The sequence below is a fragment of the Malaclemys terrapin genome, chromosome 1 (assembly GCF_027887155.1).
Source record: "Malaclemys terrapin pileata isolate rMalTer1 chromosome 1, rMalTer1.hap1, whole genome shotgun sequence".
Taxonomy (NCBI): Eukaryota; Metazoa; Chordata; order Testudines; family Emydidae; genus Malaclemys; species Malaclemys terrapin.
Window position 1 is genome coordinate 211,564,753 of NC_071505.1, and position 144,179 is coordinate 211,708,931.

General features: G+C 42.7%; 1 protein-coding gene across 1 annotated transcript; it reads right to left on the reverse strand.

Annotated features, from left to right (window-relative positions):
* Positions 1 to 52,685: 52,685 nt before the first annotated feature.
* PTCHD1 (patched domain containing 1) lies at positions 52,686 to 96,782 on the reverse strand. The gene is made up of 3 exons (XM_054006109.1): positions 96,283 to 96,782; positions 80,805 to 81,465; positions 52,686 to 54,399 (listed from the first exon to the last, which is right to left on the reverse strand). Exons 1-3 carry the CDS (start codon positions 96,700 to 96,702, stop codon positions 52,745 to 52,747), a joined length of 2,736 nt encoding a protein of 911 aa, XP_053862084.1. The 5' UTR covers positions 96,703 to 96,782; the 3' UTR covers positions 52,686 to 52,744.
* Between the last annotated feature and the right edge of the window lie 47,397 nt (positions 96,783 to 144,179).

A 144,179-nucleotide genomic window follows, 5' to 3' on the forward strand; every position in this document is an offset into this window, starting at 1 on the left:
AGCAGATGTGCCGCCGTTTCTGAACTGATTGTAGTTTCCGAATTGCTGAAGTCTTTATGGCCAGGCATATTGCTGTAATCCAGTCGAGAGGTGATGTAGGCATGGATAACTGAGGCCAGGTCTTCATCTGTCAGCAGGGGATGGAGTTTCTTGGCAAGCAGAGGTGGTAGGAAGAGTTACTCACAGATGCTGCTATGTGAGAACTCAGTGTCAGTGAGGTATCCAAGAGTTACTCCTAGATTACAGACTGAATTGACCAGTTGGTAGATTTAATTGATTAATGACTAATTGACCGACATTGACAGCCAACCACACAGGTTTAAAAAATGGCCTGGTTTTTATATTTAGCTGCCTTCACTTCCCCTCTAAATGAGGTCAGTTTTTCAACCAGTATAGCTTTCTTCCTTGATTGTGGCTTTTGGGACATCTTGTAAAACTGCTGCCTCAATTTACCCTCTTCATGTGTGTCTATATCTATCTCAAAAATAAAAAAAGGAAGAAAGGGGAAGTCACCCCTTCACCTTCTCTTTGTTAGACTAGGAACTCAATTTCTGTAACTTACCACTATAAGGCATGTTTCCTAATCCTTTAATCATTCTCATGGCTCTGAACGCTCACCAATTTATCAACATCCTTCTTGAATTGTGAGCACCAGAACAGGACACAGTATTCCATCAGCAGTCGCTCCAGTGCGAATAGAGATAGAAATAGAGAGAACCTTGCTAGTTCTACTCAACATTCCCCTGTTTATGCACCCAAGGATCACATTAGCCCGTTTGGCTACAGCATTGCACTGGGAACACATGTTTAGCTGATTATTCACCGCGACTTCCAAATCATCAGTCACTGCTTTGCAAGACAGATTCCCCCATCCTGGAAATATGGCCTTTGTTCTTTGTTCCTAGATGTATACATTTACATTTAGCCATATTTAGGGCCCTACCAAATTCATGGCCATGAAAAACGCACCACAGACTGTGAAATCTAATCTCCCCCATGAAATCTGGCTCGCAGCCAGGGGCTCCTACCTTGCACAGGGCTCCAGCTGCTCAACCCAGTTGGGGATGGGAAGGGAGAAGACTTCCTCTTCCCCTGAAGGGGCCACTCCTGGGGTGGATCAGACCCACCCCTATGATCTCTCCGGCTATAGGAAGCTTGGCGGGTCCAGCTGCCACTCCCCCGCACGGAGAGGCTGTGGCCCCAGCTGTCAGGCCCCCACTTGGGTGGGAGACTGCCAGGAAAACTGAATATATGGTAAACCACCCCCCATACACTATGACCCTTACTTCTGCGCTGGTGGTGGTGGCGGCGCTGGCTTTAGAGCTGGACACTGGGCCAGCAGCATTTCTTTCTGGCCGCCCAGGTCTAAAGATAGTGCCCCTGCCAACAGCAGGGCAGAAGTAAAGGTGGCAAACACATGACCCCCAAACAATCACTTTGTGACTCTCTCACCCTGACTGCTTTTATCGTCGGGACCCCCATGGTTACAACACCATGAAATTTCAGATTGAAATATGAAAATGTGAAATTGACTCATTTTAAAAACCTCTGGCTGTGAAATTGACCAAAATGGACTGTGAATTTGATAGGGCCCCAGCCATATTAAAATGAATATTATTTGCTTGTTCCCAGCTTACCAATTGATCCAGATTGCTCTATGTTAGTACCAGTCCTCTCCATTATTTATCACTCCCCTAATTTTTGTCATCTGCAAACTTTATCAGTAGTGATTTTATGTTCTCTTCCAAGTCATTAAGAAAACTATTAAATAGTGTAGGCCTAAGAACCCATCCCTGCAGGACTCTACTAGAAATACACCTGTTCCATGGTGATTCTCATTTACAATTACATTTTGAGACCTATCAAAATCTTTACCTGCTCCCCATGTTTACTTAATTGTAAGACGTATTCTCTATGCACTTTTTCACAGAATTGATTCACGGTTCCTTAGCTTTGACCTAATGCTCCTTACCTCTTGTTTCTTTCTCCTTTGAAATTGTAAAACTGGATATCTAAATCCTAGGGTGAGAATATCTGACAATGATTATTCCAAATCTGACAGTCACCACAAGCCAATTCTGGTTGACTTAATTGTCATAATTTAGTCCCTGAAGGTGGTTTCCAAAAATAGAAGGTACCATCCTTGCCTCAAGGGGTTCAGTCTAACGACAGATAAATAAGCACACTGACAATGGGTAGGGAAAAGGGAGCAACAGATATTTAGTAGGGCTAAAAGAAGATAAGCAGGACATGTAAATTAAACCAAAATTTCTCCTAAAGCGTGACAGTGTCATATAGTAAGCAGGTTTGTTAGGGAAAAATAGAGACAATCATTCAAATAGAAGATCACAAACACCCTTCAGAATTAGGGTGACCAGACAGCAAATGAGAAAAATCGGGACAGGGGGTGGGGGGTAATAGGAGCCTATATAAGAAAAAGACCCAAAAATCAGGACTGTCCCTATTAAATTGGGACATCTGGTCACCCTACTTCAGAATAATGTTGCTAAAAATAGCTAGGCAGGAACCTAATGGTATTTAACTAGGTTTGGGAAGATTAGATTTTTATCGTTAAATGTCGATAAATGTCTATTTCACCGCACACACACAAGTCAACGGAAAAATGTTTCCATGGATAATAATCAAAATTTACAGATTGGCAAAGTAAGAAAAATGCTGCTTGAAAACTTCTTAGTTTGATTTAAGGATATTTACTTTGTAAATTCTGTTGTATGATATTGACAATTTGTGTTGTAACGGTTATATGACTTTTTGAATCTTTTTGTCTCTGAGTGTCTATTATCATTAAATCATTATTGTCTGAACTCTCCCATTGTCTGACTCCCCATAATTTGCTGCAACTCTGAAAATTTAAACTGATAAAAATTGAAAAAAAAAAAAACACTTAAAAATAAACAGATATCGTCCATTGAAATTTAAAAAAAAAAAAATCAAATTCTGCCAAGCCTATACATAACCTGCTGTGTAGTTACAAAGTCCTTTTTCTCCCTTACAGTTCAAATCCCTCTGTAGCTAGCCTCTTTCCATTTGTGTGCTGTAGCAAGTGTGTATGCTCTTTGTTTTAGTCACCACTGCCTTTTCTTACAGGCTGGTTTTCAAATCCAATTTAAAATTAAGTTTGGGCCTTTCCTCCTCCCACCCGAAGCCACTGTTCTGTGACTTGCCTTTCTCTCCCATCTCCAACAAGTGTGGTGAGTGAGGACTTCCATTTGGAGGCCCAGACCCCACACTGGGGCTCTGCAGACGCCCGCTGGCACCAGTTTCAGTTCAGGTTATCTGTGAGAATTGCCCCAGTATTAATACAGCATTTTTGGAATGGCGACTACGAACAGAAACATTTTCAAATTGATACTTTAGATAGAAAGTGCTAATGTGGCTCCCATTCTTGTCGCATTGGAGCCCCGCACAGGTTTTTAAGGCATTTGTCCTCACAACTAGAGTTGTGCAAATAACTGATTTTTTTTAGTCCAGTGGCAAAAATTAAAAATCTAAAAAAAAAATTTCATTTGCAGTCAAACCAAATGTTTTGTTTCCTGTTTAAAAATCTAAAAAAAAAATTTCATTTGCAGTCAAACCAAATGTTTTGTTTCCTGTTTTTTTTAAACATTTTTAAAAATAAAAACATTAAATTGCAGTCAGCTTTGAAATGAAAATGGCAAAATCAGAATGCTTCTTTTTGAAAATATCAAAGTATTTTGAATTTTTTGGAATTTTTTCTAGTTTTTCCCCCCCCAACCTGAACAATTTGGCCAATTCAGCCTGAGTTCTCATATTGTTTCCATTGACCAGAATCTGCATTTTGTGGCATAAAAAATGTTTTGCGTGAAATATTTCACCCATCTGTGCTTCCCACACCTTGGTGGGGTAGGTACACTTGGGGAGCACAGGGAGGCTAAGAGACATGCACAAAGTCACACAGAAAGTCTGTGGGGGAGCAGAGAGTTGACCCTGGGTTTTAGGCCTACGCCAGTCCATCCTGTCCATCCTTCCCCTCCTTTTCACCCTGGTGGCCATCAATAAACCAGCTATTAGTTACCACAGAGCAGCAGTGCTTAATAAAACCTAGAAATCCTTGCAATTATGCCCCAAACTTAGGCAGGCTCTGGAAAGCTGATGAATAATTGGCCAAATCCTTGGTGTCATCAGGCACTAGGATCACAAAGCAGCCTTTCTGCTAGCTTGCATGGCCAGCCAAGGATTCCTCTGCTGAAATGGAATCACTAAATGTGATACCGCCTGTGTAGCTAACCCTGTGCCCCTCCCCTCTCGGCCCTCAGGGTAAGGAAGTGCTGAAGCCATAAGGGAAAGGAGAGGGTTTAGTGAGTGCTGCTGTACTCTAGCTATTCTGGCTATGCTGGGATGGCCTCTGGGGGCTGTGGCAAATGGCTATTGCAAGTGGCTGGGGGCTGGACCTGCCTTAACAGCCCTGGAGGTAGGGGAAACGCAAAGGGGGACATAGTCCCCTTTGCCCATCCTCTTAGGTCCTGCTGTGATTGCAGCGTGGCCAGGTTTGAGAATTTGGGCTGTTCAGAGACCTGTGAGAGAGACCTGGGGAGTCACCACAGGGAGGTGTTAGGTCAGGAGTGAATGCACCAAGGCTTCACCTTCCTGAGAGCAAATGTTGCTCAGCTTTGTAACGCCGTTCATTATATTTTGCTGGTTGCGTTTGTGTTTTATCTCTGCAATCTGGGGCTCCTTCAGCAGCATTCAGGAGTCTCAAAGACACCTAGGCTGGCTGTTTCCAGTAAAGTTCAGTGAATGCATTGCTGGTGAGGGTGCAACTGCATCTGTGCCATTCATAGCATGATCCAAAGCCCATTGATATCAGTAGAAAGACTCTCATTGACTGCAGTGGCCTTTGGATCAAGCCCCATTTCTGGGGGAGGCATGTCACCAGGAGAGCTGAGTGGATAATGAGCAGATATTCATCAAATAATTTATTTTTAATCAGTCCTGAAATTCATTGACTCGGTTAGCTGAATATTATTCAATCAGCTGTCATCACAAGTTTCCTCCCCCAGAGACACAGAGCATGACCCTTTCTCATGCCTGTAGGAATTTGTGGATTATTTACTGTGAAACCTTTGAGGGTCGGATCTGATACCGCACAGCCTGAGCACTACTTTTTTTTGGAACAATTTGCAAACATTCATATTAACATGAGTTCCTAATATTATTATTTTCATTGCTCCGTGGTCTCCAGGGCAGAGAAACATCTGGGCTAAAGGTAATAGCTGCTCTTCAGCAGCTAACCTATGAATGAAGTCCAGATGTAAATATGCCACTTCCCCCTAAATACTCCATATACATTTAGAAATGCAAGGTGAACTACGGCTACAGTATGGTTCATAATCTGCAATGCTGGAAATTGAACTACTGTACTTTTCTTAAGAATAGTCAGCTGAGTTCACTTGATCCTATATTCAACCACCATAGCTGCTCGAAGCAATTTAGAATAATGCATTCAGGAAATAAATTCTTTCTCTAGCAGTTTACTTGGTGTGTGTGGGCGTATATACTGGAAGTGTCTTGGGTTTGCTGATGAAGCTAAGGCCATGAATAATATTTGACTGCTATTGCGTGATGTTTCTGACAATGCAGTACATTTGTATCTGTAGTTGTGTGATACTGAGCATACTATGTGTGCATGAAATCCTACCCAGACCTTCATTCCTATTCTTTACGTCTTAATCCTGTCCATTTATAAAACAAATGGTTACAATGTTTTAAAACAGAGGATATTTACACTACATTTTCTTTAAAAAAAACCCCAAAGTATAAATTAAGTCAAGTTGAAGAAATAGAGAATAAGATAGATTTGGGGGCATAGGATGTGATCCATATCGTAGTGAGCCGGCATTAATGTCATTCAGTTGCTAGTACTTCAAGTCAGATTACGTCTTTCCTATGATGGCATATTTATGATTACAAATGCTGTACAGAGGAAGATTTGCCTTTATTTACTTTTCAGATGAGTGAGGATAAATATTTACATTTACATTTCCTAGTTCCTACTATATGCTTGCAATGATAGAAGACTAGAAAATAGCTTGCTCGGAGGAAAAAAAGGAGGGAAAATAGCTTCCTAAAGAAAAACAAATATTAAGGAAAAGGATAAATTGAGCTAAGACTACACAGAAAAAAAGCCATAAGCACTGGATAGACTAATTTGACGAGGGAACGAATCATATATACAAAGCAGTCAAATTAATCTACCAGTCTTGTTTCATTTTGCCAAAGATTTATTAACCATGACAGAAAATTTAATAGGGAACAAAATCAAGGTATTTGTTTGCCAGTTATAATGAGTAACTTTTATGTTAGATTTCATGAGGATTCTCTGTCTCTGTCCAAAGCTGAACCTAGAAAGAATAAAATAAAAATGAAATGGTGCATTGTGCGATCACATTCCTAGGCTGTTTATATGTAGGCTTCAAATTAAGGGTTTGGTGTCATGGAAACAGCTTCTTCATTTGGAAAGCTTCTGCCGCACTGTGAGAAGCAAAAGTGTGTGTGTGTGTGTGTGTGTGTGTACTGATTTTAACAATCCCTATCACCCTCCCAAATATCACACTCTGTTCTTACAAGAGAAAATGGAACTAAACAGGAGGGCAATGCTTCTGCTATACTTCTACTATGATTTAGAATAATGTAATTCATTTAATCCATTGCCACTTGTCACCTGCCAATTTAAATTGGTCTTATTTTGTAATTAAATAGAAGTGCAGTTCCTATGTTTTAATTATAAGTGTTTTCCCCCCTACTAATGAAAGACTAAGTATGTGTCTAGATGCCATACATATGTATATACACACTTTACATATATACGTAGTATTCTATTTAAAATAGATGAGTTCAGAGTATAAATAAATATTGTGTATATTACTATGCAGTATGTTTGTGTGTGTGCATATTATAGTTTGTATATGATTTTTATTAATGAATTAAGATTTTTTTTGTTGCTGGGGATCAAGAGAAAGCAGTGGGAGGCGAAACAATTTTTAATTCTAGCAGACTGGAGAGAAACTCACAAATCAATACTGGATTAAAATATAAATGTGGGAATTAACAGCACTGGAGGCTTTGTCCTGGGTTTGATGCCAGCTGGTTTTGCAGGCACAATTCAGATTGCTCAGTAATTTATTAAATTAATTAGTAACAGGGGAGTTTTACAGAGACTACATTAACTGCATGTAGTGTTTTCTTTTGCAGTAGCATCATATATGGCAGTATATTTCAGAAACGGATCAGTTTAATGTCACATAAAGTTCCCGACTTCTTGAAACTCACAGATTTCTATCCAAAACCATGCTGAGGACCATGTGACAATTCATGCAGTAGATGGCAAGCTTTTAACTGATAGGGGCTTTGTGTCAGTGCCCATTAACAGTTACAGTTCACATACTGCTGTAGATTTTGACGTGCCCGCAGGAATCACATATTCTGACACAAGACTTCTCCTAATTAAAGCATTTTGTGAGATGGCTTCACAAATATTCAAAAACAAACCAACAAATCCTCACCCTAATATATGTGTCTATCAATTTGATTAGCCCTTGCAACATAAAAGGGGTGTGTGGGGGAGTTCCATATGAGTCCTACGTAGCAGGAGGAGACCGTATGAGAGTGAGGTAGCTGCATTGTCTCCAGATTCTCAGGATGTATTAACCTGTGCTGGAAACCCAATTTAGGGAGGTTTCTAGAGGAAGCTGTTGTAGGGGAAGATCCAAGAAGTAGGGTGCCTGTAGGAGCCTTGTTTGCAGGAGTCCAGTGGGACTAGGGAGCAGGCCAGAAGCAAGGGAGGATGCCGTTTGCCTCCAGTGGTTTCCCTGCAGGATAAAGGCTTGACTGTGCACTCTCAATAGGGCACAAGCTGCTACACCTCTTTAAGGGTGCAACTCTCTCCTTCCACCTGGCTGGCCAGCCTGGCCTGCTGGTACATGGGAAAGCAGGACCATGACTGTGTTTATTTTTCTAACTCTTTCTTCCCCACCCTAGGGAGTAATTAATCATGGCCTCTGCATTCCTCTGAATAAAATAACTGCATTTTTGGCTGGCCCTTTTGGACTATATAAAGGGGGGATGTCTCCCTACTCTCTCCACGAACTCAATCCTAATCCAGCAGAGAACCCCTGCTTCCTCTATGGAGGCGCAAGCCATGTCCCATCCTTTTGATGGAAGAACCGAGAGGAAACTTTGTCAGGTGAAACTCATGGAGTTTCCTCTGTCCTTACCTAGTTTATTCCTGTCTAGAGGAAATTGTCTCTCCCTTCCCATATCTACCGAGTTGAGTCAGGTAGAAAATGCCAGTTACCGTGGTATCGAGGCAGGGAATCTTGTCACCGTGCATAGCAGCAGGACTGAAGAGAACTGTTAAAAAAAGGGGGTTAATTTTAGAAAAAAATGAAGATGATTTCCATTGTTTATAGACTAGTAAGACATCAATCAATTACTGTTCAAGATTTTAAGATGGATATTTCCATTTCAAACATTGGATTTCAGTTTTGAAACTGTAAAACTAATTTGGACAGAACAGAGTTTGTAGTTCAAATCTTTTCATTCTAGATACTGTAATCCTTTGGAAATATTCATAATATCACAGTTAGGATGGCCACTGATGCATCCCCAGAATACCTGACATTTTGGTACTTCTGGGAACAGTGTGGGCCTGCCCTCGCCAACCGCACCCCCACTGACGTGATCTCGCATGCACCATGAGGCAAAGAGGATGCCATTTGAAGAGAGCATCACCTCACGTGAGAGGTCAATGGAACCTTCACGGGGCAAAGGGGTGCACTTCTCAAAATGGCATCCTCTGTCTGTGATACTGAACAAAACAACTGTCCAGTTTTATATCCATACCAGACAGGGGCAAACCACACACAAACAGGACTGTCCAGACGAATGGCCTGCCTAAACACAGTGCAGAAATGCCAGGTTGCCACAGGCTAAAACAACCTGTCTGAATGTGTGTGTGTTCAATCACAAAAGATAAGGATAAGATATAAGAGAGAGAGACAAGGTGGGTAATCTTTTATTGGACCAACTTCTGTTGGTTGAAGTTACAATCTTTCGAGCTTCAAAGAGCTCTTCTTCAGGTCAGAATACAGGATATAAGAGAGATTAATTAAATAAAATGTGTATTGTAGGAGTGCTTAGTAATTGGCTGTCAAAGGTTTTATGTGACTGGCTGTGTAGCATGAGCATAGGTGGGATGTATTTCTATACTTTCTTTGTCAACTTTCTTCCCATGCTAAAGTCTAAGAAAGCAGCTTCAGAGAAAAAGATGCATTTGTTTGAAATTGAATCACTGTGATTGAAAGCTTTCATTGCCCCTCTCTGCAGAGGTGGCAGGTTTGGTGGTGCCCAGAATGGGTTCAAGTCCCATCCCCACCCCTCACACCTGGCTAAGGGTCTAGGAGGGAGTTTGGGTGCGGGAGGGGGTTTGGGGTGCAGGCTCTGGGAGGAAGGCTCTGGGAGGAAGTTTGGGTGTGGGAGGGCTCTGGGACAGAGTTTGGTTACTGGGTGTGGGCTCTGGGCTGGGGCGGGGGTTGGGGTGCAGGAGGGGGTGTGGGCTGGGCCATGGATGAGGAGTTTGGGGTGCAGCAAGCAGGCTGCCTCGGGGCTGGGGCAGGGGGCCAGAGAGGACTCCCCCCAGCCCTCTCCCCTATGACAGCAGCGAGCTCTGGGGAGGGGGGGCCTCCCCAACCCCCCCCCAGCACAACACTCACCCAAGCCTCCCCAGGCTGCTGCTCAGGAGGTCCAGTCAGGGAACCCCCCCCCCCGACAAGAGTCGCATGCCAGGGGGAGGGGGCTGCCATGCACCTCCTCCCTCCTCAGGCGCAGCAGCTGCCTCAGCCTGCCTGTGGCGCCACTCCCTTGTAGCCGGCAGTTGCTGGTGAGGGAGCACAGCGCGGAACTGCAGGGGGCAGCTGCCCACTGCCCAGGGCAGGCAGGGACACTCGAGCGAGGTGTGCTGGGGTAGCAGGTGGGGCTGGGGGACACTCCAGTGGAGGCGAGTGGGGGCAGCAGGCCCTGAATTTGCTGGAGCCTGGGCACCATGGGCCCATACAACTCGCCACCCCTGCCTCTCTGTAGCCACAATATATGTGATGGCGGTGAGTTTCTAGACCAGAAAAAGAGAGCTCTCTTTTTATCATAACTCCCAGTTTAAGGACTAGAATGGTGCAAACTGAGGGTTGAAGCAGCTGCCCCTCCAATACCTAGTTGGGAGGGTCTGAAGTTCCGTACAGCCCTTATATGGGTCATGCAGGGGGAGAGGCTCCTTACTCACTCCTTCCCCTGAGCTCCGCACAGCCATATAAGGGTTAGCCAGGACCTGGAGCTCTATGGCAGCAAAGTAAATGTGAAGATCTGGTTCTGTGAGTCTGTGGAGAAGAATTCAAAGTTGCTATGAAAAGTATTGCCGCACTGCAGTTCTCACCTCTGCAGTAAACAATTGCATAATAAAGTGCTATTCTTTTTTTGCCTGCTCTACCGAAGTAGGAAGTATGTTAAAGAAACCACATGCTAAATAATTATTTTAAGAAAATAAAAAATTCCCACAGCAAAAATTTTCATTAATGCAAAAGAAAGTTTGAGAAGTGTGGTGATCTGGGAAATTTTCCATCTTAGAAAAACTGCATTAGGTTAGATGCAGATGCCAAATACGCCCGTGTTCAAAGACAATAGAATGGAATGTGCTTTACCCCAAAATTATGATGTTGTAGCCTTACGTCCTGTAGCATCCCTGGCTACCAGCCCACAGAAACATATGAGGAACAAGCAACTGATATAGAGAGAAGTGGTCCGAACACAGAACTGAGAGATAGGAACTGCCAAGATATAATCTTAGTTCTCACAGTGACTCCTGTCATCTGGGAAAGTCCCTCAGGGCTAGATAGAGCAAGCCTTGTTCTGATGGAGTAGTGCCTTTCTACACAGCTAGTCTCAATGGTTTCCAAGGGGCTGGTTGCAGAATAAGATGCCACTCAATGTAAGGGTATCAATCTGGGCCTTAACTGCTATGTCCCAGTTTCCCCATCTGTACAATTGGGATAACGATACTTATTATCTCACTCTGATGACTGATAGCTGATGCTTTTAAAGTACTTTGCAGATGAAAATTGCCCTATAAGTGCTAAGCATTATTGGTAAGTATCTTGGGCACAACCTAGCACAGGCTTTCCCTGGAATAAGCAACAGACACACATCTCCTCAGACACAGAGTAACTAAGAACAGAAGCAGTCTAGATACACATGCTTTTGCATGTCTTCCATCTTTGAGATGAGACAGCAAATTCTGGCACTCTGGGACATCCTGTGGATTTGTATCACTCTCTGGAAGGTTTGTGTTCATAAAGCAATGAATACATTTCACTTTTTTATATCCCTAGTTTACTCATGTAACATTTATAATATGGATGATATTCTTCCTTTAATAAGTAATTAAGGATAACTCAGTATGAGTTACTAATTGAAACTTAAAATGATTCTGCATTGCATTTAACTGTTTCAGGACACCATTATGTTAGCGTGTGGCTTTTAAAACTTTGGAAGGTGCAGTGCAGAGCTGTTCCCCTCCAGGAGGAGCATGGGATGGATTGTATCTCTGGCATATAGAGTTCTCCCAGAGCTGCTCCATACACATAGGGGCAATGGAGAAGGTTGCTGCCCTTGGTATGCTGACCTCACGCTATGGCCAGTGTGGAGGGGAACCTTGTTATGGCCCTGTTTCCTGCCTGTACCTCCTCTCTCTCTTTGTGGAGTCTTGCACTCTGTGAAGGGAACAAGAATAAGTAGTTCCTGCATGCCCCAGACAACAGGACTGCTGTTGTGAACGGCCCTTGTATAGGCATACAAAGAATGGGGACAGGTTTCTCGTTCACTCGTCCCACGCAATCTGGCCCCATGTTATTATTTATAGGGTAACATGTCTCCATCAGTCTCTTTGGGCATTCCAGCAACCTTCCTGATCTGCTGTATTGCATGCACCATTGCAAAATGGAAATAATTCACAGATTGACCCTGTTATTGATCATGAGACTGGCAGGACTCTGAAGTGGGAGGGTCCCAGAGCCCAGGCTACATCCTGAGCCTGGAAGTCTACCCTTAAATTAAACAGCCCTTCAGCTGGAGCCCCACAGGCCTGAGTCAGCTGGCATGGGTCAGACCCAGGTGTCTAATTGCAGTGTAGAGATACCCTGAAACTTCTTTCTTTTTGGAGTAAAAACTCTGCTTGGGGTTTTTGTTTGTTTTAAAATTATCTTAAGTTACTTTTTTTTTTTTTTAAAGGTTCATTTGTTTCAGAGTTTTTTGTTGGTTGGTTGGTTAGGGTTTTTTGGGTTGAAGACGGTGTCCCGTGGATGCTTTCCTGAATCAAGGCCTATGTGAAGATTTGTTGACAAGTCTTTAAAAGAAAGTAAAATGAATATATGTACTTTTTCAGTGATTTTTCTTAGACTCCTCCCTGCTTTAGTAGCCACATTGCAAAGGATTTAACAAGATGCATCTGAGAATAATCAAACATAAAAAAAAAAAGTCATAAGACAGCTTTCTCAAATTACAGTGTGATGTCAGAATGAAAATGGTTGGCCTTTGTACAAGAGGTAGCGGAGAAGCAGAAGCAAAAGAAAAATTATAGCAATGAAATCGAGTGATTATTTTTCATTTGTCTTTAAAAGAATAGGATGCAACCCTTCTGAAATCAGATTTACAGGGCTGAAGATGAATTAAGCAATCTCCAACAAGAGCCCACAATTGTTATTACAAAAAATTCTTTAATGAATAAGGCACTAAGAAAAGACCACTTACTGGGAATGTAAACAAAAGGTAATAGAAAATCTCTGGCTGAAATTCTGAATTCAGGAAGAAGCGAGAGGGGCTTGGCAAGTGGCCAGTGCTGTGCTGTAATTTGGGAAAGGAGATTTGGGGTTCACTGTATGTCACAAATAAAACGGTTACTAACCTTTCCATGATGGTTGTTCTTTGATAGAGATGTGTTCCACATGTCCATTCCACTGTAGGTGTGTGTGTGCCCCCAAAGCACAGATACTGGAAATTTTCCCCTCAGTGGTACCTGTTCGGTCGGCTCTGCCCCCCCGGTGCTGTGCACTCATAACACCAGTATAAAGGGCTCGACCGACCCTGTAACCCTTTAAGTTCCTTCTTTCTGGCCAACTCCGACCAGGGATAGGAGGATGGGTCATGGAACAGATGTGTGCAACACATCTTGAATAACGACAGTTACAGAATGGGTAGTAACTGTTTTTTTTGGTTTGTTTTTTGAGTGCTTGTACATGTCCGTTCCACCGTTGGTGACTCCCAGGCAGTAACAGAGGATGGTGGGATCAGAGTTCATGGACATGTTGACTGTAAATCAGCTTGACCAAATCTGGCATTGTCCCTGGCCTGTTGAGTGATGGCATAATGAGTAGAAAATGTGTGCACAGATGACCAAGTTGCTGCTCTGCAGATGTCCTGGATAGGGACTTGAGCCAGGAATGCCGCTGATGATGCTTGAGCCTTGAGTCTGGGTGAAAGGATCACTCACGGTGACTGAAGAAAGATCTGCTGAGGTGATCTACCAGTTCGTTTTGCACTTCCTGATGGGGAGAAGCCTTGAGGTGGATTGAGTGGGGTATGCAGAGTAGAGTAATTGAGTGGGTAGTCAGAATAGCAGGTGATGGAACACTCACCGGTTCATAACATGTACAAATGCATGATGTGATCCAGGACAAGATACTCTGGGCCAAGATGGGAAGGCCTTTCATCTTGTCAGCCATTGCTATGAAGAGCTGGGTGGATCTTTAGAACAGTTTGGTCCTCTCTACGTAGAACGCTAGGGCCTGTCTAATGTCCAAGGTATGGAGACATTACTCCTTCCTGTTTCTGTGTGGTTTTGGGTAGAAAACTGGTAGGAAACTTGCCTGATTTCTGTGGAACAGTGAAACTATATTTGGGAGGAAGGCAGGGTCAGGGTATAGCTGAACGTTGTCCTTAAAAGAGATTGTATACGGGGGCTCTGACATAAGGGCACGTATCTCCGATACCTATCTTGCTGAAGGAATAGCCACCAGAAAGGCCACCTTCCAGGAAAGGTATGCCAACGGCTCAAACGGGGGGCCCGTAAGCCTTGATAAGACCAGATTTAGGTCCCACGGAGGGATGGGTCCTCGTATTTGTGGGTATAGCCTTTCTAGGCTCTTGAGGAGATTGATGGACATTTTGTGCGAAAACAAAGAACAGGTTATCCAGAGGGAGGTAGAAAGCTGAAATTGCAGTGAGGTGAACCTTAATTGATGAAGTCGCCAAACCTTGCTGTATGTAGACTGGCTCCAACTCCCACTGAAATCAATTCATCCTTCCATTGGCTCAGCTGGAGTTAAAATGGGCCTTAAATACCGTTAACAGCTTTTTGCTAATTTTATTAAAAACGCAATGGAAATGTAAATTTAACTGGGGAAGAAGACAGTGGAGAGAGAAAAATTTGGCTCATGCATTAATGACTACAGGGGGAGAAACCATCAGTGATCAGGAGTTATTATTCCTGGCTTTCTTTTTGTTCTGTGTTCATACAGTCCTAGCACAGTGTTGCCTGGCCTATGACTTATGTCGGTAGACACTACTGCAATACACATAGTAATATTCTGACTAGACAAAGGTATTAATGATGCAGTACAGGCATTGTTGTTAGCTCTGCAGCTTTTATTATTCTAGAAGTAACTTGTATAATGACATTACTATCCAGTGGAGAATCTCCAAATCTGCAGATTATAATGACGAGAGGAAAGAAGAAGAGTAATGACAGATATGGAGCTATTTAGCTAATGGACATTTTTCTAATATATGTCAAATACCTGTTCAAGCTGGTGTTGCAGTGAAAGAATGGGAATACATTTGACCAGAGAAACATGCATATGGATTTTAAAAAATAAAATTACAATCTTTACATGGTTTGAACTAGGTGCTTTTAAAATACGTCACTTTATCTACTAGATTAAATAGTGTATGGTGAGCATACAGTACATGGGGAATTAACAGATGAAGTTTTAGATAATGGAGGAAGTCCACATCATTCCTTGAAGGTAATAGGAACATTGAGACATATCAAAGAAAAGTTGATTTAACAAAATTAAATATTTTGGCGCACTTCTGATCTCTGTTAGTGTGATGTAAATCTGGAGTAACTTAATTTAAGTCAATGTAAGCATATGGAAAAAGAAGGAAATAGTCAGTGGAATTACTGTGGGTTTACACTGGTTTAAACTGAAATTAGAATTTGGTCCAAGAGCTACACTCAATGCATGTAAAGCTTCTTGAAAAAGTGAGACTTAATTTGGGGGTTGTTTTCCAGATTAAATATAAAAGCGAGAAGGTGAAAAAAGAACGTTCTGAAATTTTGGCTATAATGTTTTCATAATGATCTTTTAATGGCTTACATAGTTTTTAGTTTGCAATGTTAGAGTAAGTCTGTATAAAATCACAAAAAGTGATGTTTCAGTGCTTGGTTTTGACAGAATAAATTCTTCAGACTTCTTGTGAAGTTCTGTGCTATATAGATGGTAACTTAAGCACCTATCCTGCTTAGGTGCTTGTGTGAATTCTTTTCGGTGCCTAAATACCTTTGTAATTCTAGCCCCCAGTGCTTCAGAATCTAAAAATCTTCAATTAGGTCACTACAAAAGTTTGTCTGGTCAATCACAATTGTAACCAATGGGAGGCACATGTGCACATTCAGGGAAAAATTTGGCCTTACATCTTTAATGGCTCATCATTTGGCATCTGATATACTACAATAGCATATGGGTTTTGCTGTAATCCCCTAGCAATGCATACTCCTTGCAGTCTGTTTGCTTTCTTCTCTTAATTCCTCTGCTCACTGAGTCTAAGTACAGAATAGACCATTTTTCTACAATGATGTCTGGTCCCCTGTCTTGGTTGATAGAATGAAACACCATTCCATTTAGGAAGTAGGCCCCTGATTTATTCTTTGGATCAAAACTTGTGCGTCTACATTTATCTTGATTGAACATTATTCGGTAAACTAGCAGAGGTACATTAGTTAGATCCTGTCTATCTGCTTACATTGTTCATTATTACAGAGAGATGGCTATTTCTCCATTGTTCAAGCTGTGACTAGTTTTCCATTAAGTACCATTTCTTGCTACCAACCTCAGTTTCGCCAAAACTAAACATTTTTTGTACATGACTTTCCTCTTACCTCCCTGAGATCATAAAGTGTAATTTTGGGAAATTGCTTTTCTGTCTGGAGGGCTTACTCTTGTATGGGGCTCTGCAGAATTTCCTTTTGTTTCCTGTCTTGACCAGCATGTACATGGGGCCACCAGCAGTGTTAGAATGAGCTATTGTATTCTTGGCCATGGATGAAAGATAGCTGGCTCAAATTCAATCTGAATAAGACTAAGGTGATGCTGGTGGGTTGAGGGCAGCAATCAGAAGATGTAGTGAAAATTATGTCTGCTCTTTTAAATGAGGATGTGTGCCTGTCCTTTTTTGCCAAAGTTCAGAGACTGGGGTTATGCTGGATGATCTCATAGCAGCAATGCCTAGGAAAGCTTTTCTCCCATCTTTTATGGGTCAGATTGTTGTGACCGTGATTTCAGGACGCAGACCCTGCTATCATCATCTATAATTGTATTGCCTCAAGCGTAGACTACTGCAATATACCCTACATGAGGATTAAATCAATCTGCAAACTGAAGATGGTAAACATGACAACTTGCCTTGTAAGCAGCATTACTCACGAGAAGCAAATAAAAGACCCAAGGAGTCAGTCTGATACCAACAGAAGATTAGTAAAATATTGGGATTTTTCATAAAAATCCAATTTGAACTACATATTTCTAATAATAACAACTGCTGTTAAAACAGGAAAGTAGAACGAAAAATCCTACTTCATTATAATGTTTAGAATCCAGTTTCTATCCGTAACAACAAACATCACATTTTGATTGATTTACAAAGCTCTGACACCCAAAGTGTAGATGCAGGCTTGAAGTATCAGACAGTTTAATCTTCATTTCCACATCACTATCTGTGGATATGATATAAAAACACCTTTATATCATATTAAGTGTTCAGTTCACATTTACATGCAGAAATGTAATTCATAGAGGCACAGTGTAGCTGTTACTAGGTTCTGCAAAAAAAAAAAAAAAGGAGCAAACAAAAAAACAAACAGAGAACACCCCACCCCGCCCAAAAAAAATCCAGAAAGGAATTGAGGCGCTACTAAATCAAAAAAGTTGCTTAATTTATCACTTTGAGATTTTCTTTCTAGTTTTTTGAGTAGTTTCTCTGTCTCTTGGTATAAAAACAACCACTTGTGAATTCCAAAAATGTCATTTGACCTTGATGACATTTTCTTTAGTGATGGAATTGGGCAATACTGACTCGTTTTAGCAACGGCATGAAAAATGTCAAAACTATGAAGCATAAAATATTTGCTGCAAAGGCTGTTGCGTTAATAACCCATTGTAGTTTTTTAAAGATGGAAAGTCTAATTATAAACAAGTTGACCACTGCAATAGCTTGCAGCAAAGATGTCATTTTTTTTCATTATACTGCATTATGTCCTGGAGTGTATTTTCATGGCCTTTTGAAACCAATCTACTGGGCTGCATAAATGCTCTTTCCACTGAGAACTGGCTGGTGCAAATAGATTATGTAATAAGACCATTTACATAAACAGTTTTTTGGTGGAGTGATGTTAAGCTTTCCCCACTCCTCCAATAACCCCGAGGATATAAATATAATAGAAAGCACTACCTATTCGACAAAATCTATCAATCTGTAACTTATGCATAATACATTGGTGCTGAATAGATGAATCCTGCTTTAAAACACCAGGAAATCATTTTCCACGGAATATTAGGAAGTATTTTCCTTTCAGTTCAGAGTCTATTTGCTACAACTAAATTTGCCTTTAGAGCTTTATAATTGTGCATAAAATTAAATTATGGTCTATAAAAATACAGCTGGCTAGGAAGCAACATATAAATGGTCCAAAAGTATATTTGCAAAGGTGATAACTAGAGTTAAGTTTCTATCTATATTAACTCAGTTTTCAGGAGTTTTTCTTCTTTATACAAAACAGACAAATGCTATCTGGCTGCAAATGAATATAAAATTCATATGCTTTGTCAATTCCTTGGACAATTTCTGTACCTGTTTCCATTCCACCCCACCACCCTTATTGCCTTTTTTTTTTTTTAAGGCAAAAGTCAATATGTTGAGATCTGTTGCATAACTTAGGAGGTCTTTTTGTGTGTGGAAACAGGAAGGAGATGGGGGTGAATAGTCCGGTGAGTGAGTAGAAGTGGGAGGAGAAGGGGTTCTCCGACAGCTATAGTTTTCACCTGGGATTGCCAGCTTTTTTGGGAAAGAAAGTTAAAGGCACTTTGTCCCTGTAGCATGGCATCATTTAATAAGCTAATTTGAATATAACCATATACTTCACTTAAAGAAATATAGACCTGATTCTTTGCTGGTTTCAATTGGCATTGATCCATTGACCTAAATAAGGTCAACTTCAAGAGAGCAACCTTGACTGTCAAGCAACACAGTGTTTTTGTGTATGTTTCCCATTTAAAAAAAAATAGCATCCTTCACAAAGCAATTTCACACAGAACAGGATCTTCCTCAAAGAGCTCAGCTGGATTAGCAGCAGAGCTCTTGTTCTGCATGAAAGTAGCCATTGCTTCGTCAAAGATTCTGCTCTTCATTAAACTCATCGGGTGGCTCAAAAGCTCCACTTCTAAATCAGCTGAGCAGTAGAGCTTGACCCTCTTGCTGCTCAGCTCTGAATACAGGCCGGAGCCATAGACTCTTTACTGCCCCCGCTCTGACTAAGGGCTTGGATTTGTAACTGTTTGCTCCTCTGCCTTGATTGCAGGCTAGAGACCCTAACTGACTGCATCTCTGACTGAACTGCCAGTCAAAGCCACACTCTGTGTGTTGCCCAGCTAATTCCCAGCGATGCCCAGCTATGTAGTGAGGTGGAGTGACCTCCCACTGACCCAGAAGGGGAGGGACCCCCACTAACCCACTACACTTTACTATTGATCGGATTCAGGAGTAGAGTTCAGCGATCCTGATCTTGATTAAAGGAACAGCTGCCATATCAAAGATCCAATTCTTCATGAAACTTTTCAAGAACAGACTGAATAGTTTCATTGAGATCATAGTCTTGGGCAAATCAATAGAAGATCCTGGTTGTCACAAAATTGGCCAGCCAGTTCACAACCTCCAGTTTCACAGAAGCCCTTGTTCGTTAAACAAGCAGGTACTGTGTAGAAGAACTTCTCTGATGCAACAGAAATGGCCAGGGACTAGCAAAATCCATTGCCTAAGTGCCCAGTTTTGGATGAAAGGAACATCACTGAGAGCATATGTCAAAAGGCCATTTTGTATTTCTCTCCTGTTTAAAAAAGCTTCCTTGTACTGTGTTATAGAACCAAAGAAGCTGTAGTAAATCTTTTCTCAGTTACTTGAGCATGGCACATAAGAATTCAGTTATGATAAAGAATGCAATTTCTTTCTGTTAATTAGCAAATTACATAACCGCAGAGAGCCCACCAAACTCTCAATAGGAACATATTTTTGACTTTCTATATTTTGTATTTTTTGAGATAAAGGGACTCAAAAAATCATAAGACTCAAAGTGTGAACTTTTAGGTGTCAGCTGTATAGGTGCCACAGGTAAAGATGTCCTTAGTTGTCTTCCCATCAATAGTTTTTCTGGAGATAGTTGAGACCCAAGTGGTGTTGACTGAAATGCAAAGTGTGATTTATGTGGTTTTTAGCAAAAACAAAGTCTGCACTGCTCTCTCCACCTCCCCATTGCTCTGGGGGTAATGTGGACTACTAGTACGAAGTTCAAAATCAAAGACCTGTGCAAATGCTAGGAATGTTATAGAGGTAAACTGAGGTCCATTATCAGATATAAGGATTTCAGGAACTCCACGTCTTGCAAATATTCACATTCGTTTCTGGATGACCTGTTCAGATGAAATCTGTGTAAGTATAGACAAGTCAATATATCTGGAGAAGTAATTAACTACAATAATACCTGTGTGTCCCTTCCAGAAAAACAAATATGTTGCTACCTCCTGCCAAGGTCTGTCAGGTAGCTTTGTAGAGGGTAACGGTTCTGGCAATTACCCTCCCCCGCCCTTGTTACAAAGCTCACAGCCATCTACTAAGGTATGACTTCGCCTGCTCAGACCGGGCCACCATACAGATTGTTGTGTTTGTGCCCTGCACTTGTTTACACCTTGGTGTCCCTCATGGATTTTGGAGAATATCTCTTTCTGAAGTACTGTAGGGATCAGAATGCACTGTCCTTTCAGAACCAGGCCATCGGCCATGTGAGGGTCGTTTCAGTCCTGCGAATATGGTAGGAGGTCTGTTGGAAGTTGACTCCTTCAAACGCACCTTCTTTGGCTGAGTTTCTGGCAAGTCTCATCCTTTAGTTTTTCATCTCTCATTTGCTGAAATTAGATGGCAGATACTGGAATTGTTGCCAGAACAAGATCAGTGTAGATTTTGACATCTCTCTCTAGAGCAGTGGTGGGCAACCTGCAGCCCGCACACAGCCCATCAGGGTAATCCACTGGCAGGCCACGAGACAGTTTGTTTACATTGACCGTCTGCAGGCACAGCTGCCTGCAGCTCCCAGTGGCCGCGGTTCACCGTTCCCAGCCTATGGGATTTGTGGGAAGTGGCGTGGGCCGCAGGGACAGGCTGGCTGCCACTTCCTGCAGCTCCCATTGAGTGAGAATGGTGAACTGCGGCCACTGGGAGCTACGGGGGGCTGTGCCTGCGGATGGTCAATGTAAACAAACTGTCTTGCGGCCCACCAGCGGATTACCCTGATGGGCTGCAGGTTGCCCACCACTGCTTTAGAGCCTTATCTTCTTCCATTGGTAGCTGCTCAATTGAGGTGCTATTTCCCCTGGTATGTGTTCAGTGTTGAAAGAAAATTGCATCAGCCCCAGGCAAAGTTTTTGAATTGTCAGTGGAAAGTCATCCAGTGGTTTTGAACCCAATAATGCCCCTAAATGCTTGTGATCTGTTTCTGTGTTAATATTCAAGTCAAACAGATATGGACTGAGCTGCTCACAAGCCCAAGTGACTGCTAGAGCTTCCTTTTGGACTGAGCATACTGCTGCTTAGTTTCTGTGAGGCTTCTGGGTATGCAACAGGTCTCTGGTCTCCTCCTTGCGGCTTTTGTGTGAGCACTGCTCCTCAGCCATATGAAGATGCACCTGCTGCTATTGTTGTTAGATACTTACCGAACATTGTCAAAACTGGTGGAGATGTCATTAGTTCTTTTACTTTATTAAATGCTTTTTGTGGTGGGCTAGCCCACATCTATGTATTGTAACCATTAAGACGACCTCTTAAAGATTTTGTTAGATGAGCCACAGTTGATAAGAATTTCCCAAAATGATTTGTTTTACCCAGGAATATCCTTACAGTAAGAATATCTTTGGGTTCAGATAAAGCAAGTAATGCCTTCAGTTTGTCTGAATCTGGCTAAATTCCCTGTTTGCAAATTATGTGACCTACACATTTTAGCCTCTCCTTTCCAAATTCACATTTCTCATTCAGCGTGAGTCCAGTTTGATGGCAGTGTCTCAGTACTGCATGTAGTCGCTCATCATGATCATTCTTATCTTTGCCCTCTATCTACCAACATGTCTGCATGCCAAAAGAGTCAAGAGGTGTTCTTTTGGAAATGTTATGGTGCTGAAGATATGCCAAATGGAAAAAGATTGAAATGGTACCTGCCAAATGGGGTATGAATATAGTTAATGGTATAGATTCTTTAGCAAGGGGCATTTGCTAGAAGCCTGCTGTAGCATCTAACTTTGTGAAGACTTTGACTTCTGATAACTGAGCTAATGTCTGGTCAACTGCAGGAAGCATGTCTTTCTCTGAAGATGCTTTTATTCAACTGTATAAAGGCCACACAAATCCAGGTTTTGCCATTGGGCTTTGGTGCTACAACTATCCCCCACACCAGTCAGTGGGTTCTTCCATATGGGAAATAACCCCCATGTCATCCGTTCTCTTTAATTCTTCTTTGACTTTCCCTAGCAAGGATATAGGGAAGTGGTGTGGGTCCATGCCAGCAAATGGAGTCAGTTGCTGATGGCACCAGTTTTCTTTTGTACTCCCCTGACAGCTTTCTTAGCCCCGTGAAGAATTCCAGTTTCTCTGCTAGGTGTAGTTTTTGTCTTGCTGGCAACCCTAGTAGGGGAGTTGTCAGTCCTTGTCTTATGTATATCATTTGTTGAAGACCTTTCCATCTTTTCTCCAGTTTCCCAAGGAACTAGCGGCGGACATCCAATGTAGCGTTATTAGCCCCACGTAGAATCTTTGCAGCTCTCCATCCTGAGATCATTTGTCATTCTTTTTTGGAATTGCTGCCGTAGTATCAATTTTAAATGTAAAATTTCACCCATTTAGGGTATATCTTCACTACCGGCCAGATCAGCGGGCTGCAATATATCTTGGTCCTCTCTGGTAACTGTGGGACTCAGTAAGCACTCCACACTGACATACCCAAGCTAGCTTTAACCTAGTTAGCACAGGTCCTGGAGCAGTGAAGTCATGGCAGAGCGAGTGTCAGCATGGGCTATACAAACCCACCTGGAACCCTGGGTAATGACTTATGGGGCTAGCCTGCACTGAAGTTAGTGCTTCCACAGCTTCATTGCTCCAGTAACCAAGCTAGATAGAGTAAAGCTAGCTCAGGTATGTCTATGTGAGCTGCAATGCCACCCAGAGATTGAAGTCTAAGACATGCCCTTAGTTTTACTGCAGTCTAGACTGGATCATAAACATTTTCTGCAAACAGACTAAAGTGAAAGTGTAGCGGGATGCAGTGCTTCGTATAAATACAGAGGATGACAAGGATGATGCTAATGATTTGTCTTTGTAATTCCTAGATTGTCCATTAACAAGTGTATTGTCTTTCAAAAGAGTATTTAGGCTGAACAGAGGAATTTTTACAGAAACAAATACCAGTTCGCTTGCAGTACCAAAAACTGTAGACCATGAAGTCGTTATTCAAACGTTATCCTGCCTGGGTTTGTGGATGTATATCATCAGTCCTGTAAATGAAAAATGAATTGGAGAATAATTAAGCAAATACAAAATCCTGTGGGTCGTTTTGGTGCAGAACAATCTCAAATTGCTCATAACTCTTATTCAGATAAAATGCATTTTCATTGCTTAGGGACAAACATCCTGTGGTAGCAGAGCCATAACAATGAGGCAGCTTCTGTTGCTGGATAACACTTTATTGCATGGTGAGTAGCCCAGAGCACTTAACGAAGTCCATGTTTCCTATAAATTAACTGTGCAACATTAAATTTTATTGATAGGAAATAGCTACCCTGTCTCAAAGGCATCTTGGTCCTGATTTTATTAACCTGCAAGATAGCTACACAAGAAGCACGTATATAATGACATGTCAAAAAAGATAATTACTTCACCAAAGGCATCATATTTCCTTTAATTTTTCACATCATAATCTGTAGAATAATTGACAGTACTGTATCCAATTAGAAAATAACTTTTAAAAGAGGACTAAAACAAATACATTTTTATTAACCTCTTGGGGGAAAACTGCTGGGCATATTAAGACATCTTTAAAATGTTCTGGAGTATCTAATAATAAATCCTGTTTTTTTTACATGTGTTTGGCACCTTTCATTCAAGGATCTAAAAGCAATTTACAAACATTCATTAAGACTCCTAAAAACACTCCTGTTAGTTTGATAAAATATTATCATTGTGTTACAGATAGGGAAATTGAAGAACAGAAAGGTTAAGAGTCGAATTTCCTCAAGTTCTGTTGAAGTTGATAGGAACTATGGGTGCTGAGTATGTTTGAGAATCAGGCCACAAGTGATGGCATTGCAAACTCTCATGATTTTATTGTGTCGCTCATGATATTTGATGTTTTTCTTAAAGCTCTAGCTCCTGGAGTCATGTTATTATGTGAAAATCTCAAGTTTCATTTTTTTACAGTAAGTTTCTAGCCTGAATAGTTGCAGAGAATAGCTTGAAAATGTGAATTGTAAAGGCTCAAAACCCACACAGCAAACAAAAAGACCCAGCATGTATTATATTTAAAAATCTCATGATTTTTAAGTCAATATCAGGATTTTTGAACACTGGAGTTCATACTTGTTGCCCTAAATAATTCAGAGAACCCAGAACCAGAGACAGATGTCACAACTCCATACTCCTAGTCCCCTGCTTTAACCAGTTGACAGTGCTCTCAAAAGGTCAGCATTTCAATAATATGTCAAAAAACAGATGTGTGGAATCAATGCACAGACCTCTACAAGAAAAAATATTGGACCACATCCTCTGCTGATGTGAACTGGGATTACTCTATTGACCTCAGCTCCACTGGTCAGCACATAGAGATCCTGGTATTTGAGGTACCTAGTGGCTTGGGGGAATAAATGATTTCCGAACACAGCTCTTACATGGGCCGTGCAATTGGGCAAGAAGCTCCTGACTTCCTGTGGCCATGTAAGGGGTCTGCCAGCATCAAGCCCATATAGACGAAAGGATGTTTTGAAAAACCAGAGGAGGGTGTAAGTTAACTTTGTCTAGTTTTTGTTTTATTACTCAGAACTCCCAGTTTGTGGGCCTTGCAATTTAGCGGCTTGTGTTTTATAATTTGGCTTCTAGAAAGCAGGTCTGCACAGTAAAAAGGTGCATTTTGTACAGTTTGTGTTCTGTTCACGACTGTGACTTGCTTAGACACTTTTCATCTGGAATTGGTCTCCCCACTCATTACATAGACTGGAAGAAGGAGTGAAAATAACTTCCTGAAGGAAACCAGCACCAGATGTAGAACTGATCAGATTGAATGGAATATTTACTTAAACAGTTTTTTATCACTCAATATATGTTTCACTCTATATGCATCCGAAGAAGTGGGCTGTAGTCCACGAAAGCTTATGCTCTACTAAATTTGTTAGTCTCTAAGGTGCCACAAGTACTCCTGTTCTTTTTGCGGATACAGACTAACACGGCTGCTACTCTGAAACCAGTTCTTTATCATTATTCATTGAATCATATTGGTGGTGCATTGTTCATTAGGAAGTTATGACTTTATATTATTTAAGAGAGCCAGGAAAACTGCAGCCTGGCAACCCACTAGACAGAAGAACATGGGCCTGGGAAAGTTCTGTCTGTAAACTGAGTTGGGTAGTCAAGTATCAGAGGCGTAGCCGTGTTAGTCTGAATCTGTAAAAAGCAACAGAGGGTCCTGTGGCACCTTTGAGACTAACAGAAGTACTGGGAGCATAAGCTTTCGTGGGTAAGAACCTCACTTCTTCAGATGCAAGTGAGTTGGGTAGGTTGGTTACTCAGCTGTAAACACACGTGATAGTAGCACAGTGACAATGATTAATAATCTGAGCTTATCCAATGTGCTTAACCAAATATCTCACTAGTGGTGCCCCTTATTTCATTAATGGAAGAGGTGTCTATAACTACTTTTTGATCTTGTAAGGAAAAAAATAGAAGTCTATCTCAGGCTTTTACGGCATTCTATGCGGCCACCATTATTACAGGTGGTGCAGGAAACAATGCCTATAGTTAAGGTTGCCTGACCTTATAAGCAGGGTTAGCTTTAGGGCGACTCACCCGATTCCCCCGAATCAGGCCCCCCGCCCCTAAGAGGGCCCCGCAACGTCCCTAAGGACCCTCCGCCGCCGTGCAGCCGAAGGCACCGGCAGCCACTAGAGCTGCCGCCGAAGTCCCGCCGCTCTCTTCGGCGGCAGCTCTTTCGAATCAGGCCCCGCAGTGCCTAAAGCCGGCCCTGCTTATAAGACCTTGGTTTTAGTTGCTTATAACTTTGCCAGACTCTAATCGCTTGGGCTGAAGTTTTCTATGCTGAGTGTGTACCTCGGGCTGAATTGTTCTTGAAAGGCTAAACTGAAATGGTTGAGCTTTTTTGACAATGAGATTAGGAAAAAAACCCATTGCTTTGCTCATGTTAAAAATACTTCTAAACTTTTTTTATTGAGAAGCCCTAACACCTTCCTGCTTTGGGGGAGGTACTCAAAATTTGGCAGGGAGGTTACTTTGATGTCCGAAATAAGCCTTGCCATACCTGTGAAAATTCATCCAAATTTTGCTAAGTTATAAGCCTCTGAAAAAATTTCATTTGCGAATGCTCAGTAGAAATTTGTTAGAGTTTAGCACCTAAATCTTCCAAAGAGTCTCTCTGCACTGGGCATGCTCCATTCCAGAGCTGCAGGGGTGGAGCAGAACTTTCCTTGTAATTGCTGTATTCTGCTGCTGTGCTGCTGGACTCTGGAACTGAGAGCAGTGAGGTGCTCTCCTCCTGTGCTCTCAGTGTTTCCCCTGTTGGCACCCAGGCAATGAGGAGGAGGAGAAAGCAGCCTGGCTGAAATGCAGAGGGGTGAACAGCCAGAGTGGGGGCAAGGTTGGCAAGGAGGTAGACTGGGACATGGGGCTGCAGGGGTGAGGAATCTAGGACAAGGGTTGTTGGGTGGGGGGCCTGGGATGAGGAATGTGGTGGAGAATGAGGACAAGGAACTGGAGGTGATGGGGGAAGTGGCCCAGGGATGAAGAACTGTGGGAGGGAGCATCAGGAATGGGATGTAGATTGTGTGTGTGTGTGTGTGTGAATTGGGACAAGGAACTGCAGGGAGGAGGGATCAGGGGCTGGAATGAGGACCGGGACTGGAGGGTTGAGGAGTCAGCAGAGAGGAGAACTGGCATTGGGACACAGCTCTGAGCAGAAGTACTAGGGCTGGCACGAAGAGTTGAAAGGATCTGGGGCATGGAGACTGGGACAAGGAGCAGAAAGCCTCAGGCTTGGAGTGGGTGCGTGTACACAGGGACAGAAGGTCTGTAACCACTAGAGAACACTCTAGTCTGAACTGGGAACAGAAATGACGAGTCACACAGTCTTTAATTAGATCATATACTATTTTTTCCACAGGATTCCTGCTTCATTCTGTGCTTGGGATGGATGGTGCTCAGGGAATGAATTAGGGTTGTGTAGTGAATGACATGGTTATCTGTAAGACCCTGCCTCATTTGTTGAAGGGGTCTGCATGGAGAGAAAGAGAGAGAATCCAGTTCTTCAGGGTTCACCATGGGACCTTGATTCTAGTCCTGCCTCTGCCACAGACTTCCTGTGTGATGTTAGTCAAGTCTCTTAAACCAAACTATTCACTAATTGTGTGTTCCTTATTTTCTGGGTGCCTGGGGTTTGATTTCCAGGGATGCTGATCACTCACAACTGCACCTGAAGCTAATGAAAGCTGTGCTTTGAACATATTAAGAGCTATAAAATGCAAAGTTCCCTGAAAAAAAATCAGACCACAGACATCTCAAATTGGGCACCAAACATTTATGGATCCTTCCGACATTAATGTCTCTGTGCCTCGGTTTTCCATCTGTAAAATGAGGATAATAATATCCCTCATCTCACAAGAATTATCTGAAGATGAATTAATGTTTTGTGAAGTACTTAGACACTATAGCGATGAGCGCCATAAAAAAGCCCATGAGGAAATTAATAATTCTCTCTTCCGGGCAGGGTTTAAACAGAGTGCAGTAAATGAGGCATGAGGCTCATGAGGTTGAACAATGAGGTTAAAAGAAAATGTTGAGTAGCTGCTCATTTAGTGAGCACCATCCCTCCTGTGCACTGAATGAAACAGGGGTTCTGTGGAAAAAATCACGAGTGATCATGTAATTAAAGGTGATGTCATAATGCATGTGCACAAGGGGGTTGAATTAAGGTTGTATGGCGACTTTAATTCTGGTGTTCTCTAATTTTGGTTCACTTGATTTTGGAACCTTGGCATTCCTTCAATGTATTATTGAGATGTAATAGTTGCTGCTTGGCTTGGATACTATCAACTGTCTCTCGGCGTCCTCATATGTTCTTTCAAGACTGAGAGAATGTCCAATGACTAATAGTTTTAGGGTAAATAATTTGGGGTGCTCTACAATGTGCAGTATACACTAGTATATGCAAAAGCACCCATGTACCACAGAGACAGTGTGAGAATATAGATAAAATGTCAGCATGTATGTGTATTTATTTAGTATGTACCTGTAGGAATTTAATGGCAGGATTAAATTTGAAAAGTAACTAATGTAGTTACTGAGTTAGATACATTTCATTATTTGGAAATGTTTGAGCAAGATCTTGAGTGCCACAATAATGCATTTCTGTCACAAATGATCATTTGCCTCATTTACTCTGAAATGAATTTCATATTTTGAAATGTCACTTCCCCTGTAAAAGTTCTGAAAATAGTTTGCATTGGAATGTCTAAGGCACCCCAGACAAAGGGGGAATGCATCAGAAGCTGTTCCTAATCCAATTTCGTAGCAAGCAGAGATTCTTGTTAGTTTCCGTCTTCAGAGCTAATATACAGACCCATCTGGCAGGTGTACATGAAAGGACGATTATGCATCAAAAAGACACATTGTAATCAGGTTTGTAGTTGTAATCATGTAGAGAGGAGCAGGAATGGGACTTGTTGGTGTTAAGGAATGAAATCCCAATACATTATTTTTCCATAAGAGAAATCTGTCAGAGAAATGTTAAAGACCGGGTCCAAATCCTGCTTGCCTTAATCACAGGAGTAGTCCTACAGAAGTCATCTTGCATGAGTAAGGCAGGCGGGATTTGGCTGCTCTCCATTTAAATCTGGTGGGAAATGTTATATTATTATTGTCAAAGGGGCAGGCTGGCGAAGGAAATCTCCATTAAATGGAGAAGACAGGAATAGAAAAGATATTTAGATCAGAGAGATAGCAAACTCTCCAGGAGCTCCTCACAGTGCAAATAATTATAGGTTTTGCAGGTGGGACGTTATGGATAGTATATAATATTCAGTACAGTAAAATCTGGCACTAATGTTTCATAGTGTTCTTTCTTGCAAAGTGGCACACTCTAGCATCACATTAATGTTTACCACAATTATTACATTCTACTTCCTGAGTGTGACACCTAGGAGAATCTGCTGCATTGTAAAATCTTGATGGAAACATGCATGGAAACTCTGAGGGTTTTTTGAGTGCAACAGTGGTGCCCATAGAAGGGGTATGGCATTTAGTTTATTCATTTCATTGGAATTCCACTTACCTGACCCTTATTAATTGTTTTAATGAACTGTATTTCTCTTAATAAGATGACCACTTGCTCTGATTTTTAAATGGATGTCTCTTATTTGCTACTTAAGTTCCCATAACCCATATTTATTAAGGAGATACTATGCAGCTGATTAGATAAAAATAGGTTTTTATGTAGTAATCATGAAAGGATACAATGTGATTCAAATATATGAATTTGTATTAGGAAAAAATAAACCTTGTTCTGTTTATTTCATTCAGTTGCTATTTATTTTCTTTAAATATAGATGGTTGCTCTACTTAGTGAGCATCTTTGTGAAATATCATTGAATATTTTACAGTGTAAGCATAGAGTCAATCTTCCTTTCATTAATTTGTGTTTGAAAGCCTTGATTTTAAAGGGACCTCAACACTGTCTCCTCAACACCAGGCACAAATTGTGTTATTTGTATATCTAACTACCGGATTGCATAGGCAGATAGCTACATACCTCAATACTATAATTTGCGCCCTCAATTATTTGTAGTCACAACTAATTGTAAGTGTAAAACTGCGTCCACTATATAAGAAGCTGAAAACCAGTCTTCTCCACTAATTGATATGTATGCATTTTATCTATCTCATCATCATCCCAAACAAGGAAAAATAGTGAAGTCAACAGATTTGGAGACTTCCTGTAGATTTTGGTGGGTTGCCTCAGAACTAAGCTACTATAAAAACAAAAACAAAAAAATAGTTTCTAGCCCTTCTCAGGCTAGAAAATCTAAACGGTTATGTTTTTGAGTGTATTGGTAATACACTTAGAAAGGGTTACACCAGTGGTTCCCAAACTTTAACAGCCCACGAATCCTTTTCACTAAATTGTGAAATCTCGTGAACCCCCTCCTAAAAATGAATATTTTCAGGGATTTAAGTTTACATTTCCTCAGTGTGATGGATGCCCCAACTGCCGGGCCCTGGAATCTATGAACCTCTGAAAAATATTTTTAATTGAAACTTTTTTTAACGAACATAGAAAAACCAGAAACCAAAAATGTTTTTGTAAAATGTTTTTTTGGCTTTTGTTTTTTAAAAAAAAAGGTTCTGAATAAAAATAAATTCATTTTTGGTTTTCAAAAATCAGAAAATGTTTCATGAAAACAGTTTTTGAAAATGGACCATTTTTCCGTTTCAGTTTTTTGTAAATTTTTCTTGGGGAATTTTGAAAAATGTGAAAAAAATTCAAAACTTTCTATGAAAAATGCCTGGTATCTTTCACCCACCTCTAGTTTCGGGTGAGGTTGTGGCTGGTGGTAACAAGGAGGGCCGTGGTTCTGGCTTTAGATGAGATTTGGCAAATTCCTGGGGCTCGGGCTGGGGTTCGGGCTGCTGGCCCCAATTGCCCGGCCCAGCTCTCCCTGGGGCTCAGGCTGCCAGCCCCGCACGGAGCGCTGGGGTTCTGGCTGCCGGCTCCCCTGCTGACGGGGGCAGGGCTTGGGCTGCCAGCCCCAACTGCCCAGCTCCGCTCTCCCTGGGGCTCAGGGTGTATGCCCTGCAACCGGGTCCCACCTGCTGTCTCCAATGCCCGGGGTCCTTTGTCCGCCATTAGTAACATTTTTCTGGCGAACCCCCTGTAACGTTCTGCGAACCCTCAGGGGTTTGCGAACCCCAGTTTGGGAACCACTGGGTTACACTAAGAGGTGTTATTGTCTCTAATTTATGTCAATGCAATAGTAACTTTGAATCATTGTTCTGAACACACTTACTTTGCAATTTTGTTCCTTACCACACTCCGGCTCAGGTTTTCAACCTTTTTTTCATTTGTAGACTCCTAAAATATTTCAAATAGAGGTATAGTCCCCCTTGGAAATCTTAGACATAGTCTGCAGACTCCCAGGTTGAAAATCACTGTTCTATAGTAATGACAACCTTTCACAGACTCCTTAGACATAGTCTGCAGACCTCCAGGGGTCCATGGACCACAGGTTGAAACCATTGATCTAGTGGACGGGCTGGATATCCAGGGGTCATGGTGTAATATTCCAGTCATTTGAATTGACATTGTATATGACATTCTGCAAATCTGAAGAAGGATTAAATAGTTGAATAATTTTCAGTTATTCAGACATTTGTCACTGTCCTTTGAAAATTAGGGGGAAAAGAGTTTTGTTTTGTTTTGTTTTTCTTCACGGATACATTGCAGAAGACTCATTGTGGATTCATGAAATTTGAATGAGTTTGCAACACTTTTCAGCTGAGAACAGTATTTATGGACAAAATAAATAAGTAAAATGTGGTCAATTATGCAAGCAACAGGAAAAAAGTACAGAAGAGCTGACTCAAGGCTAGTGGACCAGTTATCTGAGATTGCTGTGGTGCTGCTGCTGGGTCTATTAATAATTATGTGCTAAGCACAGACAATATGTGCTTTCTGCCTTCTCTTCCTCTTGAAGCCATCATTGGAGAAGGACTATAAATGGGTATTATAGGCCACAAATAATCAGACAGCAAAGCAGTACAGGTGAGGAAAGAAAGTTAGGTTTACATTTTCTATGCCAAAAAAAAAGGCATACGTTAAAATTTTGTCCTTCTGCACACAACTCTTATTGACTTCAGTGAGATATACACACATGCAAGGACCCATAGCTTTGATTTCAGGTAGAGATTTAAATGTCAACGCAAACCTCCCATTGATGTCAATGGGGCCAGGATTTCACCCCTAAGATTTTGACATTAAACTTTCTTTTAAGCGATAATTGTTAATGAATTCACCATTTTTCCTTTGTATTTTTCTTCCTTCTCCTTCCTTTTTCCTTTACTTCACTCTTATTTTCTTTCCATTGAGAGTATATTGTGGTAATTTTTTTTGCTGTTTTCCCCCAAACATATTTGTCTCTAATGTATATTTCTGTCTTTTCATCTGTTTACCATCTTGCCTTTTTATTTCTGTTATGTTCTTTTAGTATCTTTTCTCCCCTCAGTCTCTCCTTCCTTTTTTCTGATCTCCCCCATCCTTCCCTCCTTTTTTGTCCCAGACACCCCTCCCCCCACAAACATACTCCTGACTGTAATTAGTCCAACTAATCACTATTCAGATTTATGTGACTTAACTTTAACAGATAGATTGCTAACAGAATGATCAGTGGTCTCCGCTGACATCTGGTTTCTTGTAAAGAAAGCATGCCTTTTCCAAGTGATATTCTCCCATGGATCAATGCGTTCTTGACATTCGGAAATGACTTTTTCTGGCAGGTTGAAATAGAGAAACAGGTGGTCCCAAGTGTGCTTGGGTTGAAGAGCATTCTGTAAATGCAGGTGATGCACCTTGTATAACGTAACTCCTGAATGCAGGGTATCTAACTTATCTGCGGAAAAGGTTGCAAAAGATATTCTTAAAGAATATGATGAGGTGTTTAATGGACTGATATATTATACATATAATACAGCAGGTGTTGCTATGAAGCACTAATTGCAGCACATGTATTTCATAATGTTTACCTTATAATGTTCACTGGCTGCCCAAAATCTCATGGAAGAGACAACTTCGATTTTTCTCATCTCAGACATTTCTAAAGGAGAGAGTAGAATGAAAGCCCCTCCCATTGGCTAGTGTATAGATTACCATCAATCTCAAGGGAAAGTGCTCACTAGCCTTCTACTAAAGGAGTAGTACAATTATCTGTACATTACATGGAGAATATAAAGATGGATTTTGTGATGCTAGAATGAAATGGCAGGAAATCTTATAAGTCCCTCTGGACTAGCCCTTTATTTTACAGGCAGGAGCCTTACATGGTTTCTGCTGAAGTCAATAGCAAAACTCCCATTGGGTCAGATTCACCACTGCACTGAGACTTTTGTTATCATTTACTCCTGTACAGAGCAAGTGCAAATGACTACACATGATGCAGTGCAATGGTGAATTAGGCCCATTGACTCTAATGGGAGTAGGACAAGACACCAGCTGTGGGGAGAGAGAATTGAAATGTGGATCCTTGCAGGAGGTGACTGGAAGAAAAAATCCAACATTAAACATTTTCTGTGCATATTAATTTTAAAATGCATCCCCCTTGATCATGTTCATGTCCCTTTAAATATTTTTGAACATTAGTGAAATTGAAGTGAACAGCTATGAATGTTCCAGAAAAGTCACTTTCAAAGTCTCATGTGCAAGTATTTGTGAAAATTCAAATATGTGAGTATTAGCACCAGAAATGTGCACATGCGCATCCAAGGCTCAGTCCTTCCAGGTACTGAGCACCCGTTTATGATCCAGCAAAGCAATTAAGCATTAGCTTAACTTTAAACATGTGAGTAATCCCAGTGAGTGCAGTGAGCTTACTTGTGCTTCAAGTTAAACACATGCTTAAGGGCTTTGCTGGACAGGCCCCAGAAAGCTCAGACCCTTGCAGGACTGGGGTCCCAGACAGAGAACAGAAACGAAACCTTGTGTCTTACCTGACCAATCATAACTACGCAACACAGCTCAAGTAGATGTAAAATTGGACGTAAAATTCACCTTTATGCAGTAACCTCCCACCAGACCTATGCTCCATGTATGTCCTACTTAAGCCTTCTAAGTGGTATACATCTCTTCACCGCAGTGAATTTCACAAGCATACACTTGGAAAGAATAACTGCAGTCAATCCATAGAGTTAAAAAAAATTCATCAATATTTTGTTAAATAATAGTAAATAATTTGAGTACATTTGAGAAAACTGATCTGCTTGTAGATATTCTATGAATGGGAAAGAGTCCAAACTCATCAGATAAATTATTCGTTATGACTATGTTCTTAGGTCCAGTAGAACCCAGATGCTCAGTCATTGTGGCGTTGTGCTCTCCAGAACACAAAACCAGCTCCAATAACTATCTTGTTTTTGTAAGTTTTAGAGCTTATGCTGGATATCAGCTCACAGGTGGGGCAGCACAGTCCTGTCAGTTTGGGTTCTTCCTCCTACCCACATGCAAAGGCCTTAATTTAAAAATCACACAATGTTTGGTGGGTCCTTGAGCAAATGACCCCAGACTTGACACACACAAACTATCCCAGACCCTGAACTGCCATGCCAGATTTAAAGCCAATCTAATGATGCATGTGGATTTCAAAGAGGTTTGAAACTTGGGCTTTAAACAGAAACCCTGCTACAATCTTAACTATCGAGTCATTCCTGCTCCTCCATAATCTAATATCTTGTTTCAAAGCTAATATTGCAACCAGTAATGAAGAACTACTTTAACTTTGGCTCCTACTTGTAGGCAGAGGAAGGAGACTTATCAGTGGTGATGCCTCAAGAGCAAAGCTGATTAGCTTCTTCTCATTAACTGCCTGAGCTTCATCAGAGGGGAAATTCCCTCTGGCTGACCAGATCAGATTAGTCAAAGTCAGACTCCTGCTCCATAAGGTCAAACCTCCCTCTAGAATTGAGGAGATGATGGATAGAGGAATATGGATGTTTCCCCCCCCCATTCCCTGCCCCAGCTTCTCACTTACCCACTGACTTTTCTGTGACCCCTCACATCTCCATGCTCTCCTCACACATGTCAAGTATCTCTTCAAGTGTCAAGATATAGTGGTGACTTCCCACAGTGCTTCTTTCTGGTGTTGAGGCAGCTTGGGAAGAGAGTGAGCAGGGCTGTGAAGGGATAGAGATAATTGGGAAGGGGCAGGTGGGGAAACAGTATGTGCATGGGCCTGAGTGGGGAAGAGGACTATATTGGCAAGACTGGAGCTAGATGGATGGAGTCAGGGGGTCATTTATAAGCACTGATGTCTCTGGACTTTAATGACATCTCCTGCATGCCTCTCTGTCCTCCCTCAGCAGCTCCGTGGGGAGTTGTTCAAACTCTGATGTTTTACAGAGGGATTGTGCTCCCCATTCCAGTCCAAGACGCAAAGCCAATCTCCCTAACACAGGGCATCCTTGCACAAACCATCATTTTCTCCTCTGAGCCCCACTTGATCCTTGCATAGAACCATCTTTTTCTCAACATCCTGATCTAAAAGAACCTACTCGTGGAAGGGATTTCTGATAATAGATAGCTCTTTGGTCTATCCACAGTTGAAAAAGAGAAATAACTTTGGTTAAAAGCCCATCCTGATTAAGAGGGAAAGTGAAAAAAAAATAACATGGAAAAAAGAGGAAGCAGACAGCAATCAGAATAAATTAGAAGTAATGAGGTATAGAAAATTGATAAGGGAAGCTAAAGACATCAGGGAAAAATCCATATTTGGCAGGGCCAAGGATAAGTTTTTTTTAAGTATATCAGAAACAAAGGAAATAACACTGGTATAGACCATTACTAGATGGATATGGTAGCATTATGAATAATGATGTTGAAAAGGCAGAGCTATTCAATAAATATTTCTGTTCTGCATTTGGAAAGAAGCAGGATGATATACTCCTATCCCCTAAGGATGATGAAGTACTTTCCAATCCATTAGTAACCGAGGAGGATGTTAGACAAAATCTACTATGGATAATCATTTTTAAATCAGCAGTCCCTAATAACTTGCACCCAAGAGTTCTGAAAGCTGGCTGAGGAGCTCTCTGGTCCAGTGTTGTTAATGTTTAATGTCTTGGAATACTGGGGAACATTCCAGAAGACTAGAAGAGTTGTAATGTTGTACCAATACTGACAAAGGGCAAGCAGGATGACCTGGGTAACTACAGGTCATCCTAGCAAAATAATGGAAAAGCTGATATGAGACTCAATTAATAAAGAATTAAAGGATAGGAATACAATTAATGCCAGTCAACATTAAAAATAGATCTTGTCAAACTAATCTGATTTCATTCTTTGATGAGACTATAAGTTTGGTTGATAGATTATGAAAAGCACTTGCCATAGTACAGCATGCCGTTCTGATTAAAAAAATAACATCATACAATATCAACAAAGCACATGTTGTATGGCTTAAAAACTGGTTAACGGATAGAGCTAAAAATAGTTGTCAGTGGCAAATCATCATTAAATGGTGGTGGTGTTATTGGGGTTCTGCAGGGGTCCATACCAGGCCCAATACTATTTCCATCAATGATCTGGAAGTAAATATAAAATAACTATTGATAAAATTTGCAGATGACACAAAGATTGGCAGAGCAGTAAATACTGATGAAGACAGGGCAGTTATACAGAGCAATCCGGATCCCTTGGTCAGCTGGGCCCATTCAAACAAGATGCATTTTAATGAAGCCAAATGCAAAGTTATACATCTAGGAACAAGGAATGCAGGCCATGCCTACAGAACAGTGGCCTTTCTCCAGGAAAGCAGTTCCTCTGAAAAGGATTTAGAGGTCATAGTGGACAATCAACTCAACATGAGCTCCTAGTACAATGTTGTGGCAAAAAGAGCTAATATGATTTGTCGATATATAAATAGGTAGGAGTAGTGAGGTGATTTTACCTTTGTATACAGCATTGTCCAGACAAATACTGGAATACTGCATACAGTTCTGGTGTCCATATTTTAAAAAGGAAGTTGAAAAATTGGAGAGAGTGCATAAAAGAGCTCACAGATGTTGTGAAGGCTGGAGAAAATGGCTTATAGTGAACTTAATTGATTTAGTTTATCAGAAAGAAGACTGAGAGGTGACTTTATTAGCATGTGTAAGTATTTTCACAGGGAGAAAATACCAGCTGCTAAAGGGCTCTTTATTTTAGTCTTATTAAGCCAACATAGACAGCCAACATAGCGCTGTCCACACCGGCGCTTATGTTGATGTAACTTATGTTGCTCGGGGTTTTTTTTTCACGCCCCTGAATGACATACGTTTTGCTGACATAAGTAGTAGTGTAGACATGGCCTTATTTTAAGAATAGGTAAAAAAAACTGGCCTCTCAAAAACTGCCTGGTAACCATTGGCAAATAATGATTATTTTTTTTAAGGGTGGCCACTATCAAATCCCATGCCAATATTTGCATGTGAAGGGGTGAGTAATGGAAGGAGATTTATAAAGGAGTCAACTCTAAATTTCCTTTCTTTATGGTTAGTTTTATTGTAGTTAAGGCCAGATTCCTGCAAACACTTACATAACTTTAAGCATGTGGATAGTCCCATTGAATCCATTGCATTTGCAGGATTGAGGCCTTAATTTGTTTTTAAGGTAGTAAGTCTCCTTTTAAAACTAATAATAAAAATGTCATGCATGATTGCTTTCTTACTGGTGCTTAAGATACTATTGTTTGGGCCTTATGCTCCCCTACACTTTCTTGTGTTTTTCATATGGAAAGAGAAGAATGTAGTCCAATTGCATGAAAAACATCATTGATCTTCCACTGAAATCAATGGAAGTCACGCCCATTTCAGTCAGAGCTGTTTTTGGCCTATAAGGCCTCTTTTGTAAATGTAGGAATTGACCTACGTGCTCCTTTTGCTGTGATATATCCCACAAGGAGGTGGGGTGGGGGGGAAAGAAGGGGAAGGGAGTGGGGAGATACAGATAGAAAAAAAATCTTCATACGAATGAGAAGTACCCCCTTTAAATTCCATGGAATCTGAGTTTATGGAGGAATATCATGCTCTAAATCCATGGATCTTGAGGCAAATTTTTGAGTGCCTGGCTCTCCATACTGGTTCCTGTCCTCCTCCTGCTCTGAGGACCTGTGGTGCTTGGCTGCCCCAGTGATTTATCATCCTCTCTGCCAGTGCAAAAGACTCAGGTTGGAAGGTTTGCTGCTTAGAACAGTATTAATCCCCTGGAAATTTCCTCTTGGGGAAATCTGCTGAGTTGGAAAGGAGCCTGCTGCAGACAGCAGCTATTCCCCAAGTTCATCCTCATGAAGCCATACTATTCCCTCAAACCTCCAGGCAGCCCACCATTTGGTGTCCTCGCAGAGTAACTTCCATTGGCTTATGGGAAGGGGAAGGAGTGTGTCATGGTGTCTCCTTGTCCATTGGCTTCACAGCTTTTCAACCCATTTTCCTTTCCTTTTACTCCCACATGTGCTGTGTAGCAGAAGGGGGAATCTAACTTTATCAACTTTTCAGTATTTATCAACCCAATGGACCATAACAGCTTCTTTGGAGCATTGCACTCTTCTATGTGATGACCTAGTTAAGGTCTCGCTAATCAGTAGAATTTTGGTTCCTTAACAAGCCAATTCTTAATTGACATGATAGCCTATGGCAGGGTGCTGAATTAAAATATTCTCTTTGCAGTTTAATGCAATCTAATAGTCATTCCATATTTCTCAAGCTCATCTTCACCCCATCTTTCAGCCGCTCAGAAGAGTGCATATTATTACAGAGATACAGTCGAGAAATTACATTTTTTAAATGTGTGCTTTATTTTTTAAACCTGTATAAATAAATACAAAATAACAAAGAGGTTTATGTTTACTAAACATTGCATTTGATTGTATGACATTACACAGTGTGTGTCACAATAGTTCAACTTGTAATTGTGTCCTTTTAGCTGTTGGTGCATAATTCTATAACTTGTAGGATACAATTAGTCCTGAAGCTGCATCCAGCCACCCTTTTAGTGGAACCCCTGAGAGCTTACAATTGCAAAAGTGTGTTAGGGGAGCTACTGAGCCACAATAGCTGAAGACTGGGAATTTCATCAGAGCAAAAGAAGAAGGGGTTGGGGACAGTGTGTCTGTAAGGAAAAATATATTCAAGTAAATTCTGGGCTTTGAAACGTTTTTATTTCTGATTTCCCCCCCCTTTGGCAAAGTTTAAAAAAAACCTCTAAAGAAATTCAAAGTGAAGAGATATCACGAATTCATTTGATTACACTGTTCAATTACCTGATTCTTTTTCATGCTCCTTGAAAAGGATGCTAATGGCAAAGCCTCCCATGGCCAATATTTATTTTTGGCACTCTTTAGCAGAGTTGGATTACATTTTTTGTGGGGGGGAAATATAATCAGCCACTTGATGCAGTACTAGTCATCCAAACAGCTCATTATTCTCAGCCCGGGAAGGTCAACTGCCAAGGTCCTAAAGAGGTACGCTGGGGTCATATGCATTATTTCTTTCTTCTTTATGTATTCTGTACATCTTGCCAGTATTCTCTTTAGATGGATCTGAACAGAGATACTTTATCTTCACAATTAGACATAGTGAAATTATTTGTTGGGAACAGTTTGTTCATTTTATTTGGCCTATTTTTTATAAGCAAATTGCCCACAAATAGATTCTCATTTCTACAGATTTGTTCATTATTCATAATTGTTAAATGAATAGATTTATGAACAAATTTGGACCTCTGGAATGTTTGCAAGCAAGTACTCTTTCAAGCAATCAGTTTTTGATATTTGCTATTTGAGTTCTGTGCATGGTCAGCTAAATCATGTGCTATGGTTTATGTTTGCTGATTGGATGACCTAACATATCAATAGGCGCTATGGCAGTACCTAAAGAAATAACTGAGGATTTGAATCTGAGAGTGAGACAGAGAAAGAGAGTTAGTTGGAGTTAGTTCCGTGAGAGAGACAGTAGCCGGAGGTAAACAAGTCTAAGAAATGTTAGGACTTTGAAAAGATTTTCTTGTCCTTTTTTGCACAAGCATGAATATTTGGTAAAATATGGTGGAGCCCAGATTTTTAAATAGCTGGACTCTTTCCTTACTGAGGGATAGAGAAAGCTATAACCTAGATTTATTGGCTGTCTGCATTGAGTTCTCTCTTGTCACATTCACACCAGGTAATTGGTGTTGCTGTGGGCCTCCCCTTTCCTGACAGGTACTGCTGCTTGCTGTGCTCTCTGCCCCGTCCTGTTTTTCCCTGTTGATGGAGTTAGGGCTGATGGCTTTCATTCCTTCCAGCAGCAACTTGAAATCAGCCTGATGGGTATCCTTGTTACCACAGAACTATATACACTTTAGAGGTTGTTCCATAGGGCAGTTGTGTCTAGACTGATTCCCCAACTGACTTGATATCTGGCCACACTGCAAGCACCTAGCTCCATGGCTTGGGCTGAAACAGTTAAGAAATGACTTCAGAACAGAGATTCTTCTGCAGTGGCATCCCCTTTCTACCTATCTTAAGCTTCTCTTAATTGCTCATGCTGAGTGATCACTCAGTTGTGTTTATTTCGGCCACTTTTTAAGAAAATGTCCACTGATTTTATGTGCCTCAAGTTTTGGGCACTCAAAAGGGCTGGTAGACAACTTTCCATCAATACTTTTTTTTTTCTTCATGGAAAACTGGGGTTTTGACCAAATGAAATTTTCTGCAGAATGTGTCTGTTTCCTCAAAATTTTTAATTTTTGATCATAAAACTGGAAGGATGAAATCTGAAAATTGTTGGTTTTCAGTTTTTTTTTTATTGAAAAGTCAAAAATTTCTGCTGAAAATTTAAAAGAAAGCAATTTTTTTCATGTTTCTTGATATTTTCAGTGGGAAAAATATTTTCCAGCCAGCAGGAGTATTTGCCATAGTCTGATTTTCAGAAATACAGAAAACCCCAGGTTCCCATTGACTTCAGCTGGATTTGTGAGTGTTCAGCACCTTTGAAAATCAGGTCGTAGGTACATGAAGTTAGATCCCTAAAATTCATGCAACTGAATCAGAGGCCACTTTCCAAATCTGAGCCTTTGTTTGTTTTAAAAATGGTTTTTCTCAAATTCCTATTGTCTTCCTGTCTCTGAGACCCTCATTTGCAAACACACAAACCCAGTAAACATAGGATGGGTGGGTGAGCACTTGTAGTGCAAATACACTAATTCATGCATGAAAATACTTGTTCACACACAAATAAAGTTTTTTTCAGCAAGCAACTGTGAGAACAAAATCTTGTCACATGACTCTCAGGGGGGGTTGCAAGGTATGAAGCTAAAGGCTGAGTGCCATCACGTGCTAGAGATGTGCAGGCATCCAGTACAGGTGTCTCTGTTACTGCTATATAAAACATTGTACAAGTTAAAGAAAGACACAGCTGGGTTTTTTTTGTAAGTTTTTTTTAAAGAACACTTAAAAATAGTTTCCTTTAAAATATTAGCACTGTGTTTTCATTTTTTTTTAAATGAAAGGTTAACTAAAGGCCTTTTGCACTTCCTAGTAGGTTCCGGTTGCTTCTCTTTCAACAGCTGATGACCTCCTATCCAATGAGGTATTCTAGGGATACATTTCTTGTAGTTCCAACTGTTCGAGTCAATGTTAAGACATACCATCAACTTAAGAGGAGAAACCGATAACCCTACACTCAGCCTTGGCAGCTAAGTGAAGGAGGATCTGATTTTTTAACATTAAAAGCCAAATTTTCAGCAAGTGTAAAGCTTTATAGTTCCAATGGAGATATACTGATTTATACCAGCTGAATTTCTGGCCTTTTAATTTTAAATATATTTAAATTTCATCTCTTCACCTGCAGCTAATTAGTCACCAAGAGTTATTTATTGAAAAGAATTTTCCCAGTCACGTTTTACATTTTTCCCTCTTCCCAGTCCCCCAGTTTAAAGTGGGGGTAGGCTGTAAAAATCAATCATTTAAAATTCTTACCTTGTTTTCAGCAAGCTGATGAAACAGACCACCTGAAGATTTGTTCAGGGCTGTGAGTATATTTGAATGTTCTTCTCTGCTTCGCTTTTACAGCATGCTCTTCTACTGTCTTTTCTAAAATAAATCTAGGTGTTTCTTGATTTCACTTTTTGTCTCCATTTCACTTGTCTTTCCTGTCAACTACCCATTTCAAACGTGTGTTTGTTATCCTTTCTGTGAAACACTTATCCCTAAATATTCTTATATATTTTTCATTCCATACATTGTTTTAATCTTAGTACCTTAGTTTTTGAACCACATACCGGGAGGGGGAGGAGAGGAAATGAACTCTGTAAGCCTTGAAATCTCTTATTACATCAACTTCAAGTTTCTCTTTTCCCAATGAGAACAAGCCCAGTTCCTTTAACCTTTCCTTATAAACCAGTTTCTTTAGGCTTGGCTGACACTGTCTGCAAGGCCGTGATCTTTCCCTCATTGCTGCACAAGGTATTTCAAATAGCTAAAGTGGCATCACCTCTTTTGTTTTGTATTCCATTTCTCTGCTAGTGCCACATTATAATAGTCTGTTTGTCTAGAAACTACATATGCATGTACACAGGTAATAAACAATAACAAGGTGTGTATTGGACATACGGCTTTGAAGATTTCCCCAGAATAACCGAAGTGAGCTCCACCGTGTTAGTTACCCATATCGGAGGCATGAGAGCAGCACAGTGTCTGACTTCCCATGGGAGTTGCAGTAGGAATGCTCACAGTAAGAACAGGTGAAGCAATCAGCAGAGATGGAGAGATTCAAAAGTCACAGTAAGAGTCACGGTATGTTGAATTGTATAGTGATGTGAATAGGCAATGCTGGGGCAGCTCACAATATGATCAAATAAATAACACGCTGAGAAGAAGAAGAAAAAGGGGGAAAAAAGGGAGAAATTCAATTGCAGATGATCCTGACTCAAGAATCTTCTGAAAGAACTGACATTTCCCACTTCCTGTGACAGGTAATGTACCACATGGATTCACTTTTCAGCACAAAAAAAAATTAATGACATTTAAAAAAAACAAAAAACAAACAAACCCATCCAGCACATGAATATTTTATAGGGAAGATGTAGGTTTTAAAAATGTTAAGTCATTTGCTTCTTTAGAATTTAGAATCCTCAATATATCCTTTATATATATATATACAAAATAAAAATCCTTTTGCTAGGATTCTAAATCTCTCTCTCTTTCTCTCTCATTCAATGATTAGAATACAACTATTTTGAAAGGGAATAATTGGTGAATGAGTTTTGACCCAAAGAATTATCAGATTGTTCCTTCATTCCAAATTATGTTATAAATATCAGTGAGGAGTTCTGTTTTGAGTTCTCCAGAATTTAGTTCTGGATCTGGGTTCAGATTCTGAGTTTCCATATTTTACCCAAAAGTTCAGTGGTGTTAAATCTACCTCTGATTTAATTTGATACATGTTATTTATATAGGCAGCTGTGAAATTTGATACCACATACAATGAGAGTCAAGCTGGACCATCTTCTATAGTTACCAGTACAAATAAGAGATAGAATTATAGACTTTTTTTACTGTATAAATTATGTTCGGTAATCTTAGTATATGTTCCAGCTCTATATTCTACACACATACTCAAGCAATACTGCTATCTCCTTATGCTCACCAATGCATCCTTTCTCTTTCAAACTCAACAGCTTCTACACCATTTCTATCTTGGTCACTTGATAGTCTGTTTATTTTTTCCTCAACACCTCTGGCTGTGCATCTGTGCATCCAGCTTCTCTTTTCCTAAACTCCTTGACAGCTTCCCTGTTGCTCCCCTCTTGCTGATTCATTACTGCTTGCAAGGCCACTAAGGTAGCTTTGCCAACCAACATTCAACACCGTATTGCTGGATTGGCTGTTCCTGCTATTCTTATCAGCCTGAGTTGAGTTGGGCATATGGGCTGAAATGTATTTAACATTTCATACTGCAATCTGTGTGTGTGTGTATAAATATTACATAAAGTGCATATGTATTTGTTGGGCATATGGTTATTAAATAATTTATCTGACAGATTTAACCACTTTTGTTTATAGTATCAGCAAACAAATTGGTATATTCTCAAATGCAGCCACTTTGTGAAAGCATTTGACTGATTTTTTTTGCACACTATTTATAACTGTCCGCAGATTGATTATTGTGAACAGTGCTCTGTAAATATTTGGCATTTGTTATTCAAGCTAGATTGATCAGTTGTGATAGGACAGATAAGTCACATGGTATTGCTTCTGTTCCCTGGTTGGACAGTGTTCAAATACTTCTGGCACAAATCTTTATATGTATACATTTAAAATTTTGATTCCATGCAAACTCACTGATGCAACTTTGAAATTTGCTTTCTGGGAACATTTGTGCCCGCTCAATTCAGACACAGATTGGAGTGCACATGGCCAAAGAGAACATTTATGGAATACTTTGCATACCTTTATACTACTTGGCTATATATGCATGGGATATGACAAATGGCAAGATAGCTCTTTAGCTATACAACTCTTTATCTCCTTTAGGGGTAAACTTTAAACTGGACCTATACCAGCACGTGTGTGTGTGTGTGTGTATGTGTGTGTGTGTGTGTGTGTAAAATTTCTTATGCATCTGCACTTCCCACACACAAACACCTGCTACAAAGGGAACACTTGTGCACAAGCTTGTTATCTAACACCAGCAAGTATTTATATTTTCACCAACAAAATAAACCCAGTTCTTTCTAATGCGTTCTCTAGGTGCAAATGCTAACACTTGCACATCCTTAAATGGTGAGTGCAAGTGTTAGCACACAGCTATTTCTATGTGCACAGGAAATTTATGCCTTGTTTATGTGTGCAAGTTACTTCAGTTGCTCATGCAAATCAAGTAATTGCACAAGTGACTAATTATGGTAATTTGGTAAAACTATCTGATTTGCATGCCCTAACATAAGAATTGCACATGAAATGTGGGCATGTCATTTGTGCACAACTGCACACCTCACTTATTTAAAAATCAGATCCAGTGTGCCTACTTCCTAAAGATACGACTGTAGGCAGGAATGCGTGTTTCAGGAATAATATATTAGTACATTAAAAAAAGGTATTATTAGTCAGTTACATGCATGGGGAATTAGTCACACAGCTCTCGGTAACGTTGAGGGGAGATACTCATTAGCACTGTACTCAAATTTTGTTCCTTGAGTTCCTGAAAGACGATGTAGCCTCTCTTTCATTAGATTAGCAATCAGAAAATCTATGGGGTTTTTTGTTACCACCAGAATTTCTGCCATCCAGGCATGAAAATCTAGATTTTAAGATAATTTGATAAAGAATGATTGAAATGGACTAGAGCAGCAACGGTAACTAAATTGATCAATCTACTTCTGAATTTGACATTTGACTTCCATACTCACAATCTCCATTTAAATTCAAGTGTCCAAGAGCAAAACTCTGGCAGTCAAACCCTCTGCAGCGCCCAGACTTGCTGCTTCTCATTGTGTCTTAGGCTTGTGTCCGGCTCACTTGCTCTTTTGAGTAGACATTTTTTTCAGCTGATTGCTGCACCCAGGTGTGTCAGAGCAACTGCTGCTAACACACTTTTCACTCAGTGTAACTGTTTACTTCAGTTCTGAAGCAGTCAGTCCAAATGGACCTAAAGGAATAATAATCAGCTTAGGGAAAGCACTGAGGAAAGTTGGCTTCTGGGAGTCTCTGAGCAGGAAAAGGAGGGAAGGTGAATAAAGGTGGTAATTACTGGGCAGATTTGAAAAAGAACTCAGCACTCAACGGCTCCCCTGGTCATTTCATCTAGGTGTGTAAATGGGAGCTGAGCCATCTGAAAATCTGGCCACATACGTTAAATGACAATGCTTTACGAATCAATGACTGGCCTGTGTGTGTGAGAGAGGGAAGAAAGACATGCACAGGAAGAATTCACAGCTGTGAATGGACAGAGATCTGCCTCAATGTCCTCAGTGTTATCAAACGTCAGGAGGAATGTGTATCTCAGGCCTGGGGATGTTGGTAAGGAAGATTTTAAGAGCAGTCCTTTTGGCAATAAGGGTGGTACCATTGTTCAGGCCATCAAGATAACGCTGCATTTTGAGCCACTCAAACAAATTGCAAATATCTCCAGATTTTTATTTTAAATAATTGATTAATTGGGATTGGGCTGGAATTCTGCTGCGGGAAGTGGCTAAGGCAAAGGAATAATACGATTGTTTATACTTAAAGGACTAATCCTATGAACATGGAGGGACCTGCCTGCTGTGGAGTTGTCTTTGTTCCATTGTACCGAGTTATGGGGACTCCGTGTAGATAGTGAATGTCCCAGTGCTGCTGTTGTGCTACGTTCTATGAGGTCCTCTTATAGGTAGGGCCCGAAATTCATGGTCCATTTTGGTCAATTTCCCAGTCATAGGATTTAAAAAATAATAAATTTCATGTTTTCAGCTATTTAAATCTGAAATTTCATGGTGTTGTGATTGTAGAGGTCCTGACCCAAAAAGGAGTTGCAGGGGGGTCACAAGGTTTTGTATGGGGGTTGCGGTACTGCTACCCTTACTTCTGTGCCGCTGCTGGCGACAGCGCTGCCTTCAGAGCTGGGCAGCTGGAGAGCAGCAGCTGCTGGTCGGGAGCCCAGCTCTGAAGGCAGCTCAGAAGTAAGTGTGGCAATACCACAACCCCCCTAAATTAACCTTGTGACCAGGGGGCAACTCCCGTTTGATCAGAACCCCCCAACTTGAAATCTGTATAATATAGGGTAAAAGTACAGAAAAGACCAGATTTCATGGGGGGAGACTAGATTTCATGGTCTGTGACGTGTTTTTCATGGCCGTTAATTTGGTAGGGCCCTACTTATAGCATGAAGAGGCCAATGGAGGAAAAGTGTGTGTGTGTGTGTGTGTGTGTGTGTGTGTGTGTGTGTGTGTGTGTGTGTGTGAGAGAGAGAGAGAGAGAGAGAGATCCACTAAGGCCACCAGAACTCAGTAATTCTACTGTGCAGCCTTGTGGGAAGATCCCTTCTCTACCTGGTCCTCATGGAGAACCTAGTGCACAGATTTAAGATTTGGCTAGATAAATCAGTTTCTTAATTAGGGGACAGAATATGATTCTGCAGCAGTTTGGGAGCACAGGAAGCAGAGAGTGCAAGAGAGAGGGAGAGACATTTTATTTTAGGCATTGGCTGTACATTGAGATTTGTTATACAAGTGTTTTCCTAAATTAATACAAAAATAGTAACCAAAAATCACCTGAAATTTTGCAAGACATTAATTTACCACATGGATTAAGACTTTTGAATATCCTGGAGCTGGAAAATTCAAAATGACCTAGAATTTTTTGTATCTGTTTCCCCCCCAAACAAATGGTTGGGAAGATTTTTAGAAGGCAGACTATCAGAGACAAATTCAAGTCTAAGAAATATGTGCCTCCCAAAAGGCCACACAATACATGCTTGCAAAGGCATCATTATTGTGCGCCCATCCTTTGCGTAGCAACAGCTAGAAGTGTGGCTAAACTATGTAGGGCTATGTGTGTGTGTGCACGCCTAGGTGCCACTGCTGGATAAGGGGGCATATCTGCAAAAATATGTGAGCCATGCCCCATGATTCAGTGTCGCAGTCAGGAGCACCTCTCTGCATCTGCAGGTAGGCAAGGCTTGTCGAGCAGCCTCTACCAGGGCTCTAGCAAGGATAGGATCTGCCCTGCACTTCCCCTGTGGTGCATGAATTTCATGGGGGGGGGTTTCCTATGTGCAATGCTCTGCCAGAATTTAAACCTAAGGCCCCAATCCTGCAATCCGAGTCAGGAGGGTCGACCCCTGTGCCGATGCAGAGCCCCAGTTGGACAGGGGTCCAACTGTGTGGGGGTGAATGCAGGATCAGGGCCTAGACATACAACTATGGTAGGTGGATTAGTTGTTAGTTTCCTGCTGATGCTACCAGTCTGCTTCACCAAAGACCTAGTGGGTAGTCAGTTTTCATGACTGGAATTGAAATGAATAGATACTGTTCCTAATTTAAGAACATTCAAAGGTAGATAACTTTATCACTAGAAATATTTATTACCAAATTTAAGTATTTATAAAAAGAAAAAGGGGGAAAAATACATCTTGTTTGGAGATAATACACCTCTACCCCGATATAACGTGACCCGATATAACATGAATTTGGATATAATGCAGTAAAGCAGCGCTCCGGGGGGTGGCGGGGGGGGGGGGTGTGGCTTTGCACTCCGGTGGATCAAAGCAAGTTCGATATAATGCGATTTCACCTATAACGTGGTAAGATTTTTTTTGGCTCCCGAGGACAGCGTTATATCGGGGTAGAGGTGTAGTATCATTTGATACTTACTGCATTAAGTATTGATATCTAGTAATACTGTACAGGAATTATTTGGGGAGAAATCCTCTCCACTTATACAAAGACTTTAAAAAAGTGGGGAGGGGGCTTACCGTTGGGGTCCTGTAGCAGTCACTAATGCAAGGAGCACGTCTTACACTTTCCCCAGTGTCAAGTATCAGAGGGGTAGCCGTGTTAGTCTGAATCTGTAAAAAGCAACAGAGGGTCCTGTGGCACCTTTAAGACTAACAGAAGTATCGGGAGCATAAGCTTTCGTGGGTAAGAACCTCACTTCTTTCAGAGAAGTGAGGTTCTTACCCACGAAAGCTTATGCTCCCAATACTTCTGTTAGTCTTAAAGGTGCCACAGGATCCTCTGTTGCTTTTCCCCAGTGTGTACCTCAGCCTGGTCTCCAAAATCTATCCACACTAGGATAGCTGGAGCCCTTCCGTTGTGCACAGGGAGCCTGGACTCTTTATCCATGCCCTCTGCTTCCAGTCCCTACAGCCCCATGAAGTAGAATTGTATACAAGGCCTACTGTGGGAGGATTTGGCCCGTAGGAATTTTATCTACTTTCAAACTTTAAGAAACAGGAAACCATGTATCTGTTAACATTTGAAAGCTAGAAATAACTAAAGTTTTTCCCTTTGTAGAACTCAGCCTTAACAGAGGGCTTTGCTTCTCTCTTGTTTAAGGATGTGGGCATCATTCTTAACAGGGACTGTCAGGTTGTGACATTGCTTTAACTATTTTACTTTTTTTAAACGAAGGAAATCAAATTTTTGGTTGGGGTAGGTTGTGGCAACTGGCAGGAAGGAGGAGAGTGAATCCAGAACAGCATTTAAAAATACAAACTGTCACTTTACAGCCTGCCACTTCTTCGTCCATTTTGTCTGAATTCAGACCTGGATCAGGAAGGCTCTCAGATCTGAAGCAAATGCTGGTATGTTTCATAGACATATCAAGCTGCTTCAGTGATGCACTCTCCCTTTAGGCTCATAAAACTGACCTCACTGAGCTTGTTTGTTTTTGGAAAAGGAGCTGTTCCTTGCTGGACAGGTTTTCCTCAGCTTTCACAGTTCTAATTTTAATCTAACTAGAAAATACTCTGATAAAGCTTTGGGCAGAAAATTCTGCCCTGTCCAATTTCTGTTTGCAGTGAAATTATTCCAGATGTTCCAGTGTTTCTCTCTCAGTGTTTTCCCAGAATGGAATACTTGTAAACTGAAAAATGAACTCCTGTTAAACCACCATAGGGAATAATCTTACAAGAAAGACTAGACTGAACTTGACGGTCATTTGCATTTCGGTTTTTCTTTCTTTCTTTCATTTTTTTTTTACATGCTTGTCCATTATCAGAAATTTGTTCTGAACAATAATGTATTAAATGGAAATTTTAATGTTTGTAATTCATGTTCTGAATGGAATGGTAATCATATATAGACCTGTTTAAAATAAAAAGTCAGAATAATATTTTATTATCCTCAGATAAAGCTATCTCATTTAACTTTCAGTCAGTGCCTGACAGTAACACAGTGTTAGACACTGACTGAACTTCCCCCCCCGCCCCGGAAAAGGGATCTTCTGTACTGCAGTTAAAAACACAGTGAAACCTGTGGCAAGGGATCACTCAAGGGTGTGACAAAACTGGTTGCTTAAACTAAGATGGCTTTCTAAAACAGGGTGAGCAGAATTTTACAGGCACTTGGGGTTTTGTAGTTGTTTGTTAAGGGTAATCTCTTGTGCAGTGTTAACCCCAGCTCTGGGTTGGTATATGAGCCTAAATTATACACATTTTAATCGATACTGTGGTGAATATAGCCTGCCTTTGGCCCAGAGCATCCTAAGGAATCATCCTGACTCCCTGACTGTGCCTAGCCTCTTTCTGAAGGTGGGGAATAGAAGTGGAAGGGTCAGGATGAATGTATGTGTGAAAATTCTTCTGAGTCTCTCTGAGGAAGTGATGCTGCAGAAGTAGCTCCTCCCTGACCTTCCCAATCTCTGATAAACCCAGGCAAAGCCCCACATGTGTGTACCCCCAAACCTCATTACATGGAGTTTTCATGGTGGGGTTTTTGAGGGGCTGAGGGGAATGATATCACTTTGTGTCAACACCCTCTCTCCAGCAGATTTTGGGACTAAAGAGTAGGTGTTCTAACTTTTTTTAACCTTCTTTCTTGGAGATATCAAAAGGCCCCATTTTACTTAGATTTAATGAGAGACCTATGAAGCTGCAAGCTTGAACACCCATCTCTTCCCTCAGGAGCACTTAAAGATAGCCCCAGCTATTCATTTAACTTAAATGTAAAGAGGTTTATAATAGTGTATTGTTAGTAAATCTACTGATAGTTACACTAGCTTTTAAACTTCAATAAATAGGTATTTTTCTGTTGAACAGTTCTAATGAAGAGTAATTAAGTGTTATTTGGATGACAATAATGACTGTCACATGAAATTTGAAATAAATGTGGATCTGGGGACCTAATTGAAAGACTTACATCAAGCTCAGAAACAGATATGAAAAATTGGACCTTCCAAAGGACTCTCAAAGTTCAGCTCACAAAAAGCAACAGTGTGCTTAGAGTTCTGTGGAAAAAAATGAAAGTGGAAGTGAAACAGGTAGACAAGAATCACACTTTAGAGTAGACAATCACATGAAAAGTCTTGAATTTTTACTAAAACAAAGCTGATTTTCTATGCTCCCGAAACTCTCTCCATCTCCCATCTGGCTGGAAACTATAGGCCAAGACTTGAGCCTCAAGAACATATAAAAAACAAACAAAACCCCCAAACAAACAACAGGTCTGTAAAGTACCTTTCCACCCATCCCCAGGTTCTGTTGTCTTTCTACTGGCCTGAGGATGTCTGACAGTTTTTCTACCAAGAATGAAGTTGCATTAAAGCTTCCAGTTGCTCCTACATAGTCATCAAACTTTGCTTCAGGGTAAAAGGCCTGAATTTTTGGCTAAGCAAAAAGTTGTAAGAAATATTTCTTTGAAAATTAAAATTCACAAAATGGAATCTGAAGATTTCACACAGGTCTAATGGGAGCCATTTTGAATTAGTGCTAAAGAACAGTACTATGCAGTGATGGGCAAATCACCAATTCATTACAACGCACGCATTAATCATTATGTAACACATGCAGCCTCCTGAAACCAAAGCACCCTCGTTAGCCCAAGCACACACCAGAAAACATCGGTTTGAGTTCCACGACCCATGAGTTAAGTGAACATTTTCCCAGTTATTGAAATACTTTCAAGTACTTTTACTTTCTGGACAGATGTTAACAGAGAATAGTCACTAGAACATCTCGCACAAAAGCCAGCTGCATGTTACTGGGTTTTAGTTGACTAATTTAGACTGCTCTAGCAAAACCAAATCAATTAGCCTATGTGTTGGTATAAAACCTCACAACAATGTCCTGTGGTTCTTAAGTGGGGGTGGGGGTGAGGATGCTTCTTTATCCACATTACTCCACATCACAGATGCTGACATATCTATTGATTTAGAACACAATGCTCCAAAAAGATTCAGTAATGTAAAAAAAAAAAAAAAATGTGGTTTTTTCAATAGGCCCCTTTGATACAGGCTGTTTGGGGAGACAGTTAAACATGACACTGTTAGTGTGGTCCTACCTTTGAACTGTAATATATAACTCGCGTTTGTGGTCTGCTGTCTCCTGGAAGAGCCCATAACTGTGAAGGCTATTGCTTTACAGCTACTCTAGGAAGATTGAGGGATTAAGTTATACATTATGTAAAACTACCCATTAATCCTCTTAGTGTGCATTACTAGTGAATGGCCTGAAAGAGACTCTTATTAAAGGAGCCCTAACATTCACTTTTCCTTGGTGACATTAGGTATTTGAGGTTTGTTTCATGGATTTTGGTGCTGAAATATTCAGTACACCATCTTTTATCTGCTGTTAGAGCCGTTGGTATATGTTAGTACAGTACTAACAAAACTACGGTTGGTAAAGCAGATCCCTTGTTTAACTAGTAGCAAGACATTCATAAAATAGAATCGTACATCTTCTAGCGTACCAGAGACACTGACATTTTTTGTTTTTGTTTTTTTAAAAAGGAACAGCTACAAAAACCGTGACTTTAAAAATGTTCTTGGGGATGAATTACATTTTAAAATAACTGTATTTTTAGAAAAGAAAATGATTTGTAACACAAATTTGTTCTGAAAGTGTCTGGTTGCTGCATACAGCCTTCTTCCCTAGTTCAATTTGCTTTCTGTTATACAAACTTGCATGCATGTTTTCATTCGAGGAAAAGAGAAAAGAAAAGTTCAATGTGATGGCTAAGACCTATCAGAGCTGACTCATTGAGCTGAATTATTGCTGTGCAGAAAGTTTGTAAAGCCTTTACCTCCGGATGAACACTGAGCGTTAGTTCAGCCTTGACAGTTGACCTTTCAATTTGATTGGGCTCAGCAATAATAATAGCTGTATCTGCAGTATAGAGAAGGCAGAACAGGGCTTAGTAACCCATCTTCCCTTATTAGATCTTACCTCAAGTGACTAAAATTCACACTCTTTGCGTGTGTGTATAAATTCTTTCACTAATAATACCTTTGTTATGGAGGCCAATTAATGTACAATTTCCCTCCCCCCCCCACCATTTTGGCTATTCTTGGTTTTAGTTTAGGAAAAGAAAAATCAAAAATCCAATATTTAGTCAATAATGATCTCTTTTCTCTCAATAAGACCTACTGTGAAAAGACAACAAACAAACAAGTCAAACTGTTGTAATTTGGTCAACCACTCGGGTACTATCCATATCCACCATTTCGACACACTCTATTTCCTCACGGTTTTCAGGATTCTTCTTCTCTTTCCTTTTTTTCTTGGATGGTGGCACAAAAGTCAGTATCACAGGTAAAATGGCAAAGCAGTGAAAGAAGGTGACTAATGCTATTAAAAACAAGCACCTGAACAGTGTACGGGTCAGATTTGAAGGCACAGCTGCAAGAGGAATCAGACCAACAATATAGCAGAGGTAGCTCTGTAAAATAGCTACCCCGTGCACTTCTAGGGCATTTTTTACCCATTTAGTTCTTGTGAAATCTTTGCCCAGGATAAAGGTTGATAACAGTGGCGCACAGTTGTCAATTGTATAATTAATCCCATAAATTAAGCACAACACAGAAATACAGTCCAGTTCCACTTTCCACAAGGTCATGAAACCTATGACTCCAAATTCGACTGAGGCAACAGTTAGAGTGAGCCAGACATTGATTAGAGAGTCTGCCACCAGGAATGCCGAGAAGAAGAGCAGAAATAAAGCACTGATGCAGGAATTTTGTAAGGGGGCTCCCACTGAGGAGGCGTAACGATCCATGTATACGAATGATGGATTGAAAACGATGAATTTCACCTTGGATGTGAGAGAGAGTTTCCTCAAGGTTTCCAGGAGATCATAGAGTTCTTCTCTCTTGGTTTCCATTGTCTTAGCCACCAAGAACATCCTTGAAGCTACTACATCAACTTCGTTGTTGTATTTTTTGGAAAAGATGATATCCTCTGAAAAATGGGCATACTGGGGGGCTTTCAGGAAAGAGTTCCTCAACATGTCAGTAAAATTCTTTTTGGGCAATCCAGTAGATATGTTGAGTTTCCTAAGATAATTTAAATAGCTCTCAAACCAAGATATCCTCACAAACCCTTTAGTATACTCTAGCACATCTTCTTGAACGCTTGTGTTCCAATATTCTATTGACTCATAGATATAAAACCCAATGACTGGGCTGTAGTTACTGAAATACTTTTGCTGGGCAGTAGTGTATTCAATGGTTCGTGTCGCGGTTGCTACGATGTTACTAAGGTCTGACCCTTCATTGACCTGCAGGTAGCCCATTAAGGCAAAGGAAATATAAATAAGGTAAAAGAGAACTACAAAAGGCTTGACGTAAGTGTTTGTTATCCAGTCACAGTAATAGCGTTTGAGGAAACACACCAAAAGATGACTTTCATAAGTATTTGTTTCCTCTGAATCGGTTGTGTCCTCGCTGAATTTGGCTGTCAGAAGAAACCTATACCATGCAGGCTTCTCTTGCAATACCTCTGGCTTTGGTACCTTTCTGCAGAAGATACTATGCTGGTAGTTGTTTTCTATGTAGCCAGTAAACACCAGGCTGGAACCATAAAAGGAGAGTACGTAGAGGTAGTTGAAGAAAATTGCAATACAGGAATTGCAGCAGAAAATCCTTGCTGCTTCAATGTTAGTGAAAGGACTGGCACCTATTCCAAAAGTGACCAGGTACATGGCAGTGGTGAGAGAAAAGGAGAGCATGGAGTCTGCAAACACAGCTGCAGTTCTCTCTTTAACATGTTGGTCTTCTCTAGTTTTCCTCCAGGAGGACAACATTTCAAAAGTCCCATATAACCCATGACCTAGAATAAAGAACAAAGCAAGTGTTTAAGGACTGTATCTTTTTAGTCAGGAAGGGCAAAACAGCATGAAATTTTTTTAACATGGACATGCTAAAAGGCACAAAGGAGTTATAATCGGCCCCCATTAACTTAAGTAGCAAAGGTCTTGTGGAATAAAAAAATATTAAGATTTTGTAAATTGCAGAAGCACATTAATCATGAAAAAAGCAATTAGCAAACCCAAGTATCTTCATCATGTATTTTTGGTAAGGATCAACATGTGGAAGCCTAATGTCTTTGTAAAGAGTTCACTAGAGTTTCCACACATCAGTGTGACTGGGTTGGTGGTAACCAGGTAAAATATTTGTTTTTCTCAGCCATTGGTTTTATAGTTTTCAAGAGCGCCTGAGATGGAGGATGGTTTGAAATTCAATAAGTTTGTAATGTTTTCAGGTGGTGGGATCTGACTAGTGATTAGAACAAGCAATTAGGAACCAGAAGAGCTTGGGCATTATTTGGGTCTTCTTGCTGAAAAACTAGGAAAAAATAAAGTGAAGGAATGCTGTATCTGAGTTGAGTTTTGCTGGGTGAATCAATCACAGACTTTCCCAGTCCCTTGCCACGTCCTCTGGCTAGAAAAAAGATAAATCATAGAAATGTAGCAAACAAAAAAGCATGAATAAATTTTACAAAAGCAGAAAGGCAGAATTAATGGGGATTATAATAAGCTTATATGCACAAAACTACATAATGCTTTATTTTTCTTACTTTAATGTGTATACTTACACAGTTTGTAAAACTAAATGCAGATCCATTTAATTTTTCACCAACCCCTAAATGTTGTAATTTATTTAATTACCTCTTAAAATAAATATAGTGTTCATGAAAGAGCTGTACTGTAAAACCTGGGGCCTGAAATCCTCTATTTAACCACAGAACAAATATAGGATTGGCAAAATGCATGGCTTTCCCTGTGTCTCTGGTTCTTTTGTTCTATATGCCCATTAAATCCTTGGTCTCTCTATTGTGACCTGCCAACAAAGGTATCAGTTCTGATGATGGTTTTGGTGATGTGGACATCTGCTCACTTGCAGCAGAACTAAACTGCAAACACAGACTCATTTCACATACATCACTAAAGAGCTATCAGATGGGAACGGTTATGAGACACAACTAGATGTATTTTAGAGGAGAAAAGTTCTGTAAAAATAACGCTTATAAATAAGTTGAAGTTTGTAAAATGCCAGCTGATTGATACCTAATCAATCCTAAAAATACACTCCTGGGAGGTGAGTAAGTACTAAACTGATTTGAAATAGGAAAACTGAGATAGAGTGACTCTACAAGGGGCACCAGTGTTTAGACTCAGGATTTCTGGGACAGTAGTCCTAGGCTTAGATCATTTGACAATGTCTTTGCAGGCCTTTACCAACTCCTTGAGCCCCCCAGGCTAAATTCTAAGCTAATTATGGGCCTGGGACTGAACTGTATAGTTCTCACAGTGAAATGCACATTGGCTTCAGTTTGAAGTTTGCACAGAGATCAAATGAAAAATATGGTTTTTATGTAGGAACTAAGGGTGGGATTCATTGCAGCAGGGGGACTGGGTCTCACACTGTCAGGTGAGTGCTCTAAACACTAACCTGAAGAATCATGCTCACACTTTCTTACCCAATGACTCTTTAAGTGTTTATCCACAGTGGAACAGCTTCAATGGGAGAGATTCCCACATCAGAATATCCTATAGCTCAGTGGTTAGAGCCTGCAACCCCCAAGGGATCAGAGACCCTGTTCAAATCATTTCCCCACCTCAGCAGAGGGGTGAATTGAACATGGGTCTCCCACATCACTGGTGAGTGCTCTAACCACTCAACTAGAGGTTATAAGATGGGTGGTGGTGACACCACCTTCTCTGGCTCTTTTGTGTGGAGTGAGGCAGGATCTAACTCATTCTCTCAGAAACTGACTTAGGTGCTAAGTCCAGACTGCAGGGAAGTGCCTGTCTCACTGGTGAGCCATGAACTGGGATCCTCTTTCCTAGAGTCAAGCAGCTTAGGTGCCTGACTCTGAGAGGGATGGGGTTTAGGATACTCCCCTCTTGACAGCAACTCCCATTGGCTAGCTTAGGTGACTCATGCCTAACTCCCTTTGTGAATTTGGGCCTAAAAATTTAGTTAGTTATGATTTCTTCTTCTTGTTGCATTTGTCATTCAGTGGTAAGTCTTACCCTCTTTGGGCCAGCCACTGCATTTCCCTTTGTTTTTCTTCCTTTCCCTTCCTGCTTTCTCTGTGTTGCTTCCCCATCCCTGCCTTTGTGAGTCTACTCTGCTTTTTTCTCTGCATTTCTTTCTGTTCAGCAACGCCCAATTCCCAACCCGGTAGGCTTGCTTTGTTCTGATCTTCGTCCTCATTCCTTCCACTAACAATGTTCAGTGATTAAAACATATTTAGTAAGGGCACAAAAGTGTAAATTGGACAGTAATCATTGTCTCAGGGTCAGGGGCATTCAATCTCTGCACTATTGTTTCATACTGTCTGCAAACTTGGGCAGACACCTTTGCATTGATTACATTTGGTTCACATTTGGAAGGTTCTCTCTGCTGCCATTAGCGCTGAAAATTTTCTTAAAAAATAAATCGATTCTTGAGCATCTGTGTGTTATGAATAGGGTTACCATATTTCAGCAAGAAAAAAAGAGGACGGGAGGAGCCCCGCCCTAGCCCCGCCCCTGCCCCTCCCACTTCCCGCCCCCCCAGAACCCCCAACCCTCCCCCCGTTCCTTGTCCCCTGACTGCCCCCTCCTGGGACCCCTGCCCCTAACTGCCCCCCAGGACTCCACTCCCTATCTAAGCCTCCCTGCCTCTTGTCCCCTGACTGCCCCAACCCTTATCCACACCCCCACCCCCAGACAGACCCCTGGGACTCCCACGCCCCATCCAACCACTCCCCACCCCCTGACAGCCCCCCCCCCAGAACTCCCGACCCATCTAAACCCCTCTGCTCCCTGTCCCCTGACTGCTCCGATCCATCTCCCCACCCCTGCCACCTGACAGCCCCCCCCAGAACTCCCAAACACTCCCCCCGCTCCTTGTCCCCTGACTGCCCCCTCCTGGGACCCCTGCTCCTACCTGCCCTCCAGAACCCCACCCCCTACCTAAGACTCCCTGTTCCTTGTCCCCTAACTGCCCCCTCCTAAGACCCCCCCCAACTGCTCCCCAGGACCCTACCCCCTACCTGTACCCTGACTGCCCAAAACTTTCTCCACTCCCCCCAAAAAGCCCCCCCCGTTTCTTGACTGCCACCTCCAGAACCTTCCTGCCCCCTGACCTCCTTACCCTGCTGCTCAGAACAGGGTGTTGGGCTCTGTGCAGCCGAGCCGGACACGTGGCTGAGCTCCCCAGCACAACAAAACCCGGTCCCTGGCCCTGCACAACAAAACCCGGTCCCTGGCCCTGCACAGTGCTGCCGGACTGGGCTGCAAGGGAGCTGCCGGCTCAGAATGCAGGGCGGATCCGGCTCCTCTACAGCTGCTCCTGAGTCCAGCCCGGGACTTCCCTGCAGCCCTCCCAGCCGCTCGCTCTGCTCTGCCGGGGGGGAAATCCCGGACATTGTGAGTGCTTTACAAATTCCCCCCGGTCGCTATTTTTAGCACAAAAAGGAGGACATGTCCGGGTAAATCCGGACGAATGGTAACCCTAGTTATGAAGGCCACATACATACATACCATGGGCTAGATCAGCCTGTGGGCTGTATGTTTGACACCCCTGCCTAAGTAGTTCTTATAGTCACTCCCCTTTACATAATCAGAATATCCCCCAAACCGATGTGATAACCCTGGCCTTGATGCAGGCATTAGCATATCTATGTTTTGAGTTGATGGCATGGCTGTTCATTCTGGTAATAACGGAAAACAATGAACTCACTAGTCACAGATACTTTTAAACAAAAGAGAAATTTGAAATATGGAACTAAAATGAGTTAATGTAACTAGTGTCTTTTCTCTCCAGCATCTCTTATTTACAGTAACAGAGTGCTTGCCCTCATGCATATCAGATTAAAAAAAACCCTACATCATGGAATAAAACATGAATATCCATTTTCTAGTAATATTAGTCATCTTTCCGATGAGGCATTTATCTTAATTTGTCCAAATATTGTTTTACAGCTGCTTCTGGAGGGCAGGTCAAGACTGTCAATTTGATAGCTAGTATAGTGCCCCCTATTAAAACTAATTGGGGATGCCAAAACTTCCCAGACATAGAAAAAGGAAAAACTACAATCAGTGACTGCCACCCCGTTGTTAATTATGTTTTAAATAGTTATGTTCTAGGTTCGGTAGGGAAAACTATTAAGCTTGCTTTCACTGTGTTCTTTGTAAAGACAGATTGACCTTTATTTAAAAGTAACAGATCACTTGCCAAAGCGAGGAATGAGAGGTTTAATCTCTTTATGGTTCCCATAAGTCCTGCAGACGGGCATGTCTGACTATTCCACACAGCATCATATTACAAATTACTTTCACCATGAGCTTTAGTTTGAACACATTTTAAAAAAAAATAATGCTTCAGCAATAATAAGGCCTTGCATAACAATTTCAAATAGAAGCATTAATTTGGCAGGCTTTAGTCCTTACAATACAGCAAAATTTAGATATAGTTAAAAATGATGCAAAGTCTGATTTTTGCTTGTTCGTATGTTTTGGATAATAGTCATGTCTGATGACATTGACTTCTGATCAGGGGCGCTAGAACATTTTTAGTAGTGGGGGTGCTGAAAGCCAGACCCTTTACTCCTGTCCGTGCTGCCCCCCCGAGCTGAGGCTGGGAGCAGGGTTGTGTCTCCGGGAGGGGGGGACCCGGACATGGGTAAGGTGGCCGAGGCCATAGCTGGAGGCGGGCGTGGGGGTAGGAACGGATCCCGGGCAGGGGCCTGCAGCTGGGACCCCACGTGCGAGGCCAAGAGCAGAGCCCTGGCCGGGTGCAGAGCCTTGGGAGTGGAGGCTGAGAGTGGGGGGTGCGGCCAGGCACAGAGCCAGTGGCTGGGGAGCGGAGCGGGCGGGCCAGGTCCTGTGTGCGGGCCCTGGGCACAGGGCGAGCAGTCGGGGAGTGGGGCCAGCAGAGTGCAGGCGGAGGGCTGGGATCAGGGAACAGGCGCAGGAAGCACCCCCAGGTTTTATGTGTGGAGCCAGCGGCTGGGGAGCAGGCCACAGGACTGGCCCCCAGCACCCAAGCCGGGGAGTGGAGCCCTGGGCGTGGGGCCAGTGGCCCTGCATAAAACCTGGGGATGCTGCAGCACCCCACACACCCCTACTTCCTGCACCTATGCTTCTGATTGCCACTTACTACAAGGACAAATTTTAATAATACAATACTTTGGGATACTTTTTTTACTTTGCTATTACATAATTGTGGAGGATAACTTGAAAAGGAACTGGATTAATAAAACTATTAAAGTAAATGAGAGGCTCAAATGCATATAATCTAGAAAGCTAACTGAAAAAAATGATTGCCTCGCATATCATCCTATTTTACGGGTTACTTTTTTTGTCTTTTACACACTCCGTACATTATGGATTGGTATTTTCTGTTTGAATTTTGTGTATTTCTTGACCATGCTGTGTATCATGTACAATATTTGTGAAGGGTACTGAAGGACTAATTTTCAAAATTGCAAGTCTGCAAAGGTGTCCTTAATTGTCTAGCCCAAAGTCACAGTTTTTACATGCAGTCACACTCAGGGCCTGATGCAGTGCCCACTGAAATCCATGGAAAGGAGTAGGCCCTAATTTCATATGCTAATTAGGCACAGTATTTTAAAGATTAGCCCTTGTTGTCTAGTGTATGGAGGCATTTTGTAAGAATTTTGCTTTCCTTCTACGGTTATGCTGATTTCATGTTCTCCATTTTTAACCACCATCTGCCCATCTATATTTGACTCTATTGTTCCTCTCTCTCTCAATGTTATGATGTCTGTCCTATAAGCCACCAGCTAGAGGTGATCAGATCATTCCTTGCAAATAAATAATCCTGTTATTTTAACGCTTTTCCTGCTATTTAGTTATCCAATACGTTATTTGTACTGATTTGTTTTTCACAATTGTTCAGTAAATAATGTGTGAACACATTTAGCCAATGGGTTATTAGCAAACTGTTCACTACAAACATTTACTTACTATTCATAGGTCACTGTGTGTGCCCTGTGATTGGTCACCTAGATAAAAAGGTATTGTTTTTGTTGCTTGGCTGGGTGACTTTAACTGTATCATCAGGCAGAGTCCCCTTTTCTGTTTATACCAGTTTGTTCACTATTCACAACTCTTTTTAACCAATCTTTTGTGTAAATAGCAATAATAAATGAGCCGCGAATACGCTCTCAAATATTTATTCACTCTGGGTGGAGAGGAAAAGTGAGACATGATGGTGCAGGACCTGGCGGCACTAGCTGGCACCAGTAACAGGAAGATGAGTAGAGAGAGAGCAAAGACAGGGCTGTGGAGGCTGGAAAGTGTGATCTGAAAGGGCAAATGAGGTTGTTGGAGGAATGCCAATGAGGTATTGGAAAAATGAGAGTGAGGGACTGTCTGTTCTGTGTTTGTACAGCACCTAGCACATGGGGGTCCTGGTCTGTGATTAGAGCTCTTAGGCACTCCAATAATACAAATAACTAATAATAGCACTGGAGGAAACTGGGCAAAAATCCTCTTGTTGCCCTAAAGAGCTAGTCCTTTGGGACACAGGGGATTCCCCCGTGTCATGTTTGCTGTTGCTCAAGATCCATTACAGCAATTCTGATTGAAGCAGCCCAGAGAGTAGGCCCAGAATCACAGAGAGACTTAAGCATCTAAACCCCTGATTTAGATACTACTGCAATCCACAAAACCCCTGCTCAGCTGCCGCCTAAACCTGTAGGCGCCTAAACTCACTCCGTGCGTAAATGTCTGCTGTAAAGGTTCCCTAGGTGCCTAAATTTCTGCCTCAGGCAGGAACCAGAATACATATCTCATGCCTAAGCTCCAGTGTGATCCTCAAATCAGGTTAAGACACGTGTTGCCTCACCTATCTCACGTAATGGGACCGCATCCAGTAGATGTGGTCCGAGTACACTTAACTCCACACAAAATGGCGGAGGGAGGGAGTGTGTATGGATGTCTGGGTTGCAGTGCTTAAGCCCTTCTGTGAATTCAGGCTTTAGTTATTTCGACTGTACTTTCTGCAGCAGCCTGGGGTTTTTACAGACTGCGTCTCACCCATCTTTGTCTTTAGAAAATAAGATAATAAATAATACCTCGCTCTTACATAGCACTTTTCATCAATAGGTCTCAAAGTACTTTATCAAGGAGGTCAGTATCATTATCTCCATTTTACAGACACAGAGGCCGAGGCACAGGGAAGTGAAATGAGTTGCCCTGTGGCAGATCTCCTGAGTCCCAGTCCAGTGCTCTATCCACTAGGCAACCCTGCCAGCCTAAATGACAGCTGCTGTTAGATTTTCTGTGTTTAAAGAATGCAGTGTGCTCTCTTTAATTTCATACAAAAATTATGTGGGTTTTCTCACAGCCCCCATAAAAAGATTAAATGTATGTATTTAAAGGAAAAACTGAATAGAATTTTTCAGTAATGGAAAACAGGGAGAGAGACTGGGAATCAAATATTAGTTCCCTTTTCACAAGGCTATGTCTGCACTACGGACCTTACAGTGGCACAGCTGTACCACTGCTGCTGTACTACTGTAAGGTCTCCCATGTAGCCACTCTATGCCGACAACAGAGAGCTCTCCTGCTGGTGTAATTAAACAACCCCTAACGAGCAGTGGTAGCTATGTTGGAGGGAGAGTCTCCCGCAGACATAGCGCTGTCCACACCAGTGCTTTTATCAATAAAACTTTTGTTAGTCAGGGGAGTGTTTTTTCACACTCCTGCCTGACAAAAGTTTTGCCAACAAAAATGCTAGTGTAGACATAGCCTTAGTTTTACATGCACGTAGATACAGTATAGCAGTACGTTGTGGTGTGGAACTGCACTGTTTTACCTTTTGGTTTCAAGTGTGTTTGTTTACTTTTCTTGGAAAGTGGGACACCCCCCTAAAGATGGAGGAGGAAGTTCCACTCTTCCATGGCTGTCTGTTACACATGGTAGTGTTTTATGCATAGGCGCAGTTTGACTTCTATATTTGGGAGGGCGGCTCCAGTCAAGCCAACAGGGCCGCGCACGGGCGGGGCGGGGGGGCAGGATTCTGTGCCAGCCCACAGGGGCACCATTTCAGATTTCTGGGGGGAGGGAGGGCAACTTTAACCATGGTTCCAGGGGCAACTTAGGCAACTGAAAACTTGGCTGTAGACAATGGAGCGTGTGATGTGTCCTGGATGGAAGCTGGAGGCATGTAGGTAAGTATATTGGTCAATAGGTTTCCAGTATAGGGTCAGTGGGATTCCGGTATAGATAGTGGGAGAACACTTCAATCTCCCTGGACAGTCAATAACAGATTTAAAAGTAGCCATCCTTCAACAAAAGAACCTTCAAAAACAGACTTCAAAGAGAAACTGCAGAGCTACAATTCATTTGCAAACTTAACACCATTAATTTGGGCTTGAATAGGGACTGGGAGTGGCTGGCTCACTACAAAAGCAATTTTCCCTCTCTTGGTATTGACACCTCCTCATCAGTTATTGGGAGTGGACCACATCCACCCTGACTGAATTGGCCTTGTCAACGCTGGTTCTCCACTTGTAAAGTAACTCCGTTCTCTTCACATGCCAATATATCTATGCCTGTATCTGTAATTTTCACTCCATGCACCTGAAGAAGTGGGTTTTTTACCCATGAAAGCTTATGCCCAAATAAATCTGTTAGTCTTTAAGGTGCCACCGGACTCCTTGTTGTTTTTGTGGATATAGACTAACACGACTACCACTCTGATACTGTTTATAAACAAAATTCTGATTCCCTGCCTCACAGGGGCCCAAGCTGGGAGAAGTCTCCTGTTTCCTCTGCAGAACTCATTACATTGCACACTCAGGCTGCCTGTCTGCCCGAGGCTTGCAATTTTGGGGGTGCAATGCCCCACCCTGCCCCCAAACTCCACCCATGATTTTATGGATAATTAGTTTTATTTGCCCCATCTTAGCACACTTGTATACAAAACACTAATAATGATTGACCTCTGCATTAATGAGGTTAAATGCCGTAACAATACATGATTTTCACCAATTGATGGGACTAAGAATAATAATGAGCTAATCTAGGCTACTGTCTTCCTGGGATAGTCAGTTACAGGGGCTAGATATGGACGTTGATGCAAGGTTTATGCATGTATGGGAAACTGCTGCACATGGATTCAGGTGGCCTAATTCTGATCTCACTTACATCCGTGTAAATCCGAAGTAATTCCACTGAAGTCAAAAGAGCTAACCTATGTAAAACTAGCACAAGGGATATCAGAATCAGGCCCAGGGAATTTTCTTTTACAAAACTATAACAGTAATAGTCTATGGTGTAATGAAGACACGCTAGATTCCACTAGCCGATGGATGCTCTGCTCAGCTACGTGAGTGCCTTCCAGAGTTAGACAAAGAGCTTGGGATGATTCCCTCCATAATTTTTCCAGCTGGATCAGACAGCTCACCTAAAACCCAGCTCCACCCTCTGTGAAGCTAAGTGAAATGGCCACTGCTGACCTTCCTGATCACCAGGGTTAAGAACAGCCAATCAATGACAAAGTAAAATGTTATGTGACTTGCCGGATGTGACCTCTCCCTACAAATATAGTTTGAAATTAAAACACACCAGTGAATAGCAGTCTAAACATTTTCATGAACATGCATAGAGAGCAAAAAGTGAGCATACAGTTTAGCTAAAATCTTCCTGACCAGAAAAATAAAATTCAAAGGAACTGATTGAACTAGAACCACAGTTAATTTACACTATCATTTTTTACTGAGTTTGTAACAATTTACTGGCCTGGGTAGCACTCCTCAACATTTGTGTCCACACTGCAGATGGCAGCAAACCATATATTACCTTATCTGCTGTCCACGTCTGAAACATGGCTGCCTTCCTGACAGAAGCTCGTAACTCTTCCATTTTATCATTATCATAATCACAAGCCCAGGTATGCCCATATCCATCCCATCTTAGGGGTCATTCCTTGGTTTATTCCAGGGATCGGCAACCTTTGGCATGAGGCCCATCAGGGAAAGCTGCTGGCAGGTCAGACGGTTTGTTTACCTGCAGCATCCGCAGATTTGGCCAATCGCAGCTCCCACTGGCCGCGGGTCGCCGTCCCAAGCCAATGGGGGCTGCGGGAACCAGTGCGGGCCGAGGGATGTGCTGGCCGCCACTTCCCACAGCCCCCATTCACCTGGAACTGCAAACTGCGACCAGTGGGAGCTGCAATCGGCCGCACCTGCAGATGCTGCAGGTAAACAAACTGTCCGGCCCGCCAGCGGCTTTCCCTGACAGGCCGCGTGCCAAAGGTTGCCGATCCCTGGTTTATTCAATGGATTAAAAATCAGAATGCATTGGCCAGATTTTCATTTACATGAGCTAAGAATCTGGCTCCTTGTTTCCAGATACGTTGTCTGTCTGAGTCCTATACTGGATCCATTTGGGAGAAAAGGAATAGAAATTGAAATGTTTAACAATATCCACTTGAGTAGTGGTTGTGTTGACTATGTAGCGGCATTTACACACAGTTAATTAGTTGCATTGAGAGAGGAACACTGGTGAGAGGTAAAAGTTGTCATGTACAAACATGATCAATGTATGTTGATAAGGAAAACTACAGCAAATGTGCAATAGCTTGCTCTTCTTAGAGCACAACATTCTTCTGGGTCTGTGGACCTCAAGGAAGAATATCATAAAATCATAGAAATATAGGGCTGGAAGGGACCATAAGAAGGCATCAAGTCCAGCCCCCTGCACTGAGGCAGGATCAAGTACATCTAGACCAGGGGTTGGCAATCTTTCAGAAGGGGTGTGCCGAGTCTTCATTTAGTCACTCTAATTTAAGGTTTCACGTACCGGTAATACATTTCAACGTTTTTAGAAGGTCTCTTTCTATAAGTCTAGAATATATAACTAAACTATTGTTGTATGTAAAGTAAATAAGGTTTTTAAAATGTTTATGGAAGCTTCATTTAAAATTAAATTAAAATACAGAGCCTCCCTGGGGCCAGGACCCGGACAGTGTGAGTGTCACTGAAAATCAGCTCGCGTGCCGCCTTTGGCATGCGTGCCATAGGTTGCCTACCTCTGGTCTAGACCATCCCTGAGAGGTGTTTGTCTAATCTGTTCTTAAAAGCCTCCAATGATGGATATTCCACAACCTACTTTGGAAGCCGATTCCAGAGGTTAATTACACTTATAGTTAGAAATTTTTTCCTAATAGCTAACCTCAATCTCTTTACTGCAGATTAAGCCCATTACTTCTTGTCCTACCTTCAGTGAACAAGGAGAACAACTGATCACTCTTCTTTTGATATCAGCCCTTAACATATTGGAAGACTGTTATCAGGTCCCCCCTTAGTTGTCTTTTCTCAGGACTAAACTGTCCAGTTTTTTTAACCTTTGCTCTAGCTTAGGTTTTCTGAACCTTTTAATCATTTTTGTTGCTCTCCTCTGGACTCTCTCCAGTTTGTTCACATGTTTCCTAAAGTGTGCACACAGAACTGGACACAGTACTTCAGCTGAGGCTTCACTGGTACTGAGTAGAGTGGGACAAGTCCTGTTAATACACCCCAGAATATTAGCCTTTTTCACAAGTGCATCAGATTGTTGACTCATTCAGTTTTGATCCATTATAGCCCCCCTTCCTTTTAGCAGTATTACCGCCTATCCAGTTATTCCTCATTTTGTTGTTGTGCATTTGATTTTTTTCCTTCCTAAGTGCAGTACTTTGCACTTGTCTTTATTGTATTTCATCTTCAGACCAATTCTCCAGTTTAAGGTCATTTTTAATTCTAATCCTGTTCTCCAAAGTGCTTGCAACCCCTGCCAGCGTGGCATCATGCACAATTTTTATAAACATACTCTGCACTCCATTACCCAAGTCATAAATGAAAATATTGAATAGTACCGGACCCTGGACTGACCCACGTGGGGCCCCACTAGATATGCCCTCCCAGTAGGACAGTGAGAGAGTACTACTCTTTGAGAATGGTCTTTCAACCAGTTGTGCACTCACCTCATAGTATTTGGATCTTTGGAACAGACATGCATGTGCCATTAATCAAACTGCTTGATACATTACTTTATCTTGCACATTCATGGTGAAATTCACCAGCACAAGCCTAATGTATCACTTAGGACCCACACAAGCCCTCAAAATATTTGATACAGCGTTTAGGTGGTGAACAGGACTTGTGTGGGCCCTCTTCCTAAGGGTGAATTTCATCCTCGGTCATTTGGATGTTCCACATTAGATGCAGAATATTTCACCCATCCTATGTTTCTGAAGAATGCACCTATTTAGAAAGGCGGCATAGGGCCAACTTTCTGTTCTGGGGTGGAACACTTAATATTGGTCAAGCCATGCCCTTTTTGATTTATTCTCTCCCAAACTTGCACAAAGAGGGGCTCTAGCAAATGCAACTCTTCCCCAATATTCCCTATCACAGAATAATAAACCAGGGTGAGTGGTGTTATCTTTCTAAAGATAAAAACCAAAATATTTATATAAATTACTATAATATAAACAATAATATTTTATCATGACAAACAAATAACAATGGACATACACTTTAGGAAGTCTCTAAAAAGAACAAACCATGTTATCTGTAGTACCATTCAAACCAAAATTACTGTCTAGATATAAGTCCTTAGTATGTACAAACACATGCATATAAGCTATGTATACTTCATATCTATTGTCTCTCTACCCTGATCTATATAAGAGAGGAATATGGAAAAGGACAAATACGTGTAAAGTACTGGACTGAAATAAAAATACCCATCCTGGGTCAGACCATTGGTCCATCTAGCCCAGTGTCCAGTCTCCAGCGGCCAGTACCAGAGCTTCAGGGGGAGTGTAGAGAACTGGGCAACTTTGGCAAGATCCATCCACCCTATCTTCCCCTCCCGCTTTCTGGCAGTCAGAGGTTTAGGGTCACCTAAGCATGGGATTACGTCCCTGACCATCTTGGCTAATAGCCATCGATGGAACAATCCTCCATTAATTTAACTAGTTCTTTTTTTTCAATGATCCAGTCACAATCTCTCTTCCTAGTTTTAACAATGATCATGAGCAATAACAGCAGAAAAATATAAGTTGATGGATTCTATTTTATGTTTTAATCATTCAACTTTGAACACAACGTATTTTAATCATGTCCACTTTAAAAAAAATCTCTATCCATATATTATGTTTCCCAATCAGTGTATGATGCAGCATACCAAATCCAATTAAAACAAATGGACAAAAGCTCCACATGTGGTGATTGTATAGGTATTATGACCCTGATCCAGCAAAGACATTTGCACATGGCTAACTTTATGCCCTTTGTGTAGTCCCATCGACTTCAATAGAGTCAAGAGACCTGACTGGGTAGACTGGGAGTTTGGAGGATGTTATTTTTGATGTGGGTTGGAATAGTTTCTTTTGGAGCTTTCATTTTTGGATACTGATCCAATGCAGTGTTTGTGTTTGTTATTATGACAGCAAAATGTCAGCACATTTTATAAATAGGAAAACATCTGAGAGACCAGTTTATTTTGAGAAGCAGAGATAAGCAAGGCAAAATATGGTTCAAAATCTGTTTTTATTTAAATTGAATATTTAATCTGGTAGCAGAAAACCATTTGAGAGCCACTTTTTCCTACAGTTCAAATATTTGTCATAAGAAAATAATCCAATGCACTTCCATGTCAAAGGCTTGTTTTGGTGTTTAAACGTCAGGATGTCAATTCTATTTCAACTTGTGGATTACTCCACTCACTCTGAGAGAAAACTGGCTGAGGCAGAAATGTCAGATCATATGTTTCTTTTATCACATTGAAAAAGATTTGAATATAAGTACTGTGCTGCTCTTTAGCTATATGCTTTTAGCTGTCTGGTTATTTATTTATGTATGACGATCCAAACTTTTTATATGCTTCTCTGAACTGAATCTGTGCTTAAAGTTTTTGGAGATTTGCTTATCACTAATAAATACTGGTCTACGCTTCAAAACCAACTTTTGGATTGATAGAGGGGAGATCTTCCAGGGCACAAAAGACAGCCAGGGTCTAACTCACGTTGATTTTCAATAGGAGTTGGGGCACAATTGCCATTTGTGCCCTCGAAAATCTGGTCTTTCACATTGAAATGTGTGAAAAATGTGCAAACCCCCTCCAAACCACAGTTCTGTGGCTGAGTTCTTAGCTGAGGAGAGAGCTTGAAAGGAACAGAAAGAGAAATATTCTATTTGGTTAACCACACAGCTGTTATGGATACAGAAAGGAAGAGGGGAGTATACTGTGGCTGCAGAGGATGGAGGATGGTGCAGGGGTTTGGACCAAGAATATCTAGGGATACTTTACCTTGCATGAGGAATGGGGTGAGTTGCATAGAATGTGAGAGACTTTAACCATGGTGCTGGGAAACATAAGGGGACCCTGGCACTGCAGACACACAGCAAAAGCATGCAGAAAAAGTTTCCCTAGCATTCAGTTGCACCAAACCACGTTTAATCAAGAGAGAACAGCTTTCAGCATGAATGCCAGCAGCTGGTGTAGGGCAGCAGGCACAAAGTAAGACAGACCTCCCAGCCAGATTCCCATTGCTGTCATGTCACCATATGCAAAGCATTACCAATTCTTCCTTCTATTCTACCCACTGAGATTCAAAGTACTGGAGATTAGCAAATGAAAGTTAAATAAAATAACAGTGTTAGGCAAGAGCAGACCTTCTCCATAGAGAATAAAATGAGTTTTCTTGACAGACCTTACATGAAATATATAAAACTGAAGCAACAGCAATCAAAAAGAAAACGGAGGCCATCTCAAAATAATTTGTGTGTGTAACAGAACAGCTAAATACCCCTGTTTGGGTATGGTACACAGGAATACCTAAGGGTGGAATGAGGCTGGGTGTATTTTAGTTTGAGCAAAATCTTAGGCATTGGGTTTTGGATCTGAATTCAGAAGCCAAAGCATCCTTGGTTCTGGGTTATGTTTTTTCCTTTTTGGATCCAGGGTCTACTGGAATATGGAGCATCTTAAACTCTTTCAACTTCCCCATCTGCTTCATAACACTGAAACCAATCTCAGTCAATAATGCGCTAAGTTTAGCCCTTTAAATAATTTTTGCCCTGCGCCTAGGATAATGAATAGAATAGAACAGATTAACATAGAAAACAATACAGTAAACTGCCCTTAACATTGAAAAACTTCATAAAAACAGGAGACAGAGTAAATTTAGTGATGGGGAAACCTCAGGCTTAGAGATCAGCTTGGATACTTAGCTGAAATGTCCAAACTTACAGGCAACTCCCCGAACCTGCCATGGACCTCTGTCCCTTGTCCCAACAGGCCTAGTCACAGACTCTCTTCCTTTGTCCCTCTCAGCACCTCATGTGTCCTCTTCATAGAAGAGGTCTGATTGCCCAAAGATGACAGGCCTACACATACCTCACAGTTGTTTTTCATTTTGAGAAATGTTATTCACTTTAGGTCCAAAATGAGTTATATTCCATACAAAGGTGGGGTCTCATTTTATTTTTGAAAATTATTTACAACAGGATCATGAAACTGATGTTATGAGTTATTTACACTAAAGGAAGGAATCCCACAGCATTTATGTATGTTTCCGAAATAAATAATTTTATATGCCTCTCCTTTTGGGCCTTTGTCATATACTGCATCCTTGGGCTATGTCAGATTGAGAAGAGAGATGGGCCTGCTCCCCTCTCTGGTATTTCAGGGACACATTCACTATCCTCCACAAGCCTGTTATGACACATGGGACTTTCTCTCTCACACACAGACCTGAGAAAAAGAGTCAAATTGGTTTCTTCTGACCCTCTTGAGCACAAGAGACAGGCTCAGCCAATCAGCAAACATTAATTATATGCCATGTAACCTCCCTTTCTGCCCAGGGACCAGCCCAGCTCAAAATTCAAACTGCATCACAAAACTTCCTCAAAATGTTCAGATTCTAGAAAGTTATTTTTAAAACAAAGTTGCATGCCCAACTTTGATTACATTTTTTCATGGACATGGAACATTTTTTCATGAAACATGGGAAAAACACCAGGAGATCAAAACCAGGTAGATTCTGACAATGTTTAATTTTGCCTCAAAGGTTGTATTCCTCAGTTGATGCCTATACCCATGCTAACTCAGCACGTGGAGCCATCTCTGACATGTTTCACTTGGGACAAGGATATGTATCTGAGTACAATGTACTCTTGCTTCCTGACCTTTTATAGGGGAAAGCACAGTTCTTTCTACACTAATATTTGCCGTGGATCTCACCACAGTTTGTTAGCTATGTATTTTCTTTGCACTTGAAGAGAGCTGGGAGAACATGGCATAAAATGTTTGGGAACTATTCGTATTTTTAAATACATTCTTTTCAAATGTTAGTGCCTCCTTTGCATTTGCTTTCCTCACTGGACTGGAGGCAGAAGCTCAGTCAGTAGGCGGAATGGAGGGAGGGAGAGCAGCAGTTGTTTGGGGAAGATGGGTGATCAATTACCAGTGGGTGCGGGGTAGAGGATGAATTTGTTTGGAGATCTGTGGGGACAAAGAATAGGTTGAATGGGCATGGCTGTGGGGGGGGGATTTATGCTCATCTAATCAAAGGACTAGAAATATTGCTTCAGGACTGATGGGGAGGGATTGCGGAAGATGGATTGGAGGGCAGAGAATTTGTTAAAGTGATTGAGGGGGAAAGGATGGATTGGAAGAGGACTATGATTGGGGTAGGTAGGGAATCAATTGATTAGGGAGCAGGGAGGTGAGAGAAGCAGAAAAAATCAGTTGGAGACAGAATGCAGTTGGATCAGATTGGATTGGAAGGGCAGAGGAGGGACAGAGGGGTTCAGAGGATGGATATTGATGAAGATGTGGGCAGAAGATGCATTGGGGCTAAGCAGGGATGGGATGGGCAGAGGACAGGCTGGAGAACTGATTAGGGGTCTGAGGAGGCAGATATTGTATTCAGAGATGTAGGAAGGGCAGAAGATGGATCAGGGTAAAGAACTGTTCAGGGCCAGAGCATTCACTGGAGAGACGAGGGGAAAGGGTATAGATTGTGGGCAGAGTAGCAATTTTAGAAGTTTAGGGGACAGAGGATGGATTGTTGAGGCTGGGGTTTGTTGAAGTTAGATTGGGGGCAGATGACTGAGCTGGTGGAGAATGGGAAAGAAATGGAAGGTGAAGTCAAGAAAGAGATGGGAGCCTAAGCAAAGGCAGGGAAAACAGCAAAAATGATGAATACAGGGTTGAAGTGGGAGCTGGAAGACAGAAGATGGAGGGACAGTAAACAGGATACAGAGAGAAGAGTGGAAGCAAGGGAAAACAAACCTCGGAAGGATAAAGGGATGTGGGAGTGAAGGTTGTGGGAAAGTGAGAACAGGAATGAATGAGATGGAAGGGGAAGAGGCGGAGGGACAGAAACTTGGGGAGACACACATGGAGAGGGGAGATAAAGTTCTCCTTAGGAGAAACAGGCAATGAAGAGAGACAGGCTGATAGAGAAGGAAAGAAAGCTGAGTGAAAAGAATAAAAACAAGGGAGACAGTAAGCTTCTCATTTTTATTAATTTATGACAAAGATTGGTGGCAAAATACTCTACAAAGTCAAACATTTGTGTGTATTGTACCTTTAAATGTGGAATGAAGGAAATTTGGGAGCGCTGGTCAGGAACTTGGTATGGGACATTAATGTTTCTGTATGTAAAACTAATGCTGACAGAGGATTTTAAAAGAATATATTAATATTTTTTGTGTCTGATGGAGAATATGATGAGTGCTTTTAGAGCCTGGGATATTTTTGAGCATGGTTACATTTTAACAGAATGCAGTTCACCACTAAGTAGTTTACTTCAGAGTTCCAGAGAAATGGCAGGTAGACTACAGATGACCCCCGGGTTACACAAGACCCAACTTACGCAAATTCACACTTACGGAAAAAGTTCCATAAGCCAGAAATAGGATTTTTGAGTTACGGAAATTTTTGTGTAACGTACGGGTATACGTTTACGACTTACACAAAATTTGAGTTACACAAGACTTTCTGGAACGGAACGATAGCATAAGTCGGGGGGCGTCTATACTTGTTTGTTCAAATCTTAGTCTAAAATCTTCCAAAGTGCAGGAAATTGCACTTGGTATTTCAAGATATGCTTGGAAGGGCCACCTGAACCTCCACTGCTCTTCGCATTTTTCTTGCCACTCCATAGTCTCCCTGGTTTTGTTTAGTTACACGCAGGCTTGCGCATCTTTAGACCTTTAGAGTCCCTTTCATTTCCATTTTTTGCTTTCGCATTCTGTCCTTGTCCCTCTCTCCTTCAAACACAGCCAATTCCTACCCTGCTTTTTTAACCCCACATTTCCCTTCTCCTGATCACAATGCTCACGTCAATCTGGCCATCAACATAATTCCCTATCTTCCTTTTCTTGACTTCATATAGCCCCTTGTCCCATCTCTATCTGCTTCTTCCAGATGTCAATGAGCCCACAGACTTTCCAACTCCTTCTCTTCTAGTCCAAACCTTACCTGGCTGATATTCAAGAAAAGGGTCTCTGGTCTGACATTTTGTTTTATGAGTTCTGTCTGGTCACTCTGCTAAAATTTCACGTTTTAGGCCTTTAGCTGCCATGTGAACTACCTTCTCCTCTGAACCTAAGGAAGTTTGAGAAGTTGCATATTTTGAAGATTGCTGCTGGCTCAGCAGAGATTCCTCAACTTGCTGAGACTGCAAAGAATGTTTTGACAAAGTAAAGAGGCTTGTAGAGGACTGTGAGTGTTGGCACTGCACTTATCTGTATTTTATCAAACTTAGCAAAATGTTTGATCAGTTTACGGATGGCTGAAAGTTCAGGCCATTTTTATTTCTGATGAACTGTTTTTTCCATGCCTATTTTAATGCGTTAGTGCACTTTTAAATCAGAAGCTAAATATAAGCCAGTGGAACATTTACTGCATCTTTCCCCATATTTGGCAATGTCTGACATCCCACAATTATTTTACATGGATGCTTCTTTCAGTGAATGTGGTCGTTTAAAAGAGCTGAATCTTCTTGAACAAACTGTACAGTTTTTCTAAAGGAATAACAGACTGCCTTTTTGAAATAGAAAGACCAACACTGAAAATTTAATTTCAGTTGTCTAAGATCAATGTGTTATTATAGCTGTATGATATAACATGTCAACTGTCTCAGGAGCACAGCTTATTTTTAAACGGTTTGATATGTAACACACAATGCTTTTGAGGAAGTGGATATACTTTTAAGGATCAGGAATCATTAAATGACACTTACTAGATATGGTGATCCACGGTATTTCGATACAACACTTTGGCCTGGGTCCAGATAACAAACACCCCAAAACTTTGGTTGGGTAAGCTATGGTGAATCAAAATCTGGATCTCTTCTTTGCAGTTCATGCCCACCTATATAATTTGTTTAATATAATAATGAAGAATTTGATTTGTCATTATGTACTTCTGGAGTTTAAAAGTGTATAGGCCCTGATTTAGCAAAGTATTATTCAAGTATCTAACTTTAAGCATTTAAATAATTCTATTCCTGTTTATCAAAGCATTTATGCCCATACTTAAGTGTGCTGATGATTTGGGGCCATAATGTTTAAATTATTCAGCGATATTCTGCTCCCATTTACATTCAGGCAAGTCATGGAAGCCACTGGGGTTGCACAGACGTAACAGATCAGAATTTGGTTCATTGATTTTTTTTAAAGAATTTTTTTTTGCAAGGAACACCTTTAAGAACATAAGAATGGCCATACTGGGTCAGACCAAAGGTCCATCTAGCCCAGTATTCTGTCTTCCGACAGTGGCCAATGCCAGGTGTCCCAGAGGGAATGAACAGAACAGGTAATCATCAAGTGATCCATCCCGTCGCTCATTCCCAGCTTCTGGCAAACAGAGGCCAGGGACACCATCCCTATCCATCCTGGTTAAAAGCCATTGATAGAACTATCCTCCATAAATTTATCTAGTTCTTTTTTGAACCCTGTTATAATCTTGGCCTTCACAACATCCTCTGGCAAGGAGTTCCACAGGTTGACTGTGAGTTGTGAAAAAAAATATTTCATTTTGTTTGTTTTAAACCTGCTGCCTATTAATTTCATTTGGTGGCCCCTAGTTCTTGTGTTATGAGAAGGAGTAAGTAACACTTCCTTATTTCCTTTCTCCACACCAGTCATGATTTTATAGACCTCTATCATATCCCCCCTTAGTTGTCTCTTTTCCAAGCTGAAAAGTCCCAGTTTTATTAATCTCTCCTCATACAGCAGCCATTCCATACCCCTAATATTTTTTGTTGCCCTTTTCTGAACCTTTTCCAATTCCAATATATCTTTTTTGAGATGGGGCGACCACATCTGTACACAGTATTCAAGATGTGGCCGTACCATGGATTTATATAGAGGCAATATGATATTTTCTGTCTTATTATCTATCCCTTTCTTAATGATTCCCAACATTCTGTTAGCTTTTTTGACTGCCACTGCACATGGAGTGGATGTTTTCAGAGAACTATCCATAATGACTCCAAGAACTTTTTCTTGAGTGGTAACAGCTAATTTAGACCCCATCGTTTTATACGTATAGTTGCGATTATGTTTTACAATGTGCATTACTTTGCATTTATCAACACTGAATTTCATCTGCCATTTTGTTGTCCAGTCACCCAGTTTTGAGATCCTCTTGTAGCTCTTCACAGTCTGCCTGGGACTTAACTATCTTGAGTAGTTTTGTATCATCTGCAAATTTTGCCACCTCACTGTTTACCCCTTTTTCCAGATCATGCATGAATATGTTAAATAGGACTGGGCACAGTACAGACCCCTGGGAGACACCACTATTTACCTCTCTCTAGTCTGAAAACTGACCATTTATTTCTACCCTTTGTTTCCTATCTTTTAACCAGTTACCAATCCATGAGAGAACCTTCCCTCTTACCCCATGATTGCTTACTTTGCTTAAGAGCCCGGTGAGGGACCTTGTAAAAGGCTTTCTGAAAATCTAAGTACACTATATCCACTGGATTCCCCATTGTCCACATGCTTGTAGACCCCCTCAAAGAATTATAGTAGATTGGTGAGGCATGAGTTCCCTTTACAAATACCATGTTGACTCTTCCCCAACAAATTATGTTCATCTATGTGTCTGACAATTTTGTTCTTTACTATAGTTTCAACCAGTTTGCCTGGTACTGAAGTCAGGCTTACTGCCCTGTAATTGCTGTGGTCACCCCTGGAGCCCTTTTTAAAAATTGGCATCATATTAGCTATCCTCTAGTCATTTGGTACAGAAGCAGATTTAAATGATAGGTTACAGACTACAGTTAATAGTTCTGCAATTTCACATTTGAGTTCCTTCAGAACTCTTGGGTGAATACCATCTGGTCCTGGTGACTTATTACTGTTTATCAATTTGTTCCAAAACCTCCTCTAATGACACCTCAATCTGGGACAGTTCCTCAGATTTGTCACCTAAAAAAAAATGGCTCAGGTTTGGGAATCTCCCTCACATATTCAACTGTGAAGACTGATGCAAAAAATTCATTTAGTATCTCTGCAATGGCCTTATCGTCCTTTAGTGCTCCTTTAGCATCTTGATCGTCCAGTGGCTCCACTGGTTGTTTAGCAGGCTTCCTGCTTCTGATGTACTTAAATATGTTTTTGGTATTACTTTTTGAGTCTTTGGCTAGCTGTACTTCAAATTCTTTTTTGGCCTTCCTAATTATATTTTTATACTTCATTTGCCAGAGTTTATACTCCTTTCTATTTTCCTCATTAGGATTTAACTTCTACTTTTTAAAGGATGCCTTTTTGCCGCTCACTGCTTCTTTTACTTTGTTGTTTAGCCACAGTGGCTCTTTTTTGATTATCTTACTATGTTTTTTAATTTGGGGTGTACATTTAGGTCGAGACTCTATTATGGCATCTTTCCATGCAGCTTGCAGGGATTTCACTTTTGGCGCTTTATCTTTTAACTTCCGTTTCACTAACCTCATTTTTGTGTCGTTCCCCTTTCTGAAATTAAATGCTACAGTGTTGGGCTGCTGTGGTGTTTTCCCCACCATAGGGATGTTAAATTTAATTATATTATGGTCACTATTATCAAGCGGTCCAACTATATTCACTTCTTGGACCTGATCCTGTGCTCCACTTAAGACTAAATCAAGAATTGCCTCTCCTGTTGTGGGTTCCAGGACTGGCTGCTCCAAGAAGCAGTCATTTAACTAAGAGCTGTGCAAAATGTTCACAGTGAAAACAAAGATTGTTGCAAAAATTCCCATATTTAGCTCAATGGCTGAGACAGCACCTCGTCAGTGCCGTATAAGACTCCAATCTTTGCAGCTCTTCCTGTTCTCCCTGTCCCTAAAACCTCATTTGTATATGGTGAGAGTAGAACCCTGCCTTTTGGGACCAGGTGGAGAGGCTCCTGCTGTACTTCTGACTAGTGCTGAATCTCACTGAATAGCATATCTCAGAAGCCTGTTGGTTTCAATGACTTTATTTGATTTCTGCTTTGTTTTAATAAGCAATTGATGAATCCTAATTGTGGTAAAGAAGCCTGTCCACAACATAAAACCCATCACCACAATCAAAACTTAGTGAGGCAAAGAATTCAATAAATTACAGAAACTGAAGCTACCTTTTCTGCGCTACAGATTGTTCACTGTAGGAGGGGGTTGAGGCCGACATGAGGTAAATAATTAAGAGGCGGATCTGTCAATAATCTATTAAAAATAGTACACAATTAACTGAATACTATGTTTTGCAAATATATTGCCTGAATTATCAGTAAAAACAATGAGGAATCCTTGTGGCACCTTAGAAGGCAACTCCCATCTTTTCATGTGCTGTATTTTTATACCTGCCTACTGTATTTTCCACTCCATGCATCTGATGAAATGGGTTATAGCCCATGAAAGCTTATGCCCAAATAAATTTGTTAATCTCTAAGATGCCACTTGACTCCTCGTTGTTTTTGCTGATACAGACTAACACGGCTACCACTCTGAAACCTAAATTATCAGTGTGGCTGTATGTAACTGGGAAAATCATCTAAAAACATTCAGTGAATAACTGGACAAATATTGTGAAATGTAATGAATAAATTATTTGAGAAATATTATTTGACCAGCTGTAGTTGATCACAGTGGTGGCATTGTGGCAGCTGTGTAAGATCAGGATTTGAATCAGGAATAAGTATTTTTTTCTGTCAACTTTTTGCTTGTAGTCATGAGATCATAGATTCCAAGGCCAGAAGAGAACACTGTGATCATCTAGTCTGGCCTTCTGTATATCACCGAAGGCCATAGAACTTCCCCAAAATAATTCTTAGAGGTGATCTTTTAGAAAAACATCCAATCTTGATTTAAAAACTGTCAGTGATGGAGAATACACCATGACCCTTGGTAAATTGTTCCAATGGTTAATTTCCTCACTGTTAAAAAATTGTACCTTATTTCCAGTTTGAATTGCTCTAGCTTCAATTTCCAGTCACTGGATCGTGTTACACCTTTCTCTGCTAGATTGAAGAGCCCATTATGAAATATTTTTTCTCCATGTAGGTACTTAGAGACTGTAATCAAGTCACCCCTTAGCCTTCTTTCTCTTCGTTCAACTAAATTGATTGAGCTCTTTCAGTCTATCACTATAAGGCACGTTTTCTAATCCTTTAATCATTCTTGTGGCTTTCCGAAACCCTCTCAACATCTTTCTTGAATTGTAGGCACCAGAACTAGACACAGTATTCCACCAGTGCCAAATACAGAGGCAAAATAACCTCTCTATTCCTACTTGAGATTTCCCTGTTTATGCATCCCAGGATCGCGCTAGCTCTTTTGGCCACTGTTACTGTGGGAACCCATGTTCAGCTAAGAAAACATGGGTAAGTAGTAGATACCACACTAAACCACAGACCAGAAATCCTATATTCTCTGAAGGTCAGTAAATCTAGGGTCTGATCTAGTCCTTGTTGAAGTTAAATGAGAGTGTCTCCATTGACTACAATCAATGTTAGATTGCACCTCTAGCTTTCAGTTACCTAATGGGAGACTTTATTTTTTAAATGTATATATGTGAAATATTTGTTGAAATCTGTGCAGAATCTTTCTGTGTTCTGCTTCACTTTACTGTCAAAAGAAAAAAAACTGTGTTTCCAATTGTCCACTTGATTAAACCAGTTCTCATTAAAAAATGTACATCTGTCCTTCATGTCCATGTCTGATTTTCAGGAGTTTATATTAATCCATGCAAAGCATATGGAGGATTCAAGTGAAATGGGCTATTAGGTTCTGGCAGTTATTTAAAGTTTAATTACTTGCTAGAAACTCACTCCTAAAAAAATAGTAATACACTTGAATTAAAAAATAATTTTGGTATAGTGTTTGGCAATCAAAGGAGATCTAGAGTTAAACTATATTAGCTCACCCACCTTATCTTTCAAATATCCTGCGACCAACTCGGCTACAAAAACACTGCATTCAAACTTACCATAGTTAACTTTGTGCCCCCTCCCCCGACCCCCATAACAAGTGCAGATCGCAGCATATTCATTTGCCAATGAATTAAAAATGTGAAAGGCTGTCTTTAAGCAGTGTGAGTTTTGATCCCTTAATCTAGCTAACATTTTATATTTCAAAGTCACTCCATGCAAAATACTTTCATTTCTATGGATGGACTTTTAGATTTAATTTCTGCAGTGAATATTCTCTTTATAACACACACACAGAAAAACAGGATATTTTGCATAATCTCCTTAGTTTGATCAAGGCATTTTTAGATTACATAAAGTAAAATATAAGAAAACAAGGCAGATGGCTAGCCTCCCTTTGATTGAAAATTCCTGCAAGATATTTCCTTTTGATCATGTTACATTTTATTTTAATTTTTTGGATGTGATTTGAAAATCAGAATTACATGCTGCCTCTGATGTGACATTTGAGAGTCTGCTTTCTGTTTACTTACTTTCCACTATGTATATTCTGCACCTAAATGGCTGCTTTATAAAATGTAACATCCTTTTAATTAAACATGTCAGGAGCACAAGTATATTATATGCACATCATAGTGGGCCTAGTTTTGAATATAAAACAAACCTACTGAAACATGTAACATCACTACATGATGTGACTTAGTAATTGGAGATCCACTTGTGCTGAAAATGTGTAGTACTGCACACTGATTTTCAGCTGGGAAAACTGTTATCAAATCAATGCATGAGGTATTCTTCACAAATGAATAATGTTGTGAACAAGGACATATCAGACACCTGCAGTGTACAAAGTTTTTCTACCATTCATGAACTAAACGCAAAAGCAAACGGAATGAGCTTTCCAGCTATCTTTTTATGTCCACTAGTGAAGTCCTCTGCCTGCTTTGATATAGTGCCAAGTTTCCCCCAAAATGTGCCTAATCAAAAGTCCCCTGAAGTCAATAAAAGTCTTTCCACTGACTTCAGATCAGGTACAATCTGACTCTCCTTGTCTTGATACCCAAGAAATTATGGTGGGTGAGTGGAGTATACAGACAGAAACCCCCCAGGTCTGCACAGGACAATCTTCATAGTCTGTCAATACTTCAGTCATTTGCAGGGCTTGATGCTGAATGGTGTGAGCTGGCCTGGTCAGCAAAAGCCAGAGCTCTGCAACTTAGCAGTGCATATTGCTACTTAAACTGTCTTGGCAAATTCATTTTTCAAGTGAAATGCCACAAAGAAACTGCCTACTACTGCATTTATTTCCTAAACAGACTGATTAAAACATAAGCCCATGATAAAACAACAGTGTGTACTCAAGGGGAGTACAGTTATTGTTCTGTAAATGAAAAGTGCCCCTTTTATTTACAAAGGCAACTGATATTTTAATTTCACAAAAGGGACCTGTGCAAAGGTTTCCTTATAAAGCTGAGTACCAAAAAACATAATCAAATTTCCACAGAGAAGCTGCTATTGGTTTCCCTCTCTTGCATAACATACTTCACTAGCACAAACTTGTCTCTATCTACCACATGAGCAGAATGTCATACCAAATGGTGCTACAGAACAATCAAGTCCCTGTGGAGTTTTTTTAATGTCCATAAGTATTATTATTACAAATACCAGATGAATTCATGATGAGGATAAGTACACTGCAGTTTCACAGTGAATGGGCACTGGGATTCATGCAGTGATGCTTGGCTTCTTTTCTGCTGCCCATGAAATACATCAAAGAACCAGAAACCCCCACAAAAAAATAGAATGAGATAATTACCTAACATGATGAAGGGAATTCCCAGGAAGGTGGAATTGTATTTCCCACCAGTCAGATTGATGATTCCAGCTGCAGTCAGAGTGGCTAAGCTCACCGTTAACAACCCTAAAAGGCCAAGCCAAGGTTTGCTGCGGACACAATCCTGCATAGAACAGCAGAGTATGGCCAAAGTGACCACAAGGACCAGGCCTGTGGTCAGGTAACGTTCTGACACCCTGCTCGTCTTCTGGAAATCCTCCCTCAGCGAAGACGAAGTGAAGGGATACATTTTGACTTTCCTGTTGGATTTCTGAAAAAGTTCGACAGTGTCACAAAAGATGGATTCCCACTTTTCTGCTACCATGTCATTCAGAGAGTTGATCGCCTGCAAGTAGTAGGTGAGCTGGATGGCTTCTGCAGACTTCACCCGATCTTTGCTGTGCACGGTAACCCCGCCAAGCTGGTGCCCGTTATACACTTCCCTGCCATCCTTTAAGTGAGTGATTGGATATGTGATAACAAAATTAGTTCGATTAGAAGATCGAGCAGACTTTAGCTCCTCCAGTACATGCACTATGTCATCCACTATGCAAGTCTTGTCATTATTCAGGATACATATATGGGCAAATGTGTAATTGAAACCAGGTCTTTGTACTTGGATCCTGGTCACAGCTGAGTGTAACTGTAAGGGGGAGAAAAATCACACACATTATTCATCAGTTAATTGTGCACCATAGCAGGTAGAATGACAGCAGCTTTGTCATCTCAGTCCATTTCCTATTTCATCTCGGCAAAAAAAACCATTTCTAATTGCTACAATATGAATAGTAAGCACATTATAAAAATGCAAAACATGCATTAAAGTACTGATATTTCCCCCCAATGTCCTTTACTCATAACTCAATTCTGTTTTGACTTCTATAAATGCTAGGTGCACCTGCTGTTCACCCTCTCCCAAAACAAAATATCATTCCAATAAACCAGAATGCTTCATTTCCAAGTGAAGCAGAAGGGATAGCTACAGACCAACCACATTATGGCAATGTAATAATAATCAGGATTGCTAAATGACCACTGCATCAGACAACTATCAGGAATGCAGTACAGAAAAGCAAGATGACGGGTCATTTCAATGTGCCACTCAGGTGAGGTGTAGTAGGCCCAGTTGATTGGTAGTGGGAGGTTTGACCCTTTCTCAGGACAAAGGAAAGATCACAGCTGCATGTCCTAAGTGCCAGGATTGTCAGGATAGCATGACCAAGCTATCTGGCATTAATTAAATAGTAGTCCTATCCACCCAAACTACAGCAAGGAGTTGAGATGATAAGGGAGGCTAAAAACAGAAGTTAGAGCCTCCTGGAAGAACATATTAGCTGGCAAAACCTTTTATTTTAGGAGTTGCTGGTTGGGGCCTGCTATCATTACAGTTGTATCCCAGCTCCTTTTCAGAGGTGCTTGTATCCTTCTGAAGCGTACTGTTTAGGCTGAAAGTTTCCATGGTTAATCTCTGACCAAAAGTGAATTGTTCTAGAAAATGTGAGCAAAAAAGGCTGTTATTTTTGAAAGAGGAAATGAGTGGAAAAATTGCACTGTCCCCATGGGAAAAATAAAATCAAATCTTGTGACTTCTTTTGAACCAGCTTCCAGCTAAAACAGGTGGAGTTCGAAGGTTGAAATTTGGTACGGGAATAGCCTTAAGTATAGTGAAGGCCCATTCAGTATTCTGGTGAAAAAATGTTTTAACTTGGCCGTGTTAGGACGCTTTGCAAACTATATTGTTTATTTTGCGTATGGTTCCCTGATAAGCTTATAGAGCCAGATCCTCAGCACCAGTTAAGTCCTCTTTGTGCTGCTGTAGTGGTGTAAAGGTACTTAAACCTGCCTTAAGGAGGCAAGATTCCATGAAAAGCCAGCCGTACAATAGCCACTCTTTACTCAGGGTATGGGAGTGGCTTGGGCTAGAATGTTATATATACTCTGACAATCCTGGCTGACAGAACAACTCCTTGAGGGCCATCATCGGCTGGTACAAGTTAGAAAAGTGCTGAGGCTGCTCTAACTTGCACCAGGAGCTGGCTTGGCCTTTGGCAGCTGCCAAAATCAGAAAGGTAGAAAGGTGTCCTTCCCTTCCTCTCCTGGTGCACTGCTCTGGCTCACTGGGGATCTAGCTCAAAGTGCTACACTCCATAGGCCCCTGAATTACTCTGAAATGATCAAACATGGAATCTGGTCAAAGGGACCCGTTGGCTTCTTGAAGTGTAGGGTAGTAAACATGGGGCTGGGAGCCAAAATATCTCAAGTTCAATTTCCATTCCTTTTTCTGACTGGTTTTAATAATTCAATATACTTCCCAATTCCTATTTTGTGAAGGGTCACAACACTCCTTGCATGAGGCCAACAATATCTTTATTGACATTTTTCAGATGGGTTAATCGAGGCACAAAGCTGACTTAACTTGACCAGGATCACTTGGTGTGTTCGGCAGATTTGTGAACAGAACCAGATTATAGATCCATGTCTCATTCACTCGAGTACAGTTCCTCTCAGGAAAAAAAGGATCCAGTCTTGTGTGGGTATAGCCTATAAAAGCTGTCTACTCATGCTTGCTTGACCACATTTGCCATTTTTGGGATCTATAGATGGGAAAGCCCTCTGTAGGTGCAAAGTGTTCTCATTAGGTCAACTTTAAAGACAGGAAAACTGACATATGGAAAAGCTCAATGACTTGCTTGTAAGGTGTAGGGGTTTGGCAGTAAATCAAAAGATCTTGGTTCTCATGATTCTTTGGTGTTGGGAAAGTCTCTTGTTTCCTCCTCTGTAGAGCAGGGATATTAACACATATTTACTGATGAGTTGAGAGATTGAATTAGAAATGTCTCTAATTTTTTTAAATGACGAGTAATTATAATCTGACCTGCTGGTTGGCAGGACAGAAAGCACTGTCCTGGGGAAGAAAAACATCCCTTCCTCTTTATATTAGATGTGCTGCTATCTGCGGAATCCCGAGGGAGTGGGAGATTCTCAGTTTATACAGACACTGAAGGGACTGAATTGAGGCAATATTTAGCACACATGTTTTCTGTAGAAGAAAAACTGTGATTGAAAAAGAAAATGAGAGAAGGTACCCACAATAACAATGGAGCTTGCAGACTCTGGTGGTGGAGATGGATTAGTTGTCTAAACACCGTGGGTGAAATCCTGGCTCTCTGGAAGTCACTGGAAGCCCTGGACTTCCGGGTAGCCAGAATTTCACCATATCTGTAGAAAAATGCGCATACCATGTATTATTTATTTTACCAGCAATCTGATTATCTTGTAATTATCTTACATAGTCCACTACCGGGATAAATCTAGTTGAAATTGTCTGCAATTCTTATGATGATATAAACAATATGTGTAAGAAGATACAAAATTCCTGCCCATTGAACTTGTTTGTCTTGCAATTATGTGGCTTGTTTCACTTGCATTTGAGTAGCTTTAATTTTCTGTAAAATTATAGAGCAATATTGACAATGTGAAGCTAGGTTGGGAAAAGGAAATGAACCAACAAACCTCTCCAGAGGATTGGAAGGATATAATGTTAACCAGAGTGAGCAGGCTAAGTTCTCCCTCATGGAGAGATTACAAATAGGAAATTGTGATTAAAGATTTTTGCACAACAGTCCTGCAAAACAAAATAGAAGTCTTCACAGGAGGGAATGTCTTCTGAGACTGTCCCCAGTTGAAAGGCTTCTGCTCTGTTAGAAAACTAATGCAACAGTTATTTCAGGGATATATCCCTCAACTTCATGTTGTTATGGTGTTAGGGAAGTGTTTTGATTTACTGAAATCAAATGTAGATATCTGTTTAGAGTTTTTGTGGTAGCAGCCAGTAAATATATTTCATCAACTATGTTTGTAAAAACAAATGCCATTTATAGAAGTGTAGCTGACAAGAATAAAAGATTTTTAAAAATTGAATTATTTGCTGCCTGCATTAGATTAGCAACTGATATCTTTGCAAAAGGATGCACAGAGTAGGATGCTGCAATTTAACCCCCCAAACAATGATATAACTTTAAAAATAATATATATTATATATAATTTAAAATAATATGTTATTTACTCTCTGTATCTACTTACCTATTTTGCCTCAACTCTGCTGAATTTCCTTTTCTTGTATGTCTGAAACCTTCTGTTATTTAGGTTAGAAAATAATTTGTACTGCCAACAATTCTGTTTATCTTTACTAAAAAGCTAGTAGCTAAACATGGTATTTGAAATACTCATGCTCCCTGGAGGCCATCATTTCTGATTCAGAGAGCAGATCATATCATGTAGTATGGTCTTTTCTCTGCTGTACTGGCAGAGCAAATGGGCTATAATGCTGACTTAGCCAGACAGATGGGATAGGAGAAGGCTCAAGTAACCTGGAGATGGCTATTGGTCTTCCCCACTCTGCCAGCATAGGGAACGTGCCAGGGATGCATCGGGAAAGGAAGGGGAGCAACCAGAGTGCACTGTGCTCTGGCAATCCCTGGATAGTATAATGGCCCTTGAAGGTTGTTACAAGATGGTGCAATTTAGAGCAGCGCTGAGGCTGCTCTAAATTGTGCCAAGAGCCAAATTGGCCCCTACCTGGCCTAGAATCAGAGATGGGTGAAAAAGTGGTGTAAAACCACCTTTCCCTTCATATCCTCCCCACCCCCTACATGCACTGAGCACTGTTTCAGCCATAAAGAAGGTTGACTCACACCTTCATCGTGGAAGCAGATACATTCAGTACCCTGCAGTTTACTATGTGCTGTTTTCAGAACAGATCTTAGAAACTAAACCACTCTTGCTTGTGTGTGAATACTAAGGAACACTTGGGAAGAGTATGGTTTAGTGCAGCAGCATCCTAGAATATCTCCCTCTCCACACTGATCCACCAGCCTGTGTGTCAGTTGGCTGCTGCCCTCTTCCCCAGAGACAGTTGTAATTCCATGGCTCTCCTTATATAAAGGCATTTTAGGAACCTGATTGTTAGATTTGCATTGAATTTTTCATTTAGAGCAGAAATCCAACCTCTTTGTTTCGTAGGATATAGAATATGTAAAGTGCTTTGTGCTGAAAGGTGCTATTAATTTAAATGATTACACTATACACAACTTCATTTGAACACGGTATATTATGACATCCCTTTGGAAAAGTGTTTAGTTTAGCGAATAGTAGTGACTACTGTTTAACTGGGACAGCATTAGCATAAATTTAGACATTGCAAAGTAGTTTAATGGTGAGTAATAAGGATTTAAAAAGATGTGACATTCGAAGCTCGGACTAAGGACGGGTCAGACAGTCTTATTTATTCCTAATCAGTTTTCCCATCCCTAATTGTCTAATACCTAGAAAGGGAGAACAGAAGTAATATGAATATAATCCGCACAAATATTTTTTATCCGAGATCCTCAAAGGGCAAGTAGTGCTGGTTCGGCATGGCGTACAGGTTTCTCAGTTAACTAACCGTGTAACTTTAGAACCCAGTATATAGCTGGTGCAGGAAAGCACTGTGCCTGAGAATTGTATAGTATCACTTCAGCCATGATCGCATGCTGGTTTTGCTCTTGTACCTGAAAGTGCACCTGTCACAAATTAAATAATAATTGACACCCTTCTAGTCTTCTTGCTTAGAGGGACATTGTCAACTGAAATTCACATTCCCAATCCCCCCACATTTCTGCTCCCCAAGACCTATAGGTAGTCAAAGGGAAATAGAATGTAAGGCTGCTATAACTTACATTAGGGCAGGGGCTGGGCAGGGCACGAATTCATAGATTCCAAGGCCAGAAGGGACCCCTGTGATCATCTAGGTCCCTGCATAGCTCCAAATATGGGAAATGCAAAGGTAGTTTAAAGTTATGTTTGGCTCCCAGTCCCCCCATATCTGCCTCAAGTGCAGGAATGGAGAAACTGAGAATAAGGACCTTTCTCTACAGTCAGTTTCACTGTTCTGATGATGGTGAAGTCCTTCTCCAGGAACTGCAAGAGGGCATTAACCAGTAGCATCAGTGACAGCAACGCTGGAACTGAAAGCAAAGAGGCAGCTTTCAGGGGTGTACTCAGGAGAAAGGGGAGAGTTTGTTTTTGCTCTTATGCCCATTCAGAAGACCCTTTTCAACTCAGAAAGGGGAAAAATCTCCCCCCGCCCTGTTAAAAAAGGAACTTTCCGATATAGAAGTCTGCACATACTATGTAAATGGGGCGCTATCAAAAGATATATTTTAAAAAGTCAAGTTAGCAATGTCCCTTTAAAGTAAACAAATTATATTCCAGATGAAAGGGTTGAAACTGCTGATTCATTTGCAAAATGATGCATTCCAAGAAATTCTGTAAAACCGTGCTATACAACATGGTACTGTGATCAAAGCCATGGCTGAACAGCACAGGGAAAGCAGCTGAAGAATCACAGATAGTCCTGTGTCTGTTACAGGTTTTAAGGCTGGTATAAATTTACTTCCAGGCAAATGAGTTATCAAAAATCAACTGGACTCTTAAGGCCTAATTCAGTGGAGTCAGATTATTAAAACTAAGCATGTGTAAAACTAGCCAGACATAATTTAGATAGTAGTAATGCGTGAACTGTACTTTATCTGATTCACACAATGCTTGCAGCTTGCTTTCTGATATGGGTTTCAAAAATGTATTTGTTTTTGGTTTTGTTTTCAAATTATGAGGTGTAATATTTTATGGGTGGCAATACATGGCACCACACTGGATTATGATGTGTCACTTGACCTATGATAGATAAATAGCTAGCTAAATAAAATTAGTTAGATGGATATATTTTCCTCCTATAACATGAACAATTTGACGAATATAAGGACATATGTTGTTATGAGAGCCTGATCTTTGCGATGTCATATCACAAATATATTTTTTTCTGTAATTTGTTTAGTCTCTAAGTGCCAGGATCAATGGGCATCTGATGGTCAGTATTGGAGATGACCTTACATGTTGCCAACTCCTGCAATTGTATTGTGATTCTCACAATATTTGGTGTTTCTTTTAAAGCCCAAGCTCCTGAACTCATGTTGGTTATTTGATCATCTCAACTTTCATAAAAAAACAAAACCAAAAAACGTATACCTTCCTGGCTGTGGAGCAAAGCTTAAAACCCAGAAGGCAAATAAAGAACTCCAAATGTATTATTGTTTACAATCTCATGATTTTTTGAATGCTTGTGGTTGGCAATACTACTTAAGCCTATAGTTTCATTGTAAATTAAAGTTGCCTTTGTCTGGTTTATTTTGTTGGTAATTTTTATGGGTAACTTGTGCCAATGGAAAGGAAAAAGAGGAAAAAACCTCTACTGAACTACTATAAAGTTCTTCTGTTTTTCTATGATCTCCATCTATTTTTGCATAGTGCTTTTTGATTGAATATTTTCAGAAGATTGTCCCAGTAAAGAGGAATGCATCCATCTGAATTAAGTGAGAGAACAGATTTACACAGCTCTCTTAATTTACAGGGGGAAATACCTTGCATATTGTACAAATATGGACAGAAATGAGCCCTGAATCTTTAGCAATGTTTGAAATAAGGGTTCTTCATTATAACAACATGAACACATGAAGGATGAAGGGGAAAGATGTGTAACTGTGCCGTAAACATTTCATAATGGGCCAGATTCTGCTCTGAGCCTCACTTTTGTGTGTCTAGAGTAACAGTGTACACTGGTGGCTCTCAAACTTTTTTACTGGTGACCCCTTTCACATCACAAGCCTCTGAGTGCAACCCCCCAATACATTAAACACACTTTTAAATATATTTAACACCATTATAAATGCTGGAAGCAAGTGAGGTTTGGGGTGGAGGCTGACGGCTCGCGACCCCCCCCATGTAATGACCTCGTGACCCCCCTGAGGGGTCCCGATCCCTAGTTTGAGAACCCCGCTGTGATGGAAAGCAGTGTCTTGCACAAGAACTTCCAGCATGCATTTGTAACCTGCATACAAAGCAGATGGATGAAACCAACAGACCATAACAGTGCATAAGGAAACACTAAAGACTAAAAGGCAATTCACCTGTAACTTGAGAATATGCAATAAACAAACAGTATGGGATACTGGACTATATAGATTCACCCAGACTGTAAAGTCTCTGAATGAGACATTACAATTAATTAAATACACCTCTACTCCGATATAACGTGACCTGATATAACACGAATTTGAATATAACGCGGTAAAGCAGTCTTCCGGGGGGGCGGGGCTGCGCACTCCAGCGGATCAAAGCAAGTTCGATATAACGCGGTTTCACCTATAACACGGTAAGCTTTTTTGGCTCCCGAGGACAGCGTTATATCGGGGTACAGGTGTAAGTCATGTTTTCACCAGCAGTATTTGTAATCTGCACAAAACATGGGGGAGGAAGGGGGAGCAGAATATTTGTCCCAAACTACTAAACAATTTTCAATGTAATTAAAATCCTTCAGTGATTTTTCAAAATACAGAAAGTTACTTAAGTTACTATTATTTGCATTAAGAACTGAGTATTAGCAGGAATGTGTGCTTTTCCACTATACATATTTCCATCCATTTTCCTAGTGGCTCCACAACCAATGAGACTGCTATGCATTATTTTCTTTTCTAATCTAAGGAAAAAAGTGTTTGTACCCAATATGATCTTCATTTCAACCAATGTCATGACAATTCAGTTTGAGTGTGTGCTACATTGAGCTGAACACGCTTCATTTTGGCTACCCTCTTTCAGATCCTGTTGCTCCAACTGGCACATGGGGCAGAGCCAAGGTAGATCCCTGTTTGGAGCATCTGAAAGAGGAACATTTGTGCTGCAGCTAAGATAAAATGCTGCAGTTTTAACACTCAGATGGGAAGATTTAGGCCCCCCCCCAATTCTTATTCTAATTCTTGAGTCATTATTAAGGTAGGCTGGGAACTTGGTATGTGCCTTTATATATGGCAAGTGCCCAAATAAAACTGTCTTTCTGTTTGGGAAAGTCAGTCACAAGCTGTAAAGTCACCAATGATCATTTTAATTCAAACTTTGGTCCGTGTCATCTCCTCCACTGGAAGAGGAGCATTACTCAAAGTTCTGTGCCTTTGAAGCCACTCAGTTCCTGAGGCATCATGCTGTTGAGGTTGTGCCATGATGTTTGCCATCCCATGGAAGGGATAAGTGGCTGCTGTTGAAAATCATCAAAAGGGCCAAAGGAGAAGTGCAGAGGGGACCTCTTTAAGGCAAAGAGTAGCTGGAGGAGCTATTGTTAAGTGGTGGGAGAAGGGGATACTGGGGCACACGTGTGGGCAGGGCCGGCTCTAGCATTTTTGCCGCCCCAAGCAGCACAAAAAAAAAAAAAAAGCTGTGATCGCGGCGGCAGCTCGACCGCCGCTTCATTCTACGGCGGCAATTCGGCGGCAGGTCCTTTGCTCCCAAAGGGAGTGACGGCCCCGCCGCTGAATTGCCGCCGAAAGGGCCGGACGTGCCGCCCCCCTCTTCATTGGCAGCCCCAGGCACCTGCTTGCTAGGCTGGTGCCTGGAACCGGCCCTGCGTGTGGGAGTAAATTAGAGGTCTTTGAATTAAAGGCAGCAGGGAAATTTATGGTTCCTAGTACAGACAGATCTGCTTCTGACACAAAGTAAAATCTATTTCCCCATGCTAATTTTTCCCCCTTCTGTTACACACACCTTTTTGTCAACTGTTGGAAATGGGCCATCCTGATTATCACTACAAAAGTTTTTTTTTTCTCCTGCTGATTATAGCCCACCTTAACTGATTACTCTCGTTATAGTTAGTATGGCAACACCCATTTTTTCATGTCCTCTGTGTGTATATATATCTTCCTATTGTATTTTCCACTGCATGCATCCGATGAAGTGGGTTTTAGCCCAAGAAAGCTTATGCTCAAATAAATTTGTTAGTCTTTAAGGTGCAACAAGTACTCCTTGTTCTTTTCACACACAGAAGTCACTGTAAGTTAAATGCTGACATTGATGTTTCTGCACTTGTATTTGCATGCTGTTCTTGTACCATGTTCCTATGTATTTTTCTTTCTCACCTGGCTGTGCCCAGATCTTACCTGCAGATCTTAATTCCACTCTGTTTTTGCATAAGGCACATTTTAACTTCATGACATTGTGCTGTTATGACAAATGTCTTGCACTTCCACTGCTTTCATATATTTTCCTCTTACATTAGGATTCTTTCCTTCTTTCTTCAGCCTTTTCCTAAAGGCATGATTTGGCCCTTTATTTTCAACTCACTACACAGTTTGTCCATGGTTAGAACTGTTTTTCAACTTTTGGGCAAAATAGTTAAAATTTGCTATATATGTACCTATGCAGTGTCATATAGCTATATTTCTTGTACGTTTGTGTGTGTTTGTATTAGTAAAAGTAACTAACTATAGCTAAGAGGTGGCTAAGATGTCAAAAATGGGTACGTAAAATTACGCTCCAAAATCCTAGCGGCCTTATTTTCAGAAGTGCTGAGCAACCAGCAGCCCCCGTTGACTTTCAAAAATGATTTCCTATATATGCAGTATATCTATAAGATAATGATTATAGATAACGGAAACATGGGAGCATAACGGAATTATTTTCCCCATGAGTTTCACCATCTGTAGAAACTATCCATCCAGAATGTGAATGAGGAAATTGTAGAAAATATTATCTACCATATGCAGATGTGATGTTTACTGACATATGAAATAATTAAATAACAAGCTATTAAAGAAACAACAACCAAATAACAATGGGGAGTACAATGGTACAAAAACCCTGCAATTAACCTGTTTATTAATAAGTAGGAGCTATGAATTTCAGAAATAAATATTTTATCCCAATTTTTACCTCCACATATATCTAGATATTTACTTAAATATCTATCTCTCACTATGGCAGGCTATGTGAAAGAAGGGGTAAATAAACATTGCTGCTAAAAATGTGAGGGTAGTGTAGTTCTCAAAAACTCAACATTTCTATATCTGTATATACACAACTATGAATATAAAATCCCTTTTTGCTATAAGGCATGTTAGGGTTCATTACTCTTTTACCTTAACTTTAAGCCACTTTAAATTTAACAAAAATACTGTATTCTTATAGTGTTTCTTATAAATATAATAATAGAGATAGAGTAGAAACAAAGATTAAATTAAAATCAATGTGCAGTACAGTGGGTTCACTGTAACTAGGGTTGAACAAAGAGGTTCAAACAAAAGACCCGAACTCCAGCTGAATCTAAATCAAGCTTTTTTTTTAAAGTGCCTGACTAGTGTTTTTTGCAGATTTTGTGTGCCTTTAATTTTCCTGGTTTCCTCTGCAAGTGGAAATACCTACTAAAATAGAAGAAGCCCTGGCAGTATTTTCAGCTTCATTTCTAGACTAAAGAGAATGGGAGAAGTTTTGCATAAGATCTCTGAACTTTTGGATGATTATTTGGACCAAATGTCCAAATAATGTTTTCTTCTTGCAGGTGTGTGTTGAGGTGCAGATGTGAAAACAGTATCTTTGGTTATATTTTTATTATATTTCTCTCTCCTCTCCACAAAATAGTGAATTTTGGAGAGAAAAAGGGTCTGGACTGACAATGCAGGATGCCAGTGCCCTGTATTTAACTATTGAACAGGCACAGCATAGGCAATGGAAGTATAAAATTCCTGTGCTGCCCTATTACCATTATCTCTCTATCTCAATGTGATGCGAGAGGGACAAGACATTTCATGAATGTCACAGGCTCGTAAAGCTATTTTGTTGCTACTTTGTCATTTCTGTGCTAGTTCGGGAAGGCAACAAGCAGTGTGTTTAGAACTGGTTTGTGCGTTTGTGAAGGGAGTTAGGAGAACAGTGGATGGAGGCTTCCTCTTAAATAGGAAAAGGGTAATCAGCATTGTGTCCAAGCCAGGCTGTAATACAGGGCAAGATGGCCTGATTCTCTAAAATGCACTAGTTGAGTTGTCATCACAAAACTGCTAGTAAATGTGTAGCAGCTTCTATATTCAGCAGTACTTGGCTCATGAGGTATGAGCACCTACACCACACTAACACTCAACATGCCCATTGGGGATGGGGGGGATGGGCCTCTAGGTTTGGCAGCATTGTCTGAACTGGTCCAGTGACAGGATGATTCAGACTCCATTCTATTCTCCATTTCATACCTCACTTCCCAGATTGCCAACAAGGTGTCCTTCAGTGCCTATTGTGAAGATAGTTTCTCCTTCCCCTCTTCCCTGATGTGGACATCTGTCCATTGGAAACTGGACACAGACCACCAAACCATTTTAGATAGGCCACCAAAAAGCTGTTAGATGGTAACTATTAGTGCTATCAACCTTATTCTGATTCCAACCAGACGAAATGCTTCATATCATTACCAGGGTGACTGTGTGGGAGCACACTTATTCTTCTGCTAAAACCAGGGTGAAAGCTCACCTTCTTCTCCTTTTGTCAGTGGGGGAGCACTAGCACTCCAAGGCTCTCCCCTGTCTCCTTGGCTGGTGAGATGAAGATTGATCAGGTAGGGGAATCTGGAGGAGATGCAGCAGAAGCAGCTGATGCCTGGCTGGGGAGTTTCTGTGACTCCCAGTGCTCCAGCCAGTAGCTGGGGCAGCAGCAACTGATCTGAGAAGACAAGGTGTCCCATCCTGAAGTCTCCTTTCTGCCTCTTCTAAAGCAGCAGTTCTCAACCTTTCCAGACTATTGTACAGGGTTGCCCAGAGGATTCAGGGGGCAAAGCAATTTTGGGGGCCCCTTCCATAAAAAAAAGTTGCAATACTATAGAATACTATATTCTCATGGGGGCCCCTGTGGGGCTCGGGGCAAATTGCCCCACTTGCCCCCCCCCCCCGCTCTGGGCGGCCCTGCTACTGTAACCCTTTCAGGAGTCTGATTTGTCTTGCGTACCCCAACTTTCACCTCACTTAAAAACTACTTGCTTACAAAATTAGACATAAAAATACAAAAGTGTCACAGCACCCTATTACTGAAAAATTGTTTACTTTCTCATTTTGTCTGTATGAAATTCTAGTTTGTACTGACTTTACTAGTGTTTTTTATGTAACCTGTTGTAAAACCAGGCAAATATCTAGATGAGTTGATGTACGGAAGACATCTGTGTACCCCTAGAGGTACGCGTACCTCTGGTTGAGAACCACTGCTCTAAAGCAAGCCCTGTCCCTAGGCTAACTTCCCCTCCTCTACAGAAGGAAAGACAAACAATGCACAATGATTTGTTCAAATTCTCTCTTTGAAATGTCTTAACCTTTTAAAATGCAGGATGTTATTAAACACATTTTCTATCCTGATCATGTCTGTGTGGCAGCTGTTATAAAACAGGTGGGGTGAGCACCTCGCCACCACACACACTGTATGTAGTCACAGTACTTTGTTTGACTGGCTTTGGACTGCATGGAAACATGAACTCCCCTCTGATTACATTTATGCTCTTGTTCCTTTAGGTGCTCAGATACAGTGGTGATAGGTACAGCATAAAAACCTACATCTAGTTCTCATTCTCTTTCACTTGCTGCGCCCTGTCACCACAAGATGATGCAATGCTGCATGACCACATAAGAGTGAGAGCTGTGAGCTCCGCCTCCTATTCTGATCTGTTTAGACCCACTGCTCATAACCAATCTCCTTAGCCATCTACAGGGTTCTTTAGGCTGCTGTCTGTGCCTGGGTCTGCCCACAAACAGACCAATAATTAGAACAAACATATTTTGTATTTTCTGTAAAAATGTATTTTAGATGCTTGATGATGTCAGATTAACAATAAGTAAATGGAGTCAAATGACAATAGCGTGGTTAATCATGATCTCAGTAAGCGAAAAATAATCATTTTGTGGGCACATTCCAGCTATAAAAAAAGAGGCAGCATTTAAAACTGACAGAACTTTCTAAATTATAGCTTTCTCCCTGATATAATAAATCTAATGCAGAAGTTTGCTTGTGGAAAGATTCAGAGTCGCATTTATTTGTGTGTCACTAGTCTATTGATTAAACTACAGATCTCTAGAGATAGCACTACAGAGGAAAAATCCATTATAATTTTTAATCTGTGACTGAATGAATATGTACATCCTGGATGCAAATGCAGTTCAGAAAAATTGGAAAATGAAGGCATGAAAATTGTCTTCTCTGGAGTTTTCTTATTTACCACTGAAATGTTACTAGACTTACTGAGACGACATTCATTAAATCTACTTGCTGATTGCTGTTTGTCGATATGTCAGCAACAAAAAGGAAAAATATTAAATACTTGGGTGGATCAGTGCAATAGTACTATAGTTGAAATAAGAAAAATGAATCCACTGAAACACATTTAGTTTAGTGAAAAGAGTGAACTCTCCCAGAACTCTGTCAGAATATATTTTTTTACTTATTTTCTCATTTTTGGAAAGACACTCCCTCCTGTTCACATTAACATTATCTTTTGTGTGTTTTGACGGTTTGACATTCAGCAAATAGAAAATGTTGACAGTCTTTATGCTTTCCACAGGGGAACAATGTTAACATGCAGTCCTACAGTTTAATGCTAAAAGTGTGTAGATTCTGAGAGCCACACCTTGAATATTTCCAAATGTTCCAGAGATTCTTCTTTCTTTCTGGAACTCGACCCTTTTGCGGCCCAATTTTTGCATCCATTCTACTTTCTCTCCCCCTCCCCGCCCCCCAAAACCTACTCAAAACTATTGCAGTCTAGACCAGATACTGAAATTAAAGAAATTCGTATTTCTGACATGTTAGGCTAAATTGTACTATGAAATGTCACATTACATCATATTCCATGAAACATAAATGATATGACAAGATGCACCTAATGTAACTTGATCCTGTACATCACAAACGGCACAATGTCTCAAATTTACAACCAGGCTGTTTTTTCTTTAAAAAAAAAAAAAGGGTTTGTGAGGATGAGTGGAGAAGGAAATTACTACCAGTTAAAAATAATCAATTTGGTATGTAATTTGGTTCCAAGAACCATGAAGTGGAGGTTTCAAGCTATTCTGTACCCAAAAGTCACAGACTGTCCATACCTGGTAATCCATACAAACCACCCCCACCTCCCCAAGCAGTTTGCAGCTTTGTACTCAAACTTCAAAAACAGTTATTGAATTCAGAGTGAACTTAACTCACAGGCATGACTGTAAGAATAATAAAGAGTGCTGGAAGAATTATTTAACAAAATGCCCTGACTTCCTTATTCACAAAAATACACACCTTTGTCTAGGTTATTTCATCCACAAATAAGGGAGATTTCTCATCTCCTTTAAAATAAGTAGTCATCCCAACTGTTGCAGGGATGTGACTTAGTAGCTGTGTTCACAAGACACACAGTGTCTATGGAAGGTAGGGCGTACCCCAACAGGCATAAATGTGTATCTGGATAGTGTCTGAGTTATTATAACACAGATTGGGAGGGTGGGGAAGGTTGGATCGAAGAAGAGGGGTGGGAAGGAGAGAGAGATGAGGTGTGGAGTGCAGGAGGTGAATAACTGGGAATACAGCAGAGGTTTACCTTTAAGATCAGATCAGTATGATGTTGGTCCAGCATGTTCGCCTTCCTGAAGGATGTGATGATGACCCTGCCGTACCTCCCAGGGGTCTGCAGGTCAGAGTAGAGCCGGTGTTTGGAGCGGTTCACCGGGAAAAGGCTGTTCACCAGGTTCCTCTCGATCTTGGCCAGGCTGTGTTTGGGGGCCAGGAGATACTCCACGCTCTCCTCGATCTGGTACCTGCTGAAGCTGGCGCCCAGCAAAATCGAGATCAGCACAGGTGCGGAGGCGAAGAACACCGGGTGACTGGCAATGAAGTGGCCGAGTCTGGAAAAAGACGTCCTCAGCCCCCTGTGCAAAACCTGCCGCAACATCCTAGTGCAGAGGGAGCTCAGGAGGGCGAGGTGCGATCTGAAGCTCTCCCGGAGCCGAGGCAAAACCATCGGGGGAGCCCGGGCAGACGGGAGCTGCCCCACCGGCCTGAAATACACCCGGGCAAAAAAATCCGGCCGAGCCGAGGCGCCCAGCGGTGGGTGTGTGCGCTGGGGGGGGGGGAGGGGGGGGGGGCTGCTAAGGCTCTTTTCCTCCCGGAACGCGGCTGTGCCCTAGAGGAGTTTCCCAGCGCCTCATTGTCTGACTTCCACCCGCCAGCCGGCTCTGGAGAGCAGACGCCCAAGGGCAGCGGGGCTGGGGCGGCGAAGGGAAGCACGGGCGAGCGCCAGAAGCCCCGAGCCCACCGCGGCTGTCGCCAGACCACAGCCGAGTTTGTCGGGGAGGCGGGGGCTGGCCGCTGATTGCCGCCTTTGCTCCAAGCCCGCGCAGGCAGCGAGGAGAGCGGAGCGCCCACTCCCCCTCATGGAGCGGCTAGGGGAGGCGTGCTCGCAACAACAACAACAACAACCCCCCGCACACACACCCCACACGGCACACGCCGGATCCTTTGCGGGGGGGAGGGCTGCGGCTGCTCGGTTGTAGATCCCCTGTGTGAGCCGGGCGGTGCTGAATGGATTTCAGGCGGCTAGTCCCCCACCCGCTGCCACACACTCCTCGCCGTCTGGGTTTAAAGCAGCGCGCTGGTCTGCAGGGAATCGCCGCTTGCGAGGGAATCACACCAGCGCCCCGTGACCCGGAGGGGCTGGAGGTGGCCACGCGTGGAGCGCAGGGCCAGTTGCCGTCCTTGCTTTCCCACCACAAGTTGTTCAGATGGCGGCCCCCACCCCCGCCCCCTTCTGCCTCCCCACCTGCCCCCGCCCACAAAATGATCAGTCAGTCCTCAGGGCAGCCGGCGGCTTGCCGCGGTGCCTCCTCGCCCCATCTTCAGCCGCGGCTCCTAATGTCCCGGCTGCCGGAGGTGGCCGCCGCGGGAGCGGGTGGGCTGCATTGCTGACCGCCTCCCGCAGCTGTCGGGCGGGGAACTTGGCTGGAAGAAGTCACAGCGGATCGGTTGCAAATCAAAACGACTAAGACCTGTGTAGTCAATGGAGCCCCCCCCCCCAGCCCACTTTGAAATAAGGACCTGATGATACCGCTTTATGTCAGCCCCATGACAGCGCCGCCGCGAGCCTCCAAGGGACAAGCTGCCAATCAGAAAATCCTCAGGCGCTCAGGCAAGGAGGGAGCCAGGCATGTCACTGGTACAGTCACGCTCCTCCGGAAAGTTTCCAGCCTCACCTCTCCAAAAATCCTCTTAGCAGCACGTTTTGGGGGCTGGGCCCCACGCCGGCGGCCGCGGGTCCCATTGTTTCCGACACAGGATCAGCACAGAGATACAGTTTTGTGTATTTCATTGGTATCACGCGATCCTTTAGCTTGGCCAACACATGCAGCGGGGGAGTCGCTCGCTGGAGAAAGCAGGAGCCAGAAACGTCTAGGCGATTCCTCCACCCGCCCTGTCTGGTCGCGTGTGAGTGCGAGCGTGGGTCTCCCCACTGTCTGGCTCTGCCGCTCTGAGGATGCGGCTTGTGCGAGGGCTTTGCCGGTGGAACAGCAGAATCCGCCCGGCCTCATGCGGCCCTAATGGGCATGTGCACAGTGTCTGCACATGCCCATTGCCAAAGTGAAGCCCCGCTGAAGCTGGTGCCCTTCCCCTGCCCTTTGCCCTGAGCTGCAGCAAAACTCCCCTTCCCCAAACGCACCGTGGCGAACCGGCAGCGAGAAAGGGTCTGGGAATGGGGTGTGCGAGGGCGAGCTGAGCAGCTGATCGGGAGGGAGGAGGAGGTTGGGTATAGGCGACGCAGAGCCGAAGGAATGTACAAATCGGAGCAGGGTATCGAATTCCTGTCTGGATTTTCAACAATGGGAGGGTGGGGCATACAGAGGATGCAGGGAGTGCCATAAAAAGTTGAAGCTGCACTGACACGGACATCCCCATGTGCCTGGACACTTCCCCCCACCACTCTGATTAATTGGTAGGTGTGTAGTGATGTTACAGTGGGGTTCTCCCTTGGAGATGACATAGCGTGAGGTATGGGTAGTGAGCAGATGAGTCATTTAAGATTTATAATAGTATCTCTCTTGAGTGACTTTCAAATTTTGATTTTGATTTTGATTCACGTTTCCTTTCAATATTTTAATGGCTGGATTTTAACTTGAGTTGGGTGTTTAAGGCTTATTTTTTTCTTCCTTTCACTAACAGATTTTCTGTTGCTTCTGTCAAAAATCTGCTACTTGTTATAAATGTTAATGATTTTATTGAAGGGGCACCTTACCAATGCCTTTCTTTCTTTCTTTCTTTCTTTCTTTCTTTCTTTCTTTCTTTCTTTCTTTCTTTCTTTCTTTCTTTCTTTTCAAAAAAAATCAAAACAACTTTTTTCCAGTAATGTGTAATATTATAACCTATTACATTTGTATACCTAGCTCTATCTACAAAAAACACGGCTGTTACTCTGAAACCTAGCTCTATCTAAAGTCTAATCTGAATAAATGGTGTAACTATACCCATATAAAACAATAAAAAAATCAGAAATTTATTAGCAGCTGGTTTAAAGCTTTCATATTTGGATACCCAGATATCCACATGTTTATTTCTGTTACAGTTAAACCATCTTTCTTAGCTTCACCCAAGCCATCACTGCCCAAACCATAGAGACTTTATGGGACCCTGGGTGAACTTGCATTTTGGTGCCCCTTGCCTCCACGGACATGGTGCTCCCCATTGCCCCTGGTCCCCCATGGACTCCCCACCCTCCCTTCCTCCCAAGCTCTGCACTGTGCCACCTTCACCCCTAATCCCTGCACCTCCCTTCTGCACCCCTAACCCCTACACTGTGCCACCTTCACCCCCAATCCCTGCACCTCCCTTCTGCACCCCAACCCCTACACTGTGCATGCCCCCTTCACCCCAACCCCTGCATTCCCCTGTGGTGCCCCAATACCTGCTCCCTCCTGCACCCCTAACCCTTGCACTCCCCTCCTGCTCCCCTAACCCCTGCACTCCCCTCCTGCACCCCTAATCCCTTCACTGTGCCCCCTTCACTCCTATCTCCTGCATTCCCCTCCAGTGCCCCTAACCCCTGCACTGTGCCCCCTGCACCCCAACCCCTGCACTCCCCTCCTGCGCCTCTAAACCCTGCACCCCTTCACTTCTACCCCCTGCACCTCCCTCCTGAGCCCCTAACCCCTCTATCCCCCTCCTGCACCCATGTGGGGAAACTGACCCACCTGGATGCACAAAGCAGCTGGCATTGCTGCTCGCTCCCCCACTGGACCGATGCTCCTCTGCCCCGTGCACCCCCTGGGCTGTATAAGGAGAGGGCAGGAGAGCAGCAGCTGCTGATGTCTTAGCACAACCCAGGTGAGGAAGTGACCTGAATGCAGGGAGCCCTGGTGTTGTGTGTGAGTTGGGGGGAGAGAGCGAGAATGAGTATGTGTGTCTGTGTGTGTCAGTGTGTGTGTCTGACAGAGTGTGTGTTGAGGGGAATGTGTGTGTTCCTGAGTTTAGGAGTGCACTGGCTCTTTAAGAAAGCACTGAGGGTCAGGAGCCTGAAGGCTTGTGTTCAGACACAAGCAGCGGCCACCAGCTCCAGACCCAGAGAGGCAGCAGCACACACAGTGATTCCCCCTGTCCCGTTACCCCAGCTTAGTGGAAATTGGGTGCATAGGTGAGGGGACACCCCAATGTTACCCCCCCACACCCAGCAGACAGGAGGATGCTCCCAGAGTCCCAGTCCGAGTGGCCAGGGCGTAGGGTGACCAGATGTCCCAATTTTATAGAGACAGTCCCAATATTTGGGGCTTTTTCTTATATAGGCTCCTATTACCTCCCACTCCCTGTCCCGATTTTTCACACTTGCTGTCTGGTGACCCTACCAGAGCTGCTCCGGGAAGAAAGTGGGAGGAGGCAGGAACAGCAGCTCTTGCACACATGGAGCAGGGGGGAGGAGGGGACCTCCTGCTTCGGAGGAGTCATCTGGCTCAGATGGCTGGCTGTCCAACTGCCCCCTGCAGCTCGGGTCTCTCCCCCACTCCAGCACTGCTGCTCGCCTGCTTGCCGCCTCCATCAGCCCAGCTGGCCCTCAGCAGGTCAGGTGGGAGTCCAAACCCTGCGCACCGCTCCCTCCCCAACCCAAAGGCCGGCCCTGGACACACACACACACAATAATGTTTTGGTATTAGCCTCTGTCAGGTTTTGTAATTGTTAGAGTTACAATGTTGTGATTATGTGCTTCTGTATGATGTGGCTCGGGTGACCAGATAGCAACTGTGAAAAATTGGGACGGGCGTAATAGGAGCCCATATAACACCCCCCCCCCCCCCCCCGCAAATCTCGAGACTGTCCAGAGGTGAAAGTAAGGCGATCCGGTCCGGTCCAGCATACTGGCAAGAGCTGATACGCTGTGCTGGACTGGACCAGCTTCCCAGGCAGTGATTTAAAGGGCCCAGGACTCCAGCCGCTGCGAGGAGCCCCGGGCCCTTTAAATCAGCCCCGGAGCACTAGCAGCGGGGCTCAGGTGGCACTTTAAAGGGCCCAGGGCTCCTCTCAGTGGCAGAGCACCGGGCCCTTTAAATCCCCGCCCGAGCCCGGCTGCCAGAGCCCCAGCAGCGGCCGGGCTCTGGCGGGGCTTTTAAGGGCTTGGGGCTCCCCTCAGTGGCTGGAGCCCCGGGCCCTTTAAATCACCACCAGAGCCCTGCCGCCCCGGGGTAGCGGCTGGCCGGAGCCCCGGGCCCTTTAATTCGCCCCTGAGGCCCGGGGTTTCCAGCCGCCTCTGCAGCTGATAGTTCTGGGGTGATTTAAAGGCCCCGGGGCTCCCAGCCAAAGCCGGAGCCCCAGGGCCTTTAAATATTGAAAGGCCCCGCCTCTTCCAGTTGAGGCCATGCCCCCACTCAGGACTCCAGCGTACCGGTAAGTCCTTTAAGTTACTTTCACTCCTGGGACTGTCCCTATAAAATTGGGACATCTGGTCACCCTAGATGTGGCTATATAATCGTATCGTTCATTAATATCAAACTGGTGATTCACAAATCTGGGTTTTACTTTGTTCTTCCAAACACCTCAGTAATGTGACTTTAAGGTCCAAATCCTCAGCCCAGTTCCCAATCTAATTAGTTCCAGGGTCACTAATCCAGTTCCAAACTGCAGCAGCCACCCCAATCCTAAAACAATCACTTTACTAGGCCAGAGAGGTTAGAACAGTGGTTCTCAAACTTTTGTACTGGTGACTCCTTTCACATAGCAAGCCTCTAAGTGCGACCCCCCTTATAAATCAAAACCACTTTTAAATATATTTAGCACCATTATAAATGCTGGACGCAAAGCAGGGTTTGGGGTGGAGGCTAACAGTTCGCAACCCTCCATGTAATAACCTCGCAACCCCCTGAGGAGTCCCGACCCCCAGTTTGAAAACCCCTGGGTTAGAAGGATTCAGATCTGGCATCTTTCTCACTCCTCCCACTCTTGCCTCAGTCCTGCCACCCCACGTCTTCTGCACAATGTTGTACAGAGAGCCATCCTGGAGAAGAGAATTGCAGAATACTGGTGGCATTCCCCTTCAAATTCCACCTCTCCCCAGTGCAGGGAAATGACGCCATATTTCGCCACCAGGGGACACATGGTGGACACATGGACATGCGCACACACGGGTGTCAGACATAATGTAGCTTGAAAAATGCTGCTGAGTAGACACAACTCAATCATCATTGTTGTAAGTGTGTCAGATGAGAGTCTTACAAAATTACAATTTTACTGTAGACACAGTCTTAATATTGGCAACTGAATCCTGCTGGCGTGCTTTAGACCACACAAGAAATGAGACCCCATCAACACTGGCTGCCCTTGCTCAGCCTCTCTGTAGCGAGGGGACGTGGCCTCCCTCAGAGAGGGATGGAAGGACAGCTGTGAGCCCCCCCGGTGGGCAGAGCCGGCACACCCACACCCACCCCGCCAGAAGCAGAGGGGCGGGACAGGAACCAGAAGTATAAAAGGCCGGCCCTCTAGCTCAGTTGGAGAGGAGCTATTGGAGGAGAAGGATATTCCTCACCTGCTGCTGGAGTTCAGACCTGACAGCAACTGCTGCAGTGCCTGAGCTCTGGAGGGACTGCCAGAGCTACCGGTTGCTGGAGACATCGAGAAGTTGCTGGGGCTGCTGTTAGTTGTTTACCCCAGCAAGATGGATGATGACCTTGGGACCCAGGTACCTCCCTTGAACAGGAGTGTAGGAAGTAGCCCAGGGGAGCTGATAATCGTTTGGCTGTGTTGCTGATTGACAGCTGGCCAGTGTGTTGTGGTCAGATTTCCCTGCTGACTCAGCGGCAAACCACTCTGCCACTGTAGGGCCCTGGGCTGGGATGCAGCAGAGTAGGGTGGGCCTGTGTCCCCCTGGCACTCCACCTCTGGGGGGAGCAGACTCCCCACCGCAGGCCAAGAGGCCTTTGTTTGTTGGTGATTCCCCCCACCCACCCCCTCCAGAGCTGGGACCCGCAACAGTTTGCTGCCCTGTTCTGTTTGAGGGCCTGGGCTAATAGACTCATTATTGCTCTGCCCTGAATACCAGCCAGAGCTGCCTATCTGCTTGCTGCCTCAGCCTACCGGAGGGCCGGGGCTTATGGCTGGGGTGGGCAAACTATGGCCCGTGGGCTGCATCCAGCCCACCAGCTGTTTTAATCCAGCCCTCAAGCTCCTGCTGGAGAGCGGGGTCTGGGGCTTGCCTCGCTCTGGTGCTCCAGCTGGGGAGCAGGGTCAGAGGCCACTGCGCATGGCTCCTGGAAGCAGCGCATGTCCCCTCTCCGGCTCCTATGTGTAGAGGCAGGCAGGGGGCTCTGCTCTGCATGCTGCCCGAGCGCCGCCCCTGCAGCTCCCATTGGCGGGGAACTGCGGCCAATGAGCACTGCAGGGGTGGTGCCTGTGGACGGCTCAGCGTGCAGCAGAGCTGCCTGTCTGCGCCTCCACATAGGAGCCGGAGAGGGGCATGCTGCTGCTTCCAGGAGCAGCTTGAGGTAAGCGCTGCCCCACCACCTTCCCCCCCAACCCCAAGCGTGCCGTGTTCCCTCCTCTGCCTACCTCCCAGTGCTTCCCACTGCCAAACAGCTGTTTGGCGGCACTTAGGACTTTCCAGTGGGGAGGAGCGGGAATGCAGCGCACTCAGGGGAAGAGGTGGAGGAGAGGCGGGGACTTGGGGGAAGGAGCTGAAATGGGGTGAGGGCGGTGCAGGGTCAGGGGTAGAGGTGGGGTCGAGCACCCACCGGGAACAGTGGAAGTCGGCACCTACGCACTGTCCCCCAAGTCCCAAAGCTGGGAGCCAGGGGAGCAGAGTGGAGCGGGCTGGGGCCAGGTAACTCCACTTCCCACTGCCCCGTGAATGCGGGGTTGGGCCTGCCCTGCAATCACCGGGCGGCAGGAAGTGGAGCTACCTGGCCTCAACCCGCTCCGCTGGCTCGTGCTAGGGGGGTGGCTTCCCCTCTGCCCCCCAAGCCTGCTCCTGCCCTTCAGAGACCTTGCGGAGGCCTGGGGCCAGCCACTCCTTCCCCCATGGGGAGGGGGCTGTGTAGGGCACCACAATGTCTAGGGACGGCCCTGCCCTAGCCCTGATCCCCTCCCGCCCTCTGATACCACTCAGTCCCAGCCTGGAGCACCCTCCTACCTCCCAAACCCCTCATCCCCAGCCCCACCCCAGAGCCTGCACCCCCAGCTGGAACCCTCACCCCCCTGTGCCCCAGCCCCCAGTCCTGATCCCCCTCCTGCCCTCTGATTCCCTCAGTCCCAGCCTGGAGCACCCTCCTATCCCCCAAACCCCTCATCCCCAGCCCCACCCGAAAGTCTGCACCCCCAGCTGGAGCCTTCACTCCCCCCACACCACTTTGTGCCCCAGCCCGGAGCCCACTCCCGCACCCCAACCCCAATTTCGTGAGCATTCCTGGTCTGCCATACAATTTCCATATCCAGCTGTGGCCCTCGGGCCAAAAAGTTTGCCCATCCCTGGCTTATGAACACTGCTGTTCTACCCTGACTGTAGGCTACAGTGTTTAGTGCCCTGTCTGGGCAGAGGACTTGGGTTCCTAGGCTCAATACTGCGTTACCCCGCTGAGTGGCGAAGACCCCAATGCTAATTCCCCTCTGAATTGTGCTCTTCTAGAGGACTTGTAGTGAGGGGGTGTGGCCTCCCTCTCAGATGGACGGAGGCCTTACTCACTCCCACAGCCATCCATAACATCTACTTTCCAACTGAGGTGTGCTATGGTCTAAAGGAGAAGAGCAGTTCACAAGCAGCTGCAGGCCCTCCAGTGCCCTTTCATAGATAGTGAAGCTTAGCTGAGGCCTAGCACTTATCTACTACAGAAAGGTAACGAATCGATTAATACAGCACCAAGCCAGGGAGCAGCTTTGCATCTCTGTTCCACCTCTCTTTTAGAAATTTATCTCCTTATATACTATACTTGTTTATGGAATTTCTTACTCTTTTCATTCTCATGGTCTACTTGTTGTTGATGTCTTTAGCTTATTGAGTATGTAAACTGAGATGTCACAAAAGAACATCTGTTCAGCAAGTCATTACTGTTACACGTCTTCTGTGATTAATGAGATAATTATTCAATTTCTTGGATTCCTGCACATCTGGACATGTTTTGTCAGGGTCTACAGATCAAAGCAAAAGGACACACGCGATCCATTGTTTGACAACACACAAGGATTTAGTCTGGGACTTGGTTCATCTACGGAGAACCCTGGGAGTTTGGTTCATCTGCTAACACGTTAGATTTAGCTCATAAAGAGAGAGTTCCATTTGAAAACAGAGCACAGATAGCTATAAGGACATTCACAGTTTCTAAGGCCGCAAGGGACCACTGTGCTCATCTAAGAAAGTAGACTAGATAACACAGGTCATAGAACTTCCCTGAACTAATTCCTGTATGAATTAAAGGATATATTTCAGAAAACATCCAATCTTTCTTTTAATAATTACCACTAATGTAAAATCTTTCTCAGCTCCTGGTAAATTGTCACAATGGTTAATTACCCTTAGTGTTTAAAAAAATAAAAATTGTGCTTCATTTCTTGTCTGAATTTGTCTATCCTCAACTCCAACCATTGGATCATACGTTTTTGTCTGCTAGGTTGAAGAGCCTTATTATTAAATTTTAGTTCCCCATGTAGATACTTGTAAACTGAGATCATGTCACTCCTTATAATCTTCTCTTTGTTAAGCCAAAAGAGGTAGACATGAAGGAAAGCATCCCAATAGCAGCTTTGGCTGTGCAAAGAGGGCATGGAAGGACATCAAAGGTGAGAAGGAGAGGTATGGAAGGCTGTGGCGGGTAATGTGAATACCTTATATTTGTTTTGTTAGGTTTTGGGTGCCAGTGCAGACACCTTAGGAGTGTCTGACTGTGATCTTAGTGTGGGGAAAAGCAGGTGATTTTTATAATAGAATACTGAGCAAATTGTGCAATGTGGGCTTCAGCTGGAGCCTGAAGAGAATGGGTTTTCAGCTATCCATGGTGAGGATGATACGAAAGATTTTTGTGATGACAATTTAGAGGAAAAGGAAGATTTTAAGTGACGTTGGGGGGGATTGTGTGATTTAGGGTCAGATCCTTCAACTTGTATAAATCAGTTCCATCAAAGTCACTGGAGCGACATCAGTTTACACCAGCTGAAAATCTGGCCCAGCAGTCATATGGGGATATTAAGGAAAGTGACACATAAGAACTAATGAAGAAGGTGCTCAAATTTGTGCTGGGGGACAAAACTGAAATTTGGCTGGCCCATTTATGGTGGGAGTGTAACCCACACACCACCTGGGTGTGGTGTTCTGGCCCCTCTAGTGGCACTGAGACCACTTAAAGATTGAATCTGCTCTACAGCCTTAGCTAAGGGCCATGTAACTTTTAGCTCATGCAGTAGAGCAGGGGTCCGCAGCATTTGTCACGTGGCCCATCAGGGTAATCCGCTGGCAGGCCGCAAGACATTTTGTTTAAGTCGACTGTCCGCAGGCGCTCACCTCCTCCCCGCTGCTTCCAGCCACTCCCATTGGCCGGGAATGGCAAACCGTGGCCACTGGGAGCTGGGGGAGGACTGTGCCTGCAGACAGTCAATGTAAACAAAACATCTTGCGGCCCACCAGTGGATTACCCTGATGGGCTGCGTGCCAAAGGTTGCTGATCCCTGCAGCAGAGGCTCATGCATCTAGCTCCACTAGGTCCCAGGTTCAATACCAGCGTCTGTCAGTGTTACAGGAGCACAGTGACCACCTTTACATCCCCTCAGTGAACTCTGCTGTGCACACCTTAGCTGAGGAGCTGAGCTGATGTTTTTAAAAGTCAACTGAGAAACTGACTGTGCAGAGAAGGCTCTAAAGGTAACACCCTACTGATGATGAATGAGGAAAGTTCACACTTCTAGTCTTAGACAGTTTGAAATTAACATATAGAGCAGAGGATCTCAAACTTCTTCACAGTGTGGGTCACATTTTAATAGGCAGATTATTTGCTGAGTACCCCCTGCCATCTTTCATCCATGTTCACATAGTATCTCTGTGGCAACTACAGCAATTGCTTATACTGGAAATTGATATTGCTGCATTTTTAGCTTTGTTTTGATGCAATACATGTTTTCTCCTTTTGAATAAAATTAATCACACTGTTTACTTTTGTTCTTCATTTGCTTTCTCTTTCCCATCTGTTCTGTCTCTCTCAGCTGGCAGCAAGGAGCACAGCCAACTTTATGGGTCTAGCTAGCTCTCTTAAAACCACCAGCAAGTGCCACCACCACCCTGAAACAGAGTGATTGTTATCATCCTCGTGATAACACCAGGGGGAAAAAAAATAGAAATCCAATGAAGGATGTGATTAAGGGAGAAGAATTTTAAGGATGTGCAGTATGCCTCAGAACATGCCCTTCCGGGAGTTAGGATGACAGTATTAGGGTTGAGATTTTCTAAGGGATGTGCTTCTTTATGGACCTGGGATATAAAAAGGAGACTGTACTCTTGCTGAGGAGTATCTATACCTCTCATAATTTGCAGTCATAGATTTCATTGTTGGTCATCTTAACTTCTGGCAGACACAGTTTAGAGCAGGGCATAGTTTTGCTTTCCCCTGCTGCAATTGTCTGCTGGCAAGCAAAAATTCATCTAATGTCTTTCATTTATGGTAGGTGAACCCCTTATGTTAATCACAGATAATGGCAGAAAAGGGCTAAAGAATGAACTAATGCTTCAAATCTGGATCTACTTCAAAGCGTTCCCTACTTCCCTCAGACATTGATGGTCTGCCATCCGTAATAGTACACAGAGAATCCAACTGAACTTGCAAATTTACATTTTGGGGAGTGTCAAGGCTGTATCCCCACTTTGAACTTTAGGGTACAAATGTAGGGGCCTGCATGAAAACTTCTAAGCTTAACTACCAGCTTAGCTCTGGTCCGCTGCCACCATTTCCCAATTGGATTCCCTCCCTGGGAAGCCTTGAGAAACCTTTCACCAATTCCCTGGTGAATACAGATCCAAACCCCTTGGATCTTAAAACAAGGAGAAATTAACCATCCCCCCTCCTTCCTCCCACCAACTCCTGGTGAATACAGATCCAACCCCCTTGGATCTAAAACAAGGAGAGATTAACTATTCCCTCTCCTTCCTTTCACCAACTCCTGACAAGGAAAAATCAATCAGGTTCTTAAAAAGAAGGCTTTTAATTAAAGAAAAAGGTAAAAATCATCTCTGTAAAATCAGTATGGAAATTAACCTTACAGGGTAATCAAACTTAAAGAGCTCAGAGGACTCCCCTCTAGTCTTAGGTTCAAAGTACAGCAAACAAAGATAAACACTCTAGTAAAAGGTACATTTACAAGTTGAGAAAACAAAGGAAAACTAACACGCCTTGCCTGGCTATTTACTTACAAGTTTGAAAAAGGAGAGACTTATTTAGAAAGATGTGGAGAACCTGGATTGATGTCTGGTCCCTCTCAGTCCCGAGAGCGAACACACAACCAAAACAAAGAGCACAAAACAAAAGCCTCCCCCCCCCCCCCACAAGATTTGAAAGTATCTTGTCCCCTTATTGGTCCTTTAGGTCAGATGCCAGCCAGGTTACCTGAGCTTCTTAACCCTTTACAGGCAAAAGGATTTTGGAGTCTCTGGCCAGGAGGGATTTTATAGTACTGTACACAGGACAGCTGTTACCCTTCCCTTTATAGTTATGACAGGGAGAAATCATATTAACTGGCTCCCCTTTTTGCATAAGCAAAAATTAAAGCAATCCACAAAGCTAAATACTGCTTGACAATATCATCTTTTGCAGTGTGTTCTATACAATGCAAATCCCCATCCTTCTCCCTAGGTTGTCCCTCCTTCCAGATAAGTAGATATATAAAAAGAATATAAATCACTAAGATATACTTTAACAGCTGGCACATGATTCTTTATTGGGTGCTCCCTGATGGTCACTCTTTGGCAGCTCTTTGCTGATTCATGACGATTGCTAAGAGAAACCTGGGTGACTTATCTTTTATGGAGTGTAATAAAAGAAGGGAAGTGCCCTAGGTTGCTAGAAATGCAGTTTCATGGGCATCTCTGAGATGCTCCATTAGCCAGCTTCTGGCCATGATGATACTAAAATTGGATTGGAGATCCCCTGATTGCACCGTTAGTATGAACGGAAAGAAAAAGGTGTGTGGGTTGGGTGCTTTGTGTTTGTATGACACCTCAGCATACTGGGGAAAATGATTCCACTTACTCTCACATATGACTACGAAAGATACAGGTCTAGAGATACTGTCCTTTGTTCACAAATACAAAATTCACATCCTAATGGTAATCCTGATTCCTGTGTGAAAGTTAGTAAAGCAGTTTTTCTATTTGAGATGTAAAAGTGACCCAAAGAGACACAGGCAGGATATGGCAGCATTCATGTACATGTTATTTGTGAGAAACAGGATTTAATTATCTAGCTATCAAAGTTAATTGTTTAAAATGCTCAGTTAGTCTGGTTTAAGAGTACAATGGCAAACAAGTTATAAAGTCAGGGTAGATTATGTGACGGGTGCCACCTGGAACTGGGGTACCACTGAGCCCCCTGACCCACCAGCCTGGGTTCCCTCTCCCACTGTACTGCTGTGACAAGCTACAAAGCCCTCCAGCCTGCACTTTCATCAGCCTTCATACAGATAGAAACACACTCAGCTACGGTTACAAGTAGGCTGTCTGACCAGCTCCTGCGTGGGAAAGCTACTCCCAGCTCCTCAGGCATGCAGCCCCTGTGGGGTATAAACCGAAAATTATACTGTCTTGCGCTGCACAGGGAACTGTACAGTGTTAGCTCATAAAATTCACCCCCTCCCTCAGTGTGGAGAGAAATATGCAACAGCCTTTTGCCCCTGAATTATGATTCCCCCACACTGGTTTAGATAAAGCAAAAATAAGTTTATTAACTACAAAAAATAGATTTTAGATAGTAAACAGATCAAAGCAGATTACCTAGCAAATAAACAAAAAACGCAAACTAAACTTAATGTACGAAATAAATTGGATATGAATAGCAGATTCTCATTCTAAGAGATGATACAAGCAGGCTGCAGACTCTTAAGGGGCAAGCTGGACTTGCTTTACAGTTTGGAATCCCCAGGTGTTTCATTCACAGGCTAAAAATCCCTTTAGCCTGGGTCCAGCACTTCCCCCAGTTCTTTGTTCCTCAGGTGTCTTCTTGGGTGGGAGCGAAGAACACCAGATGATGTCACTCCCCACCTTGTATAGATTTTGCATAGGGCGGGAACCCTTTGTTTCAAAGCTTGGTTCCCAGACTGGTCTGTGGAAAAATACTGACATCCCAAGATGGAGGCTAGAGACATGTGGTCTCATCTCATGTCCTTGTAGAGTCATAGCCGCCATCACTCACAGGCTGTTTGGAGCGTTCACAGGAAGGCTCACCAGAGGGGAGATAAGCTTCTCCTAAGGCCTATTGTTTTTTCCTAATGGCCCATTGCCCCAAATAGACCTTTCCCAACCAGCTATCTAGACTAAAACATCTTGTCTAGTGGGCATTACCCAGGTGTAACTATATTTGAAATAGATACATAGTCAATATTCATAACTTCAGATACAAAAATGATACATGAATAAAAATAGGATAACTATATTCAGCAAATCATAACCTTTTCGATGACATCTCACATGACTTATCTTGCATAAAATACATCATAACTATGTCATTATCATAATATTATCACTATGAAGTATATGGGGTTCAGTGTCACAGAATATAGGAAGCTCTGTAGATATTTAAAGTATGCAGACATCAATATTTTGGCAGGGAAAGAATAATCTGTCCATACATCTTGACTATTTCATTTGTTTATTTTTATTTACATAAAATAGACACATTTGAATGTGTAAATTCACCATATGCAAACACATTAATTGGCATCTGGTTTAATATTTAGGGATATAAAACCAAAGATTAATATTTTCAGCATGGTGGACAGTTCCCCAGCTCCAAGAGTGCAATCTCTTTCAATCAGAAGAAAGCTAGTTCTTTGTTGACCCCATGACAATCGGTGTTAGACAATGCCTGATTGAAATCCACTGATAGGTCAGTTAATTTCATATGCCCGGATGCTGCAAAGACTTACACACTTCGAATAGTCCCAGTGACTTCAGTGGGTATGTCTTTGCAGGGTTGGGGCCCCTGATCACCAGAAGGCAGTCCTGTGTAGGTGAATAACAAACAGAAATTTAATCTGTTTTCTCCTCTATAGTATTTCTAAAATACCCATCTGCTGAATATCTAGATACTGGGTAATGACTGAATAACTTGTATGTTAATCTATTTATATATTGCCTACACAGCTTGTTGCTTTCCCTTATGGTGAGCATGCCTCCCCACCTTTTTTTTTTTTTTTTTTTTTTTTCACCACCTGGCTTGTTTTCCCTTTAGTCTATTGCTTAGGTTTTGTGTCTCTAATGTTGTTAGTAAAACCAGTTATGTAAATATAAACAACAGATGCCCAGCTTCAGGACAATGTATTTCTGACTCAGAATCGTCACCTTAAGTCACATTCTTTCACCTGTGGCTATGATGCATATTAAGTCATAGTGGCAATGTTCTTTGCAATCATATGAGAGATTTTCAGATTCAGAATAAATGAATTGCATATTTTGGCTTCTTAGAAGGCGTTTCTTCCCATCTTCAAATGATCTGTGTTTGTTTTTCATCACCTAGTTTATAGATCATTTGATGATGCAGCATGGTCTAATGGAGTGAGCATGGGACAGGTAACTAGAATCTGCTAAGAGTTAGTTCTGCTACTGATTCACTGTGTGATCTTGGGCATCTTACATCTGTTTCCCTATCTCTAATACTTGGATAATGTTTACTCAGTTACTTTACAGGAGAGTTGTGAGGGTAATTTCTTGATGCTTTTACAGTGATTAGAAAATGTAATGCTATATTACTGGTAAGCTTTATAGAGCTTGCTCTGGGAAACCTTTACACATAAGAACAGCCGTTTCTCCTATTGAAATCAATGGGATTTATGTAAATAAGGGTTTACAGGATCAGAATAATTAGTTGATTGCTGTTATGTGCTAAAGAAAGCAATAGATAATAGAAGAAAGAGGGAAAGATTTAACTGGCCTTGAGCCAGCCACTGTTTTTTATGTTACCATCCAAAAAATTAATCCTAAATAAACCCTGCCACAGTCCTGGTCGAGTTCTCCCTTCTCAATATTCACCAGGCCCTGTAATGGCACAGCCTCATGCTGACTAGTGCCCCCTTGTATCAGGGTGCCAGGGGCCCTCATCTCAGGTACCCCCGCAATGGTCACTGCCTCACTCCTGCAGTGGCCTGTCTCGCCAGGTCTTCTATCGCCTGCCCCATCAGCCAAGTCACACAAAAGTTCACTCTTTCTGGGAAAAGAAAAGGTCCAGCTGAAAGTCTAAAACAAATGCCCAAACTGAAGTTCTCTGCTTCTTGGCCTCCTCTCCTGCAGAGCTTCCCCCCCACCTCCTTTCCCCAGGGAGGCTGGCAGCTTCACAGCAACAACAGTGCTCCCCCACAGGAGACTACTCTGCTCTGTGGTGTCTTCTATCCCCTGTTTCCCTTCCAGAACGCTGACCCTAGAACTGTTTCTGTGGACACCTTGCCCCTTCTTCCAGCAGCTCCCCCACAGGAGTTAGCTCTAGTACCTCTGGGGATCATCTCTCTAGCCACAGCCAACTCCCAGGCTTCCTTTGCAGCAAGGTCCTACTCCTCGGCAGTCTCTTGCCCTACACTAAATTTCCAGCTCTATTTAAGTAGTCCTGCCTGAGTCCCTGAAGCTGGGCTGGCTAATTATCATTAGGTTTCCATATCACCATCAGTGGGGCGGGGTGTGTATGTGCCAGCTGCTGGGTCACAGGCAGGGCCGGCTCTGACTTTTTGGCCGTCCCAAGCAAAAAGAAAAAACAAACAAGCCCCCCCCCCCCCCCCCCCCCGAAAATGGGGCGGCCAGAACGGCAAAGCAAAAAAACAAAAAAAACCCTGCTGCGCAGCCGGAGTGCGGGTGCAGGGGGACCGGCGGGGGGGGGGGGAGGGGGAGGGAGCAGGCGGCAGAGAGAGAGAAGGGGGCGGCCAGGGCTACAACAGGGGCGCTGCCACGTGGCCCCTCCCGCTGCGCCGCCTCCTGCTGCCTGCCGTGAGGGCTCCGCTCCGGTCGGCGGGGAGGGAAGGAAGAGGACTGCCCTGCAGGGTGCTCTGGTTCTCCGCGCCGCCGCCCCCTACAGGGCGACCGGAGAAGGAAAAAAAAAAAGCAGCCGTGTCGCCCTAGGATTGGGCAGAATGCCGCCTCCAACAATCTGCCGCCCCAAGCACCAGCTTGCTCAGCTGGTGCCTGGAGCCGGCCCTGGTCACAGGCGAGGCTCAGCCTGGCTTCCCTTAAAGGGCCAGTCAGCCTGTCACAGGCCCCCTCCCTGGACCCAAGTGCTTTTAAGTTTTCCTGAATCTGAGCAGAGTCCAGGCATACTCTCAGGGTACACAGGGTTTCTAGGCACAATCTCTGGATCCTGATACTCTTTCTAACACCTGCCGCCCCCCCGAGATGCCTAGGCCCTGAGACTAGGTATTGCCTCCCCCAAACTCCTCAGGTGCTTAAGCACACTCTTTCCTAGAGCTCCAGTCTTGTGGGCACTCTGCTTAACAGTTTAGACATAGGCTTTTCATAAGGGGTTTCTATACCTTTAGACCAGTGATTCTTAACCTTTACTGCAGCCTGCACCCCTTTGGTTCTCAAAATATGTTCTCGCACCCCTTATCAAAAATCGTTGAAGTAGGTCAGTTCTTTAAACCTAGATATATCATAACTATAGAATGAAAGAAAGAGACTTATATATTTATTTTAATTTCACGGTAAAATTAAGAAAACATCAACACATATGTGCCTGTGCTTAATTTGTATTTTCAATGATTTACCTTCGAAAAAAATCTGGCATGTCTCACCCCCCCAGAAAGGGTGTCTCGCACCCCCAGGGGATGTGTACACCACAGGTTAAGAACCACTGCTTTAGACAATACAAGAGATACACAGATGTAAGTAACAACAGTAAAACATCCTACTGGACCTTCCCCGCTTTAGGTTCCTCATGACTTCTGTGCATTCTTTGGGATTTGGTCAGAGCCCTCTGGGGTGTCCAGAACTCCCCTCCTGCAGTGCATGGCTTCTTCTCTGATTTATGGAGCCTCTCTCTCTCCTACAGCCAGCTTACTTCCGCCTTGGCTGGTGCCCCAGCCAAAAAGTCCCTTCTCCCTCCAAAAGCCTATTCCTCTGTTTCTCTCTCCTACCCCAAGCTTCATTTGTGTCTCTCACTCACCCAGACTCTGTGTTTTTTAAAGGGCTGCACCTCATCCCTTTGTTCACTCTCCTAGGGAATTCCATTTTAAATTCTAAAACTCTAGCCCTCTGCAGAAGAGTAGGAGAAAACTGGTTTTGTCTAGAATGCAGTTCTGCCTGAGCAAGATCTATTCAGTTGCTGATGGTTTTTAATGACCAACCTAATCATAAACAAGTATCGGGGGTAGCCGAGTTAGTCTGTATCCACAGAAACAACAAGGAGTCCAGTGGCACCTTAAAGACTAACAGATTTATTTGGGTATAAGTTTTCATGGGTAAAAAACCTCACTTCTTCAGTTGCATACACAGATGCATATACAGACATCCTGGCATCTGCCTCCCCCCCCCCAGCACAAAAAGTGTAAAGTAAGGCCACAGTAAGAGGCAGCCATAAGACATAAGGATACTGACAGCTCATAAAATCAAACTTGAATTCATAAATTGTACATAGATTCCCCAAATCATCACAACCACATATGTAGAAGTGAGCTGGAGGGCCCCATTTAAACTGTGATTATTCTTATGGTGTCACAGCTACAGAAATAATTGTGCTATGTAACTTGGTGCTGACTCACTGTGCAATTTTTCAAATAATTTAAAAGGGTAGTTCTCATCACAGCGATTGCTGTTCAGAAAAGTGACAGTTGGAATGGCTTAATTGTCAATCTGCCTTTATTATTTTTATTTTTTGAGGGGAGCTTGTCTCTTTTCTTGTTCCCAGAGCTTCCAACCTGCCTCCAAAGTGCCTCTTTCCAAGCTCTCCCCCTCCAGGATCCCATCTTTTACATTCTTGGCAGGGCGCATTCCCTCCCTGCTATTCAAACTTCTCTGGGATCCTGTGATTAGAGGTTACAGATGTTCCTGCCCATCCGCCTCGCTGCTCTCTTGGGGGAGGAGGCTTTCTTCCCTTAAACTGAACTAGATTTTTTTTTTGAGGTCTAGGAGCGGCTGGGTACGCCTTTCTCCACTTTCTTTCCCTGGTTTGTTCAGGCTCCTGCAGCCTCTTCAGGCAGGCAATGATTTGCATGCCCCCTGCCATAATGTAGAAGTCCACAGTTCAGGGCTTTTACTTGCAATCAGGAAGAAAAGGGAGAGGGGAGGGTCAGTCAGGACACCTAAATGCCAAAAATAAATACATTTGTAAAGGCTAAGTTCCATCATTCACGCATCTTGCCCTTCACTTACCTGAACAGCGATGATCATTTTTTAAAAAATGGACGGTAGCCACATTTTAATAACCCTGACAACTTGCCTTGTTGTGTTGAGGGGTGGAGCAGGTGCAGGAGACTAGCACAAGGTCTCTTTAAAGAACTTTGTTATGGTTGTGTGCAAAACATTATTTTTAGCTATAAGAAGTGTAGATGGGAGAAAAATATGTCTTGTTTTGTACCCAGAAGACAACCACACTGCAAGTAAAAACACTGAAGCAGGCCATAGGTGTAAATTACATGAGCAAGCGAAACAAATATAATTTCTGACAATGTGTACTTGTTCATATGTTGCATATATTCAGTTATTTGGTTTACCAGGAGCTTGAAATATTTAAGCAGGTGTGTGTTAAAAGAAAAAAAAAAACACCCACATCTGGTGCTTATGTTCCCCTCTTTATGTTTTTTATAGGGATGGGCTGATCTTCCAATTGCTCTTAAATGCTCCTGAGATATAAACAGCAGCAAGGGATTTTTCTACTGTACAAAGAACATTTGGTGATGTTTTTATTTTTCAGTCATGAAAGGCTACCTTCCAAACAGATCGCAGCTTTCCCTGATGAAAATAGAGGTACATTATTATTGTAACTGTAGCATGTTACTTAGTTGGGGAGCTGGTGTTCTATCATGATGTGTGGCCTTTAATGCTAGACAACACAAAATAAAAGCCACAGTGACAAAATCTCAGTTTGTAGAGAAAATGTTTAAATTGATATATATGCCTATTTCTAGCCTGAAACCCCTTATCAATTCATACACCGGCTTTCCTAGCAAACAAGAAGATGCAGACCTTTGCAGTATGAATCATCCGTTTACTTCTAATCAGAATTCAGGCTATGTTCTGTTTTGTGTATAATACTAATTGAGATTGGCTTTGCACCTGAAAACACTCACTTTTTTTTTTTTTTTTTTTTTTGGGCTGTACGGGAATATCATAACAGGAAAGGCTCTTATATTTCAGTGAAATTTGCTTTAAGGTCTGAACAATTTGTAAGCCTTTTTCCTCAAGGCTGCAACAAGCATATGTTTCAGATTATGGTAAATGTTTGTGCTTATTAAGATTAAGAGCAGCATTATTATCACTATTATTTAATATTTATGGTATGGTAGTACCCAGAGGCACCAGCCAAATGCAGGGGTCCATTGTACTACAGCCTTTTGCTATCCCTGTCAAAATCTACACAAATTTGGCCAATTTATAAGAATCTCAAAAATCACAAATTACACACGACCAGTAGCAGGTTCTTAGGGACAGACGACTAAAAATTGCAGAGTATGCCGTGGGCACTGAGCATGCGCCAGCCCAGGGCTGTAAGGGTTGCATAAGATTGTCCCTGCAATTGCTTCTCCTGGTTGTTAGGGGCTGCTGCGATGCCAGGCACCGGAACCGAGAGCAGGGAGACTCCCTCTTCTGTGATCTCAGTGCTCCTCCGACTGGCACCTTAACAGTGTGAAGAAGAATCAGCCTGACTGGAAAGTAGAAGGGGAAGAAGGGAAAGCAAGGGGCCAAGAGGTCAAGGAGGAGGTTGAGAGGAAACAGGAGCAGGCTGGGGGAATAGGACCAGAAGGGGATAGGAATGGAGGAGGATGAGGGCAGGCTGGGAGAGACACATTGCGGGAGGGGCAGAGGAAGGAGACAGGCTGCTAGGACAGGGCAGAGGGGTCCAAAGACTATCCCCCTCCAGAACCCAGTATTCCTGAGTCTGAGCATTCCTCTGCTGTCAGCAAACAGCTGTGAAAACTACCAGCAAAGGGTGTCTCTCATCCCAAGCTAGTGGCTGGTCCACCTAGAGCAGTGGTGGGAAACCTGCGGGCTGCACGCGGACTGTCAGGGTAATTCGCTGGCGGGCCACCAGACAATTTGTTTACATTTGCACGGCTGCACACAGCTCCTAGTAGCCGGGGTTTGCCTTCCCGGCCAATGGGGGCGGCGGGAAGCAGCGGCCAGCACATCCCTGTGGCCCGCGCCGCTTCCCACAGCTCCCATTGGCCGGGAACGGCAAACCGCGGCCACTGGGAGCTGCAGATGGCCATGCAAATGAAAACAAACTGTCTGGCGGCCCGCCAGCGGATTACCCTGATGGGCTGCAGGTTGCCCACCACTGATCTAGAGGATGACAGCCTACTACTATTATCATTTGTTGGCTCAAGTAGTGATGATCTGAGAAATGGAGGTTCCAAATCTGCTGATTACCCAGATTGATGTCACCATGATGGCACATGATGGACTTTGTTTTTTCAGTTTGAATTTTTAAAAACTTCAGAAGTTATATATAAAAACTATAGTAAAAGAACATTAAGGTTTCAAAGTCAAGTGCTCAAAAGTTAGGGAAAGTAAGAATTAAGTATGCCTATGCAACCTTAGTTTGTCTCCCTTGTGATTATGCATTTTAAATACATGATCACATACTATTTTTTCACAGGACCCTTTCCTCATTGACTGCACAAGATGAATGATACTCAGGGAACAAATCAGGGTTGTGTACCAAGTGAAAATGTAGTGCTTTTCTCATTTGCTGCAGAAGTTGGAAGGTGTGTAGTGAATGAGGCACAAAAATTTAGGAAGAGAATGGATAGTCTTGTGGCTTAGACAGTGGTGCTGGAAGTAGGGGTGCTGGGGGTGCTGCCACCCCCTGACTTGAAGTAATAATGACCAATACCAAATACATGGTTTCCATAATCAGCGTCCCCATTATAAAAATTGTTCCAGTACCCCTGGGCTTAGGCAACTTAATTCCACCCTGGTGAACTGGATTCTATCCCTGCTTCTGCCACAGGAGTTCGTATGTGGTGCTGGGCTAATCATTTAAACCAAAATTTTGACATTGGCCACTAACTGTCTGTTCCTCATTTTCTGAGCACCTGGGGTCTGATTTGCACATATGCTAGCACTCACAACTACAACTGTCAACTGGAGCTGAACTGTGGACATATAAAATCTGAAAAATTGGGTCCTTATTGCCTTAAATTAGGCAGTCAAAATTAGTAGACACTTTTGACAATTTTAGCTTTAACCTCTCTGTCTTTGTTTCCCATCTGCAAAATGGGGATAATGCTAGCACCTGATCTCACAGAGGTTGTGAAGATAAAATCTCGAATATTTTTGAAGTACTCCGATACTGCAGTGAGAGCACTAGAGAAATGCCCATGTGAAAAGTAGTGCATGTAGTGTAGTTGTAGCTAGGTTGGTTCCAGGATATTAGTGAGACAAAGAGGGTGGGGTAATATCTTTTATTGGATCAACTTCTGTTGGTGAGAAAGACAAGATTTTGAGCTTACACAGAGCTCTTCTTCAGGTCTGGAAAATCTGGCAGTCATCTCTGTGAATGTGGAGAGCCCCTGGCAGTGGAACTGTTTGTGCAAAAAGGTGAGCAGGACCTAGTGAGGTGGAAAAAGCAGTATATGTATCTTCCAGTTCTCCCTCCCCAAAGAGGTGAGCCTCAGGGTTTGGCTACACTTGCGAGTTAGAGCACATTAAAGCAGCCCCGGGCGCCCTAACTCACGACCCATCCACACTGGCAAGGCACTTAGAGCGCTCTGATTCCATGGCTAGAGCGCTCCTGGTAATCCACCTCGGTGAGAAGCATAAGGCTTGGTGCGCCTCCGGTGAAATGTCTGGGCGTCAGTGTGAACGAGGTGTTGCATTACTATGCTCTGATTGGCCTTCGGAAAAGCCCCATAATCCCCTTAAGTCAAGGGGCCACCCTTGTCATTGTTTTGGAATTGCTGCAGGAATGCGGATATCAAAGCAAACTATTACTGTGGAATGCTGTGTGTGAGAGAGAGAGGCGGGGTGTGTGTGTGTGAGGGGGGGTCTGCTGCTGTCTGAACTTACAAGACAGCATGCTGATACGCTCTCAGCCCCCCCAAACCCACTCTCTCTCCCCCCCACATACATACAACACACTTCCTGTCACACTCCACCCCCACCCCCATTTGAAAAGCACGTAGTAGCCACTTGCATGCTGGGATAGCTACCACAATGCACTGCTCTCTGTGGCTGCTGCAAGTGCTGCAAATGTGGCCACATCAGTGTGCTTGCAGTTATCAGTGTGGACAGATTGCAGTGCTTTCCCTACTGCGCTCTACGAAGGCTGGTTTAACTCGAAGCGCTCTACATCTGCAAGTGTAGCCATGCCCTCAAAGTCTGACCTAGCCATTCCGCCCCACCACTAAGACCAGTTACTTTGACTGGGTTCTGCTAAGAGGATTTGTGTCTTACTACTCATGTACTTTACCACTTGACAAATATATGAAGTATAATTTCATCAGTGTTAAAGTGTATGGGGAGGATACATCGGTAGTGAAAGAACTGCACTGGGTGACTGAACTCAGCCTTGACTCCTGAAATTTGCTATATATCTTCTTGTCAAGGGTGGGGGACAGTCTGGAAGTGGGACGAGAAAATCAAGATAAGAAAAGCACCCATCCCCAGGTCATTGATATGGAGCCAGAAACCTGGGTGGTTGGAATTAATTGAATCTATTGTCTGGAACTAAATGAAACCAACTCTAGCCTGAAAGAGAGGGAGAAGGAAGAAATGTAATGGGATGTAATAGTAGCTGATACTTTGTCATACGTACAGCATCTGATTTAAAAAATATTTTGATTGGGAGACCAATCAATAAGGTGGAATTTTAAGTATGAAAGTGATTGCCAAACAACATGTTCTCTTGGAGAGGATTTCTTTCTCATTTCTACACAGGTTATTTAGCGTTAGGCAGCAATATAACTGTGGCAATGGTCACAGTCGCTTTGGATAACGTCAGCCTGTTCCCACATCAGCAGCTGGTGAGTTTAAATGGATAGATGACTGGAAGAAAGAAGGTTGCCTAGTATAAAGAGACAACATCCTCCATTTACAGTTGCTCTGGTGGCAGCAGGCATACCTCACACCATACGTAAAAAAACACACTGGAAAGGCGATCTGCTTAGTATGGCAGGAATGTACACAGTGGGCCAAATCCTGTCTTACTCCTATGCAACCTCATTGTCTAGTCCAGGGATCGGCAACCTTTGGCACGCGACTCACCAGGGTAAGCCACCTGGCGGGCTGGGCTGGTTTGTTTACCTGCTGTGTCCGCAGGTTTGGCCGATGGCGGCTCCCACTGGCCATGGTTCACCACTCCAGGTCAATGGGGGCTGCGGGAAGCGGTGCGGGCTGAGGGATGTGCTGGCTGCTAAATGGCATTGTGCAGCACTCACTTAGGCACAGCCTGAGGAGCACCCGCAGCAGCCACTCCAAGCGTTAGTGGGAATGCACTAGAAATGGCGGTGGAGCTCTTTCCAGCCAGGCCAAGGAACAGGCCAGTCCAGCCCACTGGAGGTGGGAGAGGTGCTAGTGTGTGGTCTGGGAAGGAAGAAGATGGGGGACATTACCACTGAATTTACTAGTGGAGGGACAGCTTTGCTCTCCCCAGATTTTACTTCTGGTTCCAGTATTACAAAAAGCACCATAAACTGGCACTTTCCATGAGCACAAAACTGGAAGGCCACGATTTTTAAAAACGGTCGCTGAGTCTGGGGATGTGAATTTCAGCGTGACCACGCTGAGTCCCACTAGTGTATTCTCTTATTATGGGAACAGTTTTCAGCATGAAGCATTGGGAATTACATTGACAGTTCCCATTAAGAAACACATTAAAGAAGGGCAGGTTCCACTATCTGTTAGGTCACAAGTGAAACGGAGTTTGGTGATTTCATCCTAGTCCCCAGTGGATATTTGTCCACACCGTATCGGCAGTCAGTGATTGAGAGAAGGGGTGTACCAGGATGACAATAATGCTACGGGTTAGATTTAGAAGTTTGGCAATGCTTAGTAGCCAAGCTAGCACAGATTCTGCTTGGTTCTGTTCCTGTTTCTCACTTCACTTTAATGAGCATTAAAGTGAACCAACAATGAAAACAAAACACAAATAACAATGGTTGTTGTCCAAATAACTTCTTACTGTGTGCTAGCGTTTCCCCCACATCTCTAAAATATATGCACCAAACAGATTGTAAACGCACAGTAACTATGGGATTTGTCATAGCATCACTGGATCACATACTGCCTTATAAATCAAAAGCTCCAAACAATATTTAAACAGTTCAGATGAAAGAGGATGTATTATTCACTTGCATTAAGCTGCATTACATATATGGGGGTTATTGATCTAGCGTAACACAACTGGAATTATACACAAATATTTTTGCCAAAGGGAAATTGTCATGGCTTTTTCTTGGGGGGAGGGAGGGATTTTTCTGAAATGAGTGGACTCTGTTGCACAGAAAGAAGGCACATCCAAAACCATTGAAATGAAAAACAATATATAAAGCTTAAGCAGCCAGGGGCACACTGATGCAAAGCTGAAGTGTTGGAGTAAAAGCATCTTTGACTAGCAGCAGCAGAGGAGTGTCTCAGAGCAAGTGTCAGAGTGTCTTGGCAACAGTACAAGATGTCTGCAACTTTCTTTCACTTATGCAGAAAACACGTCATGTAGGCAGTGCAGTGGTGCATGAAGACAGCAGTCTAGGTTTGGTTTTGAAATATTTGCATCAAGAGCAAAAGCTTGTTTGGTTGGTGTAGGGAGACAGACTGAAAATTTTGTGACAGAGGCTATGGCATTTCCAGAAACATTTCTCTCTCTGGCCATTAATTGGTTGTTACAAATCTGCAGTGCAGTCATGGGTGTTTTTTCCCCTTGAAAGTATTTATTGTACTAGTAATATTACTTCTGAATGGTATAGAATTGTCTCAGTTTCTTTGGCTCAGTTAAACATCCACCCCAAGTTAGAATGTATTGGGCTCAGATATTATCCCCTTAAAATAAGATTAAAGTTTAAAATGTGCAGCAGCAGACAGCAATATGTGCCCTAAGGAAGGTGTTCCAGGAAATGTTCTGTACACCACATGCATATTTATGGCTCTGTTCTGATCTTTTGTAGTTACACATATGTGTAATTTGGATATAGTCACCAATTTCCTCCATAGTTCCAAGATTATATATTTGAACTGTGCCCAGTGTTTTACCCTTCAGATGTAGAGATTATGCATCTGTGAAATGCATGCAGTAAGAATGTACAGAAGGTGAATAACCATTTAAACACATGCAGTATTGCTTTTTGCTCTATTTGGTACAAATAACCAGGTAAAATTTACACTGCTCCCTAATATGTTCCCTGAAATTATACAGACAAACTGCATTAGCACCTGTGGATAATTTCCTTCTAATGGGGATTTAGATAATGTCCTATATACATTTGTCTTCTCTGATGCTGGTAGTTTTTGAGAGCAATTGTGTGCACACAGGATTAAAATAAAACAATTCCCTTTTCTGTTAAGGAATATTAATTGTAACAATGAAGATGAGCAATAACTCCAGCTCCAGCCTTGCAGTCCAGAAAACAACTGCTTAGTCTATGAGAGTTTTGGCCCCTCAAAGGGTTATAGAATCTCACACTAATGTTTTCATTGACATTTAAAAAAATGAAAACTTTTTTCACTTTAAACATAACTATGCTGGTTTTTTTCAGTACAAACACTCTAAGATTGTGCTAGTGCATAAGAACCATAAAGTGACTATAAACAAAAATTGAATCTGATTAAACCATTTCATTGTCCAGTCTGAATGAAATATTAAAAAGGAGGCAAACAGAATGAAGAGTGAATTAGAACTTTTATAATTATTTGCTTTAATATTTTGACACATTATTAGTAACACAAGTAAAGTAATTCATTTTCAAGAATATGGTTTTCAACCTGACACTTCCTTTTATTTACAGCGCTTCCAAATTGAGTAAAGCATGGCACAACTAAAGATACAGTGAGTGCCTTAAGGGTACAGTTATAACCATACTTGATATTTCACAATAGTCCTTCCTGCAGTACAAACAAGCAAATAATGTATTATTAAATTCTGCAGAAGAAAACTAAGTTCTGTGGCCCATTTTTCAATTTACAGCAGGCTGATGACAATTGATCTAAATGTTCTGGATAATATCTGTAAACACTTTTTGTAGCACTTGGTAATTAACAATTAACAAATTATAATGAGAGAATAATGAAAAATGAACAACACTCAGTAGTAGAAATAAAAGATTAACTAAAAGATAACAACAGCAACTTATTGTTGTGATCCTCTTTGTCACTCCATATCATCCTATTGTCACTAAGGATCACTTTTTTGAGTTTGCAGGGAACGTTTCCTTTCAGGCTTCTATACACTCTTCCATTCTCCTGCTGGCCCCCATACACTGTGTTTCTCTGCAGCATCTTTCATAGATGCTTCCCGTCTCCCATTACCATAGAGACAGTATGTGCCTGGTAGAGGCACTGCAGAGATGTACCTGTTCAATACAAGGGATGGCAGAGCGTGAGCTGGCCTGCAGTGCTCAGGACAGGATTTTGCAACAGGGCACTGACTTGCACAGCTATTTCTGTGGCCGTAGGATCAAAGAGAGCAATCACCAACCCAGGCAGCCTATAAGTGATAGGCTTACTAACCCGTTACTAGTACCTATTCTTCAATAGAGATTGAAATGTTTTATTTAACAGGAAGGATAGTCTTATGGTTAAGGCACTGGACTATGGCTCAGGAGATCTGGCCTCAGCTCCTGGCTTTGCCACACTCTGACTGTATAACCTGGGGCAAATGACTCATATTTCCCAATTCCCTCTTCAAAAACGGGACATTAATACCCCCTTTCTCTTATCCCAGGTCTATAGTGTCTATTTAGATTGTAAATGCTCCCTGTCTCTTACTATGGGGAAATTCATTGGCCAGCTCATGTGGATCATAGTAGAGTGAGGGGGCACCAGATACTTTCCTTACTCTGCTGTGCAGTCTATTCATAATATGGGGGAGATGTAGCCAGTGAGAGATGCTACCTCCCCCACTCTCCATATGGGCAGAGAGGGGGTAGGAAATAGGCTAAATCTTGGCTCTGCTCACCCCACAGCTAGCCAGTACATGGGGGATAGTACACTGCACCAGGGATAAATCTGGAAGAGGCTATACAGTATCTCTCACAGAGAACGGGGAAACTGGAAGGCAGATTGTGACCCACTGAGTCACAATCTGTTTTCTAGTCTGTTTCTGGAGCAGCGCAACATGTGATTGTCCAGTACCCAGCACAATGATGCAAAAATCCCACCTGGGGTCTCTAGGCCCTACTGAAATAGTATTAATAATGAATATAGTGTTTATAGTTATATTTAAAAAAACCCCAAGAGTGTACTTTTAAAAACTATAATTTTAATCTGGGTGATTCCCACACTGCTTCTAAATTTTGGTCCTACTCTCTCCTTTTGCCCTATGTTCCTTTCTTGGAGGGATGTAGCTCCTTCTGTTTTATTTTCTCTGTTCCCCAGGCACACATTTCTTACAGCACAACAACCCTTAAAAGAAGTGTAAGCATATGTTATAGGATTTGTTCTGCTATTAGCATTATTAACGATACAGTAGAACTTGCTTGTAGTAAGGTTGGTGATAGGTATTTTGCTTACGCACAAGCTCTGTGTGAATGGACTCTGCAGGAAGAGACAGGGATGGAATTCTAGGCACTATGGTAATACAAATAATAATATAATACAGTACTCAAAGCACAGGAAGGACAGTTCTCCAGCTCCTTTGCCATCCCCCTGCGCTTGTGTAGCAGCTGTAACCTCTGTGCATAACCCCCCTCCCTATCTGAGCATTTGTAGCCACTGGATCCATGTAATTGTGGATCCAGTGACCATGCACCCATTCATCTAACTCACTGCCACTCTGCTCTGTGTCTGCTATATGGAGCTGACATAGAGCCCAGCTCTGCTACTTGCAATGTGTGGGGAATCTGTCTGCACAGCTGCTCATTGGGTGTGCTCCCCTGTAGAACACATCAGCAATGGTTCATCAAGTTTGGGGCCTTCCATGTTCCCTATGCTGACAGACATATTTCACCAGCAGTGAAGGACAAGTCCCTATAGGATCTTTCCATTGCCTTCAGAGGGATTTGAATCAGGCATGTAATGATGGCCTTGCATGTGGTACAGTATATAGTGAAGTTTCTCTGAGATATAACGTTGTTGCATTATACTATTTCCCAAGAAATTCGGTAATTATTACCTACCAGATAGATGTTAAATGAAGCAATGCAAGGAGATTATCACTTCCCCCTCCTGCTTGGTTTTGCTGAGCAGAAGAAGAGAATTCCCAATACATCCCAGGGAAAGGTTAAGGAAGAGCTCCTGGCTCCTGCTCTGGGTTTAGCTGCTCTTGACAAGGAGAGAAGAAGAGCTGAATTTTCTACAGCTTCTCCCTACTGGGAGTGAAGATATAGCTTTCCACAATCACCTTCCCGAAGCAGTGCTAGATCTTCCTTCTGCCACTGCATGAGGTGAAGCGTGGCCATGCCACCATTCAGGAGTGAAGAGAAGGGCTCTTTTGCCAGCTAGGTCTGTTTCTGCTACAAGGAAACTCCACCTCATGTGAGACTTCTTTTTCTGTATTCAAAACCCTAACTTGTTTCTAAGGCTACATCTATGCTTGTGAGTTGTACAAGTAGTTGTCTATGTACTGCTAGTGCATGTACCCTGTAGCCACACCGCATGTCCACATATGTTGCTCTGGACATGGGTACACACTATGTACATGCGTATACCTGTGTCCACTGTCCCTTGTTAGTATGTGACATTAGTGCTACCATTTTAGGGCCGGTATCTCAGATTTCTGTGCATCCCAGAAGACATTCTAGGAGCTGCCTTGCTGTATGGTGCTGGAACTGTCTGCAGTTCCCACTCACCTCTCCCTTCTGCTGGAAGACATGGACCAAGTTCTGGATGATGTGGTTCTGTTCCTGCTACTTCTCATAGGACCAATGTTCATGTGCTGCCGTACTCAGTCCACTAGATACTTGACAGAATCAGACCAGAACTTTTCGATGCACCTAAGATGGCTGACTGAGACAATGCGTGACAATCCACTCTGGTCCCATGGAACAGAGATTGTCACTGCCGGTATTGCCATGGTAGGCCTATAGGTGGACTGCCACTTCTGGTGCAGAACTAGCATGGTGTGATGGGATCAAATCATTTTGGAAACCTAGGAGGATAAGCAGTAGCTTCATAACTTGGGAATGAAGAATTAGATCTTTATGGAGCTGCACAAGGAGCTTGCACCAACCGTCCAGCACCAGACCACCTGTTTTTGGAAACCCATACCAGTACACAGGCAGCTGGCTATTGCCCTTTGTATGCTGGCAACAGCCTGACAGCTTCATGCAGTTGCAAACCAGTTCAGGGTTGAGAAGTTCCCTGTCGGGGGTGGTGCTTGTATAGGTTTGCCAGTCAGTCAATCCTGTCATCTACCCATGGATGGTTGCCATAGCCCAAGTACCAGTAATTATAGCTAGATTTCAGCAGATGGGCTTTCCAAACTGTGCAGGAGCCATTGGTGGCACCATATCCCTCATACTTTGCCCACCGAAAGGCAGAAGTGAATATGTGAACCGAAAAGGATTCTATTCACTTGTTCTCCAGGGCTTCGAACACAAACATTGGACACGCAGGAAAAGTTCATGATGCCAGGAGATTGGGATTGTATTTAATGGGGAAGAAGGGACTTTATTCCCCAGAAACGATGTGGTTCTGTATAGTGTTTTTCTGCCTATGGTTATTTTGGGGGACCCTGCATGCCCACTCCAAACTTGGTTCATGAAGCCTTACCACCAACTTCAATGACCCAGACAAAAGGGAATTTAACTGTAGACTGAGTAGCTGCAGAATCATTGTTGGGGGCGCGTCTGAGTGGCCGAAACTTGTTGACAACGCCTGCATCTCTGGCTGGAGGCTAGCGTGGCCAACATGGTTTGCATTATCATGGCATGCTGTGCTGTGAAGGAACGGAGCAGGCACAGGATAGAACAGGTGTGTAAAGCTTGTGCAGATAACTGGATCCCTCCCACACTGGTCCTGGTTCCCAGCAGGGAAGGGAAATCCAGGATGCCATATGTTCACAAATCCTGGAACAGTGGGGACCTGGAAGATGACTTCTATGACTATGCTGAGGGACTTGTCACCCTATGCTGCTGTGGGGAAAAACGCAAGATGACATTGGCACTTATGCCCACATACTTCCCTGATAGCGGTGATTATAGCACTGCAAACCCACACCCCCCGTGCATGCTAGCTTTTTCACTGTGTGCCCTCTGCACATACTTTAGGGACTCAGATGAGGACGGTAAGGGGTTATGACTCAACTATGCATGTGTATAGTTGCTAGTGTAGATGTACCCTAGGAGGGTATTACTTACAGGAACTGCCTCAAAAATCATTCATTTTGTACTTCTTGGGTTCATTGCACTTCTTTTCTGCCAGTTTTAACATTAAAGACAGACAAAGTGTGTCTTGATCCTTGTGTCTCTTTCCTTCCTTGGTCAGTCTTATTTCTCCTAAGATTCATGTGCTCTCTGGCAAATTCAGGTTCTTAGGCAAATTTTATGATTAATAATAAAAATTGCCTAATTTTACACTATGTGAAATAATGTCATGTCAAAGGAGGTACCTACACATCTCAGGGCAAAGGGATTTGCACACATAAATTCCCTGTGTCCAAATTAAAATTATTTTGAGTGTTGATATTTAATTATATTAGGTAGATATGTATTGGAATATGTTTATTATAATAACGAACATAAGAAATTATCTAGAACAAAGATGATTATAGTGTCAATATGTCTGTGATGAGGTGTTTACCACCCCTTCCTCCCAGCCAAGAAGTGGTTAATGAGGCTGAGAAGGGGCAAATTAACCAGATGGGCCACAGCTAAGGGAAATTAGGTATCCTAAGTAACCCCTGAATGATGAAGAAGCCCAGCTGAGAAGGAACAGGCAAGGCTAATATTAAGCCAGGAAGTTGGCAGCTAGTCTCTGGATATGAGTGAGATGTCTATCTGTCAGTCAGTTGGGGGCACATGTGGGAAAAGGTTCAGGGAAGTGATAGTAAGGTTTAAGATGGTGCAGAGGCTGGCTGCTGACTGGAGGGTCCCTGAGCTGGAACCTACAGTGGAGGATGGGTCTGGGTTCCCTTACCAGCTCCTGGAGAAATGGCATTGTCTGGGCAGTGAATGGGAAGACTGCCTGAGACAGTTTGTAAGGGGAGGACTATACAGTGATCTAGCTAGAGGGCTGAGTCACAAAGAGGAAATGCATGGAGTCCCAGAGAGCAAGTGGGGCAGTAGCAAGAGCAAGCAGACAGAATGGGGTGTCAGACCTGGAGGAGTTACTCTAATGGTGAGTGAACCATGTTACAACATGATTACTTTGATTTAAATCATACTGGATTTGGGGGTGAAAAATAATGTAGGTGCAATGTTTAAGGTTGCACATTGAAAATAACGCTTGCATTTTCTGTGTATTTTTATGGTTCCTCCAGCAATAATAACTCCATGATGAGCACATGTTCTTTTCTAATTCATCCAAACATACTAGGTACCTCCCCAAAAGAAGCATAGATATAGTCCCTGCCCCAAAGACCATTCAGTCTTAACTTCTCATGGGAGAAGGAATGAGGATTATCATCAGACAAATAAAAAGAGCAGAGGAGGGATGGTTCTCAGTTAGGCATGTACACCTCTTGATCATACAATTAACTGTGTTATCAATTGCTGTCTTTCCTCTCGCTCCCCAGCAGTAGCGGATTCACCATGGAGCCGGGCCCACACTCCAGGGGGGCTCCAACCAGGCCCACTCTTCTCCGCCCCCCGCTCTCTCCTGCGGAGGGCAGAAGCTTGGTGCTCCTGGCAGTGAGGCTCCTGCTGCAGTGCGGCAGCCAACCTCCCCCTCCCCTGCCTCTTTTCACAGCTTGCTCCCTTCCCGCAGCAGTTGGGGCTCACCTGTTAAGCAGGCCTATCAAACCCTCACCCTGACAAGCCCCACCTCTCCTGCATCTGTACCACCCCAATGAGCCCCCCCCAGACACCCTCCCCACTGAGCCCCAACCACCTACACCTAGACCCCCACACAAATGAACCCTGTAGATAAATCTCTGTATTAAACAACTTCACATAACTTTTATATGACTTTGTATTATGCCTCTTCATATAACCCTGTATTAAGGTATTTTGATACAACTTTGTATCAAGTCCTTTGATATAGGAACTCTGTATCAGATCCCTATGTAGAAAAACTTACAGAAAACTTTGTTACGCCTTGGTATAATTTTATAGCCCCCAAGGATAGTTAAAGTAGAAGAAAAATGTCTTTTTGCTCAGAGTAGAATGATTTCCCCCTCCGCACACTCCCTTAATCAATTGAAATGTTGAATGAATGAGATGTGAATGAGCAAGGCATGGAAGGCAGCACCTCCAGACAGCTAGTTGGAGAGGGGATGGAAGCCAGACCCCAGGACAATCGAACTTGTCAAGTGGGCTCACTAAAAAGCAGACATATTGATGGCCTCGGGGGGGGGGGGGAGCTGGTTAGAATCAAGCCCCTTCTTTTGGAAACACCCTCTTTGAACCCTATTGGGACAACACCCAAAAGGAAGCAGCACAAAGGGCCAACGGACACAGATTTTGAATCTGGTATAGATTTGCATGAGAGGGAAGCTGCTATAAACGTGAGGTGTCTTGCAGAGGATCCTGGGTCTTCTCAACATCAGAGCACTGATCCAGATCGGCAGAAGCCTGGCTCCACCCCTCCCCTGTCTAACTCACCTGGCCAGTGAAGTTAAGGGGAGCAGCTAGTTGGTAACAACAAGATGGAGTGTGTGTGTGTATGCATGAGTGTAATATAGATCATATGCATAGGATACAGTGTTGATTGATGCATGTATTACCAATGAATGTGGCATTTGCCTTATTCCCCCTGAAGAGATCTTGTGCAGTACTTTATGTACAACAATCCCATCTCCCCTGCACCCAGACTCCTCCCCCCCGCTGCTGAGCTCCAACCACTTTCAATTGTTTCTCCCTCCCACCCCCGCAGACTCCCATTGCCCCTGCACCTGGCACCTCCCTGTGCATCCAGGTCCCTCACAGACCCCTCTTGCCCCATCTGGATACCCCCACTCCAAGTCCCTCTGCACTTGGATCCTGCTGCTGGGCTGAGCTTCCCTGCCCACATCTGGTGTGCCTGGCGCAAAAGGGGCAGGGCCCCAGGGTGTTTCTGTGGCAGACCTGGCCCTTGTGCTGTGTCAGGTTCAGTCTCCCTGCCAAATCCCTGTCCCGGGGGGTAGGGGAGGCTGCAGGGTATTCTCCCACCTCCATGCAGCCAGTGGCCTGGGCTCCCCACTGCCATGGTGGAGCTTCCACATTTATTTATTATAAAAAAAAAATCAGAATTTAAAAATATGCACAGATGTTGATGCAGAATTCCCTCAGGAATATGGGGCACTGTACAGCTGTGATGGTGGGACTGTGAAGGGGGTGCTGGACAGCAGGGGATCTGTGGGTAGGGGAGCTGGGCAGGGGGTATGATGTGCAGGATGCTGGTCAGTTGTGGTGGGAGGTCAGCGGAAGGGGTCTCTAGGCAGGCCGTGTTGGGCATAGGAATCTGTGGGGGAAGTCTCTGGGTGAGGGCGCACTGGCATAAGGGCAGGGCAGTGTGGAAGGAGCACACTGGCAGCGCAGGGCTGGGCGGGCCAGTGTGCATCTAGCAGTTTGGAGTTTGTAAATAATGCCCTTGCGCTGGGCTGAGTGGGCCACTCCTGCTGCGCTGCGTCTCATTGCCCCCAACTGGCCCCTCACTCTGCAGACCGCCCCCATCACATGCCCTATTTCCCCAATGGGGGCCCACAAATATGTTTGGCGCCGGGCCCACAAAAAGTTAATCCGTCCCTGCTCCCCAGTTGCACTTTTTGGGCAAGAAAACAGAAGTGAAGTTGCATGGTGGATTGACTAAGGCAAGGGAAGTGGTTTGGGGAGGGTGTTCCAAGCATAAGGGGCAGCATGGAACGAGGCACAGCAGTACTGATTCAGGAAGACTCTTGAGCATTTGTTTAAATTGTTCCTATTCGGAAGAGTACTTAAGCCATTTTTTAATGTTAAATTTGTGCTTAAGTGCTGTCCTGAATCGGGATGCTGTCCTGAGGGCTAGAGACATTGTGAGGAGGAAAATACATGGTATCAAAGTTAGTGTTGACCAAGCAGAGAGGCGAGGGAGTGGAAGAAGTTTGTATGAGAGATATTGAGGAGCTAAGGCGTGTGACCTACATTTTGAAGGCAAAAGCTGAATTTGATGTCCACACAGTATTTTCTCCTCCTGTTGGAGAAAAGATAGTGTAGGTTAGGGTACTGGACTGGGACCTTGGAGACCTGGGTTCTGTTGCCTGCTCTGTCAGTCGTCTTGTAGGACCTACAGTAAGAAACTGCTTTTCTGTGGCTCAGCTTCCACATCTGTTAAATGGAAGAATAATTTATCTTGGCGGGTGCTATGACAGTGAGGCTATATCTACACTGCAAACTCTACAGTGGCGCAGCTGCAGCATTACAACTATGTCACTGTGGTATAGACACTTACCACAGCAATGAAAGGGGTTTTCCCATCACTATAGTAAATCCATCCCCTAGAGAGGCAGTAGCTAGGTTGATCAAAGAATTCTTCTGTCAACCTAGCTGTGTCTATAGTGGGGCTTAGGTTGACCTAATTACAGCACACAGGCTGTAAAATTCTTCACAGGCCTGAGCAATGTAGGTAGGTTGATTTAAGTTTTAGGCATAGACCAGATCTTAGACAAAATAAAACAAGTAGAATGGGATAACTGAGTCCCTGTAAGGAAGACTCAAGGAAACCACAACTGCAAAAGTAAGGTTATTCCCTAGCTCTTCCCAGAGCTCCTTCTTATTCCTCCTTCTCTTCCTCTATCTCCTCTCCCAGCCCACTCTCCTACTGTTTTGTAGTTCCTGGACCCAAGGCTACAGTAGTGACCTAGGAACAAACTTATCAAGGCAAACTGGTGTAGCTATCTCTACCTAGCTAGTTACAACATTTAATACCATAATGTTTGTAAATTGCTTTGAGATTATTTTTGGATGGACAGTACCATATAAGAGCGTGGTGGTGGTGGTAGTGGTAGTAGTAGAATTACCATTTGTTAACAATGCATTGCTTTATATTACTATTTGTCATAAAATAGATATGAATAGTGAGTGTACAATAGATAGAGGTAATGTTGCAACTTTTAAAAGTGACTTGCAAAGGGGGGAAAAAGTTTGCCTTTCTGGCTTTACAACTTTAAAGAGTGCTTGACTGTTTTTTGCTTTTTCCGACCATAAAATCAGCAATGTCAAGCTTGTCCTCTGTTGTAGGACATATGTCTAGAGCGGAGTTAAATTGGAATTTCTGTCCTTCAGGAAATTCCAGTATTTCAACATCTTGTTTTTCCTGAAAATGAGAAATTTAAAATATTGACTCTTAATGGAATAAAGCTTTAATGAATTTTTGATTCAGAAATGGTGAAATGTTTCATTTTGGCATTTTCAACTGAGATGATTGGGGATTTTTTGATATCCCAAATTGAAATGTCTTGTTTGAATATGATGCACTATGCTGCTTGGTCAGGGGACAGATTTTTATTGCATCGGGGTGGTGTAGTCCCTCATCCTTGAGGAGGGAATGGGGGTATAAGGCATCTGAATTACTGCTCCCAGGAGGCAATACACGATCATAGGAAAATATTGTTAATGTTGAAATATTTTGCTTCATGTTAAAGTCAGTTCAACAAGCCAGAATACTTTGATTTGGGTCAAACTGATCCAGAGCAAAATATTTTTAGGTTTTCCTGACAGAAAATTATTTACTGTGGCAAAATCAAGTTTCCCATGGAAAGTTCAAATTTTGCATAAATTATATTTTCTGTTGCAAAATCATTCCTAGGGAAAATTCCCAACCAGCTCTACACAGGACTGATCCGAAATCCATTGAAGAGTTATTTTAAACCCACCCCCACCTCCACACGTTTATACAGAATTTTTGATATTCACTAACGATGAGGAAATGCTTGCTGTTGAGGGCTTTCCCTTTCCCCTGGTTCTTGTCACACAGAGTTCTGAAGTGCGGGCAATGAGATGTTTATTGGGGTTAATCAGGCAAGCATATTCCTAGCTCTGTATGCCAGCAGAGCCTTTCCCCAGTGTCCCAATTACCCCTTCCTTAGCACCTGTAGTGCACACCCTTGGTCCCACACCTTATGGTCATGTTCTGTTTTGGAGGATCTTGAGTCTGGCAGCTTTGGTACCACGCTTTGTATCTCATGGGAGGGGTAAGGAGTGAGGTTGTGCTTCAGTCAGGGACAGGCATTTCTTTGGCTTTTAGTGTTTCTTATACCTTCCCCCTCATCCTCTTTGCCCCTCCTGACTGGTTGTTTGACCTTATCTTGGGAGAGGAGTTGAGGCAGGACTGTCTTTCAAGTGTATGTTCATATATTAAACTCCCACTCTACCCAGCAACACTTTAGCTCATAGGCGCGGGAACAAGAGGTGTGGGAGGGTGCTGCTGTGCACCCACAGTCCTGGCTGCCAGCCCCACATGCCTGGGGTCCCATCCTCTGCTCTGGAGGTGGGGGGTGTGGGCAGGGGCAAGGGGGCTGGCTTTCAGTACCCCCGCTATTAAAAATGTGCAACACCACTGCTTTAGCTTTTTTCACCTCATCTGCTTGTGAACAGATGTAAGTGTCTTTGTTCACACATTAGTAAGAATCTAAAAATATCAAAAGTTAAATGAGCAAACAAGGCCCAAAATTCTGTCTCAGGCAAATATACAGGCCTGCATACATTACTAACACTTGCCTCTTTTTTTGTTTGTTTGTAAAATTTCAGCCATTCCACAAGGGAGCAAGATCTATGCTTTTGCTAACCTTCCACACCACATGATACCCTGACTGGCTGCATGTATGTGTGGCAATACCATGTGATTTGTGACCCCACACAACCACCTAGCCAGCTTGGCATTCAGCAAATAACATAACAAATTGACACCCAATTTTTGAAGTCATCCCAATAGCAAAATATTCTTTTGCTCTAATTTTTAGCAAAATTTAAGATGGTGTCTCATTTTGGGAATATTTTGCAAATATGGAAACAAGCATATCTTAATGGAAAAAACTTACTTTTTGCCTTACCCTTCTAGTAATATATCTACAATAAAGAGGATCTAAAATGTTTAAATATCAAGTATAGATACATAAAGTATAGAATATTTAAATATCAAGTATATGCAGCAAAACACAGAAATTCAGAAAATTACATTAATGTGACTTATATTTGTATTTAAGGGGAAACTGTTAAGCTTGCAACTCAGAATTTGACCTACTGGCATAATCTATATTGTAATAGTTACAATATAGCAGATGGAAATCCTCTGAATTCTAATGAAAAGAAATAGCCATTGCTGTGGCTGAAAAATTCAAGGAAAAAGAGGCCTGGTGGATATGAGACCTAAAATATTTCATGCACATTTGCTGCGGAGTCATCCAGCAGCAAAGAGAAAATTATTAACCAACCCTTTTATCAACAGAGCAGTGTTAAATTTATCATGGAAGTTGGTGTATAAACAAAGTTAATGAGGCAGAGACATGTTTATAAGGGGTGAATATTATGGGGATTCTGCTTTGTTTAGCACTTTATGAAGCCATTCATACCTATGCTATTTGGTAGCATTTTTACACCCACTTTGCACAGCAGTAAATCACAACACAAAGATGGGGACAATGGAGAATCAAGCCCAACGTATTTAATAGAGCAAACAAGAGGTACTGTAGTTAGTATTTCTCTTAGATTCTTGACCCAGTTCTGCAAATCACTTGCTATACAACCTTGGGTAATTTAACCTCTGTTTCCCTATCTGTAGTTTCTCCCAGGCTCAATCAGACTTAATCAATACATATTTTCTAAGTATTTTGAGGCACCCCCACCACAATGAAAGAGGCTTTTAAAATACAAATAAACAGGGACAGATATGCCCATTACGCTTGGCTTATGGCTGCTTTGCTTGACTAGAGTAAAGCATTGAACTTGGCCCCAAATGTTTAGAAAGTAGAAATGGATAAATTGGGAGAGGGTGATAGACAGTGGAGCAATAAAACAAATTTAAAAAATGTGGTTAATGGGTCTCTTTTGATATGTTTGTCACTGAATTCCTTAACACCACAGATCACCTAGCATTCATATTAATATACGCTCTATAAAGTGTTTGTATTTAAATTATAAACCGAGAACAGTAAAAAAAGTAGGAAGACTATAACATTTGCCTGTAAACTCGCTTGTCCATGCAGTGTAAATCATAAAGTTAACCATCAGTGAATTGTTGCTCTCAGCAATACTAGGCAAATCAGGAGTAACTCTCATGGCTGCCTCCTGATTGGCTCCACAGTAATGGAAAGCAGAATCTGGCCCCATATTTTAATTGCTATTAAAACCAATATGAAAACTAAAAGCAAAGATTTGGGTGCTGACACTATAATGACACTATAACAGCAACTAGAGTCAAATTGATGCATAAACAGAGGATGCAGGTGTGAATTGTAATTACTTCAGCAGTTTGGAATGAGAGTAGTTCAGGGTTGATAGAGAAGGAAACAGAATAATCTGGAGTCAGATCATTGAACGCATCATCCTGTAAACTGATAACAAGAGGAGAGAAGATCTGCAACAATCACAGAAGGTAGTAGGGGGAGTTGCAGGAACAATTATGTAGTAACAGTTTTATAATGAAGTGATTACAAAGGTTTGGAGACATGTATTCTACATAAAATTATCTAAAATGTGATATTAAGCATTATTAGAAGATAGTATATTACATTTAGAAATCCCACATGCAGAATAGCTGAGTACATAATTTGTTAAATATTAAAAGGGCATTCTTTCTCTTCTGAAGCCACAGATAATGTTGCCAAGAAGTCTCCCATATTTTAGCTATTACAGTCTGCATTCTAGAACTCCTGGAACTCACTCCTGCATGGAATAAAGAGTAGGTACTAATTTCCGTGTACTCCAAACTAAAGTCAAGCAGCATCCCTTTGATTTTTGGCTTTCTCTTAAGCTTGGCACATATAGATGCTCTGACCCTTTCCCTCTTCTATCTGTGTCCCAAACTATAAACTAATCAGGTTATTTCTCCTCAAGGCTGGGAAGAAATACTTTCACTTCTATTTTTAAATATTAAGGCAGTGCTAACATATTATGGCATGGGAGGATAGAAGTGCTTAGAGGTAAGAGAACACCACTGCATTTGTTAATTTACTTTTGCTCTTTGCTAGGTTTTAATTTGAAATTAAATCTTTATATTTGTATATTTTCCAGTACCTTGGCACATTTGTTCTTTGAATTGGCTTAATTCTGTCTGGACTTCAGTTCAATGCTGTCAAGTTCAGGCAGCTGAAATGACATTAATGTCTGATTCTCTTGCACTTTGTGTAGCCATGTACGCTTGTACAAAGTGAGTGTTAGTCTGCCAAATCAAAATTCTCCACTCATTCATTGGCAACATTCTACCTCACTTTATATTCTTTGTTCATAGGTATAAATGGCTGTACAAGGCAGTGGAGAATCAGGCCCAATGGGACAGATCCTCGGTTGCACCACTGTTATTCCCTAGATGTGGCTTAAATACACTTTTTTCTCCCTCTTCACCCAAGCTGCACTGAATGTGGTTGAAATGCAGCCAGGATCTGGCCCACAGACTTGGGAGAAATCCAAATCTTGTGATTGGGATGGGGGTGTGCCCCATCACGATCAGGAAAAGGCTAATGAGCTCCCCAGGGCTCAGTTGGTACTAAATAGGCACACCTGCAGAGTCTGCTGTACTTGGAGGAAATGAGCTTAAAAGGAAGAGTTTGTCACAGGAACAGTTAGCTGAGTCTTGCAACTGAGTTCTGGGAGGAAAATGGTCTGTGACTCTCTGCTGCCTACCAGGCCAGGTACAAGGCTGATTGCAGTAAGAGGCGTTGAACATAAGCCCTGACCTCAGGTCTAGCTGTACTTCTAGACATTTTTGAAACACTCAGACCAAGAGTCCTGATAATTGGAAGGATTTTTTTTAAAGGGCAAGAGTTTCTGAAAGACTCAAATGGGACCTAAAAAGGTCTAGCTCAGTGGTTCTCAAATTTTTGTACTCTGAGTGCAACCCCCCCATACATTTAAAAACACTTAAATATATTTAACATCCTATAAATGCTGGAAGCAAAGCAGGGTTGGGGTAGAGGCTGACAGCTTGTGACCCCCATGTAGTAATCTTGTGACCCCCATGAGGGGTCCTGACCCCCAGTTGGAGAACCCCTTGTCTAGCTTGATGAATAGCATCATAAGAAGATGGTTATATCCATAAGTTTTTCTCTATTCAAGAACCAGGTATCAGTAAGCCTTTTTCAAAGGATAAAAACATTACTTCCACAGTGAAAGTCCAGGAGATCTAGAAGTTTATGAAGAGGAGTTAAATGAGAGGTATCAAGCATTCAGCAGTTCTTGATTATTGTTTTATTACATATCTCTAAGCACTATGGTATCTGGATGCATAAACTAGAGGTACAGTTTTACTGCATAACTGTTAATCTTTTTATTATAGGAAGAGCTGGTAACACCACCTATTAAGACTGCTAGGCTCTATTGCAAGTGTCAATTTTCAGTTGTTTGTAACCTTGCCAAATTATAACCCTTTGGGCTGAAGATTTCCATGCTGGATGTCTGCCTCAGACCAAATTGTTCTGGGAATAGTTCAGCCAAAACAGTTCAGCCATTTCAAAGAATAAAGCTATGGAAACTATTTTGCTCTCACTACAAATTTCTGGCAACCTCTTCTTGAAAAGCTGTAGTGCCTCCAAGTTTGGAGCAGGGACTTTAAATATGGCAAGCAGTGGCCTTTGTGTTAGGGATGTGCCTCTGACCATCCCATGAAAACCTGCACAAATTTGGCCAAGTAATAAGCCTGGGGGAGGGGAGGGGGGGGGGAAAGAATAGTTTGCACATGCTCAATAGAGGCTTAAATTTTAGCAGCTAAATTCCCCAAAGCTTTCATCTGCACTGGGCATGCTCCCAGTGGCTGAGCAGAACTTTACCTGCAATTGCAGTTGTGGACGGGCTGGGCTGAGGCACTGGTTCAGAGAGCAGGGACGCTGTCTCTTGTGCTTTCAGTGCTTCTGCACTATGATACAGTCCTTAATATCTTGCACAGGACCTCTGCCTCATTCAGTGCACCAATCTGACCGGCTCTGGGATGAAGCAGGGTAGCAAAGGAGGCTATCTGTAGTATTCCTGCTTCATTTATTGCAGAATCTGGAACATTTGTTATGCATGAAATAGGGGATTGCAAGAAGAGAAAGGACAGTCTCACATTTGAGACAGAATCTAATTGTCCTGGGTACTATTCAACTGTCTCATACTCTGCCACAAAGTTCCTGTGTGGTGCTAGTGAAGTCATTTAAGCCAGATGTTTCAGAGGTGGTCACTAATCATGTACTCATTTTCTGGGTGCCTGACTGTAGACCCTGGGGTCTGATCAGCAGAAGTGCTGAGCTCTCTCAGCTACAACTGAAGTCAGTAGGAGCTGTGCTTTGAACACATAATGCTAAGTACTCTGAAAAATCAGGTCCTCTGCATCTTGAAATAAGCATCAAAAGTTAGTTACTTTTTCCCTTAATATCCTTGTCTGTAAAATGGGAGAATACTACCTCCTCATGTCACAGGAGTATTGTGAAAATAAACACAGTAATGTTTGATGTGCTCAGACACTATAGAGAGAGGCATCATAGACAAGCCCATGAGGAAATCAATTGTGTTCAGAGAAGGATTAAATATTCTGCAGTAAATAAGATCTGGGACCACATATTGAATAAGGCTAAAACAAAATATTGAATCACTAGCTTATTAAGTGAGGACAGTTTATCCCCTGCACTGAATGAGGCAGGGGTGCTGTGGAAAAATGTAATGATGTAATTACAAGCATGTATTATCCCACATATGAACAAGGGGTAGGGTAACCAGATAGCAACTGTGAAAAAACAGGGTGGGGGGTAATAGGTGCCTATATAAGGAAAAGTCCCAAAAATGGGACTGTCCCTTTAAAAATGGGACATCTGGTCACCCTAACAAGAGGGCAAATAAAAGTTGTATAGGAACTTCCTAACTTGAGTGCTTGACTTGGAAATCTTAAATGCTCTTCTAATGTAGGTGGGTTTTTTGTATTTATAAATAAACATGTGAGGGCTGATTCTCCACCAAACTCCTAGTTTTACACTACTATAATGCCTTTAATTTAGTGGACTTGTAACTTAAATAACTTGTGCAACTTTTGTTTTTAAGAATCACATCTGATTAGAATCACATCTGTCATAAGCAGACTGGATTGCTGCACCATTCCACTTCAGAGACCATCACCCATGGTTGGTGGCACTGGCATAGTGAAAGTAGCTTGCCTCTGGCTAATGCTCCACTCCTTTTATTCAGCTCTCAGCTGCTCATGATTCTATTTTCAGCAGTCAAAAATCCATTGGGAAGAGAACAGATCAGTACCAGAAATATTCATCAATTGTTCATATATCAATTATTGAATAAATTTGTGAATATTATTGGACTGCTCTAGTTAGGACTTTCACAAACATCTGAATGTTTTGTATATCTTACAAATTCTTGGCCTAGTCTTATTCCTCCATTCTCCCTTTCTTTGGCATTTCCTATTTCCACTGCTTTATTCATAAGGTGGTGGGCTTATCACTCTGCTCAGTAATGTGATTCCTATCGTGTGTGTGTGTAATTCTTCATTATGTAGAATCATTTCTTCCTTAATTTATAGGGTGTCATGTATTATTCAGTGACTGCTCTTTGCTCTGACAGGTTCTATATCATCCTACTCACTGCAAAATTGTTTAAATTGCAATAAAATTCACTTATCTGGTGAATTTGTCTTTGTTTTTTTTTTCAGTTATCAAAGCCAGTGTTACCTCCTGAAGGAGGTTCTTCAGGACCCTTGTAGAACAAGTTACAATTTGCCAATATTTCTTAAAATAAACCTTGAGCATTTAAATATTGTCTATTGCCTGGAAAAATCTTTAGATGTACAAAGAAATAACATGGAATCTGTTTCTCATTAGAGGCCTGAACAAAAACCCTTTGAAGTCAATGGGAAAGACTCCCATTGACCACTTTGTATGTTGGAATGGGGCTTCCATGTGCTATTAATTCTTGAGAAGGTGGATAACAACCAAAGCTCTATTGGACTGACTTTTCTCACCCCCCCCCCCACTTTAAAGATTTCTGACTCAGAGCTGGTCCTAGGGAATGTATGAACAATGAGATTGGCAAGAGGTTCCCATGTCTTACTCCCCTTCTGTGCCCCCTCCATCAGCTATCACCTCAGATTAGCTGAAAGAAAGCAAGTCTTTCTATTTTAAATATTCAAAAAAAGAGGAGTTTGAGGAAGCAGAGTGAGTGGCAGAATCCTCTTTGTAGGAGGTAGAGAGTAGCAGGGCTAACTGATTCTGAGTGAGGGGGGGGAAAGATTTTTCAAACTCCTAGAAATTCCAGGCTGGAAGACTCTAGTTAAGACTTCAATAGGTCAAATACAGCCCATTGCACTGTAAACCTAATCCAACCATGACTGGTGTCTGTTTTAATCATTTTTTTTTTTTTTAAAAACCTCCAGACAATGAGGATTCCTCATCAACCTGTTCAAGTACCTAGTTTATTCTTTTTGGTTAAAAGTTCTCCCCCTGGCCCCCCAATTCTAACCTAAATCCCCCTTGCTGCAGATTAAGCCCATTACTAACTTTCCTAATTTCAGTGGACAGGGAGTGTAACTGTCCTTAACACATATTTGGGGGGGCAAGGGGGGAGTTTTTTTAAAAAGCTAAACATGCCCAGTTTTTTAACCATTCCTCATAGGTTAATCAGGGGCAACATTCAGCACGTGGCTCACCAGGGTAAGCACCCTGGCGGGCTAGGCCAGTTTTATTTACCTGCTGACACGGCAGGTTCAGCTGATCGCAGCCCCCACTGGCCATGGTTCGCCGACCCGGGCCAATGGGGGCGGCGAGAAGCCGCAGCCAGCACATCGCCCATGCCGAACCTGCCGTGTCAGCAGGTAAATAAAACTGGCCTGGCCCGCCAGGGTGCTTACCCTGGCAAGCCACGTGCCAAACGTTGCCAACCCCTGGGTTAGATTTTTCTAAACTGAATTTTGTTGCTCTCCTCTGGACTCCCTCCACTTTGTCCATAACTTTCCTGAGATGTGGCACCCAGAATTGGAGACAGTAGTCTAGCTGACAACTCAGCAGTGCCAAGTAGTGGGACAGTTACCTCCTGAGTCTTGCATATGACATTAGTTGTTACACCCCAGAATCTTACCCTTTTGCAACTGCATCATTGTTGACTTGTTCAGTGTGCGATCCACTATAATCCCCTGCTCCTCTTCAGCAGTTCTACTGCCTATCTGGGTGTTCCCCATTTTGTATTTGTGCATTTGATTTTTTTCTTAAGTGCAGTGCTTAACACTTGTGTGGTTGGGGTCTACAAATCTGACCTGAAACATAGGCAGGAAAAGGTTAAGACCCCTGCCTGCACACTGTCAAATTCACCATGCCCCTGCTCAGTTGTGAGAAATGCCAATAATGGAAAGAGCCATTCACAGCTGCAGTAACTAATAATCGCAAGGCCAACTGTACAGAGGGAGGAACAGGAAGAGAAGGGGCAGAAGAGCTTGGGACTGCTAAGGAGCGACAATTCGTGGCCAGCTGGCCACCCAGTCATAGGAGTTGGCACCAGACTGTTTGAGACTTGTAGCCCTCTGGCAGGGCAAGGGAGGTAGTCAGATGAAAGTCCTGAGGATCAAGGACCTTTTAATTTTTTAATGTTTATAGATAGGACCCTAGCAAATTCATAGCCATGAAAAACATGTCATGGACCATGAAATCTGGCCTTCCACCGAGTGAAATCTGGTCTGTTTTACCCTATATTTCACAGATTTCACCAGTTTCTCAAATTGGGGGTTCTGACCCAAAAGGGAGTTGCAGGGTGGGGGTAGGAAGGTTACTTTTGTGCTGCCTTCAGAGCTCAGTGGCCAGAGAGTGGTAGCTGTTGGCCAGGCACCCCGCTCTGAAGGCAGCACCCCACCAGCAGCAGTGTAGAATAAGGGTGGCAATACCATACCATGCCACTCTTACTTCTACACTGTTGCTTTCAGAGCTGGGTGACTGGAAAGTGGCAGCTGCTGACTGAGAGCCCAGCTCTCCAGGCCTAGAAGTAAGGGTGACAATACCATGCCATCCTTATTTCTCACTGTGCTGGCAGCAGCTCAGCCAGGGAGCCCATCTCTGAAGGCAAGCAGCCACTGCTCTCCAGCTGCCCAGCTCTGAAGGCAGCAGCACAGACATAGATTGCAGTACCGCAACCCCCCTACAATCTTGAAACCCCCACTCCCCCCCACAACTCCTTTGTGGGTCAGGACCCCTACAGTTACAACACCATGAACCTTCAGATTTAAATAGTTGAAATGATGAGATTTAGATTTTAAAAATCCTATAACTGTGAAATTGACCAAAATGGACCATGAATTTGGTAGGGCCTTATTTATAGACCCCGCCTTTCTTGCTGATTGGAACTCTTCAGGTCAAAAAGTGACCCAGAGTCCCTGAGGCAGATTTTGCACAGCTGACAGGTGGCACTATAAGTTGGATTTATCTCCCCCCCCCCCCCACCCACCAAATAGAAGCCCATCTCCAGTCCCCTTCCGAAGAATCACCACAAATGATGGTGAATCAACTCCTATAGTGACTAGCTAACTCACAAGTACACCAGTAGCAGAAAACTGTCTGAGCAGCTGGTGACAAATCAACAGGTGTTACAAAATATGACCAACCTGCTGCCTTTACAAAGCCACTTGGACCCTGCCCTAGCACAAGTTCTACCCATCAATCTGGGGAGCACCCCGTCTCATAAGCTTCCCAACATGGTAGAAGACCACCTTGAGTCCTTCCTGATCACTTTTTGAGAGTGTAGTTGTGGTGATGCATTCTACATGCTTATGAATGTGAATATGATGCAACTGGAATATGCTTTATGCAAAAGGTCTCTTGTAAGGTATCATTACAAGGCTTATAATCTACTGTGTGTGTTCATCCTATTTGTATGAATGTATTTCTATGTCTGGAGTTAGGAGAATAACAAACTTGTATTACTGATGTACACATATTAAGTGGAAGCCATTAAGGGTGCTTCAGAATCAATTAACTGTAAATATGTTTACTTGCAAACCTTCCTGTGTATATGTGGGCCAGCCCAGGAAGAATGGAGGCTGGGGTCTCACCGGACATGTGACCATGTCACATGATACTGGAATCCATCTTAAATCTGGTCCTTTTCCATTTAGAAGGAGGGGTGGGGACCCAGAGAGAAAAAAGATTCCCGCCTTGTGCCAAAGCTATAAAAGGGGGTGGAGCAGGGGAAGGAAAGTCAGTCATGAGAGAACCCCTAGTTACC

Excerpts from the sequence above, each read along its gene's own strand:
- PTCHD1 (XM_054006109.1), bottom strand. The coding sequence starts at position 96,702 with ATGGTTTTGCCTCGGCTCCGGGAGAGCTTCAGATCGCACCTCGCCCTC. Across the intron at positions 81,466-96,282 it reads ATACTGATCTGATCTTAAAG|TTACACTCAGCTGTGACCAG; the intron begins GTAAACCTCTGC and ends TCCCCCTTACAG. Across the intron at positions 54,400-80,804 it reads AATTCCCTTCATCATGTTAG|GTCATGGGTTATATGGGACT; the intron begins GTAATTATCTCA and ends TCTTTATTCTAG.